Source organism: Lepisosteus platostomus, chromosome 5 (assembly GCF_059453375.1).
Source record: "Lepisosteus platostomus isolate fLepPlt1 chromosome 5, fLepPlt1.hap1, whole genome shotgun sequence".
NCBI classification, from domain to species: Eukaryota; Metazoa; Chordata; class Actinopteri; order Semionotiformes; family Lepisosteidae; genus Lepisosteus; species Lepisosteus platostomus.
In genome coordinates, this window is record NC_142615.1 from 43,064,449 (window position 1) to 43,208,477 (window position 144,029).

A 144,029-nucleotide genomic window follows, 5' to 3' on the forward strand; every position below is an offset into this window, starting at 1 on the left:
AGACCCTGGTCCGAAGTAAGCTCTTCCTGGTGCTGAAACAGCAGATCCACAGCCCAGCTGTCTGCACACCACTGTAGCATCATTGAGATCCCAACCATAGTGAATTACTGTCCCCCACTCTCCACCATGATACACCTCCACTGCCCCCTCACAGGGACTGGCACCATTCACCAGCCTCACATCAGCACTGCCTGCAGAGAGAGAGAGAAACAATCCCTATCACCATGTCTACAGGATATTTTTATATTAAGAAGTTTTAGAAATACACCTGGAATTTTTATTTTGTTTTACCTGTTTGATTGGATTGCTAGTCTCTCCCATGGGGAACAAGAGACAGTGGAGTGACAGGAAGTCCACCAGCAGCCATCTTACCTCTCCCTCCACACACCTGTGTCCAGATCCTGTTATATATCTCTCTGTCCATATCACTGTGTGACTGCAGAGGGCTGTTCTGCTATGGTTACTACAGTGGACAGTGGCTCTAATTACTTTTTTCCTGTGTTTCTGGAAGCTGTGGTCAGTACAGTGGACAGTGGCTGTAATGATCATGTTCCTGTGTTTCTGGAAGCTGTGGTCAGTATAGTGGTCAGTGGCTGTAATGATCATGTTCCTGTGTTTCTGGAAGCTGTGGTCAGTATAGTGGTCAGTGGCTGTAATGATCATGTTCCTGTGTTTCTAGAAGCTGTGGTCAGTACAGTGGACAGTGGCTGTAATGACTGTGTTCCTGTGTTTCTGGAAGCTGTGGTCAGTACAGTGGACAGTGGCTGTGGTGTCAGAAGGCTGAATCACTGAAACCAGGTTTGGTGTATCTGGTGTATCTGGGTCTCAGGCCCCACATGTACTTAAAAGTGGACACTGACCACATGTCTGTATCAGGTAAGAGATTTAAACACTGATGAGTCTCTTCAACATTCTACTTTGAAAATAAGTTATAAAATCCAAAACAGAATCAATAAAAATATTTTTAATAGATGGGTGCTTCACAAGTTGTGCTGAAATATGTGAAGTGTAATGCTGCAGAAAGATGGAAAAGCAGTTCTGCAGCAGGAGATATAATTGAAACCCAGGTGCAGGACTTTCAGAGATTTATTGATCAGGGAGTAACAGATCAAATGCAGGCTGCTGATAATAGGTTGGGCTGAATTAAAAAGGCGAGCAGAAAGAAAACATAAAGAGGGACGCCCATCTCCTAGCTGAAATAAAGAAAAGAGAGGCTGGAGAGTCGGCGCAGAAAAGGGAAAAAATTAAAACAGAGAAAATATTTCAGGATTGAAGAGCAGGAGCAGTGAGATATGAAAATATCCAAGTAAAAACTTGACTATGAGAGGAATGCGATCGCTAGTTTCACAAGGTTTAGCTCTAATGATTGAGATTCGGTGTTCTGAACAGTTTCAAATAAAGAGGTGATTAGTGTGACTGGGAGCCTGAATGAAAGACTGAAAGTTTAATTGAAAGACGTCCTGACCCAGTCTGAATGACAGGGTGAATGTCTGAATGAATGTCCATTCTGAATGACAGGGTGAAAGCTCGAGGGAATGTTGCTGCTGACGCAAGTCAGTCCCAGCCCAGACTGTACGTGAAGTGTGTATACTTACTGTCCAGCGCACATTTACATTAACTAGATTTGTTCTTTTTGATTAAATATTCAATCACCTTCAGTTTGGAGTGTGAAATATTTTTTTTCTATCATATACTACAATTCATTGTAATACTACTTTTTATTCATATATGATTTTTACTATGATAACATGATATATATGTGAACAATGTGTTTTAGCTTTTACCTCTCAAGATCTTAATCCATTATTCACAGATTGAATTATAGTTGCATTTAATAATATATTCTAAAAGCACAGTGCACAGGTTATTTTTATTAATCATTCTTTTTTAAAATTCCATGATGTAAGAAAAATGATCCCTATCATTAGTTATCTAAGACTTACAAACAACAATTCATTTAGCTGTGAAGTATCAGACAAATGCAGAATAAACATGGAACAAGAATTAAACCTTTATCTTTTCAAAATGAAGGACTTCCGGGTCAAATACACATTTCTTCCAACATAATAGACTCCAGTCTGAACAGATCCCAAACTTTTGTTTAAAGATTTGATACAAGATTTGCCTCAGGACTCCTGTGTTGTTACTGAAACTGGACACTGTTGTCTAAAAGCACCCAGTATGGATTCAGGTCAAAAAACTACAACACACTGCAATACAAATACCTACCACCTGAACGTGACTGTTATAACAAATAAACACAACTATATGTCTTGTCCTCAATCATGTTACAATGTTAGATCCTTCTGCAATATAATTACCATAGTATCTAAAACTATTGTAATCATTCTCAAAAATAACCATGGATCAAAAATATTTTAATACATTTACCTTCAGTACTCCTATTTGTATTAGCACATTCACCTGCAATAGGGCCCGAGTTACTAATATTATTTGTTAATCGGAAACGTGCCTTAAATATACTTTTATCTCTGATCACCTGTCTGTAATAGTTCTTTGCACTAAAATTGTCACCTTCTCTCAAAATACTCTATTTTTAATAACATTTCCATAATGTTATAATGTTATTATTATTAATGTTACTTGAATAATACAGTAAATATAAAATGTATCAATAGTAATAATACTGGAGTCTCAATAATACTCTAGTATTTAATAACACACTTATCTCAGTTAAAATATTAGTCTAAAATATTGTGTTTAATAACACATCAGTTAATTACTTTAATAAAACATATTAATTCATCAGTGTGTAAAATAAAATATCAGTCCGATCAATACAACAGTGTTTAAAAACAACTGATCTCCGTTAATACACTAGTCTGTTATTTTACCTGTTAGAGAGGGCAGAATTGAGCACCATGAAATAAACAACCCCTGGTAAATATTTTGAAGACGTTGTATTATTGTTAAAACATTTGTATTCCTTTTTGTTTGCAAATGGGAAAATTCCTAGTCCTAGCACATGACCCAAATTACAACCAAAATTTTGTATTTTATTAGTATGGTAATAGATAAGGGATTGTCAAGTTGTACAACATTTGTGATAAGGTTGCTAAATATCTACAATATTAATAGTTATAATAATTATATGTTAGTACTTAAAAAACATTATCCTTAGACTGTGTTGTGTGTAATAGTGTATAACTGCATATAAAACTATTAATACAGCATTAATAGAAAATAGTTAAAAAACATATAAACTGAATTAATATTATGATTAATTGTAGAGGTGAAATTCTTGTTAATACTGCAAATTGTTTATTATTTTTCCTTATTTATAGCACCAGAATAAAATCAATTATAATTTTAAGGAATATCCATAAAGCTGAGTTTTAAATTAAACAGAAAAGCGCTTCTGCAAACTGTGGTCACTACGGCGGTGTCACGCCCTCTGCAGCCAGAGGGCGCTCCTTCTCTGTCCTGTCCCTAGTTTCCGGTCTGCTGTCCTTCCTGTCCCTCTCTTCCTTGGGCTATATATTTCCGGGTCTTGCACTCTGTCCTGGCTTAGCATTGACGTTCGGATGTCCTGAGACCCGCCTAGCACCAGGGCGCCCCACGTCCGCTCCCTGAGGGCATAGGTTTCTATACGGCATTCCTGAACTCTTTGCACTAATGAGCCCGGGCCTTTTTCCCGTCTCGCCGCTACGCATATGGGTCTTTTTCCGCTCTCCTGCTCCCCACGGTTAGTCCCTTTGGACGTCCGTGACAGGCGGGCAGTGGCTGTAATGACTGGAGAACTTCAGATGGCTGGTCCTGGGTTCCAGGAGACTGTGGTCACTATACTGGACAGTGACTGTACTAACTCTGTGGCTTCCAAGTCCTGGGACCAGTGTTTCTGTGTTAGTGGGACCTGTGGTCACAACAGTGGTCAGAGGCTGACAGGTGCTTCACATGTTGTGCTGAAATGTGTGTGAGGTGTATATTCCCATTGTCTGTATGTGAATTGTTGACAATGATTTTCTAGCCTTTACCTGCTTACATCTAAACTTAACACATGATCATCAGATTAAATTATATTAAAGAACAACATTTTTTTCAAAAATACCAGACAGGTTTAACATATAGGCACAGATACATTTATTATGATGTTGTCCTGAGCAACTGCTCAAAAATCTAAACTTGAGTCCTGTGATTACGAATTAATTTTTAAATATTGCATTTGTATGATAACATGTAATTAAATATTTAATTTGTATTAATCATACTTATATAATTGCATTTGATAATAATTTCAGATTTCGAATGTAGTCAAAAACAATAAAGCATTCGTATTAAAACTTCACAATTTACAAAAAAACCCTGTCATTAGATAACTAACCTAAAAACACAAATTAAATTATTTAGCTGTTAAATAATAGACAAATCCTGTATAAACACAAAACACAACTACCATTTGTTACAATCCCTGCCTCTCGGCAACGGAGGAGGCAGAAGTAGGTGTAGCCCCTATCCATCAGTTCACCTATCAGTTTTCCCATTCACCACCACACCCCCGTCTCATCCTACTTAAACACCTGTCCTTCCCTACCTCGTTGCTCAGTATTGGTTTTCCCTTTCGAGCTTCCTGGTTGCGCTTCATCTACTCTGTGTTTGTCTTGGATTTCGGTTTGCGGTTTTTCCCTTTTGACTTCGGCTTTTCGGATCTCGGCTTGGATTGGTACTTTCGCTCTATTTTGAATCACTGGCTACCTCTGGATTCTCGGATTGCTCTACGGACTACGACTTCGGATCATGCTTCGGGTTCGGTACTCGTTCCCTTTCGGATATCTTGCTTCCCCTGGACTCTCGGCTCGTTCCTACTACTACGGTTTGCTTTCGGACTACGACTTGGCTTTGTTTGCTCCTGCAAGTGGGTTCACTCACTGGTTCGGTCCCTATTACCGAACCCTTAACACCATTTTTTAATTCCTCCTGTAATGCCACAATGTCTTGTAGTTGTTAAATTATTAATGTTACACCTCAGTTTCTGATGAGACCCCAGTTAATAATAATACACCTACAATACTAAGAATTTCCACAATTTTGTTAATATTTTTCATTTTATAGCTTATAAACCAATAATGAATGTAACTTTTATCAGCCTGTACTTTTCAATGTGAAAACAAGCAGACCTGGTCTTTATGAACAAGGTTATACATACAGTATACAAATTTTATTTTCACATAAATATAAAAATACAAGAGCTAATTGTCCTATGACTGAAAAGGTTTTACATTTTGAAAATGTAATTGTATGTCTTTAAAATGAAGAATTCACATTCATAACTTCCTATCATATTGGAACACATATTCTTATAACACCTAGAGGTACTACTTGTTTTCACAGCAACTGAATATCGCATAGCCTAACGATAGAAACCTGGACTGTCTGAATACACCAAAGATACAGTATAATGACAGCATTAAAACTCCTGTCTTAATTCTCTAGCATAAACACTTTAGGTGGTAATAACACATTTACTGTATATCTATTAATACATCAGTCTGTAATAATTTAATATCAGTCTCAATAATAATTCACTATTTAAAAACACGTGAATCTCTATTAATGCACCAGTCTGTAATAAGACAATACAGAGGAGTCAGAATTGAACACAATAAAACAATAAACATCCCAGGGTATTTCTGAATCATCCTGTATAATATGATATTATTCTAGAAACATTTTTTATTGCTCACACTTTTTTTGTTTTCGAGTAAATGAAGACTTTTTCACATGTCACAGCATATCACTCAAATTATCACTTATATATAAAGTTGATTATTACAGTAACAAGTAAGTTAAATAACTTTTTAAAGATTGTATACACTCCATGTTTTCACAAATTATCAATAGAGGGTGATAATGGCCAGCTTCTGCTGTATCCATCTATAACATTATTATTATATAATGTTTAGAAATCTTAAGAATATTTTTAAAAAATCCAATAAAAATTAAAAGCAACTAATTATATTTAGACACAGCTAATTATATTTCCTTACTTACAGACCAAGATAAAATACAGTTATAATATTTTTGATGAATACCCACAAAGCTGAATGTAAATTAAACATTTAAAAATTGTTCAACCCACTTATTGCTCCATTTCCATCAAAGCTTTACTTAATTTAATTCCAGTTGTTGTCTGTCTGTCTGTACAGGAGAAGACTGGTCACTTACTGGCTGAGCTGTGCAGCACCAGGACAGCGAGAGAGAAGATGGACAGGCAGCTCTCCATTGTCATCAGGACAGAGCGCAGCTGAGACCCCTGTCTTCACCCCTGAGCCCACAGGGCAACTGAGCTGCTGCTCCGCACCCCAGACCCCCAGTAACAACACAGCCCCCCGCCCCGCCAATCACACACAGCACTGCCTTTTCAGATTGACAGCAGGAACCTCTCACACAGGCGGGACGGCCAATCACACAGGGCCCTTTCAGTCTTCTCCATATATATCAGAGACACATCACTGTTTCCTCTCCCTGAAGACACTCCCAGCAGCGCGGAGGAGAGGAGAGACAGGAGCAGCTCTGTGTGTCACTGGAGGAAACACAGATACAGATACAGACAGCAGGGCCGCAGGTGCTACAGGGGCAGGAAGAGATCAGATATTAAACAAAAAAAAATCTTTGCAGTTCTAGACAAGTATTATAATTGAAAATCAGTATCAAGATAATCAATTATGTATATATGGTCCTGTAATTCTTGCTGTCTGTATCAGGAAGTGTCTAAAACGTGGTTCTGTCTTGCTGTCTGTGTCAGGCAGTGTCCAGTGACTGGTGTCCTGAATATGGTCCTGTCTTGCTGTCTGTGTCAGGCAGTGTCCAATGACTGGTGTCCTGCAGTGACTCACAGAGTTGTTGTGTCTCCAGACAGTAATGTCTTCTGGTCCTGGTCAAGGGCAGTGTGAGGAGAGCCTGTGCTCAAGGTGGCAGTGAGGTCATTCAGGTCAGCACAGGAATACAGAGACAAGGTGGACTGAATAAGAACTGGCTGTCCTGTGACTGTGATCAATAATTTAAATGAAAAAGAAAGAAAAGCTCAGCAGTGATTGTCCCCTCTGTACTGAGCCTGGTGGACAGCAGCTCTTCCAGTTGAGTCCCTCAGACCCTGTGTCTGTCTCTGCGCGGCTCCAGTCCACAGAGATGTTCCAACCCCTCCAGCTGTGGCCCCAGTGTCTCTCTGTGTGGAGCCAACTGCATGACTGAGACTCTCTAACAGCACAGTGGAGCTGAACTGATACTGATACACTGATACACCACCAGTCTGAACAGTGTGAGGGCACAGCTCACATCCTCTTCTTTATTATTATAGGTAGTAGGAGCAGCAGTAGGAGCAGCAGTAAAGTATTAGTAGTAGCAGTAGTATCAGTGGCAGCAGCAGTTGTGGTAGCAGTAGTAGTATTAGCAGTTATGCTGTATTTAAACTCTCCTGTTCAATATAGCAGAGTTCTTGTGTTACAGCTTCACCATAATAGCTGCAGCAGCAGGAGCCACAGAGCAGGAGTCAGTTTCAAATTTGAAAAAGCAACAAAATTATGAAATAAAAAAAGTTCAGTCCTTGTTAATACAGTGGTGATTTAAGGCAGAGCTGTACTGGAGCTACAGGTCAGGCTCTGCAGTGAGAATGTGGTTTGTGCTCCTCCGAGCTCTTCCAGCACAGGAAGCCAGGCTGTACTGTGAGGCTGTGGGTGTCAGTGTGATGAGGCAGCTGAGAGCTGAGCTGTACAGAGAGACACACAGGGAGTCCAGTGTTCAGAGCTCCAGTGCTGCACAGGGAGACACAGGGGAGTCCAGTGTTCAGAGCTCTACAGGGTGACAGGTCCTCTCCCCACACAGCTCTCTCATGGTGTCTCTCAGGGCTGAACAGGAGGGGCTGTTCCTGTCAGAATGGAGGCTGACTCTCAGAGCTCCAGTGTCAGTATGAGGAGAAGCTCTCAGACCTGACTGCTGCCAGAGCCTCTGAGCCTGAGTGGCCATGAGCACTGAGCTCCTCAGCAGCTGAGAAAAGCCTCCTGTCTCCTGTGCTCACAGTGTGGTTGAACACCTGCACTGTCTTCCTGCTCCTTCTCTTCTCTCTCCCCTTTCCTGTCTCTCACGCTGTGTGTGCTCTTATCTGTCCATCTCTCTCTCCTCTTCTCTCACTCTGACAGTCTGTGCAGAGTATCTGAAGGGGATGTTACATTGCTTGGCAAAGGAAAAGACTCTCAGAGGCAGAATAAAACAAAAATATTTTCTCCTCTCAGTCAGATTCACAGCTCAGACTCACACACAGAGCTCTGAGTCCCTCAGTACTTTACCCAAACTCCTCCCTCCTGAACAGACAGAAGCTCATCTCCATCCTTCTCTTTATCCCGACAATTCAGAACCAGAGGACATTCAGACAATCAGTGCTGCTCCATGAATAATATCAGACAGAACAGCCTGGACTCAGGTCACATCTCCCCCTTTTCTCCTTCCTCACAGCCTCTTAGTGTCAGAAGTGTTTTACTGAAAATTGAGCAATATGTGTTTATCTCTTATTATTATTTTTACTGATTTAATGAACAGCAGTATTGCCACTCTTATAAGTGTAATATGATTATCAGCAGCAGCAGACTGATGGTCTTGTCTACAATAGTGACCAGTTGACCAGTCTGTACCTCTGAGCAGTGGGACTCAGATCACACAGAAGACCTGTCTGTGTGTTATTCCACACCAGCCCTGGGATACAGCGTCTCCCACACGTCTCTCACGGAGTCTTCTAAATATACAGTTAAACAGAGTCTGATAACAGTTATACAGTTAATTCAATTATCAAACTGGCTGAGGAACTGAGAGCTCGAGTGGAAATAAAACCAGGAGATGCTCTTCAACCTCCAGGATCAGGAGTCTGATCCTCCTGGCTTCTGTTCTGTGGAGATTCGTGTAAAACGCTTAAAAGCGCTCATTACAGGAACGTGTGCCCTTTCTCTTCTGCTGTACGGGAGTATGCTATACAACGCATTAGTCTGTGAAGTAAACTATTTTTTTTGTTAATAAATTGTATTCCTCGGTTTGTCGGTCTCCTTCTCCAGCTGTTATGAATCGCCTCTCTTCACAGCCTGGTGTTTTTTCTTTTGGAGATGTTACAGTATATCTGTAAGAAAAACCCCCCCGGGCTCCGGACAGGAGTCTCCTCCAGCGGAGACGCGCTCTGCTCTGTCAGAAAGAGCGCTGTGACGTCACAGACACCAGCCAGAGCGCCGGGATCAGAGCGCGAGACCGCGGGAGGCGCGCGGAGCGCACGGAGGAGACTTATTGATCACTTATCTATCGACAACCAATTAATTCAACTGAAGAACCGTAGAATAATCGATTAACTTCACTGATTGGTGAGTACTAATTCTTTTCCCGTTTTGACCCTGTTTTAAATATCTAGAAAACAGTCAATACAGCCTGTATCGATCAATTACAATAGCGCCTTTAGTGTTAATAATGTTCAATCCGAAATTAAATAATTATTATTCAAATGATTGTTTAGGAATTGTATGCTAGAGCTTAAAAATTATATTCCAAGTTGATAAATTCTTAAAAACTATATCCCAAGTTGATAAATTTGTGTAAGTAAAGCTTAAATGTATTTTTCCACTGTTTACAAATCATAAGTATGGTAACCACGGCGACAGGCGCCAAGTCACTGTGCACTGCTAGGTGTCTCGCCTTCGTCACAAAGAGCGGTGTGACGTCACGGATAGCAACTAATACTAATATTGTCTTCATGTTAATATTAGTGTGAGTACAATCGGAAGTTTTAACATTAATGCTAGTGTTCATGTGAGTATTAATGATGATAGTGCTACTGATTGTTTTAATGCTAGTATTCCTGTTAATATTAGTGATAATTATATAGATAAGGTTAGATTATTTACACTAGTAGTCATGTTAGTTTTATTGATAGCATTACTGTTATTATTAGTATTATAAGTGTAGTAGTATTTTGTGTCAGTGTTAGTGATGATGATAGTGTAAGTCTTAGTGATAGTGTTACTGTTGCGATATAATTGTTATTTGTATTAGTGTTATTTATAGTGTATTAGTAGTTATGAGCGTATGTGTTTGTGAGTGTGTGGTGTTTGTGAGGAGTGTGTGGTGTCTGTCAGTGTTTGTGAGTGTGTGGATGTGTGTCTATAAGTATTCGTAGTGTCTATGTGTGTGTCTGTGTGTGAGTGTTTGGATGTGTGTCTGTCAGTGTGTGATAATGTGTGTGAGTGTGTGGGTGTATATCTGTCAGTGTGTGTGAGTGTGTGTTTAGGTGGGCTTGGGCTCCACTGGTGTGTCTGACAGAAGTGACCCATCAACAGGTGTTGAGGTCCAGAGCTGTTTGCGAATGGAACCACTTTCTAGAGTCCAGACCCACATCCACAGATCTTTGAGTGCCCTGTTTTTATCACTATTACTAGTAATGACAGCAGTAGTAGTAGCAGGAGTATAAGTATCAGAATTAGTGTTAGAATCTGAAGTCATGGTGGTAGTAGTAGTAACAGTAGTAATAGTATTAGCAGCAGAAGCAGTAACAACAGTGGCAGTTGGATTATCCAAGCAGTTACTTCAGAAACTAAGGTTTTACAAATTTATACTCTACTTTTCTATGCATGTTTTGTAAAGTGCCTTGATGCTCTGGATTAATTAAATTAAATTAAATTTATTTTTATATAGCGCCTTTCACAATAACTAGGTTGCCCCATGGTGCTTAACAAAGGAAGTGACTGTACAGTGGATATAAAAAGTCTACACACCCTTATTGAAATTGCAGGTTTTTGTGATGTTAACCCAGAAATCAAGATAAATCATGTCAGATGTCTTTCCATCCTTAATGTGACCTTGCAACCAACAAAATTCAAGAGAAAAAGTTTGGAAAAATAATTGAAACTAATAAACCTACAACACCCTGGTTGCATAAGTGTGAACCCCCCCCCCCCCAACTAATACTTTGTGGAAGATCCTTTTGCATTTATTACAGCAGTAAGTGTTTGTGAATAAGTCTCCATGAGCTTTGCACACCTGCAATTTACTCTGTAGACAAGCAAATCTGTTCAAGGAAGAAACTCAGTTTAGTGAACTACTGGTGAATTCAGCACAGCTTTTGTCATCGCTTGTCAGGATGGCTGAGTGGTCTAAGGTGTCAGACTTGAGAACTGATGTCTTTCATCTTGGTTGGGTGTTCTGGTCTCCGAATGGAAACATGGGATTAAATCCCACTTCTGACAGCTACTTTTTTATTTTTTTGTGCATTGTTCCTGTCTTATTGGGCTGACAATGACAATAGGAGGAAAACAGAGAAACCACTTTTCAAGAACATGATGGGCAGGAAAATGTGATTTCCTTGTGATAAATGTGATTAGCAGAAAGAAACTTTTAGATGGGCTCCGATTTCTGCCTTAAGAACTTTTTGAGCTGTCTGTAAGTGAAGAAAGATTTCCGGTTAGGTATGCATTCAAAAGTCAAAGACCGAAATATAAAAGCAGCAACACTGCGATTTTTGAGTGTTCTGTACTGTTAAAATCCACGGGTTTCCATGCTTCTTGGATTTCTTAGCCCAAGAAATGATTCCTGTTTCATTTTCTATTCACCAGCTCGATTTGCATTACGCTCCTCAAACCTCAAAACCGAATAACAAACGCTAATCAAAGTTGCAGAAGGGCTACACTACTTTGCCCCATCTAAATACCATTATGTGAAATTAAGAAACCGCAGTATTTTTGACAAAGTGCGGTCTTCAAACAGTAAACGCTCAAGTGTTTATATTTACTTGTGAGCAGACCAACCTTGATTTAGGAAAGCCTTTGCTCGCCCCTTGCTTTAACAACGATATCTGAATCGAGCCCCAAAGTGGTAAGACAGCCGAATTACACAAAGCACATAAGACATTGGGTTGTCACTGTAGGCTATCACGTCCTGCTTGCACTGTCCTACTAAAAGATTAGAGGGATCAGAAAGGACACAAATGACCCTTGAATCCACAATTCTGAACTTAAGGGTCACCAGCTCTACCGACTGCACCTCTCTTGCTCCTCTACTATAACAGTATATTACTAGCGTTGTTTGATAGTAGGCTGATAGCTGAAACACATGGCTCACAAGCAGTGACAGTATCATCATCAGATATCGCTGCAGCATATTGGTTTGAGAGCAGGAGTAAATATCCCATGGAAACATGTATGCCTCCATTAACATCGTATAGTAGGTGGACATCTGGGCTATGAGGGTTCAAACCCTGTCCGTGCTTCTTCATTCTGCACCACGTTTCTTTATCTAGGTCTTCAAATTACTTGGCAAAACATTGGTTCTTGTTACTCTTTCTCTTAAACGGAAGATTGGTAGTTCAAGCCCACCTAGAGGAGCACGTCTTGTGATTCCCATGTAAGCATAATATCTGCTCAAACTTGATTATTGTTCTCAGTGACACCTAAAACATCTTGATATTTGCAAGAAATGCAAATATTGTGCACGTTTCAAGCTACAAGAAGTAATCAATTTAGTACTTAAGTGAATATGATCTGGAATGCTCAATAACGACCAACATCAGCAGCTTCCAAGAAATTAATTTGAATTTCATACTCACCTTGCATTCTCAGCTATCATACTTCAAAATTACAGTGCAGATTTGGTGGAGAACTTCACAAGCATTATTAGGTTTGGACTGTACAATTGTATTTTAATATCTCGGTATATGTACCTTCATTTTAATATACATGTAACCATAAATGCTGTTCAGTATATTGTACTTTTGTTGTACTTTTTAAAACATTTTACCTGAGGACGCAAGGGGATTGTTATATCTTGTGATACATGCAAGACATCTGTAAAAGAAGGTGAAATTTTAATAAAATTGGTGATTAAAAGAAAACCACAACTTGTATGATATTATCCCTCGATATCGAAGATCAATTGAAGGATTTGAAGAAACTATCAAAGAAACAACAGCAATAGCAGATGTTTGGGTTTTGAACCAATGATTACACCTCAATAATCAATTCGTCCTCAAAAAAAGAAGAGACAGGCATGTTTTGAGCCTCATAATGATCCTCTTCTGGATCCACAAGAAACGTGTTTTGGATGTACTTATAACTTCCATCGAAGAGAGATCTCATCAGTCGCATGCAATTGAAACTTTCGACTTTTTGGATGGTATTGAAAATATTTTAAAAAAATAAAATAAACAATTTTCCAAAGAAGATCTCATGAAGTATTGCCAGGATCTATTCTTAGCGTTTGGTAGTGATAACACTGCTGATATTGATGGAGTAGAAACGTACGATGCGTTGACAGGATTTCTGAAGCGAGAAGTCCTAGAATGCCGCCTATAAATGAGCTAGGATTCATACCAAGAAATACTTTTTGTTTTTCACCCAGAAGGCTGCTATTGCATTACACATCTTGTGAACATTATCAGTTTTGGTAGCTTCTGGGCGCGATTTTCCAAAACCGAAACTAATAACAAAATTATTTAAGATGCACAATGTCCAAAAATTGTAAATCGAGACTAGTATTACTACAGAAGAAAATATTTAACTGAAATATTAATAAGACTATGTAAGTATAAAAAGTAGAACAATTCAATTTATATAACTTATTTTTTATTCTTATTAGAAATGGGCTCACACACCGGAAGACACTAACGTTTATCTTCGTTAGAGTGTGTGAATAACAGTTTAACTCAAAATGTTTGTAATTGTGATTTTGTTAAAATGCAATAAATCGGCTATCAGCAGTAAGAAATTATTAAGAAAGTAAGAAATTGTTCTATTTCACAAACTGTAAGAGAGTTTACAGTTCGTATCCTTCGCTTTGTCTTAACTTAAGCGTTCAGGATCCAAGCCAGTGTGCGGACGGTTGTGTTTCTTGAATCTCTTGTAATCATCAAAAGTCGTTGTTTAGTCCTTCAGTTTTTTCTCGAGTTGTCCAATGGATATTTTATACAATCCATACTTTTCATGCTCTTTTGAATTTTCCTTCACATATGGAAAAAGTTCAAAGTGTCCTTATGGCTGTGCTCCACATCTACACGAGAGCACCTGTAACAGTACAGGACACGCAGTGAGGAATTCGCGCAGCTTTCAGCTCAGTGCGGGGTCCAGAGGGAGGACTCGCTCGCTGAACGATCTCTCAAGAAATCCCGGGTGAGATTTAACAGGTGATTTCTTCAACAGCCACTACAAGTGTGGAGACGTTCTCTGGATTTCCTGAATATGACGTTAAATTAGTTCAAATCATTTGTTGTAGTTAACAGAACTAAATGCTGTGAAGGTACATTTAAAACAGCAGAGCAACACTGTAGCACTTCGTGTGTGACTGAACTTAATTGTGTAAACCTGGCTCTCTATGAACACCGACAAAGAGTTCTCACTCAACAGAAGATTGCGATGTGAGCACAATAATATAAAGCACGTGGAGATGCCAGGGATTGAACCCAGGACCTCATACATGCGAAGCATGCGCTCTACCACTGAGCTACATCCCCAGTAGTGTGTGCTAATGGAGAATGCCTGCAATTTCCCACTTTCGTGTTTCCTCTACTACAGAGTAAATTCATGGGAATGAAGAAATAAGGAAGGAAAAATAATCGCATTGAAGCTTCCAGAGACTGGGCAAAAACAAATCAGTTATTTTTATATCCAGTCACACGGGCGACGGTGGTTAATTCCTCGACGGGGGAGTGCTTTTTTACCTCCTTACTCTACTGTCTTTCAATTCTGTTTTCTTTGAAAGCTTACGCATAGAACAACAGCAGTACTGATGATTTTCATGGACCGATGCACACTTCTTCTGTACAACTCCAGTGATAAAGCCCTGTCTGTAAATATTGTAGAAGAACGAAAAAGGGTGAAACAACGCTCCAACCACAGGAATGGTAACCAGAAGGATCGTGTTCTTATTTAATATGTCATTTTGAGATGCCTTGTCAACGCAGACAGATGTTAGAGCTGAACAAATAATTTATAGTGGTGGTTGTAAACATGGAACATGTTATTTCTATACCAGGAAGAAAGGAGCAGACTCTTAAACTCTTTAACTCTTAAGTTAGAAGAGACAAAAACGACACCTAATCACAGCTAACATTAATTAAAATGACATCACAACAAAAGAGCAGAGCCTTGAGTGAATCAAATTCGTTTTCATTAAATGTCTGTGTCTTCATCACTTTGACCGGGGTAAAGTTAGCTTGAAGTTCGAAAACGATTTTGGCATGCCTGTAGCGTTTTTATGAAACAATTGCTTTGTTTATACAATTGCTCTGTGTATAAATTACATTGTGAATGTTCTCACAGCCTTCAGTTTGTCTTTTTATCCCACGCACGAATATTCTTGTGCCATATCACATATCATATAACACAGAATGCCTTCAAACCAAATGCATTTTAAAGACCACGACTTTGAAAATTTTCACAACCCCTCCATAAACATATCAGTGAGCTAATTATCCTTTTCTGGCACTCGAGGTTTTGATTGATGCGCAATTACGCACTATCTGGAACACTGGGGGACCGCTGTATACATACATACGTTCACAACGCAGAACTACTGCTCAATAGAGTTTCATGTGAAAAACCCATATATGACCATAGGAAGCAGAACAGCAGTTTCCAATTACCCAGACTGTCAGCACGGGAATAAAGCTTTGTTTTATTTCTGAAACCCTTTCTTTATTTCCTGTTTTCATTCTGCAGGAAAATTCCTATTCTTTACTCAACAGCTTTTTAAAAACAGCACCCATGATGTTCAAATCATGATGTCCATGATTGTTTACACAGAAGACTGGCAGAGCTTTGGGTTGTGAATCTCTTTTTCTCATGTTTTATTGAATGTGGCACTGTGCACTAGGATAGGGGGATGCTGTTTACAAGCCAATAGCATTTAAACCACAGCACCCACAATGCTGCAAGTAAGTGTTTTACACGCTAAGCAGGTCCTCTGACCTTTCCCAGCCTTGCTTTGGGTTGTGAAACCTCTTTCAGTTTTTGTTATGATTTTTTCAATACGGCACCTATTAGACACGCAATACACTGGGATAGGGAGGTCCTCTTCATGACTCAATAGCATTTGAAGCACAACATTCACAATGCTACAACCAAGTGTTTTACACAGCAGACAGCCCCCCTCACCTCATACAACCTTGCTTTGGGTTGTGAAAGTGTTCTTTATTTTTTTATGATTTTTTGAATATAACACTACAGGTAATATACTGGAATAGGGGGGTCTTCTTAATACATGGGGTACATGGGGATAGCGCCTTAAAAGGTGGCTTCTCAAAGCTCTTTACAGAATGACAACAACAATAAATAAAAATACACAAGATAAAACACAATTACAATATAAAGAGGAGACCGTGGATGGTGGTACTAATAAAAGCAGAGGGGTGAAGAATGGAACCAGTTCAGTAAAGGCTTTTCTGAAGAAGAGGGTTTTGAGTCTGGATTTGAAGTAGTTTAGAGAAGGTGACTCTGTGATATCCTTGGGGAGAGAGTTCCAGGGCTTGGGGGCATAACAGGAGAAGGCCCTGTCACCCACAGAATGTAGATGGGCTTGGGGAACAGTTAGGAGAGCAGAATTAGAAGAGAGAAGGTTGCGAGGTGGGGAGTAGGGCGATAATAGTTCAGACAGGTACTGAGGTGCCAAGCCATGCAGAGCCTTATAGGTGAGCATGAGAAATTTCATGTGCATTTTTTCCCCTCTGTAACAAGAAACATGTGCACTCTGAATTGAGTGGGTGTCAAATTTGTAAACCTGAAATTATTTTTTGTTCATATAGTCATTAAGATCCAAAAGACTTGGACAGAGATTCAACGAGCCCAGGTATAGAGACTGAGTGTCGAGCGAGCAGGAGCGGTGAGGAAGGAGACTGCGAGAGCATAGATATAGATACTTTACACAAAGTACAGACAGTGCATCAAGACAATATACTGTACAAACAGTAGACAACGTACAAGTAAACAATGCAGACATGTAAACAGTGACTGCAGACGTGCGGAATAAATAAGAAATTAAGGTAGATGTTTCTATTAAATTAACGGTATTCGAAATGTTGTAAAAAGAAAAGCAATTTGTTTTGTAAAAAAAATGAGAGATGATTTTTATTTTATACAGGAAAGGTGTGCGTGTCAAGTTGATCTTTTATATTTGAAAATATAAATTGGAAGTTAGTTTGGATAACTCCTGATGGATATTGTATTACAAATAAAGCTAAAAAGATAAAATTTAAAATTGTTCATAGGTTTTATCCAGTTAAATAAGTACTGTGTAAATTTAAGCATGAGCAGGATGATTTGTGCGTTTTTTGTCGGTTGAAAGGGAATCTTTGGTACATTTACTTGTAAGGTGTGTGTTTGTGAAGTTGTTTTGGACGGACTTGCAGAGTTTTGTTTGTAGGCATTTAAAGGTGTTTTTTTTTAGGTTTAAGGACTTTGATATTGTACTGTGTAAGAGAACTTTTTTTAAAAAGAATTTATTTATAGCAAATTTATTAGTCATTCTGAGTAAATTTCACATTCATAAATCAAAATGGTCCAATAATACTCCCCTTTTTAGTACTTTTCAGATGGAGTTAAAATATTATTTAAATTCTATAAAAATGAAAAAAAATGCTTAAGCAAGGAAAACATTTGATACATGTAAAAAATATAATTTACTTCGTTACCTCTGCCAGTTATTTTTTTTCTGTTCGTGTTTTTTTTCTCTTGTATCTGTTTCTGCTCCTCTAGTTGTATTTGTAAATTATTTACACATTTAATAAAAATAAAAAAAATGTCGACCGTATACGTTACACTATAATATAACGCAAACATCTATTCTGGACTATTTTTTTTCAGATTTTTATTATTCGAATAATATTTTTGTGGTTTATAGCAACGGTCACTAAGGAAGTTCATCTGATAACCCGGAAGTCCTCTCTTTGACCACATTTCGCTTTCTGTGTTCAAGCCCACGTGTTTGCAGCCGCGGCAGCTGCAGGACTTGTCTGTGTCTTCCAGGATCGACTCTGAAAAAAATGGAGAATCTGTTGCTTAATCTGAAAACTGAGGCGCACTTTTTCGTGGAGACTGTGCTTAAATCGATCGTGCATGAAGTTTCGGAAGTTTTCCGAAACCGGACAGATGATTCCGAGAAGTCGATTGAAGAAAAACTCCGCCGGATCTCTCAGGTTCTGGCGAGACAGGTCGTGATTAAAATCACGTCTGTCGACAAAGGTTTCGGGGTCGAAATCGCGCAAATGAAGCAGGAAAACGAGCTTCACTGTTTCGTGGAGGTTTTGCTCAAATCGTTCGTGTATGAAGTTTCAGAAGTTTTCCGAAACAAACTCCGCAACGTCTCCCAGATCCTGGTGAGTCGGGCCGTGATTAATATCACACAGTGTGTGGAGGACAGTTTCGGGACAGAAATAACGCGAATGAAGGAAAACGAGACCTTTAAAGTGCGACTGCAGCTGTGGGAGAAGGAGTCGGGAGCATGAGGAGATCAGGGAGGGACGGATCATGTTGGACTCATGCCTCCCTGTGAAATCACTGCAGAAACAAATGAAGAAACGGAGCCGTCGGGTAAGTGCAGTGACTTTCAATTAGTAACGTTTGTGTTTAAAAACGGTGTTTTTAACTTCCTCACTGTTGAATCTGTAGTGGAGAGATGCAGAGCGAAGTACGAGAGGTTTGTGATGTTGCCGAGGGATTCTTTTCTGCGAACTGAACTAGTTGTGGTCTGGTTATATTCTCATTAATGTTATTGCTGTTCTTTAAATGTGGACAGAAATATGTCGTCAATTAATACACTTTCTCCACGTGAAAGCCAATTTAGGAGACTTTGGAGTCTTGGAAATATGTTTGTGGGCAGATTATTTATCGACGTGGCGGTAACTATCTCTTCTGTGCAGTGTTAATGTACTGCATTGTACAGCAGTGTCCAGTCAGCCAGTGTGTCTGTATGAACCCCTCTCTCTCAGTGCAGTGTTAATATACTGGAGTGTCCAGTCAGTGTGTCTGTATTAACCCCTCTCTCTCAGTGCAGTGTTAATGTGCTGTAGTGTCCAGTCAGTGTGTCTGTATTAACCCCCCTCCAGTGCAGTGTTAAATACTGGCAATTTAGACAGAACAAAAGTTTTCGCGAAATTACATCCCCGACTGTCCTCCGCTGCCCTTTTCAATCTTCTGGAGAGCACAAAAGAGTCTTATGAAAATTATTACAACTTTGTTCGGTCAGCTTCTCCTCCTAGACCCTGTTAATTGCTACGATGAGTTGCTTTGTGCTCTGTTTTGCCGTCTTCTGAATATAGTCTGAGGAAAACCCAACGAAGAAGTGATGTAGCTGGTGTAGTAAAGCAGGCTTAATTATTATAGAACCACTAATATCAAGATAGCGCTTGCTTTCCCCCCACAATTGGAAAGTAAAATATTATTTTTTACGGTTTTAAAACTAGCATATTTTATGTAAAACAAAATTACATAAATTCGACTACCTTCGGTTCGGGAACAAGTAAAGGTTTATTCCCTGCCGGAAAGCGAAGATACAACATTTCAGCTGTGGAAGAAGGTTTTGACGCCCGAAGAAGGCTCCACAGCTGAAATGTTGTTTTTTGTTCAACACGAATGAACACAACGAACACAATGAACACAACGCGTCACTCCCTTTTGGTTCAGGGATAGACGCGGTGAGATTCAAGTTCATCAGCCTGCGAATGGAGAAAGGATAAAAAACATTCTGTCCACATGCACTCAATCACTGCATTGATTCATCCTCACTACCAGATAGGGCTTAAGAGCTCATGCATTTAAAGTGAATATTTAACAGGTTGTGATATGTACAGTGGTGTGAAAAAGTGTTTGCCCCCTTCCTGATTTCTTATTTTTTTGCATGTTTGTCACACTGAAATGTTTCAGATCATCAAACAAATTGAAATATTAGACAAAGATGGCACAAGTAAACACAAAATGCAGTTTTTAAATGAAGGTTTTTATTAAGGGAAAAAAAATCCAAACCTACATGGCCCTGTGTGAAAAAGTGATTGCATTATACATTTGTATAAAAAATTTCAGATTAAAACAAAGATTTTGCATATTCTTTGTTGTATGTATATATAGTTCAGCCACAGAACCAGGAGAATATGTCTCCTTCTTATAATAATTATTGTGGTTTTGATTTTGTTACTGAGAGATCTTGCTACATAGTATATATATAAAACTATTTTCTGTTGCAATTCAAGGTTCTGGATCATACAAAAAATACTTTTCCTTGCTGAAAGTCTAACACACAAGAGAGAATGGTGATATACATAGAAAAATAGGTACCAGATGATAATTTGTAGCGGCTTCTTGAATGTTTATCTCGCAAGAGACCCTTTTTTTGTGGAAACTATCAGGTTTTGATTTACTATCATGTGAACTCTTGCTCTTAAGATGGTAAGAGATTGCATCTGGTATGGTATTGCATGTTATTAAATGGTAATTATTTTATTTGCTCTGTTTCCTTTATTGGGAAAATAAAGTATATGCTCAGTAGAGGGGCAAAGTTTTGAGTAGTGTCGTGGGAATTTTCTCTAAACACTTAAACAAACAAGCAGATAGAGATTCTTCATTCAAATAGTAAGCTCCGTGAATTTGCCCCCCCTACAGACAGCACAAACAATGAAAATCACCTCATTTGTTAGTGCTGGGATTGTGCTGGTTTGTGCCGTTGAAAGTAGCGTTTTTGCTGCTTTCGTTCCCGAGATATACCACCTTGTTTTTCCGTTGATCACGTGACCATGCATGGTGACTTTGACCTCCAGTAACCCCGTCTGCCGAGTTCAAGCGCTCTGTTACCGGCGCAAGAGTAACAATTCTGCAACTCTGTTCCTCTGTTTGCCCAGGTAGGGGGCGGCGGTGGATTTTGCATTTAATATCATTATCTTCTATGTGTTTGTGTGAATAGGAAAATTACATTTGTCTCCAATATCATACCCGTATCAGAAGAGTTTCAAGTGTAGCCTTAAAAAGCGAACATTAGCAAACAATTGTATGTTCTTACAAAGAGGCTTTAATGAACAAGTCTTAATACCTCGTAGCATTGTCCTTTTTTAAAAATCTGAAGCAGTAATCAGTTTCGTATTGTCTCCTTCTTAAGTAAACATAGGCATCAAGGGATATGTGAAGATTTTTATCTGTGTTTCTGGTCAGACCTTGGTAAAGAATACAGCGTGAGGGCACACCTTGACCACTGAAGACACAGATTTGATTGTCTTTGTTAGATCATCAAATTTATCCCAGATGAAGTCATGTCTTTTGCAGTATGCAATGTAACGACCCAGGACATGTTTGCTGGCAGGTTGGCAGAACGCAGTGACACCTCTTAATTTGAAGGTCTTCCCATTTAATTCCAAGTTATGTGGAAAATCTGAAAGTTGACTCTCAAAGATATTTTGAGACTGCACAGTGTTTTCTTCATGACTCAGCCAATCTCCCATGTCACCAATTTGAGAGAGACATTTGGATTGGCTTAATTTAATTTGTTTCTGTACAGCCTCCTATAGCCCTGTTACTCCTCTTGCTCTCAGCGTATTCAAATCTACAGAAACAAATGGGATATTGCGTGACTCCACAATGGGGGGGACAACTTGGCGCCGACTCAGTGCTACCACACTAGGCACTGTTAAGAACACTTTTGCTATGATTTCTGAAATGTTACATTCAGCCCTCACTTTTTGTAGCCCTGACTATTTTCGTTGCACCAAAAATGTCCCTCGAAATTTTAGCTCTTAGAACATAAACATCTTTGTGCACACCTTTCTGTGCCAAATGTTTCACCAGTTGTAGATGCTATCTACAGCCTGATTAACATAGCTGCTAGAAGTCCTGCTGTCACAATAGGCACTGCATAGGCACTGACATCAAAGGCACAAGTGTTCAGTACACTCACAGTGTCTCCACTCACCTTTACTGGGGGCAGGTCTCCGCTGCTTCAGTTCCTCATCAGAGCCACTACAGCCTTTTTCACAGGAACCGAACAATCTATGTTGTAACCACTCAGAACAAGGCACAAGATAAAAAGATGGTTTCCGTTTTTTAGGTAGTGCTGGATGTCTCTGCCTCACAGGTGGTAGCACTGACAACGGCCCTCTCACACTGCTGGGAAACACTATGAACACCCATTGATATTCTCATACCTCCTATGTGTGCTAGGTGCTTCATAAGGAACCTGTCATCTCGCATTGGCAGAGTGTCATGCTTCAGCACTGATTGTATTAGGTTTTTGAAATCCGCCTCCTCATTGGCTGAACTTGCAGTAATGTTCACACTTTTGAAAAGTGGAACCATTAAGCCTATCCAGAGTGGGAGATAGCAAGCAAGCCTGGTGAGATGAGGAACAATCTCCGGTAGGAAATGCAGGTTATGTCTATCACCACTGTCCACAGCAAGCAACCTGTATTCTTCACAGATTTCTGTTACCCAGTCTTCCAATGCTGTCGGGCATGCATCAAGGGTACAGCTTGGCTCTTGGGCCCCTGCTTCACCCATTTCTTCTAGAACTTCATCAGAAGGAAAAGCATCGTATCCTTCTGCTATTTTTTTGTTCTAAGTGTGAGGTTTTAAGTGTGATTTTATCTGTTATGCATGTATACATTTATTCTTTGTTACCTTTGCAGTCCTGCAGGACTTGGGTATATTCTTTTGTCAGGTTATGTCTGGCAGCACAGCCTGAATGTTAGTACTGTTAAGTTCCTACCCTCCTAACAGTGCCTGTAGGTGATGAATCCTGGAATGAAGGGCAAATATGTAGAATGAGTACTATGGTGCAACAACATACATTGTTTAAAATACAAAAAAAACAAATCCTGTCCTCACATCGACTTTCGTAACCAAACAATGTGTAAAATGTTTAACAATGTCAGAATAACAATGAACAATGCAGAGCTTTAATCCAGTACATTTCCTTGGTCTCTTAAGTGTAGTTACAGTGTAACACACCAAATGATGCAATTTTATACCAACTCTGTACTTCCTTAATATACTCTGTTATGTGAGGGTATAACTTAATAAAGCTCACAAAACTCATTTTTTCCCATTCTATGCTCTGTGAAGGCAGACCTTAATCTATTGTCAAATGGTTAACTCTACTACATTTACTACAATAGTGGAATCACCAGTTCCGTGCCTGCTGCTTCTGGGACATGATACAATCAATGTAAACCGTGCAAACATTCCCAAAGATGCTCAGAACTTCTGAGGCAGGTACTTCAATGTATATTATAAACCCCTCTCCCTCTCTACAGGTAATGGAACAATAGAAAGGCAACAGCTCCTTAATAAGCTATTGCATGCAGTCTGTCTGATATATACTTTCATACACAATTAAGAATTAACAATCAAAAATTACAAATATGTAGTGCAGTACATGGAATTGAATCCACTGTGTAAATGAAAATATAACTAAGTTTTTTACATTGTTATGGATTACAGTGCACATCAAAACGTTTCTGTATATGTAGATAGAAATTGATAAATTAATATTTTTTAGACCCACCTACTCACTTTAACTGCAATACCAAGGCCATCACCACTTCTTTTGTTTATAATATGTTTTTAAAGCATTGCATTCACCACTTAATCATTTCAGCTTTCATATCCGCAATTTGTAACATGTCAGAGTTTTTTTGGGGTTCAATTCTCCTTGTAACACATACAGAAACAAAACATTATAATTTAAATTCAGAAGTGTGACAAGTCATTTCAAGTTTCACTTGCATGTGTAGAAATATCATGATAACAAATAAAGCTTACTAATTTTTGTGGTATTCCCCATGATATAAAACAAAATAAGTTTCTCAAATATCTTTACTTTAAAATAAATTTGTGGGGACGTCAATGTAGCATCATAATTACAGTATAGTATTTCTAGTTTGTAAAGAAACTTACGATATGGAAGAAGAGGTCTTCGCCAGAGATGCAGATAATAAATCAAACATCAACTCCAAAGGCTGGGGTCAGCTGATCAAGAGATCACAATTGAAAGATCTGGTGGTCGTGAACTTGTGGTTTTTGTATGGTGCCAACGGCACAGAGTGACGTCACGGCCAGAAAAAGAAGGCACTATATTAAAATGTAAAACATCTACACCCACCCGACCAGACAGAGTCGGAAAACAAATTGCATTCATTGTTTTCATCACATCCAGTAATTTTAAGTACTGAGTGTGTTGGTACCTGTAAGCGTCCTTGTAGACAGTCATATCTGTGTATTCAGAGCTCAAGGTGTGCCCTCATGCTGTTTTCTACACCAAGGTCTGACCAGAAATACAGATAAAAGGACTGAGCTAATCGTTTCATGTTTGCGCACAAGACCCTTGTTAATACAAACACGTGGATAATGCCAATTTTTCAAAGAACCTAGATATATGTTCACTTCTGTTCTATGAAAATAAATATTTTCCAATATTGCCACGGTGTTCATGTGTGAGATGATAGACTCTTGTTTCTAGGATGTGTTATGAACTTGTGTAAACTTTGTACATAGTGCCCCTTAAAAATAAAAGTCCTGAAGTCCTGGTTCCTTTTCACGTTGGCGAATGTGCTTTGCATAAAAAAGAGCAACAGTGGTTCAGAAAGTTGCTAATTCAAGTCTTTTTAAATACGTGGCTCGACAGACAGGTCGAATGTTCACACGTCCCTTGATGCCTGTTTATTTAAGAAGGAGACAATGTAAAACTGATTACTTCTTATGATTTTTAAAAAAGGTCACCGCTACGAGGTATTAAGACTAGTTCGTTAAAGCCTCTTTGTAAGAATATACAATTTTGCTAATGTTCGCTTTTTAAGGCTACACCTGAAACTCTTCTGATACGGGTATGATATTGGAAACAATTTTAATTTTCCTGTTCACACAAACGCATAGAAGATAATGATATTAAATGCAAAATCCGTACCCTCACCGGTAACAGAGTGCTTGAACTCGGCAGACGGTGTTACTGGAGGTCCAAGTCACCGTGCATGGTCACCGGAAAAACAAGGCGCTCTATCTCGGGAATGAAAGCAGCACAAACGCTACTTTCAACGGCACAAACACAGCACTAATGATTGAGACCGGTCCGGTTCCCCTACAACGTTGTAGGGGGGCTGAGTGACGTCACCCCCTGAAAAAGAAGATGTTATATCTAAGGAACAAAAGTAGCTGGGAAGTTACTTTCAACGGCACAAACCGGCACAAAAGCAGCACTAACGAATGAGACCAGTCTGGTTCTGCTACTTTTAACACCACAAACGTAACACTAACGAATGAGGTGAGTTTAATCATTTGTGCTGTTTGTAGAGGGGCCAACTTCACGGAGCCAATTAACCCCACTCTCTCAGTGCAGTGTTCATGTACTGTAGCGTTTGGTCAGTGTGTCTGTATGAACCCCCTCTCTCTCAGTGCAGTGTTCATGTACTGGAGTGTCCAGTCAGTGTGTCTGTATGAACCCCTCTCTCTCAGTGCAATGTTAATGTACTGTAGTGTCCAGTCAGTGTGTCTGTATGAATCCCTCACTCTCAGTGTAGTGTAAATGTACTGTAGTGTGCAGTCAGTGTGTCTGTATTATGTAAATGTAATGTATTATTATTATTTCTGTAGTCTTACTTTTTACATGGTAGTTAGGTTTCTGACAAAGCTTGTATATCTAAAATTACGTATTATCAGAAACCCCCTTAAACCCTCTTATTCCTCTATGCTTAAACAACCCAAATTGATTGTGAGTATACTAGACGTGTGTTTGTGTAGCGTAAAGCTTACAGCTTTAGCTTGAAGCTTTTAAGATCACATCGCCTCAGCTATCATTACTATGCTATTGTTACTCGTATATACATCCATACCAGACCCAACGCAGATGTGGCTGTCTCTATTCTAATTGCATCTCTGACATAAGAACTTGGATGACTCAAAATGTCCTTCATCTTAACTGTGACAAGACTGAAGCCATGCTTATTGGCACCACCCATCAACTTTATAAAACCAGTGTGAAACCCTATCTGTAGATGGTCTTGTACTTGAGCTTCAGTCTAAATTGAAAAACTTGGGGATGATATTTGACGTTCAACCCACATGCGCAGAATGTTGTCAAAACATCTTTCATTCACTTCAGAAATATTCCTCGACTACACCCTGTGTTATCACTAACTGTGGCTGAAAAGTGTTGTCTAATCTTGAATCGACTACTGTAACGCTCTACTCTCTGGGGTTTCTAAATCCCCATTGAACAAACTCCAGTATGTCCACAATTCGGCAGCCGGAATTCTGACCAGGTCTAGTGCAAGTGTTCACATTACTCCTATCCTGGAGTCCTTGCACTGGCTTCCTGTCAAGTTTCATATTGACTTAACAATCCTCCTGCGCACCTATAAGGCTCTCCATGGCTCGGTACCTGTCTGAGTTATCACCCTACTCCCCACCTCACAACCTTCACTCTTCTAATTCTGGTCTCCTTACTGTCCCCCAAGCTCCTCTACACTCTAGGGGTGACATGGCCTTCACCTGTTATCCCCCCAAGCTCTGGAACTCTCTCCCTAAGGATATCAGAGAGTCACCTTCTCTAAACTCCTTCAAATCCAGACTCAAAACCTTCTTCTTCAGAAGAGCCTTTATTTAACTGTTCTTTACCCCTCTGCTCCTACTGTACTTAGTACCACCATCTACTGTCTCCTCTAACTGTGTATTCTCATCGTGCTTATATTGTGTATTTTTTGTTGTTGTCATTCTATAAAACGCTTTGAGAAGCCACCTTTAAAGTTGCTATATAAAATAGTATTTTTATTATTATTATAAAGGTCTTGTTTTCTTGTCCTGTGTTTACAGGCTCAGAGGCCAGTACTCTCTCTGAAGCTGGGGAAAGGGCTCCTCTTGAACAGCAGCACAGTGAGGAGGAGTGGGGCTCCAGTCTGATGCAGGAGACAGTGCTCACTGCCGCACAAGAAAAAGAGAAACTCAGGGAGCAGCACACAGAGAGCAGACAGAGATTCAAGGATCTGGACTCTGTGCCCACGATGAAGACAGACCCTGAGAGTGAGACACCTGGGCTCTTAGTATGTGATGATTTTACAGAGAAGATGAATAATCTGGACTCGAACAATATTACACAAGGTTGTAATGAACTGGGCTGTGTCTCTGTACAAGAGCACAGTGAAGAACTGGATGTCTTTAGTCTTACAGAGCAGGACACGGAGCCCCAGTTGATTGACTGTGCAGAGCAGCAGACTGATGTACCTGGTGAAGAGAACAGTGTTGAGATACAACACCAAGAGGAGAGTCAGTACAGGGAGGAGCAACAGCAGCTCCTACAGGGCTTGATAATTAGGCCTTGTTCTGTTCAAGTGGAGAGACTGTCATTGCACAGTCTCAAACAATCATGTAATCCCTTAGCATCTGATGACTTAACACACAGGTTTAATAATCTGGTTACTGAGAAAATTATTGAAAGTTTTAATGAACTGGAGAGTATGTATGTTCTTGGGCAAAGAGAGGAACAACTGAATGAACTGGATGGTTTAAGTCTCAGAGAGCTGGAGATGGAGTCTCAGATGATTCACACTGCTGAGCAGCACACTAAAGGACACGATGGAGAAAATACAGCTCTGTTTCAGCACACGGAGCAAGACCATTCCATGGAGCATTTGCAGAATAAGAGACCCCAGCACGATCAGAGGATGAGGAAGAATCACTCAAGGGCTTGCTCAGATGGAGTGGACAAACTGATATTATGGCACAGGGAGGAGCAGCGTTTCTGTCAGTCTAGCATTTCAAAACCCTACCACCACCTTCACACAGGAGAGAGACCTTTCAGCTGCAGTCAGTGTGGGAAGAGTTTTAGTCAGTCAAGTCACTTAAAAAGGCATCAGCGCATTCACACAGGAGAGAGACCTTTGAGCTGCAGTCAGTGTGGGAAGAGTTTTAGTAAGTCAAGTCACTTAAAAACCCACCTGCACATTCACACAGGAGAGAGACCATTCAGCTGCAGTCAGTGTGGGAAGAGTTTTAGTCGGTCAGGTGACTTAAAAAACCACCAGCGCATTCACACAGGAGAGAGACTGTTCAGCTGCAGTCAGTGTGGGACGAGCTTTAGTCAGTCAAGTCACTTAAAAACCCACCAGCACATTCACACAGGAGAGAGACCATTCAGCTGCAGTCAGTGTGGGAAGAGTTTAAGTCGGTCAAGTAACTTAATAGCCCACCAGCGCATTCACACAGGAGAGAGACCATTCAGCTGCAGTCAGTGTGGGAAGAGTTTTAGTCAGAAAAGCCACTTACAATCACACCAGCGCATTCACACAGGAGAGAGACCGTTCAGCTGCAGTCAGTGTGGGAAGAGTTTTAGTGTGAAAAGCCACTTACAATTACACCAGCGCATTCACACAGGAGAGAGACCTTTCAGCTGCAGTCAGTGTGGGAAGAGTTTTAGTAAGTCAAGTCACTTAAAAACCCACCAGCACATTCACACAGGAGAGAGACCTTTCAGCTGCAGTCAGTGTGGGAAGAGTTTTAGTCAGTCAGGTCACTTAAAAACCCACCAGCGCATTCACACAGGAGAGAGACCGTTCAGCTGCAGTCAGTGTGGGAAGAGTTTTAGTGTGAAAAGCCACTTACAATCACACCAGCGCATTCACACATAGACCATTGTAGCGGCAAGGTTTATTAAAATACAGGAATTAAGTTTGCTGCTCCCTTGCCAGTCTCTCTCTCCCTCATCTCAAGTGGTGCTTGATACAGAGAGGCCATTCCATTTGGTTCACATTTAAGGTGTTTTTCTAGCTGATAGAGTGTTCTGATAAGGAACAACTCCCAAAGCTGAGACACATCAGCCACCCTAATTAATGGTCATCGCTGGTGCCTCACTGTCTGGGAGATTCCAAGGGAGAGTCTCATCCCAAGTGGTTTACAACCCCAAGGTCAGAGTTCATGGTTACTCATCCTCACACGGGGCACCAGTAAATGTAGGCATCCTCTCACGAGGCACCAGTAACTGTAGGGGTTTGTGCATTTACTGGGACAATTGTTAATTGTAGCAGTAAGTCACAAAATGATTCTCGAATGCCCATGGAATTTTCAACCAAAGAGCGACTGTAGTTCCTCCAAGTAAAACTCCAGCTCCTCCTGGACATCCTCAGACTCAGCTTAGACAGTCATGTAACGGCCAGTGTGTCCCAGTGCCAGAACTTTCCTTTGTTCTAAGAGTCGAGAACAGAGGTTGCCAGCGTGTAACCAAAGGATCCACCCGAGGTTAGCCCAGCAGCAAGCCTCGTAAACCCACCGCGAACGCTCACCTGATCAACGAGTAAACTATGGTTGGAACTGTGGACAGCTGAATATCAGTATTCAGGACTCGCGCTACATCGGGAACGAACCGATGTCTTCTTCCTGTCTAAAGATTGTGACTTTTCTGTGTGCAAACTCTGCTAGTTTCAGCCAACACTAACTAGCCTGTCTTCAGAGAGCATCAGCAGCGCACCGCTGCAGAAATCTCTCCCTCCTTCTCCTTCTCTCACGTCGAACCAGCACTGCCTTGCACCGGGCCAGAGAGTGCCGATTGGACACAGCAACAAATTGCCACTGCTTCTTTGTGTCCGCGGGAGATCTGAATCCCCATAGAGCGGATGAGTATTCAACATTCTGCATTACAACTCGAGAATTCAATTGTTACCTCAACCTGAGTTGATATCAGTTTAATTCCTATGAGTCATGTACTGGCTTTTGAGTATCTAATGTACAAGTTGTAACAAAGTTCATTTACAAAACGGTCTAAATGAATGATATACGGAATGTATGTCTCTCTTGGTTTGTAACTCTTCGTGATTGAATATATACCTTTTGTATACTGCTAACCCTCTCTATAAGATCTGTTATGTTTATGTACATTTTATGTATTAATAAATGTATTGTTGTGTATTAGTTTCCGCGTGTGTGCATTGTTTGAGTTATCCTGCAAGGTTGATTCTAATAGCTATCAGAAGAATAATTTTTGTGACTTGCTGCTACAATTAATAATTGTCCCAGTTAAGCACAAAACCCCTACATTTACTGGTGCCTCGTGAGAGGATGCCTATAGAGTGAAGAACAGGAACATGTAAGATGATTAATATACATTAATATACCCATCAACTCGATTCAGGGTTGTGGTGGAACTGGAACAATCCTAGCAAGCAGTGGGTGCAAAGCACTATCACAGATAATGTGACACCAGTCCATCACAGGACTCACTCACACCACAGCCAATTTTCACAGAAGCCAATTAAAATCCATGTCCTCCACCTCCATAGCTTCCATGTTGTACAGTATTTTGAGAAAATCTGGAATGTACCTTTCTTGCATTTTATTTGTGTTTTATCAGATGTTTAATCTTAAACTAAGCTGTAATGCCCAGGTCAGCAGCTGTGAAGGGAGACAGAGAAGTTTTTCATTTCATCTGCGGGAAAGCCAATTCACAGTCCTTCCAAAGACTTGAGAAGACTGCATGAAAAGTAAGCAGAATAATATATTACTTTAATTTCTGTGGCCCCACACTCTACCCCGGAAACGCCGTTCTATCCCTGTCACACCGTTGCATTCCCAGAACCACTGTTTCATAATCTCATCCCTGATTGAACCCATCACATTCTCACATGCACCAGATTCCTCAAATTCTCACTCCCTAACCAATTATCCAATCACACCCCTTTCCTTTCAGTATTTAAACTCCCCTCACACACACATTCCCACGCTCACTATTGAGAAGCCTCTTGTAGTATTCTCCAGCGCGTTTCCAAGCCTTTCGACTGATCTGTTACGAATCTTCTGCCTCCATCTTTTGACCTCGCCTTCTGGATTTTGTCTTTTGGATTGTTTTTGGATATCTCTCGTTACCGGACCCTTTGCCTCCCTTATCGACCCAGCCTTTGGATTTCGTCTTTGGATCGTCCCTTTGCTACTTTGTGTTCTGTGGGATTCCGGTCACGCGTAAGGATCCTCCAGTTCTTTACCTATAGGTTCCCTGACACAGATGAGGGGAGTCCTGGTGTCCGTGTGGCGGCGCAGCTGGTGAAAACGCTCCCTGTGCTGTGTGTGTTGTGGGCTACCGGTGTTTCCGAGAGAAACGGGCTGTTTGTGTGGGAAGATGCTCTTTCCTCAGGAGGGGAAAAGTCTGTCTGGGGCTCACCTGGAAGAACCGAGCTGGAAGGAAAGTTCTGGAAGTGCGCGTCTCCTCTCCGTCTGCTTCAGTCCCAGTTACTGCGACACCAGGATAGAACAGGAGTGAAGAGCGAGTCTTCTTTTGTACACGGGGTATTAGAGGGGTTTTTAGGAAACAGCACAGAGAGAGAGGAAAGGACACCAGTGGGAGAGAGTCCTGAGACTGATTGATGAATCTCTCAGTTCTTGTCTTGATCCGGGTTGTACCCAGTCCCAGTTTAAACTGGTTTACAATGTGGGATTTCTGCACTGACACGACCCTACATGTGTCTCCACAGGAGACGGGAGTCCTGTAACGTGTTTTTAGACAGAAACCTGCCAGAACAGACACATGAGAAGCGACCTGGAGGAGAGGTCAGAGCGGGGACAGTTTCTGGACAAGTATAAAAACTGGGAACTTCGCTTTTTACAGCAACACTTTCTGATTAAAATGTCCCGTTACTTCACTCTCAAGAAAACTATTTAAAAATTCCAGAAATGGATTAGTCTGGTGATGTCCCATTTTATTAGAAAGAGATTTGATCTCCTGACTGTTACACTCACTAATATAATAGTCTGTGTTGTTATCAGTACAGTTACTCCGACACCGGGACTCATTACAGCTCATGACATTAATTACAATTAATTAACTCTTTATACTGTGTGCCTTTAGTCGTGAACAGAGGTCCGTCCAGTTTCTATGCTCTGTATCCAGTACAGGGTCACGTCTTTCACACTAATGAAATGTAAAGAATGAAAACACATTGAAACAAGCAGTAAAATGGGAATTTATTAAAATGAGACTGTATTAAATACGAGTGACCCAGTGGGCAAAAGACGTATAATATACGTCTATTAAACGCATACCTTAGACGTATAAATGTGGTCTGAAATTCGTCTAGAATGAAATTCTAATATACGTCTATCGTTATACGTCAATTATACATCTATGATTATATGTTCATTATACATAAATGGTTGGAGTTCTATTATACAGATAAATTTAGAGGACTATTATACATATATGGTTGGAGTTTTGGATAACTTTAGAGGACTATTATACATCAAAGACAGGTTTTACAGGTGTAGAAACTAGTAAACCAAGAAATGATTTGGTTTCAAAATTTATTCTGAAAATACACATTCACATCTGAAAAACATGTATTTCAAATTATACATTGTATACAATCAATCAACAATCAACATATGGGCAATAATCATAAAACAAACACAACCAGATCTCCTGACTCCATGCCTTGCATATGCATTCTTCAAGTAACACATTGCGTGCTCCTTTATTTCTTTTTCTGTTGATGTAGGGTGGGACTTCAGCACCGCAGCTAGGAGAAAATTATATAATATTACTACTCAAATAAATGATGATTATTATCTTCTTGAGTATAATCTCAAAAATGAACCATTAAGGTTTACTAAGCTCAAAGCTGAAATAAACGGATACAATTTGGCTTGCATCATAGCAGTTGAGTAATAAAGTCTGTCCTAATTAAAGAGTACCCAAAGTTTGAAAGTACAACATAGAATATGAGTACCTTTAATTACTCTATAAAGTCTCCCAGGCCCCTCTTTTGTTGTTTATCTTTTCGGTTTGTGCCAGCGAAGTTGAATTCTGTCATCAGTTCATTTGTCTAAGTCTGAAAAACAAATTTTCACTGAGTTTAGACATTTTTTCAAGTGAGTTTCCACTCAACATTTATTTACTCAAATATTTAGGATCAAATGTAGTACTGTAATCCTTATATTTTAAAAGACAATTTTGCAGTTTTACACCTTGTACATTCAGTGGTTAACACATAGGTATCTATAAGCTCAATTCTGTGGATATGTTAATTTGATCGAAGTAAAAATGTAATGTAAAGACATTTTAAAAAATCAATAAGCAATACCTTGACGACTGTGAAAACACTCTCTCTGACATCACTGCCGCCTACTCTCTGAAGTTGGTTTATCTGGAAATAATATTATATTAGAAATAATATTAGAAGCTATTTTTACTACTAGATCTTCATTAATCAACTAATCAGACTTACCCATTTACACATTCATGGAACAAACACATTTTCACATATTAACTGCACTTTTTTGCAGTATTTTCTCAGTCTAAAAATACAAAGTGACCATTTTTCAAAGTAAAAAAAAATTGTAGTAACTTTTTAGAACATGAAAACACTTTATTTTGCCATTAAAGGATAAGCAAGATTATACATTATAAACTAAAAATATGAACGTATGCCAGAGATGGATCATATTAATCAGATGTAGGCTATAAAATTTTGACCTATCTGAAACCTAGAATATTAGTAGTGAATATTTTCGACACCACAGTGAGAATACAATATCATATCAGCAGGTTTTGATTGTCCATGCTGTCAAGTGCTTGCTCGTATGCGCAGAACTCTTCCATTGTGGTCAGCCTCCTGATGTGGAATTGGGAGTCCACCGGTTCCGTGGACCTACCCAAACGCCTCAATTCATCCCTCATTTCTATCAGGAGGCCCAATACCCGCTTCTGAAACTCTGAAATAATTTACAGTTTATATCAGCATTTAAAAGGAATTGGGTTAGGATTTTCTTACACTATTGTCACATTAGCATAATTGTAGTGTTGCCAATGTGCTACATGCAATTTATAATCTTAAAAAGTAAAAATTCCCACATCTGTAGTTCATTTTAACTGTACTTCCTTCTGAAGGAGGATATCTCTCTCTCTTCTCTTCTGGTCTGGATGTGGTCTTCTGCCTGGGAGACTCTGAAAAGAATTCAGTTATGGAAAACATTTACTTTATCACACAACTTAATATTTCAATTTAGTCATTTAGTCTGTCATTGAACTAGGATTCTATAAACAATGTCAATTAAACTCCATTGGTGTATTTATTAAAAACATAGCTTCAATTTTGAATATGTTTGTGTCGTTTGTAGCATTGTGGTAAAAGACAACTTATTTTTATATTGTATACGAGCCTACACATAATTAAAATACATTCTGTGTAAAACTATAATATGGGTAGTTTTATTTATTACTTTATACAATAAAAAAGACATACTTTTTGACAGTCTTCCAGGATCATTTCTGCCATCTGGCCAATCCTGGTTTGATACTAGAAATTAAAAAGTTAACAATAATCTCATACTTAACAAATCATTTGCAGAGGGATCATAAACTATTCTTAAATTTAATAATTTAATTAATATGATACAAGTAATGTACTAAGTACTTCGGTTAAAGACTTTGGTCTTATAACTTGCTTAGGGCTTCAAACTTTGCGTGGTGAGGTCCCAGTTTGGACTACCTTGGCTGTTAATATAATATTGCAGATTAATATTTAAATATGGGCGTAAAATGTTCGCCAGTCCAATAATCTTTTAATTTAATTCACTTATGGTAGACTTAGGAAAGTACAGTGACATAACCTCAGATGTAATAAAAAAAAAAAACTTGTGAATTTCATCTCAATTTCATAGAGTAGATGTAGGCAAAGAATGTAGTAATAACTTCAGGAATGTTGAAGCCAGAACTCAGCACCATTTTTTTAACTTGGGGAGGTTCTCGCCTTTGATGGTTGGGCTTCAATAACATAAAGAATGGTGTTAACTTGTCTTTAAATATGATTGATGATGGTTATCTTCTAAGGACATTAAGAAAACATTTTAGCTTTGATTGCAATAACCTACCTTTAAGCGTACTTGAACAGCTGAGTGAGCTCTGAGAGACACTCTTCCTAGGAGAGAACCTCAGTTTGGGGGGTGGCACTGGTAGCTTCGGTGGCTTCTTCTTTTCTAAACAGAAAAGTTATGGCAGTAAAATATTTCATATCAAATTAAATTATTTAATCAACCTGATCTGTAACTTTTTACAATAAATTCATTTCCTTTATTTTGGGAACTTTGAAGGCAGAGAAATGGACGTACTTGGAGTAGCAGGATCAGAATCAATGTCTGTAATATAATAGAAAATTATCATATTTCAATATAATACTGAAAATTAGTTTAACATAGAATAAGCTAACCAAAATTCTTAGCAATTTCCATGATCAACAAATCTGATAAGATTTTTAACATTTTCATACAGAACACCTTTCAAAATGACTTATTTTAAAGGGTTGTAAAAAAAATCAATAACAAGGTACAAGCTAAATGAGGCATCAGTTGATATTAATAACTGGTTAAAAATATAGCTACTGAGACTGTTACTTTTACATACCATCAACGTAATCGGAGAACACCCGCTTCTTACTTTTGCGTTTTGGATTGGGTGTCTCCTCCTCGTCTTCAGCATCCGTAACAGAGGTGGTTAAATCAAAGTGATCACACTCTGATTTCTTGTCTACAAATAATTAAATTTACATTACATATGATCAAATATGAAAAAGGTATTGTTGCACTAATACATGTACATAGACAGTTACTGTAAATATTCAATCTGAATTTATAATAATTAACAGGAATTTGCTCTTATTTTCAAAGAAAGCTATACCTGATGTATGTTTAACTTGAACGAGCTTGAAGGTAACCCAAGTATCTTTATTAGGGTTGGCCTTCTCTTTGTATAGTTTTGTGGCCTGCTTTAGATCATTCGGCCACCACACAAACTCTCTTCGGGCATCCACCCAGTTTGAGGGCAGGACTCCCTCAACCTCCCCCTCCTGCTCTATCCAAACAGCACGTGTCCACATCACCTGAAACAGACATACACATTTTAATTTTGAGTCTTAATTCAGATTGTGGTGCTGATTACTACACTTGTGTTCGCTTATAAAGATTATTACTCAATAAAAACACATAATTCAATAATAAACATTCTGCTTTATGTATACATTTGTAGTTAGATGGTATTCACTACATGCAATTCCTCACAAACTTTAAAATTTAAACTTAACCATGAGAAAAGAGCAGACAGCAGCATCCTGTGTGAATCAAAGTTGCAACTTCCTCATGGAACAGAATTATGTTCTATGCCATTATGAAGACGGAAAAGGACATACCCAGCACCATATGGGAGACACTACTTTTCTGTGCAACTCTTTTACAGAGAGGAATTTCTCCCTTGCATGCATCTCCAGACTATTAACATATACAATATTATGCAATTTTGACTCACATGGTTCAGTGAAGAAGTTACATGTCTGAGTCTGTCATACAACATCACATAGAAGATTTCTGTCTGCTCTTTTCTCCTTCACAAATGCAAAGTCCTCATTATCCAACAGGAAACAACAGTCTTTTTGTCTTGACGAAATATACATCCGTGAACCAGATGCTTCACAGTTGCTCTGAACTCTTTCCTTCTCCTTCATTCTCTTTACTACTTGAGCTATAGGGTTACTGTATGACTGTTCCGCACTAGTTTCTTCAAGGACTGTAAAAAGTTTTCAAATGGGAATGCAGATACATCATTTAAGGAACAATTAAATTGTACCACATCCTGATGTAGATGTCTCAAACTGTGCACATTGTATACAACAAATGTTGGTCCATACAAATGCTGAGCATTGTCAACAAAGGTATCAAGCAGTTTTTGGGCATAGTTGAGATTGGCATTTCTCTTTCTTTCATCCGAGTCCAACATAATGGAAAGAGCAACTGTTAGCATCAGAAAATGGGTGTATAGTTCCTTTGATACAACATTACAAAGCACAATGGGGCCTGTATACAAAAGGAACTGGCGGAACTCTGTAGCCTTCCATCTGTCAAACTCTGAGAGGGATCTTGGCTGTCTAGCAAATTCCCCAGGCATCTTTCCGCTAAGAATTTCCAAATTATCAGAAATTTCTTTCCTCTGCCTGCCAGACAGTCGACATTTAGCTGGTCCTTGCTTTAAGAAAATAAGAATTATTTTGCCAACACCAACACAAGCTAGATGCATGTAGTCAAGGTTGAATTGGCTTATCCACCCAATTCCAGCAGCAGCTAAGGGAGAAAGTTCTTGAATTGTTCATCTGTACGATCATTACATGCCTCTTACCCTGTGAAAACAACTCTTCCCTCCCAGCTCCCTTTAATTTTGCATCTTTTGCAGCCAAAGTACGAATTGTGCCCTTTGCAGCATTTCAGATATGAGCTTGCAGGGGCATCACATATAAAAGCCTTCACAGTAACATTAAATACTCTATCTTCAAAGTGAATGCTATTATTGGTGAGTAACTTTAACTCCTCTAAAAAGTCACTCACATAATCATCAACTGGATCAGGCTTGGACCCTCCGCAAAATAATGCCATTATGAAAGGCTGGAATTGGTGAAAAGAGCACAAAATAGGCCAAAATTGCACAGATGTAGATTTGAAGAGAGGAACTCCATCAACATTGATACACAGGTCTACAGAATGCATGCCTTCTTGGAATGTTTTAGAAGATATGTTTTTCAGGATTCCTTTCTTTAATCCAAAGTAAATGTACTGAACACCGGATTTATTACTGATTTGCACTTTATTAGGTGTTTGTAGGAGAGTCCTGGACGTCTCAATATCTCCAATAAATCATTGAAACACTGTCTTTTACAACCATGCTTTGCAGACCAAGCTACAAGTTCGGTAGATAGATTTGGCCTTGCTGGGTCAGTCTCTGTCTCATCTACAAGGTCAGTAGATTCAGGACTGGGGTCAGTTACATCAGATTCATCAGAGTCAGAAATTTCAACCTCATTCAAGATTTCTTCTTCAGAAGTAATAACTTCTGAACGCAACTAGGAGTATACGGCACTCTGCACAGTGTACAAAGTAAATTATTTTCGCAGTAATTAATTTATTTACACGTGTATAATAAATATAATACATTAATTAATTACTGGGATAGTAATACTCCTAGTTGCGGCACACACGATATATACAGTAAAAAGCCTCAGGCACTGTGTTAGATGTGTTTTCGACGTTATATATACGTTTATTAATGTCGTCGATTTTACGGTTGCAATTCGACGTTGATTATACATCGCGGCGACGTATATATACTTATAGCCGTATTTTTGACGAGAATATACGTATATTCGACGAATCACTGCCCACTGGGAATGTTCAATTATGCGGATGTTTACGCCAATTTAAAACATGTCATAAATGTTAATCTACCGTCTAAAATAAAAATGAAATCAAAACATTTCATTGTCTGTGTGGTTATTATTTAAAAAAGAATGCAAAATATGAATTAAAATCAATACGATATTTTTATTATACATTCGCGGTTATATTGCTCAAGCTTTTTTTAATATGTTACATTCAAGCCATTTTATTACTAACATTTTTAACTACATTGCTCACGCTTTTTAATATACATTTCAAGTCACAAACACACATACCCACAGAAAAAATGTTACAAAGTCAACCATGTGGGTCTAGGTATTAATGATCATCTCCTTTCTGCGGTTATCTTAGAGACCGGGTCGGGCGTCAACATCTCTACCGGTTGTTTTAAAGTTTTAACCGATGCTGCACACCCCAACGGGGCAGCCTTGAGTTTTTCAAGTAGCTCTCGGTTACCAGCGTTGGCTAGCAAGGTGCCCGGCACGTTGGTTTCTGCCATAGCCTCCATGAACACATCCCAACCTTTTGGCTTCTTACCGACCGCAACTGCTTGCTGCTGCGTGACAGCCCTGACAAGACCAATCATGTGAGAGCCCTCAACGGGTGCCCCCTTGTACACAAATTCCCCTTTTTCATTCCAGGCTATTAATGGTTCATTGCGGGCCATGGTCTTTAACAATATCTTGGCATTTCTCCGGAACCGCTGAGACACACTGTCCAAAATATACCCAAAGTCAGTGTCGCTCGATGTTGGTGGTTGTGCTAACGTGAGTGATAGCTCGGCGGGTGCATTTTCCGGTAGTACAACAGTTAAAGTCCCCTTTTCGGAAGTCTCCTGGCGTACTAATGTCAAATACCGTTGTAACACCTGACTGTACAATTTCACTTTTTCATATTCGGCCAGATGCGAGTTCTGAAGAATGTCTCGCATTTCATCATCCAACCGACGGGTTGTTATTTTTTCGAACCCAGACCGCTCTCGGAGTCGATCGAGCTGTTTCTGAGGTACCAGGTACATTTTTTCAGCGTGCTCCAATATTGACGTTGTAGAAGCCCCGTAATCAATGGTACTGCAATACTCAACAGTGTCCAGATAAAACCGCCGGACTGGTTCACCAAGAGTCTCTTTCTTTTAAGAGAAAGACCCTTTCGACTCAAACTCTTTATAAGCTTACACTTTCTCTTCAGGGTCCCAAACTGCTTAGCAGATAACGGTATGTTCCCTTTCAAGGTATTCAAGGCGATTTCAGCTATGGCCTGTACAAGATCATTTGTAGCCCCGCAGAGAATAGCTTTCCACTGCTTGGGGGCGGCTTTTACCAGAAAATGTAAGAGAGTCAGGTTTCTCCGAACGCGTGAAGACATGATGACGCCCCGAACGTGTTTTTTCGACTGAGTCTGTGGTTGCGAGATCACCGACTTTTAGATTTTTTAAATACATAAGCCGTGGGTACATCTGGGGGGAAAAGACCTGTTCGCAAGCGATAGTCATCTGGGGTGTCGGCATTTAAATCCACCAACAAGTAACCGAAAGGTTTTTTAGTAGCGTCATCGAACGCTTCCAAAAAAAATTTGGCTTTACCGGGGTACATCTGCCGGGACAGGGTTGTAATCTGTAGTTTATCTCTAAGGTTTTTAAACAGCACCATGTACTTTGTATTTAACGCGATGGTTCTACTTTTCCAGCCTTGACAAAACACATTTTGGACGATATACATGATGCTGAGGTTTCGGTGGTGTACGTATTTGGTAAAAGCTTTTTCTATCTCATTATTTTCACACGCAGACTCCATCAAATCATCAACTACAATCAAATTTACTCTACCCGGCGGCAGTAGCTGGTCGTCGGAAAACGTCGTTGGTAGTCCTACTATAAACTGAATGTATGGAAATTTCACAAGCAACTCAGCGTATAGAGGTTGCCAGCAGCTGTAACACCAGACTGTGTTTTCGGGTTTAAGAGTCATAACGGTATCACCGTTCTCCAAGAGCTGATTTATAAAATAACTTTTACCGCAATTCGAGGGTCCGGACAAAATGCATGAAAAAGGGTGTTTTAACCTGACATCCATCGTGTTAATATCCGTAGGGCAACGATGTCAAATTTTCTTGCAGCACCCGCTTGTCGTACACCACCTTCTGGGTTTTCTTTAAGGTCCGGGTCTCAATGCGCCAATCCTTTTTAACACGCACGATCATCGGCTGTCGAATAGAAATGTGTTTAAATTCCCGGCACTCTGCATAAGGGTTAACGCCATAGTCAAAAACCAAGTCCCGCAGACTCTTAAAGTTAACTTTTTCACAATTGTTCACATTGAGCGTAATGCCTTTTACCTTTAAACAGGCTTTCCCTCCAGACAGCTTGTACCCGTACGACTTGGGTCCTGTTGATACAAACTCAGTGATGTGTTGTCCAGCAGCTATTTCGCTGGTCAGCTCACCCAAGTAGTCACCCAGTTCCGGATTCCACTCACCCTCCCGGCTCACACAGATAACGGAATCTGTGTCGTGGTACAGACAGCGGCCTTGCAAAGCATTTAGCAGATTGTATAACTCCAAGCGGGCATAGGCGGTTGTAAAGCTAGCGATGAAAATGTTAGTGTTTGAATGGCCTGTATAGTGGTGTTTAGTGTTTCCACGTAACACAGGCTGTGTTTTCATTGATAAACTCGCAGGCTGACACCTCATGATATGGCGTAAATAAGTACCTGAACAATTCATCGGGGTTTCTCACAATGGTGGTCTGTGGTAAATTGTCTCTTTGTCCATACTTCCCCCACAAACTGTTCAAGGCAATTTTTGAAAGCTGTCTTTTGGCTGGATTCTTTTTAATGTTGCCGGGGTCCAGCCGGACACCCTCTTTTTCATAATATTCGCTGATATATCTTTGTTGTTTCGCGACATCTGTACACCCCTCTGGAAACCCCGAAGCTTCCTGTTTCCCTTTCAGATGCAGTTTGATGTAGTCGGTAAAAAGATCGTGTGAGGCCTTTTCGAAATGCCAAATTTCGTAAATTTTACACACTCAATACCCCAGATCTAAGGCCATCTGTAATTCAGGGGTGCACCAGACACCAGTCAAGGCGCGATCTTCATCACCGTGCTCACAGGGGGTGGTCTGTTTTGTTTCAGCACACGTACGACACAGTGTGAAAAACAGTTTTTTGTCAATTTTGGTAAGAAGAACTGGAAAGTATAAACGTCTGGGTGGGTAAACTTTCACCTTCGCTAAACCGAAATACCGTTTTAAATCTCCAAAGTTGTTATAAATTATTCGGGGGTGCCCCAGTGGGTATTTTTTAGTTTTGTTCACAAACGGATACAGACTGGTGAAATCATAGTAATGAATTTTTTCACCGGGCTGCGCTGTGTAATGCAAACAAATCGCATTTGTTCTCCCCCGTAAAAGGGACTTGCGCGGTTGCAGAGGCTCTGGTAACTGCGCAGCTGTTAGAAATTTACCCAAGTCTCCATTTTCAACAAGCATGTCTCTGAACTTGTGCTCCCACAAAACACGCACGTTAAAACCTCTCATTTTGAGAAAATTAATTTTAACCATCGTCTTTCTGTACAACCAGCCAAAAGTAGTGTTTGTCAGCGGATTAAAATCGTTTTCACAATAACAAACGCTACAACCATGAAAAAAGCAACCGTTGAACTCAAAGGCTGTCGGCACTCCGTCACTTACAGCATAACCGTCCAGAAAATATGGGCCAACCTTGAACTCACTGGCCGTGGTTAACGCGTGTTGGATTTTAACGGGCTCTGTGTGTTCGATGTACATAAGCCACTTTAACTAACCCCCCCACACACACACCGCACGTCTCCAAAACATCTCAAATTATCTCTAATACGTGATTTTAAAACTTTAAGACCAATCCGTTAAAGTATGAAGAACAACACCCCATCATTTGTTGCCTATTAATACCATAAAGACTTTTACGCTTGCGATGTGTGGAAATTTATCTCAAACTTTCGAAAAAGCTGTCGCGAATGTGTTATTAAAAATAAACTGTGTCTTATTACATTATTTTAAAAACTTTAAGACCAAACCCACGTGTTTAAAATTTCTTTTCTGGGCAAACACATCATTTGTGTTTGCGTTGTGTGTTAATACTTTTAAAGTTTAAAACTTATAAACTGATATGTGAATACTTTTCGCTCTCAATAAAACAAGGGGGGGGGTCATCACAAGTTTTACACAACCAATTGAAAAATGTCTTGTGTTATGTAGGCGTGGTTACACCATTGGCGCATATTCTTAAACGCTCCGGACTGACAGGGTCGCAGCGCGTCCTTGGAGCTGTCAGACACCGCCCCTTGTTAGGAGCTGCGGAGATGGCTTCTTTGTGTGGAGAAACAACGGGGTCTGCTACTCTACAAAGTGAAGAGGTAGGCGGCTAAAATATTTTTTCTGATCGTGGAATTGTTGTATCGGTGCTTAGCGTATGTCATTTTAATACTTGGTCTTCTTTTTAGCAAAACCCGATCCCACCCTCTGCACCCTGTGACAGCGGCGGGGGTGTGAGTTCAGCTGGGGTACCAGATGTTGAAGAACTGCCGGGTGCTAGCGATGATACCACGCTACAAATGGTAAATATTAACGAAAAACCTTAGCTCAAAAGTTTTTTAAGCCTTTCTTTTCTTTTTCCTTTAATAGAATAAAGAGGATGTGGACGGGTCAATCTTCAGCCTACCGGCACAACTGAATGTTTCGTGTCTATGCTTGTGTGTTCGGCCAAATGTTAATAAAGCTGATGCCCAACCAGGTTTAGCTAACGATGTCCCTAATGAACCCGATGTTATGCCCCAGATTGTGAAAGCAGTAGTTTATTGCATCTTCAAACACTGTTTAAAGGGGGTCCTGGTTGATGACTGCCCGGCCTGTTTGATTGACCATCCTGGGCAGCGGGGTCACACATGCCTGTCTGTCGGCTACACAGATGGGTTTGAAGATGTGACGTTTATAAGTCTCTCAGTTTAGCCTGAATTTTATCGACTGTTCTGTACACCGCCAGCTGTCTGGGTTCGTACACCATTAGAAATGACACTGAGCGGTGCATAAAACAGTTGCTGAAAAATATAATTGAGGACCGCTCCCCATACGAGCATGTACACACCATACTTGAACAGCTGGATGAAAAATTAGTAGACGTGACTTTTGATGCGTTGCAAAAGAAACTATTCTTATTTTTAGACGCAAAAAAAAAGATCTGTGTAAAATGTGAATACAGATTTCACTCTGTTTTACAGACCCGGGTGTGCCATCGTCCGAAGAATGAAGAATTTCGAATGTATACGTCTGAATTCTTACTAAGAGTGCTTTACACACTTCTCTCTACAAAGCTTGATATGCAAAACAAAGAGTCGAATGCTAATATCCTTAAATTTGTTAAAGAGAGATGTGTATGTCAAGAACTTGAGTGAAATTATTGCAGATCTGATGTTTTCACATCACCTGGGGTGTAGGGGAAGCCTACAGTGTGTATTCCAAAATACAGTGTGTTTTGCACAGAACCTGTGGTAACACCATCCCGCTGATTACGCGGGCAAATGTTTTTGCTCTGCTAGATCGGATCGCCCAGTGTGGTTCGCATAGCTTTAGACATGGGGAGTGGAAGGGAGTTATGAATGCTTTTTCAGATGCCTCAAAGTTTCTCAGCAATGTTGGGGTGGTGGTTACGTGTACCGAACTAATTTTCTGCACCAACATTTAATTGTTGAATGCAAACAGGAGCCGGTAACGCGTGTGTGCTGCGTTGTTTCAGTGTTTGAAACACCTACTGTTGAAATAAAGCGGTTCACATTTCACATGGTGTTTGTCCAGTGAGTTCTTTCCGTGAGACTTTGCGCAGTCAGTGTGTGTGTGCTTACAACTCTGCTGCTTTTGAGACACGGCTTGTGCAGCGTATAAGCAGCCTGGCCGGACAACCACTCGGCCACCCGGCCGCTGCTGGCGCCGCTCACATCCCGGGATCTCGCAGCTCACACCAGACTCTCCGTGCCGCTGTAACTACCCGATTCCCTAGGTTTATAATAGAGCGCACTCAACCCCGCTGCAGACATGGTCCCCTTCCAAACCAATACACGCTTTCACACACCTAAAGCGAGGGATGCGCCGCCTTTGGGCTTTGGGACCCTAAAGGCTCCGGACCGACTGGCCGGGGGGGAAGGCGGGAGTTCCGACCCTTAAGAACACACCATTGGCTCCTGAGGAGGCGGGACATGCACAAATAACAACACGCCATTGGCTGGCAAGGGGGCGGGGCAGCCAACCACCGCTGACTCCCATTGGCTGGATAAGGGCGTGGTACCTGTCAAAAGTTTGATGAAAGGTGTCGCTTTATACTACTCAGAACACATATAAGACTTACACACAGCTTTTAATATGCTGTAGTGAATTTGCAGGTATCCTGGGGAGGGAAGAGAACTGATATTAAGGAAATACATATTTAAAGGGGATGTAAGTATTAAATGTGTTTTGTCACATCTGGGTGTTAACTGAATAACTTTTTAGCATTATTTATTGTGTTTTGACTCTATACTTGTGTTTCTCAGGAGACAGCAGAAATATTGATGTTTACATTTATATTCACATTCCCGGTGATATTGACTAAGGTACTCCACTATTTACTTGTAGTTTGACTGGTGTCAAAAGTTGAAAATCTCTGCAAACATCAAGATGGCTAAGGACGTGGAAAGAAACTCAATCACATTTAGAGAAGGTAATGTTTAGATCGGATTAAATTCAAAGTGTGTCTCTGGGTGCGTTTGATCTACCAACGTTGTGTTTAACTGAAGGACACCCTGACTGAGTGTGCCGTAGAAACTGACATTTTTTGTATTTTTTCTACATTCACAGATTTTTGGCTAAAGTAAAAAAAAAATATCGTTGTCATTTTCTTGCCAGCTGGCAGTAATTCTTTTGCACTGATAAGAAAGATGAGCATTTTATCTTTCGCAATGTGTGGATTTCTTGAAAAACAAGTTGTGCCAAAAGCGAAATGAAAACTTCATTTAAACATAATGCAGAAGCATATTGTCTGCAACAATAAACGGTGCGAGAAGACAGGAAGTAAGGCACTGCTGGGATTTGAACCCAGGATCTCTGTTTTACGAGACAGGCGTTTTAACCAACTAAGCCACAGCGCCAGCAAAGCACTGCCCTTTTTTAGCCAGTTGGACACACTGCTCTGTTATATCTTCGTTCGGTGTGCGGTGAGCCTGCTCACTGAGCAAGTTGAGAAAGGATGTGAAATGGCTTTTATCCGCCAATTTCATTACCAAGGAGCTCAATATGCTTTTGATTATCTACAGGGTGTCTAGTGCAACACAGGCGATGGATTGCTGGGATTTGGAGCCAGGATTTCCCGTTAACTAGACAGGTGCTTTAACCAACTAAGCCACGGCGCCGGCAGAATTCTCCTCTTTTACTGCCCCTTGGACACACCGCTCGGAGACACCTGCGTTCAGTAAGCTGAGTCGGCTGGCTGAGCATGTTGCCTCCTTTACATTCGGGCCCCGACACTAAGAGAAATGTACAGAAATGGCTTTTATCGGGCACTTTTCATGTCCAATGCGCTTGACATCTCCCACGGGCGACAGAGTTCATTTACGACACTTTTCCTTTCTTTCTTTCTTCTTTCTGTACTCTTTGATGAAAAAAAAAACGAGTAATCATGTAAGGGAAAATGTCTTTTTTCATGGAGAAAACGTGCACCAGGAAATGTTGTGTTTAGAAGAAGTGAGTTAACATGAAAAGTGACCTAATTTACCGGAGCAAATGCTCACCTAGCAAGGTCTGCTTTACTACTAGAGAGACGTAGAGTGAAAGACATGATAATTTCACGCCGTTGTGGAACAAAACGCTATTTTCTTTTAATTATAAATCAATTAGAAATTCAGAGCGACACATAAAGGCTTTGTCTGCATAAAAGTGATGATTTTTAAAAACTGATAAAAATTTGGAAAACACGTTTCTCACGTAGAAATTTAAGATGGGGGTGGGGTATTACTAGTAGTGGCGCTGAACTCACCATGGTGCAATTAATTTACGTGACGGACTAGTGGTTTAATGGATAACGCATCTGATTTCGGTTTATTAGATTGTCGATTCGACTTCTACCGGGGTTGTGTGATTTAAATCAGGCTCCTCAGAAATAGATGTCTGTTCTGTAAATAGACCGCACCTGAAAGCAAACGTTGGGTCTGGTTTCCTTTCTTTCCTGCATGAAATAGCAAATTGTTACAAAAAACACCAGCTAATGTCCAATAGCATTAGTCATTTAAGCAAACATGAATATACTGTAGGTCTTGGTACATGGGAGTGGATTTCAACCACAATTAAAAAAGGACAAATTATAATTACAGGCTTCAGACACTTTTTCATACAAAAGTGACCAAACACTCCCTAACTTTCAGGTTTGCTTGAACCCGTAACAAAAAAAGCATTCTGAAACTTCCATTCTCTGATGTCACTGTCTCTAAAGCCAGACGTGATGTTTCACGGATGTGCAGTGTGCCTTTTCTCTTGTCATGTTCATGATGATTCGCTGAATAAGCTCCTGACTGGGTGTTCTGTACTGCGCTGTTACTTTATTCGATTACCTATGTGGTGTACAGATAAAACCAGACTGCATGGTGTAATTTCCGGGTTCAGCACCAGCAGCACCTGTAAACTCATCAGCTGACCTCGACGTGATTTGAACACGCAACCTTCTGATCTGGAGTCAGACGCGCTACCATTGCGCCTCGAGGTCACTCACCTCAAGTGCTTTTAATTCCCCCAAAGAGAACAATCAGCGTCCCTGAAAAATATTTTTTTTCATTCTCTCCTGTGTGGAGCGCCGCTCTTCCAACGAGGGTCTCTTCTTCCCCGACCACAGATTATTCTTTCCGCCCGGCTCTCTCACAGAGAGCAGACACACCGTTTCCACTGATGTGTTTACTACATCTATAGATCTGACCCCCTACTGCCCCAATATTCCTGGACAGGATATTTACCACCAGCCTCGTGAACTTCTCATCTTGACCTCTCCCAGGAGGAGCACAATTAACATAGAATCCTCTCTCCATTTAGCAAATAACACAAAACACTGTTTACCTGTCAAGACAGAAAACCAGGCTGCTCCAGGTGAGGCTTGAACTCACAACCGCGGCATGACTCCACTAATCATGTCATTTTACAAAGCCTGAACCTGGAAAGAAATTGGAAGCCAAGAAGTTATGGTGTTTTTTTAATACTTGCCTACTCTTTCAATTTTTCTGTCAAGTCTTTTATTTGGGAGTACTTTCAATTGATGTTAATCCTTGTCCCGATGCACGTTCTGGGCCATGGTGCATCTTGAATAATGTTCTTATAGGCTTCAGTTTGGAAAAGTGCGCTCTTCAGAAGCTACCAAAACCGCTAATGGTTAAATAATACTTAATGCAAAAGCAATGTTCGGGTTTGAAAAAAAATTTTACTTGCTATGAATACAAACACAGGAGGCGTGTTAGGGATATTTTAGCTTAGATCATCAATTCATCTTACATTTCTTCTCCATCTATATCAACAGCGTAATCGCTACTGAGTGCTAAAGGCAGGTCCTGGCAATACAATCTTCTTTAGAAAACATTTTTAAAACTATTTCCACTACCATACGTAAAGTAAAAGATAGCGATTGCACGCAACAGATAAAATCTCTTTTCCAGGGACGTTGTAGTTAGATGCAAATTACAATCGAAAGTGTATCAGCTTTAACATTTTCTTTTGGATTCACAGGACAGTCAGCATGAGTCATCAAAGAGCCTGTAGTGGCAAGAAGTTTAAAAGCGCACAAGTGATCTGTCTTTGGTCAAAGGAATTGCTGGAGCAGTAGGACGCAGAGCAATATCTAGCAGCTGTAGACGATGTTTGGGGAGGAGATAATTCTGTTTTCAGCACAGGGAGTGAGAATGAGCTCAGTCCGGCTCCCAGCAGAATCCATTCTGGTTTGGTTACTGTCAGACTGTGCGTCTGAGGCTCTTTGGATCGCAACGTGAAAAAAAAAGAACAAAAAACATTTGCTCACATCTTGTGATTTCCACGAGAGGAAGAGAAAATATCACTTTAAAAAAAATCAGAACTGAAGATTTGGATCCGGGACCTCATACTTGTCAAATGATTAAAATAATAATTATGAAAATATCAGGTCGTGTTTCTGCAACATATCGTGCACAGTATGCCATTTTTTAAAAAAATACAGTAGATTGTACTTAATAAAAATGTACAATTCACCGCTGGTATAAACAGATTTGTAGTAAAATATTCCGGGTACTTAAATTCCAGTTCGACATCAAGTTTCCAACTCGTTTCCTTAGTCTTGTTTACCTTGAATTTAAGCCACAAACCAGGATTCTACTGTATAATCGTCCGGGGATGTTACAAAATGTTTGATGGGGCATCAATCATTACAGGCGGAAATTCACTCCTTTTTTTTTTCTCGAGAAATCATATTAAATGATCCATTTCATTTGGATCAAGAAGAGGATCACCATGAGAGATAGAACAAACTGTTTGATTCTGTCTTTATTGGGAGCTGTATCACAGCTAATGCATGTAAAGCCTTCAGTATGCGATAGTGAGAGCTCAGTTATGCCAGGGAGTGGGAGTGAAGAGAACTGAACTGAAATTTAGTAAATTCATATTTAAATAGAGTGTAAATCATCAAAGTGTTCTATCACTTAAAGCTTATTACAACACTACTAGAAGTGGGGATTGAACCCACGTGGACATTTGTTCATTAGATTTTAAGTCCAACGCCTTAACCACTCGGCCATTCTGGTCTACAGGGAGATGCTCTTCAGTTGTTAAACATTTAAATATGATTCAACAATTAAAAAAAATTAAACCACGAAACCTCTTAGAGTTGCGAGAATACTTCCTTTGTGTATAAAATACATTGTGAATGCTTTCTCAGCCTTTACTTTTTCGTTTTTATGACATTTTTTTGACCGAGCACGAATATTCTTTTGTCCAGATCTTCACAGTGGAAGCACAGAACGCCGTCAAACCAAATGCATTTTAAAGACCAAGACTTGTGGATATTTCCACAGCCTCTAGATCAAACTATCAGTGGGCTAATTATCTTTTTTTAAACCTCCGGTTTTTCATCGATGCGTAATTACGCACTTACTGGAATCCGGAGGACCGCTGTGTACAGACGTTCACAACGCGAGAAATACTGTTCAATACGGCTTCGTGCGAATAACCCGTATATGACCATAGGAAGCAGAACAGCGCAGTTTCCAATTACCCAGTGTTAGGAATCCCTGGTGAGAAGATACACGGATCCTGTGCAGACGCAGGCACGGGTGATAGATGAGGCAGGCGAACAAACCAGAACGAGAGGCAAGGTCGTAGTCAAAAGGCGAAAGGCAAGTCGTAATCCAGGAAGTTCACCGGTAGCAGACAGTCCGAGTCGAGAGGCGAGGTGCAAAGTCGAAAAGGCAGAAGGGGAATCCAAAAACCAGAATAAACGAGGTACGGGGAAAAACGCCAGGTAGAGCTCTCAAGGAGTAGACTCAATACCGAGCAGTGGGAAGCAGGTGAAGATGGTTTAAATAGCAGTGCGCACCGCAATGAGTGTGCGCAGGTGGTTTAACTCGTGCGGCGGCGTTTGTTAATAATCACCCGCTGCTGGGTCTGATTAGCTCGCTTACGCTTTGTTCTTGACTGCCTGGTTGTCGTGACAGTACCCCCCCCTTCACGGGCGGCTCCCGACGCCCGAGACAGCCGATCGGGATAGTCCCTGTGGAAGTCTCCGATTAGCGCAGGGTCCAAAATATCCCTCTCCGGAACCCAGGATCTTTCTTCAGGGCCATAACCCTCCCAGTCAACCAGATACTGAAGGGTACCGCGGTTCCATCTAGAGTCGAGGATCTTGTGGACTGTATATGCCTGGTGCCCCCGAATGCGACGCGGGGGTGGCGGGCGACGTTGGGGAGCCGCCAGAGGTGAGCGGTAGAAGCGTTTCAGGAGGGAGACGTGGAAAGACGGGTGGATTTTAAGGGTGGGGGGAAGTGCAAGACGGAAGGTAACTGGGGTGATCCGGGAGAGTATCCTGAAGGGGCCGATATACCTAGGCCCGAGCTTCTTGGAAGGCAGGTGTAGAGGTAGGTTCCTTGTTGAAAGCCAAACAAACTGGCCTCTGCGAAAACGGGGGGCTGGTCTGCGGTGTCGGTTTGCGAATTTGGCCTGGCGCTGGGATGACTTGGTGAGAGCTGTCCTCGCCATTCTCCAGGTCCTGCGCAGCTTGGAAATATATTGACGCACCGACGGCACCGCCGTGTCCGGAGGGTTGGCAGGAATGAGAGTGGGTTGATAACCTAGTGAGCAGAGGAAGGGAGAGAGACCTGTGGAGGAGGAGGTAAGAGAATTATGGGCATATTCTGCCCAGGGAAGTAGCGATGACCAGTCATCCTGCGAGTTGGAGGTGAAGGCTCTCAAAAAAGTAAGGAGGCTTTGGTTGGTCCGTTCCACCTGACCATTGGCCTCAGGATGATAACCCGAAGTCAGAGATACATGGGTCCCTAAAGCTTGGCAGAACGCTTTCCAAAAGGCCGAGACAAATTGAGGTCCCCTGTCTGAGACCACATCGTTGGGCAACCCATGTATCCGAACGACCTGTTGCACAAACAGTGATGCCATTTCCTGGGCTGTGGGCAATGCTGGGAGGGGGACGAAATGGGCTGCCTTGGAAAAACGATCAGATATCACCAAGATTACCGTATGACCTTGACTGCTAGGAAGGTCCGTAATGAAGTCCACAGCTATGTGGGACCAAGGGCGGTGTGGGATCGGAAGAGGGTGAAGGAGACCGGTCTTCTTGGCACGCGGAGTCTTGATCCTGGCACAGACCGGGCAAGCTCGGACGTACTCTGCAACATCTGATCGCATGGAAGGCCACCAGAAATCTCTGGTGAGTAGGTCCAGAGTGCGTCTGCACCCGGGATGGCCTGCAAACCGAGAGTCATGCCCCCATTGCAGGACAGCAGAACGCAAGTTGTCCGGTACAAAAAGCTTATCCGGGGGGAAGCACACAGGAACTATAGCTCCCTTGAGGGCACGTCTGATCTGATCTTCAATAGAGCAGTGGATCGCCCCGAGGATTCTGTTAGGTGAAATGATTGGTTCCGGTGTGTAGTCCAGATCCTGGGGATCATGGAGCCGAGAGAGAGCATCAGCCCTCCCATTCTTCGAGCCAGGTGTATAGGTGATCACAAAATTAAATCGAGAAAAGAAAAGAGACCAACGGGCCTGACGGGAATTGAGGCGTTTGGCCGACTGAATGTAGGCCAGGTTCTTATGGTCTGTGATAATGACAAAGGGGTGATGAGCCCCCTCCAACCAGTGTCTCCATTCCTCCAGGGCCAGCTTGATAGCCAAGAGTTCACGATTACCAACATCATAATTAACCTCAGCAGGGGAGAGTTTCCTCGAAAAGAAGGCACAGGGATGTGGAGCAGTGGTCTGTGCTGGAGGCGAAGGGACAGGGGAGGGCGGAAGGCTAGCGACGTGATTGGAGAGAATGTGAAGCGAAGATTGAAGCTGGGTGAGAGCTTGGGAATGGCGATTAAAAAGTGAGCCAAAAGCTTGTGCGTCCGCGGGATCCATCTTTTGGCTCGGTATTCTGTTAGGAATCCCTGGTGAGAAGATACACGGATCCTGTGCAGACGCAGGCACGGGTGATAGATGAGGCAGGCGAACAAACCAGAACGAGAGGCAAGGTCGTAGTCAAAAGGCGAAAGGCAAGTCGTAATCCAGGAAGTTCACCGGTAGCAGACAGTCCGAGTCGAGAGGCGAGGTGCAAAGTCGAAAAGGCAGAAGGGGAATCCAAAAACCAGAATAAACGAGGTACGGGGAAAAACGCCAGGTAGAGCTCTCAAGGAGTAGACTCAATACCGAGCAGTGGGAAGCAGGTGAAGATGGTTTAAATAGCAGTGCGCACCGCAATGAGTGTGCGCAGGTGGTTTAACTCGTGCGGCGGCGTTTGTTAATAATCACCCGCTGCTGGGTCTGATTAGCTCGCTTACGCTTTGTTCTTGACTGCCTGGTTGTCGTGACACCCAGACTGTAAGCACAGAAATAAAGCTTTGTTTGATTTCTGAAACCCTTCCTTTACGCCCTGTTTTCATTCAGGTAAGGGTCAACTATATTGACAATACTACTGACAGCAGGAAGATTAAAATATTCTTTACTCAGCAGCTTATTAAAAACAGCTCCCATGATGTTCAAACTGATTTTTTACACAGAACACTGACACAGCTTTGCGTTCTGAATCTCTTTTTCTCGTGCTTTTATTTAATATGGCACAATGCACTGGGATAGGGGTATTCTGTTTACAAACCAATAGCATTTAAATCACAGCACCCACAATGCTGCAAGTAAGTGTTTTGCACACTAAGCAGGTCTTCTGACTTTTCCCAGCTTTGTGTTGGGTTGTGGAACCTTTATTTTTTATGATTTTCTGAAGATAACACTACAGGTATACACTGGGATTTTTCCAGTTGGGTCTTTTTCATGGCTCAATAGTAATTCAAATACAACAGCCACACTGCTGAAACCATATGTTTTACACACCAGACAGGGCCCCTAACCTCATACAACCTTGCTGTGGCTGTGGCCTCTTTCTTTATTTTTTTATGATTTTCTGAAAGTAACACTACAGGTAATACACTGGGACAGGTGGGTCTTCTTCATGGCTCAATAGTGTAGTGGTTTGATGGGTTTACTGAGACAATTATTAATTGTAACAGTAATCACAAGGTTGTTCGTTGTAGCTTTTAGAAAATAAATCGTCAGAACAACTAACAACGCACACACACGGGTTCAATACACGAGATACATTTATTAATATAAATTGTGCACCAAAGATATACTAGTCTGCCTGGATACGAGCGGCAGACCTTACTGTGAGGGTTATCAATATACAAGGTATATAATCTCGAAGAGATGCAAACACAAAGAGATACACAACAGAGAATATAGTACTTCAGGTGGGTAGCTGCGTCAGCATGCGTAGGCTGCAAAGGAACAAGTAATAGGTTTATTCCATGCTGAAAAAAAGAAGAAAGAGAACACAACGTTTCGGCCGTGGAGCCTTCTTCAGGTGTGAGAGAGACAGGGCAGTAGGCAAAGGTAAAGTAGCGGGAGAACAAAGGTTGGGAGGGAGGAGGAGTGAGAGGCGGGAGCAGGGGACAGAAAGAGAGGCCAATCAAGAGGTGTGAAGTCAGAATGGGTGCAGAGAGGTGTGAAATGAAACTTCCAATGAATGGAGAAAATTTAAAAGATCTGTCGTTAAGGGAAGGGAGAATGTGTGATCCTAGCTGCAGAATAATTTTAGTTTCGGTGGTCTTTCTGATGTATGACTTCAGAAAACCATCTTTGAGAACACAGACGGAGAGATTAGACTGGTCGTGGCCGTCAGAGGTGAAATGAGAAACAATGGTCTTGGAGAGATCTTTAATCTTCACAGCCCTGACGTGTTCTCTGAGGCGGTCTCCGAGTCTCCTTCCTGTTTCTCCAATGTAGATGGCTGGGCATTTACTGCAAGAGATACAGTAAAAAAGGTTGCTGGAGGTACAAGATGCTGTCTGGGTGATCCGGAATTGTCCTGAGGGGCCTTGAATGAGTGTGGTGGTAGCTGTGTACTTGCAGGTGATACAGCGAGCTCTGTTGCAAGGGAAAGTGCCTGGTGTGGATGGTTGTTGAGGGCGGTCAAGGGAGCTGTGAACAAGGAGGTTACGCAGATTAGGTGGTCGGCGATATGAGATGATAGGGCGATCAGAAAAGAGGGCCCCAATGGAGGGATCATCCTGTAGGATGGAAAAGTTCTGGTTAATGGTCCTGGGGTTAGGAAGTGTGTTAGGGTGGTAAGGAAGCACCAAAGGAATGCGGTTGTTACGGCGGGAGTTCCTGATCGGGTTGATGGTCCGGGGGGTGTTTTTGGCTCGGGGAAGGGCCCTGTCAATCACACTGCTGGGGTATCATCTGTTGATGAAAAATGAGTACATTTCGAGGGCTTGGTTCGATGTCGTCGCTGCATAATCGTCGTAACCTAAGGAACTGTGAAAAAGGAAGAGAGTTTTTAGTGTGGTTGGGGTGAAATGAGCTGTACAGGAGGTAGCTGTGTGAATCCGTGGGTTTGTAATAAACTGAAGTGGACAGTCGGGGGTAGTTGATAGACAAGTGGATGTCTAGAAACGGAAGAGTGGTGGAAGATATGTTAACCGTATATTTGAGGGACGGGTGGAAGTTGGTAAAATGGTGCAGGAAGAATTCAAGCTGTTCGTTGGAGCATGTGGCGGCACCGACGCAGTCATCAATATATCGTTTGTAGAGGTCAGGGACATAGCCAGTGCAGGAAGCGAAGAAGCATTCTTCTACCCAGCCGACAAAAATGTTGGCATAGCTGGGTCCCATTCTGGTGCCCATGGCAACTCCACTGACCTGTTGGTAAAAAAGATTATTGAAAGAGAATGCGTTCAGTGTGAGGACCAATTCTGCAAGGCGTACCAGGGTGTGGGTGGGTGGATCAAGCACTGTGCGTTTGTCCAGCGTGTGCTTGAGGGCTGTAAGGCCGTCATTATGGGGAATGACGGTGTACAGAGATGTGATGTCCATGGTAAAAATGTGGCATTCGGTATCCTGAAATTGGAAATCATTGAAAAGTTGGAGCGCGTGGTTGGTGTCTTTGATGTATGAGGGAAGATCTTCAACCAGCGGTCTCATGAGGCTGTCGAGAAAGGCTGAGATGTAAATAGTTGGACAGTTACATGCTGATACGATTGGGCGTCCAGGGGTGTCCGGTTTGTGGATTTTGGGGAGGAGGTAAAATTGAGATACCTGTGGATGTTCCATGATGAGCCGGTTCGCCTCCTGGGGGAGCTCGTTACTGCTGATAAGAAGGGAAATGGTGGATACCACTTCCTTTTGGTAGTCAGTGGTAGGGTCCTGTTGGAGAGGGAGGTAGGCAGAAGTGTCAGTTAGTTGTCTAGAGGCTTCAAAGACATATAGATCCTTACGCCACACCACAACAGCACCTCCTTTGTCCGCTGGTTTGATGACGATATCATCCCTGTTGCGGAGAGACTGGAGCGCCTGATTTTCTCCTTGGGTGAGGTTAGACCTATGTTTACTGGGTATAGGGAGTGCCTTGGGAGCTTGATTAGTGCATTGGTTGATGAAATAATCAACTGGTGGAAAACGGCCAGAGGAGGGAGTCCAACAGCTCTGTTTGGGATTAATGTTGTTAATGACATCAATAACCGGGTTGTTATCAGCTGCCTGTGAAGAGGAATTGTCGGCAAAATGTGCTCTGAGACGGATCCTGCGGTAAAAGTGGTTAAGGTCGACATTGGTCTGGGGGAACTGGTACAAAACTGAGCCCTTTGCTGAGGAGGGATCGCTTATCCTGTGAAAGGGAAAGGTCAGAAGGTATGGTGACAACAAGGTTAGGGTTGGTGAGGATGTTCGGGGTGTTGATGGTTTTCTTCTGTAGAAGATGACTGAGTTTTTTGTCCTTCTCTGTAGTGAGAAACTGGTAGATTTTAGAGTTGAGAGATCTAATGAGGTTAGTTATGAAGGGAAGATGATGTGGAGCTGTCAGCCGTAGAAATTCCTTAGCCTCTTTGATGTTGTTGTCGGAAAGGATAATCTGTTTTTTGAGGGAGAAAATGGTAGAGAGCATTAGTTTCCTAGAAAATTGTTTTAGAAGTCTCTGAGTGTTACTCTGGGTGGTATCAGAGTCAAAAGAAAAGGTATTAAATTTAAGGCGAAATCCTTGATATTATGATGACGACATCTGTAAAGGAATAGAAGGTGGTTAGAAAGCCTGGTCTTGGAACAGATAGCTGTTGAAGAAAGATGTGAAGACGGGGGTTTGAATTTAATCCTTTCTGTAGGGGGTTTAGACTTCCAAGTCACAAGCTGGGGTTTATGGCAGGAAAGGGGGTTAACTGATAAGGATTGCAGATGCAAGCTAGGAACCCCCCTGGGTGTAATCTTAAACTGACCATTTGTCCAGAACATCGTAAACTGGCCAAATACCATGAACCTCCCTCTTAACCATCAGACCGAGTGACGTCAGAAACGGAGAAGAAAACACTATATAACCCAAAAGTTTGTAACAGTACGGCGAACAATACTTCGGTTTTGTTGTTTCTTGCGGGAAACAAGACTTCAGCTTTATTGTTTCTTGCATGCAATAAACTCATCTGTTTTACTTCATCTCGGGATCAAGAACCTTATTTCTTCTGTTACAACAAATTTGGCGTAGTCGGCGGATGCTCCAGAAGGCGCAGAACTTCCCATCGGCAGGAGAGACGGTCAGCGCTCACATTACTAAGAGGTAAGGACTCCTCTTTTTAAAAAAAAAAGGGAAGTCTCTGCTCCCTGCGAGAATCGCCCGAGATGACGGAGTAAACGTGAGTTTCTGAATTTCTCTGGCCCGGGGGAAGACACCGGTGTATGTAATGGGTTGTTTGCTGTAAGCCCAGAATTTGGTCTGGCAAGGGTTCCGCGGTATTGTGTACAGGCGTTCGAAGCTGGTGTATGCCTTAATTGCGCGTGGAGTTTTTGAATGGGTTTTGGACCCTTACCGTGAAGTTCAGGACTGGTGTGGGCCTTAATTGCGCCCGGAGTTCTGAAGGTCAGAACTGGTTTGGGCCTTAATTGCGCCCAGAGTTCTGTGGCTCATGATCGGTGTGGGCCTTAATTGCGCCCGGGGTTCTGGAGCTGAGTGGTGCATTAAATGCACGTAATTCAGGACTGGTGTGGGCCTTAATTGCGCCCGGAGTTCTGAGGCTCAGGATCGGTGTGGGCCTTAATTGCGCCCGGGGTTCTAGAGCAAGTGGTGCATTAAATGCACGTAGTTCAGGGCTGGTGTTGGCCTTAATTGCGCCCGGAGTTCTGAAGGTCAGAACTGGTTTGGGCCTTAATTGCGCCCAGAGTTCTGTGGCTCAGGATCGGTGTGGGCCTTAATTGCGCCAGGGGTTCTGGAGCTGAGTGGTACATTAAATGCACGTATAATCCAGGATTGGTGTGGGCCTTAATTGCGCCCGGGGTCCTGAGATTAGCTACGCCTTGATCGTGCACAGATTGGCGTGGCGTGGTTTTTTGTTTTAAAGGAAACAGGAGTAGAAGAGATAGATAGATATGTATGTATGTTTTTGGTGTTTTCCTTGTTTGTGAAATACATATACACACGCACTACACTAATCGGTTTGAACATCATGGGAGCTGTTTTTAATAAGCTGCTGAGTAAAGAATATTTTAATCTTCCTGCTGTCAGTAGTATTGTCAATATAGTTGACCCTTACCTGAATGAAAACAGGGCGTAAAGGAAGGGTTTCAGAAATCAAACAAAGCTTTATTTCTGTGCTTACAGTCTGGGTAATTGGAGACTGCGCTGTTCTGCTTCCTATGGTCATATACGGGTTATTCGCACGAAGCCGTATTGAACAGTATTTCTCGCGTTGTGAACGTTGTGTCCACAGAGAATATATGTCAATATATATCGTTCGGTTACCAAATCGCTAACCAGTGTTATTACCCACTGTTACTCTAAACTCGGAAGTAAATACATTACTCATGAATTATATTGATAACAACTTGTGTGGAGGTACAATTGAATTCTCGAGATGCAATGTAGAACATGGGGTTTACTTATCCACTGTGTATGGATTTGGAATCTCCCGGCACGAACACCAAACCAGCTGACAGGCTCTGTTGCAGCCTCTGTTGCAGCAGTTGTCCAATGGGCGTTGTGTCGGCGTTCTCTGGCTACTGGCCAACCAGTCAAGGTGCAGCTCGGAGTAGGACGGGCGGAGGAATCTGACTGTGGCACGCAGGGCAGTCGTTGCTCCGAGGGGATCTACCAGGAGTCCGGCTGGCTAGTAGAAAGTCTCTATGCACAGAGTGTGACCGCGAGTCCTCACAAGTCACTCTTTTGCCCGGGAAGAAGCTGGTTTGTTCCTGGTCCAGCGCTGCTTCTGAATAAGCTATTCAGGTTGTCGACGAGGGTCCAACTGTAGGCTGCCGTTGATCAAGCGGAGCATTCACGTCGGTAGAATTCTGAGTACGTACGGGATCCTCGGCCTCGCGCTTAGAACAAAGTCCAAGTCCTTTTGCAGACAACACCAGTTGTCACGTGATTGTCTCTGAGGATGCATGAAAATGGCCAAGGAGAGCCCCGATCTGAGCTTGCGCTCCCTTTTTGACCAAGACCCAGATGTGTGCTGATTGGTTGAGAGTTTGGCGGGCATTGGAGACCCACATGGTATTACCACGCCCTGCCAGTCCCTGATTGGTTGGTCAAGATGAGATATAATTCACTTACATTTGACACTTAGGAATGCAGTCCAGATGTCCATTCGGCACTCCCTACACTGATAGGCGCCAATGGATGACCATTGATCATGATAGCCAGGCTTAGCTAAGTGCATCCCCGTCTGGGAGCTTGTTCCTTATCAAAAGAAAACATCTTAAATCAGCCTGCATGAATACTTTCTCTGTGGCTGCACCACAGAGATGGAGGGTGAGATGGGGCCTCCTTTAGGACAGCATACCAACGCTTAATTCTGTCTTATTAACAAGCATTGCCGCTACAATAGCAATTCAAATACAACAGCCACACTGCTGAAACCATATGTTTTACACACCAGTCAGACCCCCTAACCTTATACAACCTTGCTTTGAGTTGTGGAACATTTCTTTATTTTATAATGATTTTTTTACTGTAATCAAGTGTTGTGCTCATTAATAATAATAATAATAATAATTGCTTACACTTATATAGCACTTTTCTGAACACTCCACTCAAAGCGCTTTACAGGTAATGGGGACTCCCCTCCACCACCACCAATGTGCAGCATCCACCTGGATGATGCGACGGCAGCCATAGTGCACCAGAACACTCACCACTATCAGTGAGGAGGAGAGAAGAGAAATGTAACCAATTCAAAGAGGGGGATTATTAGGAGGCCATGATTGGTAAGGGCCAATGGGGAAATTTGGCCAGGACGCCAGGGTTACACCCCTACTCTTTTCAAGAAACGCCATGGGATTTGTAATGACCACCGAGAGTCAGGACCTCAGTTTTACATCTCATTCGAAGGAAGGCGCCTGTTTACAGTATAGTGTCCCCATCACTATACTGGGGGCATTAGGACCCACATGGACCGCAGGGTGAGCGCCCCCTGCTGGCCCCACTAGCACCTCTTCCCGCAGGAACCTTAGTTTTTCCCAGGAGGTCTACCATCCAGGTACTGACCAGGCTCACACCTGCTTAGCTTCAGTGGGTTGCCAGTTGTGAGTTGCAGGGTGATATGGCTGCTGGCCATAATCAGCAGCCTTTAGTACTGAAGCAGGTGTGAGCCTGGTCAGTACCTGGATGGGAGACCTCCTGGGAAAAACTAAGGTTGCTGCTGGAAGAGGTGCTAGTGGGGCCAGTACCACCATTAGGCAGGTCTCCTGACCTTTCACAGTCATGCTTTGTTGTGTGAAACTTGAATTATCTTTTTAGGATTTTTTGAACATGGCATCTTCCACCGAGATGGGTGGGGGGTGTCGGGGTGCTCTTCAATAGCTTTTTCATCTATACACACAAACGGATGTAACCAAGACACTCAGAACCTGTCACGCAGGGGCTGACTGCTGAGGATAGGGATCCAATGTGGTGCCCTTGGTAGGGTTGGCACGAGACACAGGCATAGTCGGAGTAAACAGGCAGGGGTCCGAGTCCGGGAAGGCGTATGTTGAAGAAAACTCAGTCTTCACTCAGGTTGGGAGATTGTCAACAGATCTTTAATACAATCAGCTGAAGGGGAGATTATCACAGAGAAAGGGTTTCCCCTAGCACTCAAGACATGCTCACTGGACTGAAGTTATACTTTCCTTTTTTATACATTAAAAGTAGGCAATACTTTAACATATCAAAGGAACATACAGGGAAAGGGGCAGTGTCAGAAGTCAAACAAACAGGACAGGGGGGTGCCATTTGGCATCCTACAATCTGTTTCAATTTTCTCTGGTTGAATGGGTGTGAGGAATCACAGGCTTTAGTCTGCACCTAAGACAGGGGTCTTAGGTGCGAACAGAAAACCTTTCCCACGCATAGTCACTGTCCTGACCTTTTGACTCGGTCTTCCACATGTAGCACAGGCGTAGGCACAGAATCGACAGGCGAAAGTGTAGTCGTGGGACTGGCAGGGGTCGGAGTCCGGGAAGGCGTAGAAGTTGCGTCGGTGTGGATTCAGAAGGCAGAGGCGTAAACGAAGAGACAGGCTGGGGTCAGGATCCGAGAAAGCGTAAAACAGGCGAAGGTACAAAATCGAGTGGCTAAAGCGGTAGTCGGAAAAGCGGGGTCGAGGTCCAGGGGAGAAGTCGTAGTAAGGCAAAGGTGTAGTTAGTACGTAAGCTCCGGGAGAGAATCTCAATCGTGAGCAATGACCGGGGGGCAGATGAGGGTTTAAGCAGAGGACTGATTGACACATGCACGTTTGGTACGGGGAGAGCTCGTAGGAATGCGGGAGCGCTTGCCTGCATGAGGGAGATTCGTGGCAAAACCAACAAAATCAACCTGAACTCACAGAAAAACAAGAATGCCCCCGAGACACCTGCACTCCCCCCGGACCACTCTGGTATCAACACCCCCAAACCCATCCATACCAGCTAACAAGACTCAGAATCGGTGCAACCCTCCAACCTGGACCAAGAGCAGGATGGGACAAGTACCTGCACCACACTACACACCCCTCATCCAGACCAGCAGGACAGCCAGACCACAGACAGCACCATCATGTAACCCCCCTGTTCATTCCAACAGAAAAGCCGAACTGACCCCCACCAGCATGGCGACGCTGCAGCTCTGGTCACACCAGCAGGCCCAATGGGCTCAGAGCTGGGGGACATACAGATGCAGCCATTCAAAATGCGTGGGCGATACCGCATTATTTTCCGGTACGCTGTATGCAGTCTACCGCAAGTTACCGGTAAATATCGCGAGTTACTGGTAAATACCGCTAGTTACTGTAAATTCTCCTATAATATGACAAGCAAAATAATAGTATCCAGAATTTCAGCAAGGTGGAGCTAATAAAGCTCAACCTCTCATGTTTAAACTGTGGCCATCAAAGTCTTTAACGAAGATATTACTAATAGTATTAATAATGAATGACCTTGGACAAGCTGTAAGTGTAAACTCAAAGTATTGCCCTGGTCAACATTCTTTTTTTCATTGACCGTCTTTGTAAAAGTAACACCACAGCATTTCGCAATCACGCATTTGTTTCCAATCATGCAAAGTACAGTAATTTTTGAGAATCGATTCACCATGCCTTTCACATGCTCATAAAACAGATTGATTTAGGAACATAAACATATTACCGTATGAAAACTGTACTGTATACAGTATGTATATTTAATGTCTTAACTGTGCCCGTTTAAGTATTGAATATTCATATCTAATTTTACCACTGAAGGGAAATCTTAGTAGCTGAGCATAAAAAGAATAGGAGCATACTGCAAAGCGTGTGAAGGCCATAAACGATATTAATTTTGGAACATAAACATACAGTATATGGCTGGTCTCGGTACTTTAAAGAAAACATACACGAAACATGGTTTCATTATGACCAGAATCGGTCTTGAGATATTTTTAACTTGATTTACAGTATTTGAGAGGTATGTCTTAACACCGATACTACAGTGCATAAATACTGCTCACGTATATGTTTCTAGGTTTATATTATGCATTTCATACGGTCAAATTACTTTTGAGCAACTAATAAGAAGCGCGAAACGGTATGCGTTTTAGTTTCGTTTTGTGCTGGGACCCGTGGATTGATTAGAGATATCAAGTACATACAAGTCATTTTTTAAATGTTGTAGTTCGTCTTGTAAAAATGTTACGAGTACATCATCTATCAACAATTACACAGGTTCTGTTTCCATATTGTGGATTTTGGTTACGTAATATTATTTTCTAGATTTCACGTTGTGAATATATGATTTGGGCAAACAGAGCCGCAAAGAAGTACATTATGGGTTGTTGTTTTTTTTTGGCAGTTTTATCTAGAACAAGCGATGCTTAAACCTTCGTCTGATTCTTGTGAAACTATCCACATGACAGTTACAGTACCTAGGAGTTGACTTCAGTGATGTCACTGATGGGATGTTTCTAAAAATCCATCCTCTGTAAAACGTCTTCTCTAGTTGTCCTGCATATGTATTCGCTAATGAAGCTGTGTGTTCTGAGCCTGGATCTCTACCTTTCTGTATGAACCAGCTTAGAGGGCTAAAGACAGCTTGTGTTTAAATTGAGTGTAAGGCAATTTGTGCTTCTAAAGTCATGGTCAGCATTTATTATTGTACTGTGCTGTAAACTTGTTCTGTGCCTAGTCACATTATTTTATAGTGTTTTTATAGCGTTATCAAATCCGGTGGCGCCGTGTGTTAGTTTCCTGACTCCCATGTCACATGGTCTGTGATTGAAACCTGTGAAACCGGTTTAATTCATCACAGCCAGCACTCCGGCAGAGAGGGGGTTGTACTCGTAAAGTAGAACCAGGCGAGATTTCCAGCGAAAGACACCTCCCCCTCCCCCCCCACCCTCATACGATTCAAATTGTATTACAGCATTGTAATTACACATTGTAATTGTATTACACATTGTACACATGCTTAAAAGAGAAGAGAGAAAATGCAAGCCTTCTTCAGGTGTGAGGGTCTTCTGCTCAGAATGAAACGCTAAAATGTAATGTAGGCTCTGAATGGGTTCAATTATGATTTGGGCTTGATTAAGGTCGCTGCCTTTCATCTAAAACCCTACTTGAATCCTTCTAAACTAAAAATCAGTGTTAGTGAGTTCTAAATAAAGAGGTATCCAGGTAACAGTGAAACGGGCGGACAGTCTGGGGAGATCGCCCGTTTTCCATGTAAATAGTTCCCTGGTTCCGCACCCCTTGGTGTTTCCCTCTCTCTCGGGTCACCTGATCATTAGCTCGAAAGATTTCAGTGCTTTGTGTATATTCTAATGGTAGTGGGGGCAGGGTGTGTGGGAACAGGTTTTGTTGAAATTGCATTGGAGATCTATGTTCTTCACACCTGAAACATTTTCTCTGAAAGCATTTTCTTCGCAGTTTAACCAATCTTGTTACAGCATGTTACAGTTTACTATTATTAACCATATTAATTTTAAGTGCTTAATGCCATTTTTTGACCAGGCACGATATTCTTAAGTCCATATCTTCGCAAGGGAATCAGTGCGAATTGCAATACTAATTAAATTAAAACTACTAACTACTAACTAATACTAGCTAATTAAAACAAACCAGAAATGTGTTGTTCTGTCTAATGACATTACAAGTGGAAAGATTACAGATTTTAATCGTCTTTAATTTTGTTACGTTATACATTTTAGAAATGTTTCATCCATACAAACACCACAAAACTATTTTCGATTGTATTTCTGAATAGTATGTTACACTTAGTTCACTGTTAATTAAATACATCTAATTAAGAAAGTTAGGTGTTAGCATAAACTATTAGCAATCAATAATATTAAATTTAGCACTGTAATAAGCTGTTGCACTTTCCCCCGCATCTTGTAAAAATATATTTTCATTGTTCAAATATACATTAAGTCTGACTATCATATAATAAGTTAAATACAAAACTAAAGAAAAAATAGGGTTAAATATAATTCAAAATATTTTGCTAACAATGTTAACTGTTTATGAATAATAAAATGTATTCCTGTGTGTGTGGGGTTTACATGTTCTCTCTGGGTTACATGGTTTTTCTCCATATGTGTGATATGACTCCCTCTCGCACTCCAAAACATACTGGTAAGTTAATTGGTTTATGGGAAAACTGGCCCTGGTGTGTGTGTGTTTGTGTCTGTCTGTCCTGTGATGGACCTGCGCTATGTCCAGGGTGTATTCTGCCTTGTGTCTGTTGCTTACTGGGATAGGCTCCAAATCCTCTGTACTGGATAAAGAGATTAGAAATGGATGGAAGTAAAAGCACTGTGTGAATGGAACTATACACAGTGTTAGAAACCCACCATGAAATGGCAGCATCTCACTGAGAATAAAATATCTTATAGTGCTGGCTTAAGGAAACAGCCTTTCCACCTCTCTTGCACATCAGTATCCATACCTAGTTATTTAAACATTTATTTTCTAGAATTAATAAATGCACATCCTGTTCACTGGGGAAATTAAATCCACACTGAGCAATCTTCAATATGTTCAGAATATGACAGCAAGAATCCTATCAGGGATGTATTATACCTGTTTTCAAGTCCTTGCACTGGTTACCTATCAGATTTCGAGTCAACTTCAAAATCCTTATCCTCCTTATATACTGTCCTACAACTGTTATTATTGATCACCGAATTATTGTACTTGACATGACTTCATTCAGCCTTTCCTGAACGTCTTTGACAGGCAGAGAGAGTGCTGTTTCTGGTGCGATCTTTTGCAGCTGACATTTCACTGTTTTAAACGAACAAGAAATTAGATTGCTCATAAATCAGTTATTCTATATAAACACAGCGTAATTGCCCTCCGAAAATCCTCTTTTTCTTGTTCGTTTTAGAGACCTTGATCTAAACTGATTTTAGATGTCAGAAAGGATTTATTTTCTCTGTATTTCCTACATTGCTTTGTCGAGATTTTAACTTTATATCTAGGCTCAGATTTCAACTATAAATCGTACAGTAATTAATAGCAGTAAAAACTGATGTTTTGCGCCCTCTTACCACAAAAATATATGTTTTGTAGTTGGGATTAACTTTATTTCGTACGCGTAGCTACTCCGATTCGGACACCGAACAGTTAAAGATGGCGGCAAATCAGACACCCAGAGAGAGGGGGGGCGTCTTCTCGCCTCCATAACTAAAATGCCAAATAGGAGTGGCTTAAGCGACATACACAGTCGTGTAACTGACAGTTTGAGGTAGCCTATCGTGTAAATTTCGCTTTGTTGCTGATAGGTTAAGCTTTCGAAACTCTGCCCCAAATTCATGTGACTGATTTTTTGCCCTGTTTCGTTGGTTAAACGCAATGATCACAAGCACCACCATGGTAATTGGGATGTGTAGTTTTTAATTCCGTTTGAATTATAACTGTACTTACTGTCTTCATATTTGGCCAGGGCTTTAAAGAGAAGGCGCGCCAAAAAATTTCGGTGCCGTCGTCTCCGCTTTAAAGGTACCCCCGTGCTGGAGGAATTTGACCTCGGAACGTTTGCCCAGCGTAGTTATAGTGGACATAAAAACAAGAGTTCGCTGGCATTATATCCTAGAAGACACAGACCGGCGCCAGACCGGTAAATGCTTGATGAACTAGGGATTGGACAGTTTCCAAGTGCTTGTACAATCGATGGAAATGTTCAAATAAATGTTCAAAAGAAATAAACAAAATAATCATTTATTTCTTTATTATATTGGCTAGCTAATGTCCTCTCTTTGCTAGTTAGTGGCAGTGTTTCTGCGTTGGGTAGCAACGGGTGACTGTTCTCAGGCGGAAGATGTAAACAGCTTAATTTTCGTGTTAAATAATTTTTAAAAATTAAAATTCATTCTATACAGCAATCACATATTTGGGTACCGTTTCATAAAACTTTCATGCTTAAAATGTTTAGGGAGAAATGGAAGACTGGTGTGTATTTTTTCTTTAAACTATCAAGACTAGCCATACACAGTACAGTTTATGTACATACAGTAATGTTTATGTCCTAAATTAATATCATTTATTACCTTCAGATGCGTTATGCTCCTCTTCTTTTTATGCTCAGTTACTAAAATTTCCCTTTAGTGGTAATATTCCATATAAATATTCAAACCTAAGCGGATTGAAACTTGCACAGTAAAGACAATAAATGATTAAATCTATTCACTACCAACCAATGCACCACGAGTGCCCCTGTCATTTTGGCCAGCCAATCACTGACCGCGGTGCCCTACGGTGCCCTGCGGGTTGGTTACTGTACCGCGGGTTTTTAACGCTCATTTTGAATGGCTGCATCTGTATTTCACTTCAGCCTTTCACTCATGCTTCCTTCCAATGAGGACGGAGCTGCTGGAGAAAGGGCGCAATAGAGGATCGCTGTGGAGAGCTGCTGCTGTGCTTTGACATCTGAGCTCTGTGGAAAACGATCTCAATACAATTCTGAAAAACGCGACTCCCCGAACGCCAGCCGAACAAGTCTCCACAGCCGAAGCGCTGTGTCTCTTTTCAGCTGGCGATAAACCTTTCCTCGATCCTTTGCGGACTTGTAAAACTGTTCATGATCAGAATAAAAAACGCTCACGCTAATACACAAGCACCCGTGTCTCGCCAAAGCTGACAAATAAACAGACCGACAAGCCGCACTGCACGTGTGAAAAGGGGAATGAGCGAGCGAGCGGGGATAGGGCGCCTCCTGCGCTTAAAAGCTTACAGCACCTGGTATTCCCAGGCAGTCTTCCATCCAAGTACTAACCAAGCCCATCCCTGTTTAGCTTCCAAGATCAGACGAGATCAGGCGTGCTCAAGGGGGTGTGGTCGTAAGCTTGAGCAAGGCTCGCTGGCACTCTTCTTATAGAGAGGACAGCTCCGTCACCTCTTTTACGACGCTGCTTTTTTTCCCTTGCGTTTTTCTCTTCTTCCCACGTTCTCTCTCTTCACTGCCTTCGTCCCCGCTCTATTTCACTTCAGCCTTTCACTCTTGCTTCCTTCCAATGAGGACGGAGCTGCTGGAGAAAGGGCGCAATAGAGGATCGCTGTGGAGAGCTGCTGCTGTGCTTTGACATCTGAGCTCTGTGGAAAACGATCTCAATACAATTCTGAAAAACGCTACTCCCCGAACGCCAGCCGACCAAGTGTTGAAGTGGAAATCTAATAAGTAAATTGATCTTTAAAATGTAGAGAGCTTTTCAAAAAATATATTGGTGCTTTAAGATACTATATTTCAAGGATGTAAATGCTGTGCTACAGTACCTGCAGAATTTTAGAAAACAGTGTACTGTTTAGGTTACTTTAGAAGACAATGTACCAAAACAATATATGCTGTCTGGGTCGTTAGAATTAGCTGAAAGTAACTGATTAGCTTTGAATAACAAATCTAGTGCTTCTTCTCTCGCTCTATGATGTAATCTGTTTTGTCTTAGGGAAAGGGGAAGTTTTGAAGGGACAAAGCACTGAGCTTTTTTACAGCGCAACATCTTATAAAAACCCTGTACTGCTTGTAACAAATTGAGTCTCTGGTTGCACTGTGCGAAGTGGCAGCAGGGCTCCCAATCTTGCAATATTGAAATAAAGACCTTACTCAGGTGAGAACTCTCTCTTGTGGCTTCCTTGATAGTTATATTTCCATGACAAGAGACAACCTCACTGTTCCTCAGGCTGGAACAGGAGATCACACTGTATTATTATTATTAGCAGATAAACTCACTGTTCCTCAGGCTGGGACAGTAGATCACACTGTATTATTATTATTGAGAGTCTGGCTCACTGTTCCCCAAGCTGGGACAGGAGGTCACACACTGTATTACTATTATTGAGAGACAGGCTTGCTGTGTGTTCCTCAGGCTAGTACAGGAGATCACGCACTGTATTATTATTATTGAGATACAGGCTCACTGTCTATTCCTCAGGCTGGGACAGTAGATCACACTGTATTATTATTATTATTGAGTGTCTGGCTCATTGTTCCTCAGGCTGGGACAGGAGATCACACTGTATTATTATTATTATTGAGTGTCTGGCTCATTGTTCCTCAGGCTGGGACAGGAAATCACACACTGTATTATTATTATTGAGAGAGAGGCTCACTGTCTCTTCTTTTGGGCTGGGACAGGATATGACACACTGTAAAATTATTATTGAGAGAGAGGCTCACTGTCTCTTCCTCATGCTGGGATAGGAGGTCACACACTGTATTATTATTATTATTATTATTATTATTATTATTATTATTATTATTATTATTATTATTATTATTATTATTATTATTATTGAGAGACAGGTTCACTTTCTATTCCTTCAGGCTGGGACAGGAGATCACACACTGTATTATTATTATTGAGTGTCTGGCTCACTATTCCCCAGGCTGGGAGAGGAAATCACACACTGGATAATTATTATTGAGAGACAGGATCACTGACTGTTCCTCAGGCTAAGAAAGGAGATCACACACTGTATTATTATTATTGAGAGGCAGGCTCTGTGTCTCTTCCTCAGGCTGGGACAGCAGGTCACAGACTGTATTATTATTATTGTTATTGAGAGACAGGCTCACTGTCTGTTCCTCAGGCTTGGACAGGAGATCACACTATATTATTATTATTGAGACACAAGCTCACTGTTCCTCAGGCTGGGACAGGAGATCACACACTGTATTATTATTATTGACAGATAAACTCACTGTTCCACAGGCTGGGACAGTAGATCACACTGTATTATAATTATTGAGAGTCTGACTCACTGTTCCCCAGGCTGGGACAGGAAATCACACACTGTATTATTATTATTGAGAGACAGGCTCAATGTCTGTTCCTCAGGCTGGGGCGGGACATCCCACACTGGATTATTATTATTGAGAGACAGGATCACTATCTGTTCCTCAGGCTAAGAAAGGAGATCACACACTGTATTATTAATATTGAGAGGCAGGCTCAGCCTCTCTTCCTCAGGCTGGGACAGGATGTCACAGACTGTATTATTATTATTATTATTATTATTATTATTATTATTATTATTATTATTATTATTATTATTATTATTGAGAGACAGTCTCACTGTCTGTTCCTCAGGCTTGGAGAGGAGATCACACACTGTACTTTTATTATTGAGAGACAGGCTCACTGTCTGTTCCTCAGGCTGGGACAGGAGATCACAAACTGTATTATTATTATTGAGAGACAGGCTCACTGTTCCTCACGCTGGGACAGGAGATCACACTCTATTATTATTATTATTGAGAGACAAGCTCACTGTTCCTCAGGCTGGGACAGGAGATGACACAGTATTATAATTATTGAGAGGCTGACTCACTGTTTCCCAGGCTGGGACAGGAGATCACACACTATATTATTATTATTATTGAGAGACATGCTCATTGTCTGTTCCTCTGGCTGGGGCAGGGAATCACACACTGTTGTAGTGTGCTCACACGAGGCACCAGTTCTGTAGGGGTTTGGGCACTTACTGGGACAATTATTATTTGTGGCAGTAAATCACAGAATTGATTCTTTTAATGGTCTTAGAATCCAACCATGCGACATAACTCAAACAACGCACACACAGGTACTAATACATGAGGATACGTTTATTAAAATATAGAATATGCATGTAAACCTAACAGATCTTATCGTAAGGGTTATCAGAATACAAAAGATATAAATTCATTCAGTTACAAAGAATTACACATATCAAGAGGACATAAGTTCGGTATATCATTCATTTAGACCGTTTCGTAATTGAACTTGTTTACAACTTCTACATTAGAAACTCAAAACAAGTACATAACCCTTAGGAATTAAATTGATATCAACTGGTTGGGAGCAGTAATGCAAGGAAGTTGAATACTCACTGCCGGTGGGCTTGTTTTCTCACCGTTTCCGTAGTGTAGCGGTTATCATGTTTGCTTCACATGCGAAAGGTCCCTGGTTCGAGACCGGGCGGGAACAGCTTCGCTTTGCACGCTCCTGTACTTCACAGAGTTATTGAGCAACCGGTCATTTGTTCCCAATGTATTTCCGGTGCCTTCATGCACTCTTGTACCAAATGCACAGTCCTTCTGTACGTGGAGCCGATCATTTGCAATTGGGCTGTGCCGACAGACCAGGACGAGCTCTGTCGGCTCAAAAGCAGCGCAGGACCTGCAAGAACAACAGAAAGATTAGCATCCAGCGGGGGCCTCTTAGTGAGCCCAAGATCTCATCAAGAATCGGCTCCAGCAACAGGGCTGGGCGCATTGTTCCGTTCTCCGACCACTCTCGGTGTAAACAAGTCCCTCCTGGTCTCTGCTTGAATTGCACTTTCCTGTGTTTGCTTTGGTGTAACTGGCTTCCCCTGCATGGGCGAATGTGAAGAAGATCCTTAGTAAGTCATTGAAGAAAACCGAGAAGAGGTCGGAGTGGCCTCTGTCGTTCATTAACGATCCAGTCAGGCAGTACTCCTCTGTAAAGCTCCGTTCGTTCACATCGATTGGCTTTTTTTTGCCTTCATTTGTGCAAGTAGTAAAAGCAGACGCCCCTATTCTGCCATGACCCGGATTCGAACGGGGGTTGTTGCGGCCACAACGCAAAGTACTATACGATCACAGCGAGTTACCGATACACACGTGGCACGGCGGAAAAGGCTGTGCTCTCTTCGTGTGACATAATTCGGAAAAGTCCTGACGTTGCATTTCAACTGAGCCCCAGTATACATCGACCCTTCAACACTGAGTGACAACTCTCTTGTGTGTTTTCTCATATTTATGTAGTTTGCTTGCATGATGCCCGGAACAACGGGGTTGTGCGTTCCCATATGGTCTCGCGGTTAGGATTCCTGGTTTTCACCCAGGCGGCCCGGGTTCGACTCCTGGTATGGGAACGTGTCAGTTTTGCCTCCTGCTTTCCAAAAGATCAGCACCGTGTATGAAGGAGCCGCATTAAAACCACTCGAACTTGCAAAACGTGCAAGAAGAGGGGGCGCTTGTTTCCAGCCGAAACTTCTCGCGTGTGAGGTGGGAGGGTTACTCTGGTAGACAGGGCTGACCTTCGGCAATAGGATTTATACTCTCCAAGATGATATTTGCACTTTCTGGAGGGGCGATTTCCTCCACTTCAGTAGCCCGATTTCGTCCATTGCGTGGAGAGGGCTGTAGAATGTGGCGCCGCCTTTCCTGCTCCGTCCATGACAGGCGTGCTGGTCTCTGGAGAGAGAGCACGGTCCATCAGCGCACTCCAATAAAGGCACTGGAAGCAGCTGAATCTCATTGGCGAAGCTCAGCGCTGGGCCACTGGGCACGTCTTACCACCGTTTCCGTAGTGAAGTGGTCATCACGTTTGCCTCACACGCGCGCAAGGTCCCCGGGTGGAAACAGACCTCTTTTGTCGCCAGGCACAAAAGGGGATAGGGGATTTGCCTAGCGCTGTGATCGAACAGACCCACTCACCTCTTAGTGTGGCGGGATCTGCACAGTGCATGTCGCAGCGCATCCTGCTTTCACTTCAATGCGCGTCCTGATGTACCCCGGTCTCCCGCGTGACAGCTGGGGACAGGTGACAGGTCCTATACTAACGAGGAAGACATCGCTCTCTCCGACCCCCGGCATCGTGTCCCGACCAACCGTGCTGGAAGCCGACGCGTGCTGTGATTCCTTTACAGAGCAGAAATGACAACCGAGGAGCCGAGAGATCATTTCAGCATTTCGCGTCTGAACGGAAAACACAAACAACCAACTCGGAATGACTTGCCTTTGATGCTTATCAAAGCGCTCTTTGTGCATCGAACAGACCCACTCACCTCTTAGTGTGGCGGGATCTGCACAGTGCATGTCGCAGCGCTTCCTGCTTTCACTTCAATGTGCTTCCTGAAGTCGAGTCGTGTGCCGTGCGGAGGCTCTGAAAGCGAGAGCAATGAAAAGGTGCACGACGCTGTGAAAGAAAACAGAGAAGTGAAAGGCAGTCCTTTCTCTAAGGAAGTGAAAGAAATTATACTCCTTGTCAGGGAATCGAACCCCGGTCTCCCGCGTGATAGACGGGGATACTTGCCACTATACTAATGAGGAAGACATCACGTGCTCCGACCTCCGACCCCCGGCATCGTGTCCCGACGCAGCGTGCTGGAAGGCGACGCGTGCTGTGATTCCTTTACGGAGCAGAAATGACAACCGAGGAGACGAGAGATCATTTCAGCATTTCGCGTCTGAACGGAAAACACAAACGACCAACTCGGAATGACTTGCCTTTGACGCTTTTCAAAGTCTTCTTTGTGGACGACGACTGCGCCGCCTAGCAGATACAAATGGGTTGTACAACTTTGAACTAGCAAATGGAAGAGGGCTAAGCCCCCTCTCTTTTAGCCCAGGTTCGATCTGTCTCCCAGAATCACCAGGGCGCACGCACACACACACACCCGTGCCGTTGAAGTGCTCTGCTTCATTTCTAAGGGCAATTCAACATTCACTCCTACCCCGAGTGCAGAAAAGACAGCGTCCGCAGCAACAACAGCTCAGGTCTCTGCACAGGAGCTAAGCTGCCCCCATCTCCCCTGCTCTGCGGCTCCTGCGGAGTGGAGTCCTGCCTGGAGCCGTGTTTGCAGGCGGCAGCTCTCCGCGCCCTGTCTGTGCGTCGTGTCCAAGAGCTCCTGGGAGGAAGAGAGAGCCCTCCCACTCGGGGGCTTTTCCACGGTCTGTGTGAGGAGGGGCGGGTGTGTCCAGTAGCTTATCGAGCGGAAGCCTGGGGCGGCGGAGAGCTGTGATCGTGCAGACCTTGAGGGGTCACCTCTTTGTCTGCTTTCCCGCCCCCCCTCCGCCCAAGCTCTGCTCCAAAGTAGCCCGGCAACCCCTCACACCTGCACGTGTCACAACCTAAGGTGCGGTCATGAGACACCCATGGGGTGTCGTTCTGTTCTTGCTAATTGTTTCCTGCCCGTCGCAGGCAGGAGTCCATGCGAGGAAGATGCGCTGGACAGAGCTCAGAGGGCGCACCTGGGTGGCTTTCCTTCTGTGTGACGTTCCTGCAACACTCTCCCGCTACTCTTGGTGCGCTCATGCCGCAACACAGGAAGGCTGGAGCAGGTGGCTGTGGGCACCGCCGAAATAGCTCATTTGGGAGAGCGTTAGACTGAAGATCTAAAGGTCCCTGGTTCGATCCCGGGTTTTGGCATTTTGTTTCATCGCGCCCTTTGTTCCTCTCTCCAGCGCCCCCTGCCTAAAGTGACGCGTCCCTTTCTCAGCCCGAAACGGAAGCGAGACACCAGCAGCAGTCCCTGCAGGTTTCCGTAGTGTAGCGGCTATCACGTTTGCCTCACACGTGAAAGGTCCCTGGTTCGAGACCGGGCGGAAACAGCCTAGTTTTGTACGCTCCTGTACTACACAGAGGTCTTGAGCGACCGGTTATTTATTCCCAATGTATTTCCGGTGCCTTCGTGCACTCTTGTACCAAACGCACGTTTGACGAAATGACAACCAAGGAGCCGAGAGGTTATTTCAGCAGTACGCAGCAATTCACCAGGGCCTAGCAGATACAAATGGGTTGTACAACTTTGAACTAGCAAATGTAAGAGGGCTAAGCCCCCTCCCTTTTAGCCCAGATTCGATCTGTCTCCCAGAATTACCTGGGCACACACACACACTGTCTTGTTTCTCCTACACGTATAGTGTAAAAATTAAGAACCCAGGACGAAGATGTGACAATCGAACAAACTCTTTATTTCACCCGTAACTCCGAACCAGTTAGCTCCAAAATTCACTATGACCTGTGACCCTGAGCAACCGTTATTCCCCGCTCAGCCCTCCATCAATCAACATGCAGTTTTACTGCTGACGCACACAAATATTACACCTTCTCCAGCTGTTATGAATCACCTCTCTTGTTATATATTTTAGAAAGAGCACTGTGACGTCAGACACACTACCCAGAGCGCCGGGATTAGCGAGCGAGACCGCGGGAGTTATTGATCACTTATCTATCGACAACCTATTAATTCAACTGAAGAACCGTAGAATTAACCATTAACTTTTACCGATTGGTGAGTACTGATTCTTTTCCCGTTCTTGACCCTGTTTTAAATATCTAGAAAACGGTCAATACCGCCTGAATCGATCAATTACAGTACCATAGTACGTTTAGTGTTAATAATGTTCAATCCGAAATTAAAGAATGGTTATTCAAATTATTATTTAGGAATTTAATCCTAGAGCTAGAGAATTCCAAGTTGAAAAATTTGTTTAAGTAACAGTTGAAATGCATTTTCCATTTGTTTACAAATCATAAGTATGGTAACCACGGCGACACACGCCATGTCACTGTTCCCGGCTAGGCGTCTCGCCTTCGTCACAAAGAGCGGTGTGACGTCACGGACAGCTACTAATACTAATGCTAGTGTCTTCCTGTTAGTATTAATGAGAGTACAACTGGTAGTTTTAATATTAAGTTATTGTAGTTCAGGTGGGTAGCTGCGTCAGCATGCGTAGGCTGCAAAGGAACAAGTAATAGGTTTATTCCATGCTGAAAAAAAGAAGAAAGAGAACACAACGTTTCGGCCGTGGAGCCTTCTTCAGGTGTTCCTCCAGGTAAAAACAGGTTTTAATATTAACAACTTTGAACTAGCAAATGTAAGAGGGCTAAGCCCCCTCCCTTTTAGCCCAGATTCGGCTCTAACCACGGCGACACACGCCACGTCACTGTTCCCGGCTAGGCGTCTCGCCTTCGTCACAAAGAGTGGTGTGACGTCACGGACAGCTACTAATACTAATGCTAGTGTCTTCCTGTTAGTATTAGTGAGAGTACAACTGGTAGTTTTAATATTAATGCTAGTGTTCATGTGAGTATTAATGATGATAGCGCTACTGATAGTTTTAATGCTAGTGAAGAAAGATGTGAAGACGGGGGTTTGAATTTAATCCTTTCTGTAGGGGGTTTAGACTTCTAAGTCACAAGCTGGGGTTTATGGCAGGAAAGGGGGTTAACTGATAAGGATTGCAGATGCAAGCTAGGAACCCCCCTGGGTGTAATCTTAAACTGACCATTTGTCTAGAACATCATAAACTGGCCAAATACCATGAACCCCCCTCTTTACCATCAGACCAAGTGACGTCAGAAACGGAGAAGAAAACACTATATAACCCAAAAGTTTGTACCAGTACGTTGAACAATACTTCGGTTTTGTTGTTTCTTGCGGGAAACAAGACTTCGGCTTTATTGTTCCTTGCATGCAATAAACTCATCTGTTTTACTTCGTCTCGGGATCAAGAACCTTATTTCTTCTGTTACAACACTAGTATTCATGTAATATTAGTGCTTATTATAGATTTACTGTTAGACTATTTACACTAGTAGTCATGTTAGTTTTAGTGATAGCATTACTGTTATTATTAGTATTAGTAGTGTAGTAGTAATTTTGTGTTATTGTTAGTAATAATGATAGTGTTAGTCATAGTGATAGTGTTACTGTTGTAATATTAGTGGTATTTTTGTTAGTGTTTGTTATAGTGTAACTGTAGGTAAGAGTGTATGTGGTGTCCGTCATTGTGTGAGTTTGTGTCTGTGAGTATGTGTACTGTCTATGTGTGATTCTGTAAATGTGTGCGTATCAGTGTGTGGGTGTGTATCTCTGAGTGTAGTGTCTACAGTATGTGTGTGTCTGTGAATGTGTGCTAGTTTGTATTTGTGCATGTATGTGTCTGATTGTGTGTATAAATGTGTATGGTGTGTAGCGGCGAGGCTTATTAATATGAAAGAATTAAGTGTTCTGCGCTTTCCCAAATGAGGCCCCATTTCTCTGTTCATCTCTGTGGTGCAGCCACAGAGAAAATATTCATGCAGGCTGATTTAAGGTTCCTTTGATAAGGTTTCCTAGGACAGCTCCCAAAGGGGGATGCACTTAGCTAAGCCTGGCTATCATGATCAATGGTCATCCATTGGTGCCTATCTGTCTAGGGAGTGCCAGTTGGACATCTGGACTGCATTCCTAAGTGTCAGGAGTAAGTGACTTATATCTCACGTGGGACCCTGATGCCCATGGAACTTTCAGCCAATCAATGAGCTAAGGTTCCTCCAGGTAAAAACAGGCAACACAGAGAGCCTGAGAGATTCAGTAAGATTCAGTGGAAGAATTGTGGACAATTCTAAAGGGAATTCAAAGGAGAATTCCATGGCAGGACGGCCCAGGAGCAGAAGGCTCCCAAGGGCAGGACATTCTCGCAGCGCGCCTCCTGACCATCTTGAGACTCAGCCCGGACAACCACGGAACGGCCAGTGTGTCCGAGTGCCAGAACTTTCCTTTGTTCTAAGAGTCTAGACTGGAGGTTGCCAGAGAGTAACCAGAGGATCCACCCGAGGTTAGCACCAGCAGCAGGCCTCGTGAACAGGTCAGAACTGTGGACAGCTGAATCACTATTCAGAACTAGCTCTTCATCAGGAACGAACCGGTCCTCTTCCTGACTTGCTGGGACCCACAGTCATCTTTTCTCCTGTGCGCAAACTTTGCTAGTTAAAGCCAACACTAACTAGCTGGTCAGGGAGCATCAGCAGCACACCGTTGCAAGCCGCACAGCACAGCCTGGCACCAAGCCAGAGAGCGCGGATTGGAAAGCAACAGCCTGCAACTGTTTCTTTGTGCCCGCAGGAGATCTGAATCCCCAGAGATTGGATGAGTATTCAACTTCAATGCATTACAGCTCGAGAATTCAATTGTTATCCCAACCAGTTGATATCAATTTAATTCTTAAGAGTTATGTACTTGTTTTGAGTATCTAATGTAGAAGTTGTAACCAAGTTCGATTACGAAACGGTCTTAATGAATGATATACTGAACGTATGTCCTCTTGATATGTGTAACACTTTGTAACTGACTGAATATATACCTTTTGTATTCTGATAACCCTCTCGATAAGAGCTGTTAGGTCTATATGCATATTCTATGTATTAATAAATGTATCCTCGTATATTAGTACCTGTGTGTGTGCGTTGTTTGAGTTATGTCGCATGGTTGGGTTCTAAAGCCATCAAAAGAATCAATTTTGTGATTTACTGCTACAATTAATAATTGTCCCAGTAAATGCCCAAACCCTACAGAACTGGTGCCTTCAGAGAGCACACTACATTTAATATGGCAAAATTACATATTTGGCGTCCCTGGGTGGGCGTGGCAAGACTGAAATGAGTCAACCAAGCGTAATAATTCAATATAAAACACCGCGGGTTTCATACACGACAATACAGTGTGCTGAAAGTCGAAAGGAAAAAAAGTTCCCCTTGCTCTTTAAGCAGTGCTTGATTGTTTTGTGATCTTTTGCGATCTACCGGGTTGATTGCATACTTGATCTTGTGGTTTTCTGTGGTAAAACTGTGATTTCGTACTTAAAAGTAATATTCTTTAAGTTTAACGATGGTTGCTAAAAGGTCTGAATTCGAGTCGCTATTAAGCACTCTCTCTACCAGCGACAGGTTTGACCACGATCAAGCCATGAAAAGAATCAATTTTGTGATTTACTGCTACAATTAATAATTGTCCCAGTAAATGCCCAAACCCGACAGAACTGGTGCCTTCAGAGAGCACACTACATTTGTATTAAATTTATTTTCCTGATGGGAACCGTCTTTCTTTCTACACACTCATGCATGATGTCCTGTTTTCTTACAGTGTAGACATTTTGCTGTTCGCGCTCCGCATTCATCTGCTTTGTGCGTTGTTAGTCCGCACCTGTAACATGTAATGTCAGACGTCCCCTGTTCTTCTATATCTCTAGCATCGAGAGTTATATTCAAGACCTCAGGTATACCCTGCAGTACCTGCCAAACGCCACAGAACAGGAGAAAGTGTTTCTGGTCAGGAAAACTACCAGCAGAGCTGTACATGAGTGGATGGCTTGGCAGATAAAAAAAGTCTGTAATGATTTTGAGCAGCTGTGTCAAACACTTATCGAAGAATACAGTGATTTTATTGACCCGTCTGCCGCGATAGCCACCACCCTTAACATTAAGCACGAGAGAGCAGAGTCCCCTCGCGAATATTACGAGAGACTTAGACAAACTTAATTTGCAGGGCGAAATGATGAGGGTTGCGAAGAGAACACACATTTCAAAGGTTTACTCATCGCGAATCTCCACCCATCAGTCAGAAAGATGATCTTAATGCATACAGATGCACAGACCATGAAAATGACTGATATTAAGAGATTCGTGCAGAAAGCCTGGAAGTATGATGTCCAAAGTCGCTCTGAGCAAAAAGCTGTTAAAGCGACTGTGTTCGCCGTCAGAGCCAGCAGGGTTAACTCCCTCCTGCTCGAAGGAGCACAGGCTCCTGAGCTGGCTAAGCCCCGTTCCAAAGCACTCACACAGGACCGCACCCAGCGTCCTAAGTGCCATGAGAACACCGGGGGAGGGAAAGGGCTAGATAAAGCTGAACAAAAGGATTCAGTAGCCGCCCGCCTGGCCAGGCTTGAACAAGCTTTATTAGGACAGGGACAACCGCTCCCCAAGGCTGCCGGAAGCGTGAATGAGCTGATACTCTCCACTGGAGGAGGCGGAGACCCGCCCCCTCTCCCTCCCTCAGTCTATCTGATTGAGCGGAAGGGTTCCTGCCTGGATAAGGTCAGCCACTCCCAAGCGAGTGCTGACTCCACCCCTGAAGTCACAGAGCAGGCAGTAAAACACATAGGAAAAGCAAGAAGCTTTTACCTCGAGGCTGCCATGGGAGATGTCTTACCCAGTGAGACATTGATTGACACTGAGGTTGAAAGGTGTTTGATGTCATACGGCAAGCTCAAACGGGTAGAAAAAGAAAAGGGCATGCGACTCAGAGAGGAACTGTTGGTGGATCACCAGAAAGGCAAGGTGTGGAAACAGGTCAAGGCTCCTAAGCCTTCTGTACAGTTGCCTGAAAAACACGTTTTGACACTTTCCGCACACTGTGGTTAAGATCTGAGGCAGTGAGATCTTCTGAGCCTAGCAGTTACATTGGGATTCAACAATCTGAAAAAAACGCGTTTATATCAGGCTGAAAAACACGTTTTGAAAAGTCTGTTGCTCCTGCCCCATAAGTTACATGGGGGTAGCCAAAGTTGCAGAAACATGTTTATTTCTGCTGAAAAACACGTTTTGACACTTACACAGTGCCCACCGAACACAGAAGCCTATGTGGAGATTCCTTCTGTTCCCTCTGGACAAGAAATAAAAATATTTCCTTGTTTTCCAGATATACAGGGAAGTCGTGTCCCGGCCAAGGTCCCAACAGCCTCCATGCCACAGGAGAGGTTCTCCAAGCAGCCGCCTGATCCACCAGGTAAAGCACACCCCTTTTACATCCCTAAAGAGGAGCAGATCTCCCCACCTGGCGATGAAAAGGAGCTTTCCCTGTGCACCCTGGCACCCAAGAGGGGTCAGGAACACCACCCTGCAGTGGTGGAAGGGATCAAGATGGCAGGAGAGCAGGTTGGTGATGTAGCCCTCACCCTTAGCCCTGAGAGGTCCTCTATTAGTGAGGATCTGCTTGAGCAGCTGTCACAGGGCCACCGCCAGGTGCCCCTGGTGCAACATTCACAGGTTAGACAGGAGGTCCAGCTGGACGCTGAGACTACTGCGCTGTGGACACACCTGATCCCAGATGCCGATTCCCTCTGCTGTGACCCAGGGAACCTGCAGTCAGGTAACATTATTTCTCACAACTACCAGGTAGTGAGTGAGACTGACCTGATTGTTCCTGCCTCAACGGCAGGGTTGCCAACACACCCAGTCCCCCAGAAGGGACAGGGAATGAAAGCCGACCCGGTTTTCTTACAGCCACCAGCTCAGTCTGTCAGTCTGAGTCTGACCAACAGTGGTTCAGCCAGACTGGAGCTGGATGGTCAAGTCACCCGCCTGCCAGTGCAGGACATCGCAAAGGGGGGTGTCAGAATCCCCGCCCGCACTGACATGGGCCTGGTGGGTGATAGCGAGTTCGAAGGCAGTGAACTAGCTATCCCACTGCTGGGGCAGCTCCCTGAACCCTTAGCGAGGGAAGGGGGGAGCGAGCAGGTGTCCTACACCCACGCCCGGCGAACGATTGTAAACATGCCGATAGAGGGATTCCTCAATCAGGAAGTGTGCAGGGTGGACCTGAACAGTGAGAATGGGATAACAATCCCAGATCACTCAGGTGCTCCAGATGACCACTCAGCCGAGGGTCAGGCATGCTCCACCGCTGCACCGCCCCCTGCAGGGTTCCTAGAGCACATGTCACGATATTAGTTCCCCCTCCTTAAGGGTGCTCCAGCCCTTTCACTTAAGACTTTATTCTGTGCACCTGTTTCCCATTCCCAGCCCACCTTAAAAGCCAGGCGCTGACGCTCATCTATCTCTGCATCTGATTTCCATATCGTGCGAGTCCGGGACCTGGAAGCGCCTGGTCCCGTTAAGGTTTTAACCTCGGTTCCTCGGTTCCTCGGTTCCAACCCGGCCTTCGTGGTTTTTAATTCTTGCTCTGATGGATCTTCTGGTTTTTGACTTTATACTTGGTTTTGGACTTGTGTTATTAGGGATATGTCTTTTTTTCATGGGGAAAACTAGCCCGAGCAAATGTAAAGTTTAGAGTAGCGCTCAATAAAAATGATCAGAACCCAAAAGCGCTTCTTATGCGCATCAGTATATTCCGATACCACTGGTTCTGCAGAAGAAATAAGAAAAGCCGAACTCAAAGCACTGCGGTGGCATTACGGGTACTCTGTCTGCTGCTGCTTTAAGATCTACTCACACCGTGTTGCCATTAAGGCTACCTAGTTAAAAAAAAACTTATCGTCACCTTTTTGAACGTGATTATTAGACACCCGTTAAATCTCCACCGAGGTTTCTTGAGAGATCGTTCAGCGAGCGAGTAATAAAAAAACTACTTTGCTTCCAACCTCTGCTGTCTCTGTAAACTCGGACGTGATGATATGCAGTGTGCCTTTCCTCTTGTCGTATTCAAGAGTACTCACTGTGTGAGCTCCTCGCTGCGTGTTCTGTACTCTACTGTGATTTAATTTAGATGATTACGTGGAGTAGAGTGACAAGATCTACTTGAACATTTTCAGTTTGTGAAATGAAACACTAAATACACTACTGTAAATACAAGTAATGGACATTTAAAATAACCACAGTACAGCTAGAAGAGTGAAAGATAAAAGACTACTTAGAATGACATTCACAATAGACTTAAGAACGGCACAGCCGCCCGAACAGGGACTTGAACCCTGGGCCCTCAAATTAAAAGTCTGATGCTCTACCGACTGAGCTATCCGGGCTCTGAAAAAAAACCGACACTGTCGGGATCCTGGCAAGTCACGTGTCTCTTGTGCCGAAGAGCAGTCATACCTGACCCGTCTGGAATGACCACTGACAGACTTTATCCAGAAGCGACGGCACCACTCCCAGTAGAATGAGTGAGAAATACAGCATGACATGAGTAGTTAAGCGGCTCCTACAATCCATCTTTCCTCACATTACTGATTTTTTTCAATAGCATTTTGACCTTTTTTCACATTCAGATTTTTTTCACATTTAATAAAATCTTTTAATCAACAAAATTAAAAAGAAAACAAATGGAACATTTTTTTGGAACAATAATTAAAAAAAAAACTTTCAATGCCTTGGTTGTATACGTGTGCACACCCTTTATAAAGGGAGTTGCAACAGTGCTGAAATTTAAAGAGCATTTCTGTAGAGAAAACAGCATTTTTTCTGCCTTGATGTTAAGCTTAGGGAGCCTATCTTTTAGAAATTCTATTTCTTAACACCTTGCACAGCCTCCCGGCAGACTAACAAATATTTTTTTGGAGAAATTGGCTCACACACCGGAAAACACTAACGTTTATTTATGTTAGAGTATGTGAATAACAGTTTAACCGAAAAAGTTTGTAATTGTGATGTAAAACTCAGGCTTTAACAGATGTTCATGATGTTTCACACGGGGTGTTACCTGTTGTAGTGTTTCAAAAGATGTTAGCGGACCATAAATTATCTTGAAAAGATTTGTGTTTGTACTGGCTGGGATTCATACCCGACTCAATTATTTGGAAGGCGCCTGTACCACCAACGCACTTCCGAGAAGCACCTGCAAATTAACACAATCCTCTCTCTCACCTACAAAGTTATGGAGACACACACGTCCAATGAAAACTAATTTTATTCACTGAAGGCTCCACTCTTTTGTTGTGATGTCATTTTAATTAATATTAGCTTTGATAAGGTGTCGTTTTTGCCTCTTAAAGTTAAAGTCTGCTCCTTTCTTCCTGGTATAGAAATAACATGTTCCATCTTTGTTTAAAAACACCACTAAAAGTAAATTTTTCAGCTCTAACGACTGTGTGCATTGCCAAGACATCTCAAAAGGACTTATCAAATAAGAACACGATCCTTCCTATTACCATTCCTGTGGTTGGGGCGTTGTTTCACCCTTTTATTTTCTTCTACAATATTTGCAGACAGGGCTTTATCACTCGAGTTGTACAGAACAAGTGTGCATCAGTCCATGAAAATCATCAGTAGTGCTGTTTTTCTATGCATAGTTTAATCAAGAGCACTTAAAAGATGCAAAAAGCTTTCAAATAAAACAGAATTGAAAGACAGTCGAGTAAGGAGATAGAAAAAAAGCACTCCCCCGTCTGGGAATTAACCACCGTCGCACGTGTGACTGGATACAAAAATAATAGATTTATTTGTGCCCAGTCTCTTGAAGCTTCAATGCGATTATTTTTCCTTCCTTATTTCTTCATTCCCATTAATTTATTCTGTAGTAGAGGAAACGCGAAAGTGGGAAACTGGAGACATTCTTCGTGAGTGGTGGATTGTGATCAGTGAGCATCTGGACAAGTCTGTTCCATTACCTTTGCCATCGGGGATGTAGCTCAGTGGTAGAGCGCATGCTTCGCATGTATGAGGTCCCTGGTTCAATCCCTGGCATCTCCAGGTGCTTTGTATTACATTACTTACATCGCAATCTTCTGTTGAGTGAGAACTCTTTGCTTGTGTTGCGAGTGTGCAGGCACACTCGACTTGCTGCAGAGTTGCGCTGCTGTTTTAAATGTACCTCATTTAGTTCTGTTAAACCTTAAATTATTTGAAGTAATAATTTAGTTCAAATTCAGGAAATCCAGAGATTGCTTCACACTTGTCGTGGCTGTTGCAGAAAACACCTGTTGAATCTCGCCCGGGATTTCCTGAGAGATTATTCAGCGAGCGAATCCTCCTTCTGAACTCCGCACTAAACTGAAAGCTTCACGAGCTCCTCACTGCGTGTCCTGTACTGCTCTCGTGTAGATGTGAAGCACAGCCATAAACACACTTTGAACTTTTTCCGTTTAAGGAAAATGCAAAAGAGCATGACAAGTATTGATCGTATGAAATATCCATGGCACAACTCGAGAAAGTACTGAAGGACTACACATCGACTTTTGATGATTACAAGAGATTCAAGAAACACAATCGTCCGCACCTGGGTTTGGATCCTGAACGCCAGAGTTAAAAGAACATAAGCCACGTTTATGACCTATAAACTCTCTTAATTGTCTTATAGTTTATGAAATAAAACAATTTCTTAATAATCACGTACTGTTGATAGACGATTTATTGATTTTTTACAAAATCACAATTACAAACTTTTTCGGTTAAACTGTTATTCACATACTCTAACATAAATAAACGTTAGTGTCTTCCGGTGTGTGAGCCAATTTCTCCCAAAAATATTCGTTAGTCTGTCGGGAGGCTGTGCAGGGTGTTAAGAAATAGAATTTCTAAAAGACAGGCTCCCTAAGCTTAACATCAAGGCAGAAAAAATGCTGTTTTCTCTACGGAAATGCTCTTTAAATTTCAGCACTGTTGCAACTCCCTTTATAAAGGGTGTGCACACGTATACAACCAAGGCATTGAAAGTTTTTTTTTAATAATTGTTCCAAAAAATGTTCCATTTGTTTTCTTTTTAATGTTGTTGATTAAAAGATTTTATTAAATGTGAAAAAAATCTGAATGTGAAAAAAGGTCAAAATGCTATTGAAAAAAATCAGTAATGTGAGGAAAGATGGATTGTAGGAGCCGCTTAACTACCCATGTCATGCTGTATTTCTCACTCATTCTACTGGGCGTGGTGCCGTCGCTTCTGGATAAAGTCTGTCAGTGGTCATTCCAGACGGGTCAGGTATGACTGCTCCTCGGCACAAGAGACACGTGACTTGCCACGATCCCGCCAGTGTCGGTTTTTTTTCAGAGCCCGGATAGCTCAGTCGGTAGAGCATCAGACTCTTAATCTGAGGGCCCAGGGTTCAAGTCCCTGTTCGGGCGGCTGTGCCGTTCTTAAGTCTATTGTGAATGTCATTCTAAGTAGTCTTTTATTTTTCACTCTTCTAGCTGTACTGTGGTTATTTTAAATGTCCATTATTTGTATTTACAGTAGTGTATTTAGTGTTTCATTTCACAAACCGAAAATGTTCAAGTAGATCTTGTCACTCTACTCCACATAATCATCTAAATTAAATCACAGTAGAGTACAGAACACGCAGCGAGGAGCTCACACAGTGAGTACTCTTGAATACGACAAGAGGAAAGGCACACTGCATATCTGCAGAACATCACGTCCGAGTTTACAGTGACAGCAGAGGTTGGAAGCAAAGTAGTTTTTTATTACTCGCTCGCTGAACGATCTCTCAAGAAACCTCGGTGGAGATTTAACGGGTGTCTAATAATCACGTTCAAAAAGGTGACGATAAGTTTTTTTTTAACTAGGTAGCCTTAATGGCAACACGGTGTGAGTAGATCTTAAAGCAGCAGCAGACAGAGTACCCGTAATGGCACCGCAGTGCTTTGAGTTCGGCTTTTCTTATTTCTTCTGCAGAACCAGTGGTTTCGGAATATACTGATGCGCATAAGAAGCGCTTTTGGGTTCTGATCATTTTTATTGAGCGCTACTCTAAACTTTACATTTGCTCGGGCTAGTTTTCCCCATGAAAAAAAGACATACAGTATCCCTAATTACATAATTTCACTTTTTTCTTATCAACGAGTAGAAAGAAATAAAATATATACTTCATTATAAGTACTGTATCTGGGAACAGTGTGTAGATGACAGGTTTGTGACTTTCTCATGAGCACGGTATATGAATCCTTCAGATTAAAGGCACTGTGAGCATTTGAATAAAATTAACGATAGTCTGTCCCAGCTCACCGCGATGGTATAGTGGACCGTACTTTGTGCTGTGACCGCAATACCCGCGCTTTGAATCCGGGTGACAGCAGCCCAAGACAAGAGAGCTTCCTTCGTCTATGTTATTTCAGTGAAGGGGGGGCATACGTGTACAGCGAACGATCATCGATGTTAGTTACTTTGTATGTGCTTCAGCGTTTTCTTTTATATACCAAAAAAAAGTTCAAGCCGTTCTAGTCGCTGTACTCCTCGTAGATAAGACGAAATCACAATACAGTACAGGACATGCAGTGAGGAGCTCACGCAACGAATAGTCTTGAACATGCCAAGCGTAAAGGCACACTGCACATCTGCGAAACATCACATCCTAGTTTAGTTACAGTGAGATTATAGACTGGAAGCTAGGAAGTCTCAGATCACTTTTTTATTAAAAGTTCAAGCAAACACAAATACCTTTGTAAGAGACATTTCAGAATCCCAGTCAAATCCAGTACGATTGCTGGATCCCTCGAATTCGGCAATATCACAGATCTGCATTCCACGATTAGAATACTTTAGGTGCGTTGTGTAAGATACCGCCCAGAGCATTTCTAAGACAGGAAATACATTTTCGTTACGAAATGAGATATACTGTACGTAGAGTGAAATGGTCTGGTACGAGTCCTAAGTTTGAATAGTTCAAAAAAGACGAAAAGGGTTAATTACAGACTCTTTTGAAATATAAGAACATTAAAGCTGCGCGGACCTTATCTTCATTTACCTAGTTTAATCGTTTTCAGAAAGTATAATTATATTATTTTATATACTCCTGACGATTCTACTGATGTTATAAGTGCTCTTGTTTATATTGAATCTATTTTGTTGTTCAAATAAAAAGTAAAAAAAAACTTTCCAGATGCGGCTGCTGTAAAAATAAAATGATATCAAAGGCGTTGTACGTAGAGTTCTGAAGCCTGTTCCACAGAAGAACTAGCTGAGATGAAAAGTTCGATATTCTACTGACAGGGCTATTATCGTCAACTCAGTTTCTCTCTGAAACAACATTTTTCAAGAAAAACTTACACAAAAATTTCACAATTTGAAATAAAATGCTTGCTTAAAAGTGCAGATTATTTTTTACCCAAAAACTGGGTAAAACCGACCCGTTGGAGTCTCTGTGGTACCATTGGTCAGTGCAGGCAGGTCGGTACTAAAATGATAGTAAGGTGTTGGTTCAAGCACATCTAGGCACGTCTTTCTCACTGTTCCATCGTGAACATCATCTAGAGAAAAAGTGGCATGTACTGTTTAGTACATTATTGACCTTAATAATTAATAATTTGAGGGAATACAAATGCTTTGCATGTATCGAATTACAGCACGTAACAACTGACTACCTGAGTCGATATCACCGGGCAATTTCCAATAACGACCAACATCAGAAACTTCAAGAAAAATAAGATTCCATATCTTGGAATGTAGGGCGGGAGAATTCATTTATAATCCTGTTGCATCTTGAGCTAAACTCAAGAGGGCACAAGCCCTAGAACCCGAATCCGTTACAATAACAAAAGGACAGACATTGAAATATGGGCTATTTCGAAGTAGCAAATGTGAGATATAAAGTCGGAATTCTGAGTTGCTAAGTCGCAATTCTGAGATACCATAGCGGTTTTTTTTTTACTCCCTGGCGGAAACGGGCTTCCATAGAAATCCGGGTTGTGAATAACAACTGTCACTACACACGATTGAGTTCTTGAGGCTGGCACCTAAGACCACTCAGCCATCCTGACAAGCAGTGGAGGATGCCCGTTACTTTGTCAAAGGATTATTAACTACTTTTCTTTTCTTATTATTACAGAGATTTCTACATTGCAAGACAATTGACGATTTAGATAAAGGTATATCGTGGCACGCAAACCAGGCATGGAGGGGGTTTGAACCCGCGCTCTTAGGTTTACGAAACCGATGCCTTACCACTTGGCCACCGCACAGACAGTTTAGTTTTTTTTCCCATCAAGGCTAATACATTTTGAAAAAAAAAATCTGTGCGCAAATTGCAATGGCAGGAGAAGTAAAGAATATAGTTCTTCTGTGGAGCTGGCTTCAGACTCTGCTTATAGCGCCCGTCAAATAAAATAGATATTTTATTTTTACAGGAAGACGCATTCCGAAATGTATCTCTGCAGTTTTAGAAAAGTTTTGAATGGTATATTTTATACAACGCACAAACCGTATTCTAATTGCAGACTGCAGATCTGTGCAGCAATCCTACTACATTTCACTGTGATTCTGAAATACTTCTAGCAAACATATTCAGGTTTCCTTGAACTTTAATAAAAAACTACTTCGCTTTCAATCTCTGGTGTTACTGTAAACTCGGACGTGATGTTCCGCAGATGTGCAGTGTGCCTTGTCTTATTCGTTTACTGGATTTGTGAAACGAAAATACAAACTGGACAGTTTCAGACACATGAAGACTCATAAATGTCACTACAAATGACAAATTTGTAGTGTAAATCCGCCGGGCTGATTTACGTGTCTGACCATCTCTCTCCTCCCTCTTCGGCAGTGAGCACTATTTTTTCATTTTCTTCCCTTGTAGTTTCCTCGCTCTTTTACTGTCCCTTTCTCCCACGGAGAGACGGAAAACATGCCGAAATCGTTTTCACCCTGTGTTTGTGCAACGTCAGTGTGTGAAGGGAAAGTAATCTATGTGGTTCCAGTGGCGCAATCGGTCAGCGCACGGTACTTATACAGCAGTGCACAGCGGAGTCATGCCGAGGTTGTGAGTTCGAGCCTCACCTGGAGCAGTGTAGCCTGTCTTTAGCTACCGAAAGCAACCGTCCACTTTAGATACTGTTACTTATAGGTCGTCCTTAACACCTTATCTAACGGGATTGTAGCCTGTTAGGTGTTTGCTGGAGATCCAGTCTAAATTAACATCAAAGGAACAGGTAAAGGTTTATTCCACGTCACACCCGAAGAAGGGTCCACGTTGTGTTTCCTTCTCTTTTCAGCATGGAATAAACCTATAATTTTTCCTTTGCAGCTGACGCAGGTCATTACTTAAATTCCCATCAGCTGTGGACCCCCAGCTGATCTCTACACAGACAGATGAGAGATATCTCATCTTCTTAGATGAGAGGTCTACTGGGACTAAGGGAGCACGATGGTGTACCGAAGACTTGAAAAAGCTCTCGCATTAGATTCTGTTTTTGTTGTTTCCCAGATTTGTTTTTAATGTTCTTTTTGTTTTGAAGTTGTTCCTTTAAGTATTTTTTTATTTTATTTTCTGTAGTCGTTAGACTACTACAGTGATTTACCTAGGTTCCCGGAAGGCTTCTCGCATCGTGGTTGTTGTGTTTTTGGGTTACAAGTATTTTTTTTCTATTGATAGGACCCCACGCATTACTGTGGGACTAGTTAACTTAAGTTCTTACATTGTACCTGAAATTACCACATAAACTACTACTTTGTTTTTCTTTTTTTTAAATAAAGGCACAAATGATGTTTTTTTTTCTTGCAGCTGATTGGCAATGACCCTACAACGGGTCATTGCAATGAACGTGGCTGCTGAAATTTGTCAGCAGCTCCATACTAAACCTGTTCTCAATTGCAACAAACCTAAAATAACATATGCTGCCCATTAGATGTTACCGATGTAGGAGACTAACTTAAACCACCTCTTCACAGGGTTTATGTAGTTCAGTAGAGGAACAGTCGATCGCATTTGAACTGTTCTGAATGTAGTGGAAATAATATAGTCACAAAGTAACGAACATACGCACCACTCGCTTGAAATATTTACTGTAGCTAAAATTGTTTTCTAGACACCACAACTATTCACAATGAATTTGATGAATACATGTCTTTATTAATAAAAGTGTAATTTATTAATAATTAAGATTAATGTATATCTTTATTAGTAGCTGTATTACCGGTAATGCATGTACAGTCCTTAATATGGGATAGTGAACTTTCAGGTATCCTGGGGAGGTAAGAAAACTGAAATGAAGGAAATACATATTTAAAGGGGGTGTAAGTCTTAAATGTGTTCTGTTACATCTGGGTGTTAACTGAATAGATTGTATTACTTATTGTGATTTGACACATGTCTGTCTCAGGAGACAGCAGAAAAATTGGGGAATTTGCAGGTACAGAAAATAACTTGAACTGAACAGGCAAATGTAAGGTTATGTTAAAGAAAAATAAACTTTGTCACCTTTTTAAACATGATTATTTAAGACAGTTTATCGGAACCGTATCTCTCCTCGATTCTGTGGCTGTGGTCCAACAGTAACGGTGGTGAAACAAGCAGAATGTGCGGAAAGAATTGGAGACGTAACGGGAGACTCATCCAGTCGATAGAAGGGTTGTGTACGCTGAGAAGTGTAGTTTAAAAGCTTAACGAGCCAGGGAGGAGTCAAACCTGCAATCTTCTGAGCCAAAGTCAAACACATTATCCATTGCACCACTGGCTCTGATACCCTAAAGCCACCACTGTAAGCTTTGTGCTGCTATTAGTAATACTGTAGCACTCCGGTGTTCACAACAGCCCCCCACCACCAGGAACTCAAACCCAGGCTTCCTGCATCACTCAACAGGGACCTAGCCTGTTGAGCTAAAGAGCAATCTCCCTCAGTCCTGCGGCTGTGGCCCTGCTATTACATTGAAGGGCAGTGACATCACCGCTCTGGTAAGCCGGCTCTTACACACTCAATGGTGGCCGTATGCGTTACACTCTCCCCCGCTTAACTCACCAACCTCAGCAAAGGGCTATCCCATTCCACTGCTGACACCAATGTAACGCTCCAGGGTTCACATGGGCATCCTCGCCACTGCCACATCAGGTCAGTCCCCCACCGTCAGGGACTCAAACCCAGACCTCTGGCATCACTCAACAGGGACCCAGCCTGTTGAACTAAAGGGAGACCGTCCTTAAGCTCAAGCGGCTGGGTCCCTGTTGAGCTATGGTGGCAGTCGCAGGTTTGAGTCCCCAACGGTGGGGGGCTGACTTAAGTGGCAATGGCAAGGGTGCCCGCCTGAACCCCCAACCATTACAATACTATACATCGCTCCAGTCCAAATTTTCTCAATTAGATTCACGTGTTTTCTACTTGTATTTAGCTACTAGGTCTTTCGTTTGGTCTGTTTTAAAAATAGCATCTCAAACGATTTTATGTGTCATGCTGAAATTCACACACGGGGGACGTCACATGAAAGACAATCACAGATAAGATGTTGCATTTAAAAAGAAATCCAGAGTGGCAGTAGAAAACAAAGCCTTATACACGAGATGCAAGTGCTCTACCACTGAACTAAACTGACAGGCACTTTTGCCTGCAGCTCTTTAATTGAGTTAGGGAGAGTGAAGGGTCTACACAGTGTACAATTTAAAGGTCGAAGCAAGACAATCTGATGCGAGGAGAATTCACAAAACGAGCCTCTGCTTTATCGTTTACTGAGCATTCAATGAACGTCTAAGTGAAAGACAAATTCACTATTTTCACTTTTTGTTTAAAGAACACTTTTATCACGTTCTGCACTCCCGGTGTTTAACGGTGTTCTTTTCTACACTCCTGATTTGAGGATCCCCAGCTAAAATATTTTTTAAATACAACAAAATTCCGATATATTGAATAGTATTTATGTTTACATTTATATTCACTCGTGCCAAAAGCTTGTGTTCTCTGCATATATCAGGATGTGGAAAGAGGCCCAATCACATCTGGAGTAGATAGTATTTAGGTCAAAGCTAATTCAAAGTGCATCTCTGGGTGTGTTTGAATTACCTACGTGTTTGACTGAAGGACAAGCTCACGGTGCCATAAAAATTGACACTCGTCATCTTTTCTTCTACATTCACAGGTTTTACGCTAAAGACAAAAAAAATTTTTTTGTCGTTTTCATGCCAGCTGGCACTAATTATTCTGCACTGACAGGGAAGATTAGTATTTTATCTATCGCAATATGTGTGGAATTTGTTTTTAAAAAAGTTGTTCCAGAAATGAACACTTCCATTAAAGTTAAGGCAGACACCTGTTGCTGTCCACAACGACCAACTCTGCATGGCAAGAGAGGAGAAAAGCACTGTGGTGATTTGAACCCAGAAACTTATTTACTAGACATGCACATTAACCAGCTAAGCCACAGCACCAACAGAGCACTATCCTTTTACAGCCTCTTAGACACACCGCTCTGAGATACCTGCGTTCTGTGTGCGCTGAGCCTGCTCGCTGAGCAAGTGATGAGAAATGGCTTTTATCTGGTAATTTCAAGTCCAAGGAGCTCAATATGCTTTTTATGTTGGACATCTTCAAGGAAAATGGTGAAATCGCAGGTGGAAGAGGAAAATGATCCTTGAGTAGAGGAAAGACGACCATCTTGAGTACTAACTCATGTCAGGAGGCTAACTTCTGGGATGAGGTGGTGGAGTGGTAAGGTGATGGACTACTAATCCATTGTGCTCTGCACATGTGGGTGTGAATCCCATCCTTGTGAAGTTCAGTAGTTGACAAATGTGCCTTTTTAAAGTGGGTGTGCTTTCGTTTCGTCTTTCGCTCCTGTACTACAGCAGTAATATTTCTAGATGTGCATGAACATGGTATAGTAGGCTGACGGCAGGAACACGGGGTCCACAAGCAGTGACAGTATCAGAGGTGTCTGCGGTGTGTTGGTTTGTGAGCACTAATAAAATAACTTGCCGTGGAAGCACGTGTGCCTGCATTAATACAGCTCCATTGAGCAGAAAAAGCAACACAAACACCGACTTGTCAACAGGAAGTTTCCGTAGCTGAAAACACAGCCATTGTGCTCCAGGTGAAGCTTGTGTCGCAGGATGTGGGTCATTGAGGCAGTCACGGGCTGGGATTGATTGGGTTATGTTGATTTGTGTTACAGGGTGTGGGTCATTGAGGCAGTAACAGGCTGTGATTGATTAGGTTATGTTGAATTCCAGGATGGTGTCAATGTTGCCTCTCACTCAAGGGGGTGACTGCAGTTGTCCCAATTAATACAGGAACAGTCAGTAAAAACAGTCAAACCCAAGTCGTTCAGGTAGCAATTAGGTATCGAGACTTGGAGGTGTGAGGAGTCGCTGAGCCAGTTTTAGCCAGACCAAGGGGTGAACTGATAAGGTTCCATGACACCTAGCTCAGCACTCCCACACCCCTCAAACAACACAAGCTTCCTCCTGGAAAAATACTGGGCAGACCTGATTCTGACAGGGACAGTGGAAACCCCCCTGAAAGGGATTGGCTAAGGAGAGGGATAAAAAGACCTGAGACAGAACAGAGGGGGCTCCCGATTCCCACTGGATCCTGGAGACGACACAGGCAGCACAAGGGAAGCTGCAGAGTGCAAGACCCCGGAGGAACTCTGCAGAGACTTCTAATACCTGGAGGCAAGGATCTACTGGTTCAGTAACTGACGACAACGAGAGACATTGGCATTGAAACAGAGGTACTGTACAGACTTTTAACACCTGAAGGTGAGGAACAAGGAAACTGGCACAGCTAGCCGATTCAAACTGAGAGGAATGTAATACAGTCGCAGAGGATTTCTATTGTAACCTGAACAGAGACTGGGAAAATAGGACTGGGTGATACCCCTCTCCTCAAAGTGGGCCATCAGAGACTACAGGTACTAAGTAGAGACGTTCGAGTGACCTCTCTTTAATATTTTACAGGAAAGACTGCTGCCCCTCTGTATTCATTATGACCCTGGGAAGGACCTTTTGCTGCTGTGAATTCTGTTTTCGTTGTGTTTTTGGGTGATAGTGCATGTGAATGTAGTTGGAAAATAAAAAGGGCACTTATACAATACAAATGCTTGTCGCTGGTCTATGTGTGCATTGGTGATTCTAGGAGATAAACAGAACCTGTGGTAATGTAGAGGGGCCCTAGCACCCCGTTTGTATTGCTAGGTGGTATAGTCGTACACGAGGCAGGAACATCCCTCGCCCATAGGATTCACCTTACTGTGACACCTTCTTCATCTATGTTTTTTGAGTGCACTGCAAATGATCTTAGTATCGAAGTGCCGTCCCACATAACCGATCCGAACAGTCTGCTTTACAGAGGAGCACTGCCGGAGCTTATCGTTGGCAACGATTGCTGGATCCTTTGAATTCGACTGAACTATAGCACAGATCTGCAGTCCACCATTAGAATACTGTGGGTGTGCTGTATAAGCCATACCGCCCAAAATAGTTCTAAAACAGGAGAAGCATCCTCGTTTAGGAATGTGGTATAAAGTGAAATGGTCTGGGAAGAGTCCTACGTTTGAACAGTTCAAAATAGACGTAAAGGGGTATTTACGGACTCTTTCGAAATGTAAGAACAAGCTGTGCGGACCTTATCTTTATTTACCTTGTGTAATCGTTTTTCATAAAGTGTAATTGTATTATAGCATGTGCCCCTGACGATTTTCTTGATATGTTATATGTGCTCTTGTTTGTGTTGTATGTAGTTTTGTTGTTCAAATAAAACGTAAAAGACACAACTTTCTGGATGCGGCTGCTGTAAAAATAAAATGACATCAAGGGTGCTGTACGCAGAGGTCTGAAACCTGCTCCACAGAAGATCTTTATCCAGAGGTGTTAAAGAAGTCGAGATCTCGCCATGAGAGGGGAAGCATCTCAGAAAAAGCAGGTGCAGTCGGTTCCACGGTCATAACGCCACTAAATCGGGCGACAAGAGCAAAACCCACCCGGCTTCCTCTGGGCAAGTAATGAGACAAAGAGACAGCACACAGCGGGTAGCGTGGCTGAGCGGTCTAAGGCGCTGGATTAAGGCTCCAGTCTCTTTGGGGGCGTGGGTTTGAATCCCACCGCTGCCAGGTGCTCCTGTTGAGATGCCCTTTCAGCTGGCTTCAGACAAAAGGGAGGGAACTGCTTTTTGGCAGTCTCTCGAGAAACTAAGCAAAGTGTTTAAAGATACTTTCTCAGCTTGACATCAAGGCACAAAACAAAAACCTTCTTGCGTCCTCTCAACCCAAAAGCGCTTTGCCACTTTTTGCGTTATGGAGGGAACGACGTCTGCCCAGATCACTTTTGTGTCAATGCAAATCGTAGTGTGCCCTCCGTTTTAATGTTGGCTGTGCTGGCGTGCTGCTTCTGTCTGTGAAACTTGAATGTTCTGCTTCTTCACACCAAACCGTCGGCGGGGGTTGAGCTTGTTAAATCTTTGCGCATAGCGCTCCTTTGGAAGTACTTTGTCCAAGTTCAAAAGCGATCGTGGGATTTACTTCATGCGTGCAAAAAGCATGCCTCGCACGACAGATCTAAATGGGGAATGGAGCCTGCTTCTTGCTCTTTTTCCTGTGGTTGCAGTTACAAAGTTGATTGTGCTTTCACATTCTGTTAACAGTATTCACTGGCTGAGCTTTATCAGTTGGTTCGTAAAGGAATCTCTGCTTCGGTTCCAGAAAAGTCATCTGTAGTGTGTTTTTTTCCGTGCCCATGGCAGTCTTTTAAAGCTGGTAGTAATGGCGGCGAAGTTAATTTTTTATCCTCTTTAAAAGAATAAGGACGGGCTGGGGCGAGCTCCATTTACCACTCTTTCAGCTAACCGCCGAACTCGCGAACTGATTACACTGCAGAGCCACAGGCGCCTCGCTTTTCTCCATTCTCTGGGTCAGGGTGAAAAAAAAACTTGCTGGTATTAGCTGGCCTGCTGGGAGCACCTCTTCTTCACTGATAAGCAAGATTTGTGTTTCATCTTTCGCAAGCTGTATAGATTTCTTTCAAAACAAGTTGTTCCAGAAAGGAAACGAACACTTGCATTCACCTGAATTAAAAGGCATGGGATTTGCCCATAAGGATAAATTCTGTACAGTAAGACAGGTAGAAAGGCACCGCTGGGAATTGGACCCAGGATCTCCTGTTTACTAGACAGGCGCTTTAGCCAATTAAGCCACGGCGCCAGCAAAGTGCTGTCCTTTGACAGCCACTTGGACACGTCTCAACTGCTCTGAGACATCTGCGTTCGGTGTGCACCGAGCCTGCTCGCCTTGCAAGTTGCCTCATTTACAAGCGATAGCTCCACCACTAAGAGAAAGGATGAGAAATGGCTTTTATCTGGCACTTTTCATGTCAGAGGATCTCAATCTGCTTTCCGTGTACAAGAGGATGTCCAACTCATGTAGCTAAAGACGTAGACGACAGTGCTCCACTGAAATCTTGATCTCACAACCCTCGGCATGACTCCGCTGTGTTCTGCTTTAGACAAAGGGGGGAAAAGACTTCTTTCATCACACGTTTTGCACTGTTTACGGTGTTTGCAGTGCTCTTTCTTAAATGAAAACCAGGAATCGGCACCATATGAGGTGAGACTAGATAATATTGGATCAAGTAGCCTCGCCATTCCATGCGTGACGTGAGCAAAGTGTAATTCCTGTCTTTATAGTGTGCTTGTTAGAGACTTAGCTGGCACCCAGAGCGCTTTAAATCCGGGAGTCAGCAGCCCAAGACAAGAGAGTTTCCTTCGTCTATGTTTTGTGCGTGAAGGGGGAAACCATGCGTGTGCTGCAAACAATCTTAGTATCGAAGTGCCGTCCCACATAACCGATCCGAACAATCTGCTTTACAGAGGAGCACTGCCGGAGCTTACCGTTGGCAAACTGAAGACCAGGCTGACCTCTTCTGTGACTCTTGAACACTGAGTCTCAAGGTTGTGAATTCAAGCTCCACGCTGGCGGGAAATTCCATAGGTAATGATCACATTTTCTTGCATGCTTCTGTAGGGTTTGGGCATTTACTTGGACAATTATTAATTGTAGCAGTAAATCACAAAATTGATTCTTTTGATGGCTTTACAATCCAACCATGCGATATAACTCAAACAACGCACAAACACAAGTACTAATACACGAGGATACATTTATTAATACATAGAATATGCATATAAACAGATCTTATCGAGAGGGTTATCAGAATACAAAAGGTATATATTCAGTCAGTTACAAAGAGTTACATATATCAAGAGGACATACATTCAGTATATCAATCATTTAGACCGTTTCTTAATTGAACTTGGTTATAACTTCTACATTAGATACTCAAAACAAGTACATAACTCTTAGGAATTAAATTGATATCAACTGGTTGGGATAACAATTGAATTCTCGAGCAGTAATGCAGTGAAGTTGAATACTCATCCAATCTCTGGGGATTCAGATCTCCTGCGGGCACAAAGAAACAGTTTCAGGCTGTTGCTGTCCAATCAGTGCTCTCTGGCTCGGTGCCAGGCTGTGCTGTGCGGCTTGCGACGGTGCGCTGCTGATGCTCACTGACCGGCTAGTTAGTGTTGGCTTTAACTAGCAAAGTTTGCGCACAGGAGAAAAGATGACTGTGGGTCCCAGCAAGTCAGGAAGAGGACCGGTTCGTTCCTGATGAAGAGCTAGTTCTGAATAGTGATTCAGCTCTCCACAGTTCTGACCTGTTCACGAGGCCTGCTGCTGGTGTTAACCTCGGGTGGATCCTCTGGTTACTTTCTGGCAACCTCCGCTCTCGACTCTTAGAACAAAGGAAAGTTCTGGCACTCGAACACACTGGCTGTTCCGTGGTATTCCGGGTTGAGTCTCAGGATGGTCAGGAGGAACGCTGCGAGAATGTCCTGCCCTTGGGAGCCTTCTGCTCCTGGGCCGTCCTGCCCTGGAATTCTCCTTTGAATTCCCTTTAGAAAAGTCCACAGAATTCCACCAGGCCCTCTGTGTTGCCTGTTTTTACCTGGAGGAACTTCAGCTCATTGATTGGCTGAAAGTTCCATGGGCATCAGAGTCCCACGTGGGTTACTCGGCCCTACCAGTCCCTGATTGGTTGATTAAGGTGAGATATGAGTCACTTACTCCTGACACTTAGGAATGCAGTCCAGATGTCCATCTGGCACTCCCTAGACAGATAGGCACCAATGGATGACCATTGATCATGATAGCCAGGCTTAGCTAAGTGCATCCCCCTTTGGGAGCTGTCCCTTATCAAAAGAAAACATCTTTAAATCAGCCTGCATGAAAAGCTTCTCTGTGGTGCACCACAGAGATGAAGAGAGAGATGGGGCCTCATTTGGGAAAGCACAGCAACACTTAATTCTGTCTTATTAACAAGCATTGCCGCTACATATCCCCCCTTTTTGAAGGTCACGAGGTCCTGAGGCGTTGTTGCCTTCAAAACAAAACAGAGTTAAGTGATGTCCCTTGCCATTAGAACATTAACCTTAAATGTCCACATTACTCCTCGAGAATTCATACAGGAACCAGCATTGGGAACAAACAGGATGAATAACATCTGGAGTACGTATAAACAAGGTAGGAGACATCATCTCAGTCTAGGAATTACACATCAGGAAGTTCACTGTCAGTATCTGATACCTCTGTAGTAGATATTTGGGGAGAAGTCACTTCCTTTCTTTTGACATTCTACCTTTGAGTCATTCGTGCTACCCAGAGTATATCTTGATGTAAGAGTACAACAGTCAGAGTACACTGTCAGTCATGATCCAGCTACCCGGCAGTAGTGTTACAATAACACCAGTTCCTGTTCCCAGCCCCCCGATAAACCACAACACCTGTGTTGGGTATCTGCTAGGGTGGTTTGGAGGTTTGTTCCATTAAAGCAACCTCTTCAGGGCTTACTGTTTCTTGGATTTCTATCCAATTCAATAGTGTGGCACCTGAAGGCATCCATGACCTCAAGTTTGGTCTTATATTGTCTGGTTACAGACCGTACAGTGTTAAGTTCAAGCTGTACTATGGCCTCCTCGGGAACTTGCAGGAAAACTGTTTGATTAGGTAGCTGCATTGCAGTAGCTGTATCATGCCTGTCACAAGTCATAGTGTCAGTTAAATGTGGTGTGCTGACCAGCCATTTACTTCCCACCTGCACTTCATGGGGTTCATTAACCTCCCTCTGCTCGTTAGTAGTTTTACACCCTTCATTGGTGAATCGTTTAGACACAGCCAATGGATAGCTTTGGTAGCCATACCCATCTCAAGATTTGGAACCAAATTAAATCTTGGATTGCCTTCTGGGTGAGCTATGAGCGATGGGGTTAATGTCACATACTCCTCTACTGAGAAGAGTAGAATCAAGTGGGTTGGGATTTGTGCCATGGTTAGACTGGCTACAGTGGCACTAAGCCCCCATAACAGGTCTTGTGTCAACATTCTGGCATGTTGCACACAAGCATAAACCCATTGTATAACACTGGCAATCATGTCCACTGGTTGGGGGATAAGGTTTAACCCTGTTGCATAGAAAGTTGCCTGTAGGGTTTTCCCTAAGCTTTCCAGCCTTTGCTGCTGTCGATACAGTCTGTCACTACCCTCTGGCATCTCTGACACCTGCCTTCTTGGGGCAGTCAGGGTGAGAGTGCCAGTAGCACACAAACCTACCAGAAAAAGCAAACGTGCAACAGTGGTGGCAGCAATCAGTCCTCCCAAAAGTCTTTTCAGGTGGCTGATCCCAGTCATCTCCTTCTGAGTGATTGTTGCCTTTCTAAGCTGGCGCAGCATGTACATGGTGTCTTTCTCAGTATGCCATGTGGCATCTTGGGCACCAACATCCTGGAAATCTGGGGAGATCTGACGCAGCTGCTGATGCTGCTCCTCCTTTTCCAGGGCATCTGCTTTTTCAATTTGTTCATGCTTGTGCTCTAGGAACCCTGCAGGGGGTGGTGCAGCGGTGGAGCATGCCTGACCCTTGGCTGAGTGGTCATCTGGAGCACCTGAGTGATCTGGGATTGTTATCCCATACTCACTGTTCAGGTCCACCCTGCACACCTCCTGATTGAGGAATCCCTCTATCGGTATGTTTACAATCGTTCGCTGGGCGTGGGTGTAGGACACCTGCTCGCTCCCCCCTTCCCTCGCTAGGGGTTTAGGGAGCTGCCCCAGCACTGGGATAGCTAGTTCACTGTCTTCGAACTCGCTATCACCCACCAGGCCCATGTCAGTGAGGGCGGGGATTCTGACACCCCTCTTTGCGATGTCCTGCACTGGCAGGCGGGTGGCTTGACCATCCAGCTCCAGTCTGGGTGAACCACTGTTGGTCAGACTCAGACTGACAGACTGGGCTGGTGGCTGTAAGAAAACCAGCTCGGCTTTCATTCCCTGTCCCTTCCTGGGGACTGGGTGTGTTGGAAACCCTGCTGTCAAGGCAGGAACAATCAGGTCAGTCTCACTCACTACCTGGTAGTTGTGAGAAATAATGTTACCTGGCTGCAGGTTCCCTGGGTCACAGCAGAGGAAATCGGCATCTGGGATCAGGTGTGTCCACAGCGCAGTAGTCTCAGCGTCCAGCTGGACCTCCTGTCTAACCTGTGAATATTGCACCAGGGGCACCTGGTGGTGGCCCTGTGACAGCTGCTCAAGCAGATCCTCACTAATAGAGGACCTCTCAGGGCTAAAGGCGAGGGCTACATCACCAACCTGCTCTCCTGCCATCAAGATCCCTTCCACCACTGCGAGGTGGTGGTCCTGACCCCTCTTGGGTGCCAGGGTGCAGAGGGAAAGCTCCTTTTCATCGCCAGGTGGGGAGATCTGCTCCTCTTTAGGGATGTAAAAGGGGTGTGCTTTACCTGGTGGATCAGGCGGCTGCTCGGAGCACTGCTCCTGTGGCAGGGAGGCTGTTGTGACCTCAGCCGGGACATGACTTCCCTGTATATCTGGGGAACAAGAAAATATTTGTATTTCTTGTCCAGAGGGAACAGAAGGAATCTCCGCATTGGCTTCTATGTTCGGTGGGCACTGTGTGAGCACAGTCTGCCTCTTGGCACCCCTTTCCTTCTGTACAGAAGGCTTAGGAGCCTTGACCTATTTCCACACTTTGCCTTTCTGGTGATCCACCAAAGGTTCCTCTCTGAGTCGCATGCCCTTTTCTTTTTCAACCCGTTTGAGCTTGCTGTGTGACATCAAACACCTTTCAACCTCAGTGTCAATCAGTGTCTCACTGTGTAAGACATCTCCCATGGCAGCCTTGAGGTAAAAGCTTCTTGCTTTTCCTCTGTGTTTTACTGCCTGCTCTGTGATTTCAGGGGTGGAGTCAGCACTCGCTGGGGAGTGGCTGACCTCATCCAGGCAGGAACCCTTCCGCTCAATCAGATAGACTGAGGGAGGGAGCTTTATCTAACCCTTTCCCTCCCCCGGTGTTCTCATGACACTTAGAACGCTGGGTGCGGTCCTGTGTGCCTGCTTTGGAATGGGGCTTAGCCAGCTCAGGAGCCTGTGCTCCTTCGAGCAGGAGGGAATTAAACCTGCTGGCTCTGACAGCGAACACAGTTGCTTTAGCAGCTTTTTGCTTAGAGCGACTTTGGACATCATACTCCCAGGCTTTCTGCACGAATCTCTTAATATCAGTCATTTTCATGGTCTGTGCATCTGTATGCATTAAGATCATCTTTCTGATTGATGGGTGGAGATTCGCAATGAATAAACCCTTGAAATGTGTGTTCTCTTCGCAACCCTCATCATTTCGCCCTGCAAAATAAGTTCGTCTATGTCTCTCGTAATATTCGCAAGGGGACTCTGCTCTCTCGTGCTTAATGTTAAGGGCGGTGGCTATCGCAGCAGTTGGGTCAATAAACGCACTGTATTCTTCGATAAGTGCTTGACACAGCTCCTCAAAATCATTACAGACTTCTTTCATCTGCCTAGCCATCCACTCATGTACAGCTCTGCTGGTAGTTTTCCTGACCAGAAACACTTTCTCCTGTTCTGTGGCGTTTGGTAGGTACTGCAGGGTATACCTGAGGTCTTGAATATACCTCTCGATATTATTCTCTGACACTGTGGGGTCAAATCTCTCTATGTCCTTCGCTAGCTCTCTCAGAGAATGGAGGTTTATTCTCCTAGCTTCTCCGCTGACGGAGATATGGCAGAGATCGTGGTCAGACCTGTCGCTGCTAGAGAGAGTGCTTAATAGCGACTCGAATTCAGACCTTTTAGCAACCATCGTTAAACTTAAGAGTATTACTTTTAAGTACGAAATCACAGTTTTACCACAGAAAACCACAAGATCAAGTATGCAATCAACCCGGTAAATCGCAAAAGATCACAAAACAATCAAGCACTGCTTAAAGAACAAGGGGAACTATTTTCCTTTCGGCTTTCAGCACACTGTATTGTCGTGTATGAAACCCGCGGCGTTTTATGTGAATTATTTCGCTTGGTTGACTCATTTCATTCTTGCCATAGCCCACCCAGGGACGCCAATAAAAATGTAGTGTGCTCTTTGAAGGCACCAGTTCTGTAGGGTTTGGGCATTTACTGGGACAATTATTAATTGTAGCAGTAAATCACAAAATGATTCTTTTGATGGCTTTAGAATCCAACCATGCGATATAACTCAAACAACGCACACACACAGGTACTAATACACGAGGATACATTTATTAATACATAGAATATGCATGTAAACCTAACAGTTCTTATTGAGAGGGTTATCAGAATACAAAAGGTATATATTCAGTCAGTTACGAAGAGTTACATATATCAAGAGGACATACGTTCAGTATATCATTATATTCATTATATCAGTATATCATTCATTTAGACCGTTTCATAAATGAACTTGGTTATAACTTCTACATTAGATACTCAAAACAAGTACATAACTCTTAGGAATTAAATTGATATCAACTGGTTGGGATAACAATTGAATTCTCGAGCAGTAATGCAGTGAAGTTGAATACTCATCCAATCTCTGGGGATTCAGATCTCCTGCGGGCACAAAGAAACAGTTGCAGGCTGTTGCTGTCCAATCCGCGCTCTCTGGCTCGTGCCAGGCTGTGCTGTGTGGCTTGCGACGGTGCGCTGCTGATGCTCACTGACCGGCTAGTTAGTGTTGGCTTTAACTAGCAAAGTTTGCGCACAGGAGAAAAGATGACTGTGGGTCCCAGCAAGTCAGGAAGAGGACCGGTTCGTTCCTGATGAAGAGCTAGTTCTGAATAGTGATTCAGCTCTCCACAGTTCTGACCTGTTCACGAGGTCTGCTGCTGGTGCTAACCTCGGGTGGATCCTCTGGTTACTCTCTGGCAACCTCCGCTCTAGACTCTTAGAACAAAGGAAAGTTCTGGCACTCGGACACACTGGCCGTTCCGTGGTGGTCCGGGCTGATTCTCAGGATGGTCAGGAGGCGCGCTGCGAGAATGTCCTGCCCTTGGGAGCCTTCTGCTCCTGGGCTGTCCTGCCCTGGAATTCTCCTTTGAATTCCCTTTAGAATAGTCCACAGAATTCTACTGAATCCCACTGAATCTTACTGAATCTCCCTGAATCTCTGTGTTGCCTGTTTTTACCTAGAGGAACTTCAGCTCATTGATTGGCTGAAAGTTCCATGGGCATCAGAGTCCCACGTGGGTTACTCGGCCCTACCAGTCCCTGATTGGTTGATCAAGGTGAGATATGAGTCACTTACTCCTGACACTTAGGAATGCAGTCCAGATGTCCAACTGGCACTCCCTAGACAGATAGGCGCCAATGGATGACCATTGATCATGATAGCCAGGCTTAGCTAAGTGCATCCCCCTTTGGGAGCTGTCCCTTATCAAAGGAAACCTTAAATCAGCCTGCATGAATAGTTTCTCTGTGGCTGCACCACAGAGATGAACAGAGATGAACTTAATTCTTTCTTATTAATAAGCCTCGCTGCTACACTGACATTTGCTCTGCTTTAAGTAATCAGTGAAGAACACAATGTGCTTCACTAGACTCCGGTCCAAACAGGATTAAAAGCCAGCAAGTATACCTTTTCAAATTGACGTCAGCAGGGACTAGATTGGCACTTTAACCAGTGCCTGATTGGCTCAGTCAGTAGAGCATGGAACTCTTTATCTCAGGGTTATGAATTCAATTTTGGGTGATACAGGTGTTCTCATTAATTAAGTTTCCTGTTCATCTTTGACCATGTTACATCTTGATGGTGACTCAAATTAAGAAAAAAAGGACTGATCTAGCTCCTCATCTGAGTAGATAAGTCATAGACTCCGTAGATAACCTATTCATACCAAGCACTTGGATGCAGCTTCACCTATCACAACTAGTATTTAACATTATAATAGCTCCTGTCTATTTACACTATAATTTACACTAGTGTTTCCTTAAAAATTGCTTGTAAGAATGAGACATTACACATGTATTCCAATAAAATAAATAGTATTAATCTTTTCACTGTAACAGTTTCACTGTGACTTGGCAGATAACTGGCAGTGATCAATAACCACACCAAAAAATATGGGAAAGCAATGGGGAAAATCGACTCTTCAACATGTGGGAATGTATTACTGAGAGGAGGAGTCCTTTTCTCTTAGGTCAACACTCTTTGTAAGAGTCAATTCTCCCAGCTCACATCCCTGGGTTTCCGTAGTGTGCCTGCAAAGAGTGATCAATTTGAGACAGGTAAACGTCCTGATTTTATTTAACAAAGCTAGATGCACATTTGCTAATGCTGCCTTCATTGTAATAGGCGGTTTATTTCTCGAAAGCATGTTATGTAAAAAAAGAAAAAATGAAAACATGGATAACAATCTTTCAAAGCTAAAGATTTTACTTTTGAGAACTGGACATTTTATGTTTCTGGGTGCTTTTCAAATGCTGGTTTTAGAACTTTGCTGTGCTTCAAGCATAATTTTTCACCTTATAAACTGGGTATTGAGTGTTAGGGTTAGTGTTTTTTATTTTGATGACTTAGTAAAATGTCTGGAATTTTTTCACTTTGATATTATAGAGCACTTTGTGTTGATGAGTGCAACAATTCTCAGTTAAATACATCATGGTTCCATACTGTAACACAATAAAATGTGAAAAGGCCAAGGGGGGTGAATAGTTTTTATAGGCACTAAACGTATTACAAAAATATAATGCTTCATTTTATGGAAACTTCTTACTATAACCACCAACACACTCGCTGTTTAAGCAATGGGGGTTTCACAATCCTCTTTCTCAGTGGTAATGTTATGAGCAGGAAAAGCACCATTGAAAATGGATTTCAATCACTCAAAACTAATAGTTGTCACACCCTCTACAGCTAGAGGGCGCTCCCACTCTGTCCTGTCCTAGTTTCCCTGTGCTTTGCTTGTCCTTCTGGTTTGTCTTTGTCTGGGGCTATATATTTCCGGGTCACCCTTTCCTCCTCATTCAGTATTGAGGGTTCATATGTCTTCAGACCTGCCTAGCACCAGGCCATCTCCTCCGCGACCTGAGGACTTAAGTTTCTACCCGACATCATCTGACCTCCTAAACGGGCTAACACCCGTTTTGCCACTACACATAGGGCCTATTTTGCTCTCCTGGCCATTCCACGGTATGCCCTTATAACATCCGTGACAGTAGTTCCAACGCTGTGCTGCCCTTTTAATTAACATTGGCTGTAACAATGTGTTGTTTTTGTCTCTTAAAGGGTCTGCTCCTTTACTCCGTCTTGCCAGTGTCGTATAGAATTGAGTACCCATAAAATCTGAGACCCCTTTCAAAGTCTGCATGTGCAGTGGACATAAGAGGCTTGGCGCGTGTCGCAATTGTTGCCCTATCTACTAAGCCCATCCTCCAAGTTTGCACTTCTGTGATGTAGTCTCACAGGCCTGAGAGACATAGATTTCACACATGTTATTACTTAAAAAAGCCAACAAACCTTTTCTGAGTGGTCTAAGGCTCTGTGTTAAGGTTGCAGTCCCCCTGAAAGCTGGGGTTATAGTCCTGACGTTATACTTCAACTAATTCTCAGTAAATAGATCTTGCAGTACTCTGAGTGCCAGCTAGCTATGGAACAAGTGCGCTATAAAGACAGAAATTACACATTGTTTGTGAGGCTGTGTGCTCCTGTATGGTCTAGTGGTTAGGATTCTGGATTTTCACCCAGGTGGCCTGGGTTAAACTCCCAATAAGGGAAACTTATCTCTTCCCTTATGTTTTCCAAATAAGCAGCTCAGTGTAGAAAAGAGCCCCGTTAAGCACTGTCAGGAGAGCTAAACTTTTGATAAAAGAGATCGCTTGTTTCCTCCTGCTTTCGAACTGAAACCCTTCAGTGTGTTAAGAGAACGTGAAAATCACTACACTGCACAAGGTGGGGAGGAGTGACTTGCAGAGAAAAGGACTCAATCCAGGAAAATATTTCCACATTCTGGAGAGGAGATTTTTTCCATTCCCCCACTTTTGCAGCCTGACCTCCTCTATTTCTAGAGATCTGTAGAATGTGGAGAAAACGTTTGAAGTTGTTACTGCTACCTCCCCTTGCTTTGAACTCAATTGTTTGAGTCAAAAAGAGTGATAGTTCAGGCCCATGGGAAGATCCACATTCAACTGTGCATGTTGTTTTGTTCTCAGAGTTTGCAAAGATGGAGGACATTCGCACCTGGCTAAGCCAGTATTCTATAGTCCTTCATGGAACTGAGTTCAGAGGTGCTGACGGAATAAAAACAGGAGGTTGAGGAACATGGGGGTGTTCAAAGGCATTGAGGTTCCAGTCAAGGGAGCAGGTAGCCTGGCCCTGTCCATTATTAGAGCACTATAACCTAAAGAGATGGTTTCATATATATTGTTTTGGGTATTGTCATGGAAATATAACTATCAAGGAAGCCACAAAAGAGAGTTCTCACCTGAGTAAGATCTTTATTTCAATATTGCAATATTGGGAGCCCTGCTGCCACTTCGCAAAGTGCAACCAGAGACTCAATTTGTTACAAGCAGTACAGGGTTTTTATAAGACGTTGCGCTGTAAAAAAGTTCAGCACTTGGACCCTTCTAAAACTTCCCCTTTCTCTAAGAGAAAACAGATTACATCATAGAGCGAGAGAAGAAAAACTAGATTTGTTATTCAAAGCTTATCAGTTACTTTCAGCTAATTCTAATCACCCAGACAGCATATATTGTTTTGGTACATTGTCTTCTAAACTAACCTAAACAGTGTACTTTGTTGACGAACTGTTTTCTAAAATTCTGTAGCACAGCAGTTACATCCTTGAAATATATTATCTAAAAGCACCAATATATTTCTCTACATTTTTAAGAATCAATTTACTTATTAGATTTCCACTTCAGTATATTTATTAAAGTTTCCTATTTTGTGATTCTTTGTATTTGTTTGTGAAATTAAAATAGTTCTTAAAAAATAAATGGAAGGTTTTTCTGAAGTCAGAAAGCCAATTTATTTGGTGGAAAAACAGATTGGTGAAGCTCCAACAAATAAATCCAGTTTATTTGTTTACTTTTTTTTCTGAAACAACTGAATTAGATGGTGTGCTAATATGCAACCTAACACCAGTGTGAATAACTAGAAGAGGGGAGCAGCGCTATTCCAGACCATGGGAGCTTTGTGATTGGCTGGCACAGATCTCTAATTTGCATATCAGATTTGGAAATATAACACTAAATTTAGTGGATTTAATTTACACTCAAGAGTCACCTACTGTGTATTGCCACTTCATTTTTTTATGAGTAGCTGTGATTACCAGTTGACAGCTTTTATTTGTTTAATTTTAAATTGTTTTGTATTATCACGCTGAATGGCCTGTACTCGAGGTTTGGTAGGGTATATGTGTTTTTGTTTTTTTTCACCAACTGGATTTTTTGCTCTTTTAGTATTTGTCTAGAAGGCTTTCTGAAGTCAGCAAGCCTGTTTTCTGGTAAAAAAATAGATGTGTTTAACAATAATTTTCAAACAATTTAATTGGGACTTTTATTAATAAAAAGATCTTGTATGATAGTTTCAAGAACACTGCTGTTGTCAGCTGACTTTTAGTGAAGCTCTTTCCTCTGGCCACCTGCACAGAATTTTCTTGTGCCTTTAATTTCAAGATGTAAAACCTAACAAACAGTTGCGTTTGTTCATGTATATTTCTGAAACTGTTAAATGAACTACTGTGTGTAAATCTGCAAATGTTGTTTGATAGGATGCTGGATAAGCAAAGTACTTTCTGATTGGTTAGCCAGATATCATATTTGCATACAACATTTGAAACAAAACCATGTGGTCTCTTTCTTATATGCACTGAACGTTACAACCACATTCTTCTACATCTTCTTTATGAGCAGGTTAGTTTGAAAGCCATTTTACACGTTTTGTGTTCAATTTGAAATGCTCTTACATTCTTGAAATCTTGTGTTAGGCAGGATATGTCAGCTTCAGTAAACTTTCTTTACAGGGTTTATTGTTCTTTTAGTCCTTGTCCTTCATATCTTATGAGAAGGTTCACAAGCTTATCTGTCAAACTACAATCTAATGGTTGTGTTTAAATTCCAGGTCATTTGTTTACATTTTTTAACAATAACAAGAAGAGGAGAGCAGCTCCATTCCAGACCATGGCAGCTTTGTGATTGGCTGAGCCAGATCTCTCATTTGCATATCAGATTTGGAAGAATAACACTAAACTCTCTTCTTGCATGGATTTAATTTACACCCAAATATCACCTACTGTGTATTGCCACTTCAGTTTTTTATTAGTAGTTAGGATTGCCTGTTGACAGGTTTTATTTGTTTAATTTTAAATGGTCTTGTATTATCACCCTGAATCGCCTGTACTCAAAGTTTGGTAAGGTACATGTGTTTTTGTTTCCTTCAGGAAGTGGAATTTTTGCTCTTTTAGTATTTGTTTAGACGGTTTTCTGAAGTCAGAAAGCCTAGTGTTTTGGTGAAAAACAAACATCTGTATTAATATTTCTCAAACAATATAAATAGGGTCTTGCATTTGGATATCTTGATATAGCTGTGTGCTTCTGTAGTATTCCTGGTATTTGACTGTGGTTACTTGGGTTCAACCTTAGGTGTGGGAACGTGTCTTTTTCACCCTTTAGTTTCCAATTGATCAGCACAGTATAGAAAATAGACCCATAAAGCAACGTCAGCAGTGACAATTGTGAGAAAAGTGATCACTTGTTTTCGCCCGCTTTCAAACAGAAACCCTTTGCTGTGATAAGAGAATGTGGTAACCACTACACTGCGCAAGGTGGGAATGGGTGACTTGCAGGGAGTGTTGAACTTCGAGAAAGGACTTCTCTCAGGAATATATTTCCACATTCTGAAGAGGAGATTTTCTCCATTTCTGTAGTCTGACTTCCTCTATTGCTAGAGAGCTGTAGAATGTGGAGTCACCTATCCAACTCTAGAAACAGTGTGTAGGTAACAGGTTTGTTACTGCCTGATGAGCACAGTAAATTAATACAGCAGAAGACTGTGAGTATTTGAAGAGAATTAACAATGTTCTACGTCTCGCCACGTTCAATGCTGCTGTCATTTCTGTAATATTGTGATTATCACTGTTACAACCCCAAGTGTCTATGGGTAAAGGGGTGTAACATTTAGGATAATTTTTGGAAGCAGGTGGGTTCTGGTGAGGGACTAGGAAGCGTAATAACAAGGGTTGGTGCAAAGGTGATGATTTTAAGTTGAATAAGTGACTGGTAGGACACAATATCACACAGGGTAAGGAACTAGTGTGGTGCCAAAGAAAAGAAAATAACAAACAAAATGGAGCTGGCTAGGAAAGTGAGGGAAAGCTAATCTGACTACAGAAAACCCGAAACACACGGTCTTCGGCATCTTCAACACCCTAGCCAACCTCCACTGACTACCCAAAACCATACAAGACAAATGGCACTCACCCGTACTAAACTAGTGTTAGTAATACAAAATCAACTTAGTGCGTAGAATGTACCCAACAACCTAAACTAAACTATACACAAAAGTTCACACAAAAACACAAGTGAACCAGGAATACAAATAAGGGAAGAGAGTAATCAACAGGAACAGTGTACAATAGAACACAAAGGTTGAACATATAACACATTAGGGCAAGGTAATGGCAAAACAAGGATAACACAAACAAACGAAAGTATAAAGAAACTAACAGAAACCAACAACACAAGAAAGCCGAAGTTATACGAAAATACACACACAAAGCAAAACAAACCAACAAAGCCGAAACAAAATCAGAAGCGAAGCGATAACCAAAACAAAATGAAGCGAAGCAAAAACGAAGCAGGACCAAAGTCAAACGAAAGGCTTCTCCTTCCTGAAAACCTCCATGTTATATGCTGAATAAGGTGCAGTCTGATTGGCTGAGAGGCTGATTGATGATGATGTCATACGGAACAGTGCTGTAATGGTGGGCCAATGGGGAAGGGAGAACAATCAAAGGTCAGCAGTGTGGAACATAACAAAAAAAAAACACACACAGACCACACACTGGGACGTAACAATCACATTCATCACACATGCGCAAGATCCCCTGTTTGAAATCAGGCAGAAACAGGTGTCTTTTTATCCGCTCAAGTTTTGTACTTCTGCCAGTGTTTTATGGATCTTGTTTCTCTTATTGCAAGAACACGCATTTACCGTGTCATTCATGATTACGCCAAACAGCCAGAAGATCATGGCACCTTTCAGATAGTCATTCCTCTCCTTCCTAAATATCCCTATAGACAGGCCATTTCAGCAGAACTGACAAACGTGCCAAAGCAACCTGATAAGACCAGGTCCTTGGAGTCACTTCTCAGTCAGTTACTGCTGCAGAAATGCGAGCCCTTCCTCCAGCCTGAAGAAGTTGATCCTACATTACTCATATGGAAAATGTATCTACCAGACCTCAGAGAGCTAAGCTGGATCACTTCCCTTCTGAATGACATCTCAGTAACACTCTACCACTCCTCTTTGTGCACTCATGCTGGAACAGTGGGTGGCTAATGCAGACAGCATTATTATTTATACTTACTCATCAAAAGAGGATAGCTGAGAAAAACGTGACAGTATTTAACCTAAATGGCAAACAACAAAGACAGCTTTGCAGCCTACGCATGCTGACGCAGCTACCCACCTGAACTACTACCGCCTACAGCTGCTGCGACCCACTATGCCTTCCTCCAAATCTTTTTCTAGATCTCTTCGTCATACCTTTGCCTACTGCCCTGTCTCTCTCACACCTGAAGAAGGCTCCACGGCCGAAACGTTGTGTTCTCTTTCTTCTTTTTTTCAGCATGGAATAAACCTATTTCTTGTTCCTAAATAATAATAATACTATTTAAATACATACAGGTCTTACTTAATATTATTTTGATTAAAAATAGTACGTTAATAAGCAATAAATGGCACATCAAAATATTGTGAAGGTGAAGATCATACAACATCAACTACAAATGTGGAAATTTAACAATTTTAGGATTATAAATTGCATGTAGCACATTAACAACACTACAGTTATGCTAATGTAACAATAGTGTAAGAAAATCCTGACCTAATTCCTTTCAAATGCTGATACAAAATGTGAATGATTTCAGAGTTTTGGGTATTGGGTCTCCTGATAGAGATCAGAGATGAACTGAGGCGTGTGGGAAAGTGTACAGAACAGGTGGACTCCCAATTCCACATCAAGAGGCTGAGCACAATGGAAGAGTCCTGTACACACAAGCAAGTCTTTGACAACATGGACAATCAAAACCTACTGGTATGATATTATATTCTCTCTGTGGTGTGGAAAATATTCACTACTAGTATTCTAGGTTACAGATAGGTCATTATATGACAGCTTACATCTGATTAATAGGATCCACCTCTGGCATACTTTCTTTTTTTAGTTTATAATGTATAATCTTGCTGATCTTTTAATGCCAAAATAAAGTGTTTTACAAAAAGCTCCATGTTCTAAAAAGTGACTACAACTTTTGAACTTTGAAATATGGTCACTTTGTATTCTATGACTGAGCAAATACTGTAGAAAAGTGCAGTTAATATGTGAAAATGTGTAATGGGTATGTCTGATTGGTTGATTTGTGAAGATCTAGTAGTAGTTGATGATTAGCCATATGTTGATTACAATATTGTATATAATGTACTATAATTTGTGACTACTTAAATTACCATCAGCTGTGTACCTCCAGCTGACCTGTAAACAAATATATGAGAGAGGTATACTGAGACGAGAGGAGCACTGAAGACTTGAAAAAGCTCTCGCATTAGATTCTGTGTTTTTGTTGTTCCCCAGATTTGTTTTTAATGTTTTGTTTTCTTTTTCTTTTGAAGTTGTTGCGTTTGGTTGTTTTTTTTTCATAGTTGTTAGACTACTACAGGGATTTACCTAGGTTCCTGGAAGACTTCTCGTTTTGTGTTTGTTGTGTTTTCGGGTTACAATATTTTATTTTCTATTGATAGGACCCCACGCATTACTATGGGAGTAGTTAACTTTAGTTCTTACATTGCACCTGAAATTACCACATAAACTACTACTCTGTTTCCCTTTTTTTAAAAGGCACAAGTGAAGTTTGTTTTTCCTTGCTGCTGATTGGTAGCTACAATGGGTCAATTGCAATAAACTTATATACAATAAACTCCACTGAAATTTGTCAGCAGCTCTGTACTAAACCTGTTCTCAATTGCAACAAACCTAAAATAACAGCTGCTGCCCATTAGATGTTACTGCATTAGGAGTCTAGCTTAAACCACCTCTTCATAGGTTTTAAGCAACTCAGTAGCGGACTAAGCAGAACAATTGATCACATTAGAACTGTCTTGAATGTAATGGAAATAATGTACTCATTAATTAACAAGCTTATGCACCACTTGCTTGAAAATTATTATTATATTTAACTAAAATTGCTTTCCAGACACCACAAATATTCACAATGAATGTTATCATAACACATCTTTAGTAATACAAATGTTATTTATTAATAATTAAGTTCCATGTATATCTTTATTAGTAGCTGTATTACAAGTAATGCATATACAGTCTTTATTATAGTTAGTTTTCAGTTATCCTGGGGAGGGAAGAGAATGGAAATTAAGGAAATAAAAATTTAAAGGGCTTTTAAGTCTTCAATGTGTTCTGTCATAGCTGTGTGTTGTCATATCTGGGTGTTAATTTAGTATATTTGTTGTATTATTTATTGTGATTTGACACTACACTTGTGTTTCTCAGGAGAAAGCAGTAAGATTTTTTTTTATTTGAGGGTACAGAAAATTGTATTGTACGGCCAAATGAAAGGTTACATTAAGAAACCCTTATTGTTACCTTTTGCAACGTTATTTATTTAAGACGGTTCTTCGGAATAGTGTCCCTTACGTATCTGTGACTGCAGTCCAACAATAACGGTGCTGAAATAGCCGGAATGTGTGGGAAGAAGATGGAGATGGAACAGGAGGCTTATTCAGTCGATAGAAAGGTTGTGTCGGAATGAACACACTACGGTTATGGTATTGGGTTTAAGAGCATTACGATCCTACAGTCTCCTGATCCATAATCAGATGCGTTATCCAGTGCACCACTGGCCCTTGTACCGCATTCCTCAAGTGCACCACTGTGAGCTTGCACCACTACAATAATAAATCGCCCCAGTCCAAATTTTCTCAATAAGGTGCATGTTTTCTATGTGTATTTAGTTAAACAGTCTTTCATTTTGTCTGTTTTAAAAATTGCATCTCTTAAAAACAGACAAACGAGTTTATGTGTCGCGCTGAAATTCACACATGAGGGAATTCAAACGAAAGAAATCACAGAAAAGATATCGCGCTTAAAAAGAAATCCAGAGTGCAGACACCGGTGATAGAAAACAGAGCTTCATACGATGCATGAGATGCTTTACCTCTGAACTAAACTCGGCTCTTTAATCGTGTTAGGAAGAGTGAATAGCCAACAGTGTACATTTTAAAAATCAAAGCAAGACAATGAGACAAGAAGAGAATTCGGAACACGAGCCTCTCTTTAATTGTTTAATGAGCTTTTGATGAACGCCTAAGTGAAAGACAAATTCACTATTTTCACTTTGTGATTAAAAAACACTTTTATCACACGTTAAGCACTCCTGATGGTGTCGAATAGTTCTCTTTTCTACCCTCATCATTTGAGGATCCCCAGCTAAAATATCTTTTTAAACTACAACAAAATTGCAATATTTTGAATACTATTTAAGTTTACATAGTCACATTCCCGGTGATATTGACTTAGGCACTCAACTATTAACTTCTTGTAGTTAGCCAAAAGTTTGAAATCTCTGCAACTATCAGGATGCTTAAAGACATCCAAAGAAACCCCATCATATTTAGGGGAGATGGTGTTGAGGTCAGATTAATTTGAAATGCGTCTCTGGGGACTTTTGATTTACCAACGTTATGTTTAACTGAAGGATATGCTGACTGACTGTGCCATAGAAACTAACGCACATCACCTTTTTTCTACATTCACAGGTTTTTGACTAAAGACAAAAAAATCATTTTTGTTTCCTTGCCAGCTGGCAGTAATTCCTCTGCACTGACAAAACAGATGAGTATTTTATCTTTCGCAATTTGTATGGATTTTTTTAAAAACAAGTTGCTCCAAAAATTAAATGAACACTTCCATTAAATTTAATGTAGAAGCATGTTGCTGTCCATAATGATAAACTGTGTGGCAAGACAGGCACCACTGGGACTCAACCCCAGGATCTCCTGTTTACTAGGCAGGCACTTTAACCAACTAAGCCACAGCATTCTCGCATCCTAGTGTTAATCCCGCATCAGCAGGGTCAGCTTGTCGGCACGCCTGTCTCCATTTGGTGGTTTGAGCTGACGCTGCCATGACGTTCCCATTAAATGCGACCGAGAATACTCCAACCGGCGCGCCGCTACGCCTGCTGTCGGAGAACTAAGCCACGGCAGTGGCATCAAATATCCCTTTTACAGCCACTTGGACACATCTCAATTGCTCTGAGACACCTGTATTCAGTGTGCGCTGAGCCTGCTCGCTGAGAAAAGTGACGAGAAATGGCTTATGTCCAAGGAGTTCAATATGCTTTTTATGTTCAATGGGGTGTCCACAACAGCTAACACTGAAGCGCAGCACAGGCTCTGTGGTTTGACATCTCACAAGGTAAATGTTGAAATTGTAGGTGGAAGAGGAAAATTACCCTTGAGTATGGGGAAAGAGGCAACTCATGTCCGGAGGGGGCTGAAGTGTGTATGGAGGTGGCCTAGTGGTTAAGGCAATCTCCTCTTAATACATGATACTCTGCACAAGTAGGTTTGAACCCCATTCTCCTCGAGGAAGGGCTTTGACACATTTTGACCTTTTTAAACTTGGTGTGCTTTCGTTTTGTTTCTTCGCTCCTGTCCTACAGCAGTAATATTTCTATAGGTGTATGATCATGGTAGGCTGACAGCAGGAACACGTGGCCCACAAGCAGTGACAATATCAGAGGTGTCTGCAGTGTGTTGGTTTGTAAGCAACGATAAAATAACTTGACATGGAAGCAGGTGTGCCTGCATTAATACAGCTCCATCGAGAGGAAAAAGTAACACAAGAACCGACATAAATTCAACAGCACGTTTCTGCAGCTGAAAACAGAACATACTCCACGTGATGATTGAGCTCACAACCTCGGTATAACTCCACTATAAAAGCACCACAACCTGACCAATTGCGCTACTGGAGCAGCACAGCACAGTAGCACATTTTCCTCAGTGCACTCAAACAGTGCTTCTTCCCTAGCCTACCAGCTTCAAGACTTTTTTAAATTGATCAAAGATTCATTGGAAAAGGTTTGTTGATGGGTCAGGTGGGAATCACACCCAGATTCACTGCTTGCAAGGCAGCTATGTTCATCATTATACCCAGGACTGGCGCCAGGGGAATGATCTGTAGGGGGGGGGGGGGAGGTCTGAAATCCTGAGGGGGGTAGTGATATTTCGGTTTAAATGGAGCCATTGCAACCATCCAAGTGAATTCTCGCAAGCATGCCACTGATTAGTATTTCATGTTAGAAGATAACGACAAGCAATCTGGTATTTAGTGATGAAGAACAGTTCCACGTTCATCAGAACTCACGTGATTATTTTTGCCTGGAGCATCAACCATATGTGTTCATTTTTGCAACAACATCAACGGTAACGAGGTTCTGAATCATTAAGAAATCATTGTAAAACCAACAGAAAGTAGAAACTTCTATAACTACAGTCCTAGTTATATAACGATTGTAAGTATAAGGATAAACTACTGCAAGGCATTGGTCCACCTGAGCAAATAAGGTCATAATAATGTTGACACCCCAAAACATAGACACTATGTAACGTGCTGTTCCTGGACAGATAGCCCTCCTGCACATTAAACAGTCTGATGTAGTAACTGTGAATTCGGGGTTAGTGTAGTTATCTGACCATTGACAATTTATCCAAAACTGAGGGGGGTGGGACTGTTCAGTTGAGGGGGCGATTTTGGCATGCCAGTAACATTTTGACAAAACGTCCAAGAGTTACGAAAATACTTACTTTGTGTATAAAGTACATTGTGTACACACTGTAAGTTCAGAACGCGAGAAATACTGCTCAATATGGGATCCTGTCCAGGAATATCAGGGCTGTAAGGGGGTCAGATCTATAGATGTAGTAAACACATTAGTGGAGACAGTGTGTCTGCCCTCTGTGTGAGAGCCAGACAGGAAAAATAATCTGTGGTCTGGGAAGAAGAGACCCTCGTTGGAAGAGCGGTGCTTCTCACAGGAGAGAATGAAAAAAAATATTTTTCTCCTTGGGGGAATTAAAAGCACTTATGGGGAGTGGTGTGATGGTAGTGCATCTGATACCACATCAAAAGGTTGTGTGTTCAAATCATGTTGAGATCGGATGATGTATGTTCAGGTTCAGCTGGTGCCGAACCCAGGAATTAGACCATGCCGTTTGGTTTTATCTGTACACCACATAGATAATCTAAATGAAATAACAGAGTAGTACAGGACACGCATTCAGGAAATTACACAGCAAGTCATTTTGAACATGACAAGAGAAAAGGCACACTGCACATCCGTGAAACATCACGTCCGACTTTAGAGACAGTTACATCACAGAATGGAAGTTTCAGGCCCCTTTTTCATTACAGGTTCAAACTAACCTGAAAGTTACAGAGTTTTAGGTCACTTTTGTATTAAAATGTGTCTGAAGCCTATAAATATAATTTGCCCTTTTTTAAATTGTGGATGAAATCCAATCCCATGTACCAAGACCTTACAGTATATTCATGTTAATTAAAATGACTAATGCTATTGGACATTAGCTGGTGCTTTTTGTAACGATTTGCTATTTCATGCTGGAAAGAAGGAAACCTGACCAACGTTTGCTTTCAGGTGCGGTTCATTCACATAATGGACTTCTATTTCTGAGTAGCCTGATTTAAAAACACACGAACCCGGTAGAAGTCGAACCTCCAATCTCATGATGCAAAATCAGACGCGTTATCCATGAAACCACTGGCCAATCATGTAACTGAATTGCACCATGGTGAGTTCAGCACTGCAACTAGTAATTACTAGTAATAGTAATAATCCCATCCTAAATTTCTAAGTGAGAAACGTGTTTTCTACATTTTTATCAGTTTTAAAATATCATCTCTTTAATACAGACAAAGGGTTTGTGTTTCACTTTGAAATTCTGATTGATTTAGAATTCAAAGAAAAAGATGCTTTCTTCAACAACGCAGTGCAATTATGACATCTTTCACTCTACTTCTCTCTTGTAGTAAAGCAGACCTTGCAGTGTGAGCATTTACTCTAGTAAATTAGGTCATGTATCATGTTAAATCACTTCTTCAAAACAAAACATTCCTGGTGCACGTTTTCTCCATGAAAAAAATACATTTTTCCCTTACATGATTTCTCTTTTTTTTTCCATCAGAGTACAGAAAGAAGAAAAAAGGGAAAAGCAGTGTCGCAAAAAAACTCCATCGCCCTTGGGAGATGTCAAGCTCATCGGATATGAAAAGTGCCCAATAAAAGCAATTTCTTTTCATTTATCTTAGCGTCAGGGCTGCTATTGTGTGTAGAGGAGGCAACTTGCTCAGCCAGCAGACTCACCGCTTACTGAATACAGGTATGTTTTGAGTGTCATGCTGATCGTCTTATAAATGCAAAAGAAACTTTTAAAGCTGATAAAGTTTTCCATTGTAATTTGCATGTAGCTACAACGTCCCTGGAAGAGAGATTTTATCAGTTGCACGTAATCAGTATTTTTTACTTTTTGTTTAGTACTGGAAATATATTTTTTTTTAATTTTTCTAAAGAAGATCTCAAGAAGTATTGCCAGGACCTTCCTTAAGCATTCAATAGCGATATTAATGGATCAGAAATGTAAGGTAAATTGGTGATCTGAGCCAAAATAGTCCTTACACGCCTCCTGGAACAGTGTTCATATTCATAGCAAGTTATATTCTTTTTCAACCCCAAACGTTGCTATTGCATTAAGCTTTGTGTGACCATTAGAGGTTTCGGTAGCTTCTGGAGAGCGCACTTTTCCAAACCGAAACCTATAAGAACATTATTCAAGACGCACCATGTCCCAGAATCATTCATCGGGACTAGGATTAATATCAATGGAAAGTACTTCAAAATAAAAGATTTAACTGAAATATTAAAAGAGTAGGAAAGCATTTAAAGTAGAAAAAAATCAGTTCAGATGATATTTAATTTTTTGAGAAATGGGCACATACATCAGCTCAGTGAGCAGTGCGAGGTGCTCTTCTGGAGATGATGTTAAATTAGTTAAAATCATGTGATAGTTAAAAAAGCTTAATACTTAGTTAAACAGCCAGCACAAATGGTTGCGTTTGTGATTATGTCACTTCTCTACTACAGCAGCGTCGGTAAAAGACCCTCTGAAAGCAGTAAGGCTCTGCACAGCTGAATTCGTTGCTATTTGGAGAAATCCACAAACTCGTGTTTTTCATGTGCTTTAAAAGACAGCCATACTCACCGACAAAATAAAGACACTGCTGCTGATTTTTTCCGAAGCACAGTTGACCTTTCTGAGCCAATTGATGAAGCTCACCCAATGAATACTATAGCAGAAGGTGGAGGAAAGTGCAACTTTGTAACTATCACAACCACAGGAACAACTGCAAGAAGTAGAATCAATTTCCCATCGAATGGTGGTGTTGTCTGAGGTACGCGATGTGAGCGTGTGCAGAGAATCCCACAATCTCTTCAAAACTTGGACAAAGTATTTCTGATGGAGCGCTGTGCGCAAAGATTGAATAAGCTTTGCTCCTGCCGATGATTCTGCATGAAAAAGCACAGCATTCAAGTTTCACAGACAAATGCACCATGCCTACTGTAGCGGCGAGGCTTATTAATAAGAAAGAATTAAGTGTTCTGAGCCTTCCCAAATGAGGCCCCATTTCTGTGTTCATCTCTGTGGTGCAGCCACAGAGAAACTATTCATGCAGGCTGATTTAAGGTTCCTGATAAGGACAGCTCCCAAAGGGGATGCACTTAGCTAAGCCTGGCTATCATGATCAATGGTCATCCATTGGTGCCTATCTGTCTAGGGAGTGCCAGTTGGACATCTGGACTGCATTCCTAAGTGTCAGGAGTAAGTGACTCATATTTCACCTTGATCAACCAATCAGGGGCTGGTAGGGCCGAGTAACCCACGTGGGACTCTGATGCCCATGGAACTTTCAGCCAATCAATGAGCTGAAGTTCCTCCAGGTAAAATCAGGCAACACAGAGAGCCTGATAGATTCAGAAGGGGAGATTCAACAAGATTCAGTAAGATTCTGGAGAGGATTCTGTGGACTTTTCTAAAGGGAATTCAAAGGAGAATTCCAGGGCAGGACGGCTCAGGAGCAGAAGGCTCCCAAGGGCAGGACATTCTCTCAGCGCGCCTCCTGACCATCCTGAGACTCAGCCCGGACAACCACGGAACGGCCAGTGTGTCCGAGTGCCAGAACTTTCCTTTGTTCTAAGAGTCTAGAGTGGAGGTTGCCAGAGAGTAACCAGCAGCAGGCCTCGTGAACAGGTCGGAACTGTGGACAGCTGAATCACTATTCAGAACTAGCTCTTCATCAGGAACGAACCGGTCCTCTTCCTGACTTTCTGGGACCCACAGTCATCTTTTCTCCTGTGCACAAACTTTGCTAGTTAAAGCCAACAGTGAGCATCAGCAGTGCACCGTCACAAGCCGCACAGCACAGCCTGGCACCGAGCCAGAGAGCGCGGATTGGACAGCAACAGCCTGCAACTGTTTGTTTGTGCCCGCAGGAGATCTGAATCCCCAGAAATTGGATGAGTATTCAACTTCACTGCATTACAGCTCGAGAATTCCATTGTTATCCAAACCAGTTGATATCAATTTAATTCCTAAGAGTTATGTACTTGTTTTGAGTATCTAATGTAGAAGTTGTAACCAAGTTCACTTTACGAAACGGTCTTAATGAATGATATACTGAACGTATGTCCTCTTGATATGTGTAACACTTTGTAACTGATTGAATATATATCTTTTGTATTCTGATAACCCTCTCGATAAGATCTGTTAGGTTTACATGCATATTCTATGTATTAATAAATGTATCCTCGTGTATTAGCACCTGTGTGTGTGCGTTGTTTGAGTTATGTCGCATGGTTGGACTCTAAAGCCATCAAAAGAATCAACTTTGTGATTTACTGCTACAATAAATAATTGTCTCAGTAAATGCCCAAACCCTACAGAACTGGTGCCTTCAGAGAGCCACTACAGTTACATATTTGGCGTCCCTGAACGGCCAGTTTTTCTTACACTACAGAACCAATTTTAAAAACAATTGCGGCACACTACGATTCACACTGACTCAAAAGTGATCACGGCAGATGTTGTTCCCTGCATAATGCTGAAGGGACCAAAGAGCATTGCTGTTGGGAACACAAAATGAGGTTTTTTTATGCCTTGATGTTAAGCTGACAAAGACTATCTTGAAACACCTAGTTCAGTCTCTCGACAGACTGCCAAGCAAAGCTTTTACCCATTGACGTCGCAATAGAAGGAAGGTCTTAACCCACCAACACTTAGCAGTGGCAAGATTCAAACCTAACCCAGCGAAGAAAATGGAGCATAAACCCAGCACTTAGACCACCCAGCCACACTCCTTACACCTTACTCTCTTGAGAACGTCGGGTGGGTTCAGCTCTTGTTGTGCGACGCGTGGAAATGACTGCATCTTCATTTTCCGAGATGTTTCCTATCACATCTTTGTCAGCTCTGAATAAAGTGCTTCTTTGGAGCAGGCTTCAGACCTTTTATTTTATTTATAAAGGAGGGCCATTCAGAAACATGTAATTCCTGTTTTAGAAATGCTTTGGGCGGTGTGTTTTATATAATGCACAAACAGTATTCTGATTGTATACTGTAGACCTGTGTAGCAATCATACTGGACGTGACTGGGATTCTGAAATGTTTCTTGAAAAGGTATTCAGGGCTGCTTGAATCTATAATAAAAAAGTGACCCGAAACTTCCAACCTTCCAATCACTGATGTCGCTCTCCCTAAACCTGTACGGGATGTTTTGCTGATGTGCAGTGTGCCTTTACTCCTGTATTAAAAACGACCTCTGTTGTTGGGCGGAGTTGAAGGAGAACTTACTGCACAGAAAAAGTACGTAACGATAAAATATTTCTGCGCGTGAAACACATCAATCGTTCAGCATTTCTAAAATGTTTAATTGAATTGACAAAGAAATCCTCTCCTTAAACTTCGAAAAGGATTATCTGTTCAGCCAGCAGGCGTAACACTGCAGTTGCCCGTTTCTCACAGGTGGTTGAAGTTGTGGATAACATTTAGCAGGTTTGGCACCATGGCTTAGCTGGTTAAGACGCCTAACTAAAAACCAGGAGACCCTGGGTGTGAATCCCAGCGGTATCTATTCGTAGACAACAGGCCACTCATTGTCAATATTTATGGAGCTTAATTTAAAGACAACGGGAGAAGCATGAGTTACAGCTTTCTGTAGCTGTTTTATATAGCGATGTATCGGTTGGCTCTGTGGCGCAATGGAGAGCGCATTGGACTTCTAGGCTTTGATAGAATGAAGTCATTCAAAGGTTGTGGGTTCGAGTCCCACCAGAGTCATGTATCATTTTGATTCAACCTTTCAAAATCCTCTAGGGATCAGTGTTGATCAAGTCAAATAAAGGACTTCTTAAGAGTCCACAGTTGAAAATGAACCAGCAGCCACAAGAAAGAAATTAGCACTGGACTGTGATCACATTACTCCTGTCCTGGACTCCTTGCACTGGCTTCCTGTCAACTTCAAAATCCTCATGCTCACCTATAAGGCTCTCCATGGCTTGACACCACAGTACCTGTCTGGGTTATCGCCCTACTCCCCACCTCACAACCTTCGCTCTTCTAATTCTGGTCTCCTATCTGTCCCCCAGTCCATCTACACTCTATGGGTGACAGGGCCTTCTCCTGTTTTGTACCAAAGCTCTGGATCTTTATTCCCAAGGATATCAGAGAGTCACCTTCTCTAAACTCCTTCAAATCCAGACTCAAAACCCTCTTCTTTAGAAGAGCCTTTAATGAACTATTCTTTACCCCTCTGTTCCTACTGTATTTAATACCACCATCTATTGTCTCCTCTAACTGTGTATTCTCATCCTGCTTATCTTGTGTATTTTTTAACTTTATTGGTTTCATTCTGTAAAGCACTTTGAAAAGCCACCTTTAAAGGCACTATATAATGTATAGATTATTATTATTAATAATAATAATGAACAGCGCATTTAACACTGAGCACATGCGGTCCTTCTTTGCAAAGGATTGCAAAAGCTGGGAATTAGCCTTTCACTCGTGTTGTTGAAGACCGTATCCTGGCTTTGTTGCAGGAAATGTCTGGATGCCATCACCGGATCAAGGAGAGGATCAGGGTTTTGGGAAGTCTTTTTGATGCCTGACACTGTGTGTTTCCTGGTTGTAACGGGTGTCATTCTGGACCTAAACAACAGAGAACACCGTTGAAATAGCTGAACTGCCTAGCGGACACTTTGTCGCCTTCTTCTTACCTGTATTTAATGCGATTCTCTGAAAACTTGGCACGTTATATCTGTGCTACCTTTATGGAGGGCACACTCATAAGAATCATAGATTCGATCACAAGCATCTAAAAATGAGCCTGAGAAAATGACATCACGCTATGAGGCTGAATGGCACAAATTCTCCTGTTACTTCTGCAGCAAATGTGTGTTTTTTGCTTCTTATTTGGCAGCAGTGGGATTCCAACTCACACCCCCAAAGAGACTAGAGCTTTAATCTAGCTCTAAATTAAAAACTAGGTGACTTGTAATGGCTGGTAGGAGAGGAAAGGTATAAATGCTTCTTTTTTGGACAAAGTCTTTATCTTTTTTTTCACCAGTTGTTTTGATCAAATTATTGTAACGCAGTGCCATATTAAGGTATAATATGTACATGAACGTCATGTCTGAGTCGATGATGGCAGCTGAGTATCGCTGGAGGACAGTTCATCATGAGTGGGTAAGCCTGCATAATGAGGGAGAAGAGATCGGCCTCTCTGATGCAGAGTCCAGTGACACTAACCTTCTGTCCTACTGTTCTCTGCTAATGTAGATGGTGAATGTTTATTTAGGTGAATGTAAGGTTTCATTCTTGTAAAATATTTCCGAGCACTTTTTTTGTTGCTGAAAATTAATCCTGAGCATTTGAATGAATTCCGATATTGTCACCTAATTCCATACATTGTTTCATCAAACTAGAACATTTAGAGGAGGTCAATTGCATTTATGAATTGCATAGTGATAGTATTTCTTTCCATTTAAATACTTCAGTCAAAAATGTAGAGAAGGTGCTCCTGTTTTCACCATTATAAGAACTGTGATGCACCAGTAATATTTACTCTCATAAAAGTATTGTAATTGTATTGTTCTGTTCTGTAACAATCTTGAGTGACACAAACCTTCTGTTTTACTGCACTACACTTCTCCAGAGGCCAGTTCAGCACACAAGGATCCTCAGTCAAACAAACACTGCAATCGCTTGATAAACGCTATTTCTCATCCTTTCTCTTAGTGTCGGTGCTACTATTGTATGCAAAGGAGGCGACTTGACAATGAAGAGAGTCTTCATGAAGGTGTGTGTCGGCAAGCTCTCCACTGTCAATTGACTGGGCTTGTGAAGAAATCAATCTCATTCAACAACCATACAAATTGCACAGCTTAAGGCACATGAAGCGAAATCTGTGAGCTGATTGACACAAAACAATGTCACTTCACATTATCTGCAAAGTTGTTTTGCTTGTCTGACCACCTCTTCCTACTTTACAGTGAGCACATATATTTCAGTTCCTTTCTCCCATGTGGAGATGTATCCACTGCCAAAACTGCTGTCTGATTATTTAAATTATCTGTAAAACTGTTACATGACTTCATCTAATTGTAAATTTATAAGACGGTCTGTGAGACATTTGTGAGAGTAGCTGAATCCCAGGGCTGGTATGGAATCACACACAGGCGGGTCTTCTGTGTGATCTGAGTCCCACTGCTCAGAGCTACAGACTGGTCAAATGGTCACTATTGTAGACACGACCATCGGACCATAGGCTACAAATAATCAATATACCGATCATAGTGTCACTACTGTTGTTTATTACATAAATACTGTATATAAATAATAAGATAATTCCACAATCATAAAACATTTATAAACATTTTGGGAGGCTGACATACAGTAAAGAAAGTAATACTGAAGAGTTTGGAAGTCCTGGAAAGCGTTAATAGATCCTTCTTGCTTTCGACCTGGAACAGAGCCCACAACTGCCAGATCAGTGACCCCTGAGCCCAGTTCACAGAGAGGAGAACCAGGAGCTCTTCTATGTCTCTAAGAGGGCTGGGAGGAAAGATAAAAGGGGGAAATGTGACATGAGTCCAGGCTGTTCTGTCTGATATTGTTCATGTAGCAGCACTGATTGTCTGAATATCTTCTGGTTCTGGATTGTGAGGATAGAGAGCAGTACGGAGTTGAGATCCTGTCTGAGTGTGAGTCTGAGCTGTGAATCTCACTGAGAAGAGAATAATGATTTTTTATTCTGCCTGAGAATTTTCCTGAGAATTTTTTTCTTTTCCAAGTGGTGTTACATCCCCTTCAGATACTCTACACAGACTGCCAGAGAGAAGAGGATAGAGAGATGGACAGATAAGAGCACACACAGCAAGAGACACCGACGTCTTGATTTACTTTGAAGCAAGTGTTAATTTCTTTTCTGGAACAAGTTGTTTCTGAACTTCAAGAAATTCATACAACTTCTGAAAGATAAAATACAAATCTTGCTTCTCAGGACAGAAGAAATGCTTCCAAAAAATGCCAGTGATTTTTTCTCCTTTTAACGAAAAGTGGAGAAAAACAACAGCAGTGCAACTCCGTCGGCTTGATTTAGCTTAATACAAGTATTCACTTCCTTTTCTGTAGATTACAGCCTGCGAAAGATGAAATGAACTTCTTGGTTACTCTTAGTCAGTGCAGAAGAAATACTGCCAGCTGGCAGGAAAATGACAGTATTTTATTTTCTTTAACTACAAACATGTGAGTTGTGAAAAGCAACGGGAATGTGTCCCTGTGCAGCTGTTAAACAAAGGGCTGGTGGGTCAAACGTACTCAGGGACGTGCTTCAGATTGTGATGATGTAAACAAAATCTCCGCTAAAAATTGAAGGGATTTCTTCGCAAACCCTCTTGAATGTGGCAGGAAATCTTCGTGTTTTACTCGTGTGCAACTACAACAAGTAAACAAATAAGTACCTAAGTCAATGTCCAAGAAAACCATCTTCACGTGTGGAATTTTTCTTTAACTGGCTGTTGGGAGAATTCATTTATACACCCGTTGTATCCTTAGCAAAAATATTTTAAAATTAGAACACAGATTTGTTGGAGAACTTGACAATCCTTGACAATCATTATTAAATGAGCATTATACAAATGTGCGTTGATATTTTTAATATGTACCTTAATTGTAATATATATATACATAATTGCTTTGATATGGATGTTCATTTGAAGGAATTGAGGAAACTATGAAGGATCGCAGAACAACCAAAGATACATTTGGGCATCTGCTATTGGTAAAGATGAAAGAGTACCTTAAGTGTGAAGCTTTCATACACACGAGAGAAAAAAACAGTTTTAATGCACTTCATTAAACTGATGGTATGCTTATCAATCGTGCATAAAGTGTACATAGCAGAGGATGGTTTCAATCCATCGACCTCTGGGTTATGGGCCCAGCACGCTTCCGCTGCGCCACTCTGCTGACAGCTGCTATAATGTGATTCAACACAACTGCTCTATCTTTGCTTTCTAAAAGTGCGCCCGAGATGAAAAGTCTAAACGGTAAACGCAGACGTCACTTTGAGCACTTGGTCTTTTATAGCACAAATCATCACCCGCTGCTCTACATGGGCGTGTCTTCAATATCGTTGAGAACCAAACCTTCTGCTTTCCGAGGCAACTGATTCTTTCTTCGTTAATTCCCAAATCTTCAATGAGAATCAGTGAAACGAAAATCAAACACATGTACACACTCGCGTCCTAACCTGAAAGAAAAATCTACACCCACTTTATAATACTGAAAATGATTCAGGAAGTACAGCAAAGTTCTAAAACCAGCGAATGCATCTGCATACAGTACATAAAATGTCAATTTTTCAAAAGTAAAATCTTCAGCTTTGAAAGATTACCATCCATATATTTTCGTTTTTCTCTTTTTTTACATAACACGCTTTCGAGAAACAAACTGTCTTTTAATTAAGGTTTCATTAGAAAATGTGTATCTTGGTTTGCCAAGTTAAAATCGGCACATCCCAGTGGGCAAAAGATGTAGAATATACGACTATTGAACGCATACCAGACGTGTAACTGTGCTCCGTAACTGGTCTAGAATGAAATTGATTATATGTTTATTATACATAAATGGTTGTAGTTCTATTATACGGATAAATTTAGAAGACTACTATACATATATAGTTAAAGGTCTATTATACATCAAAGAAAGATTTTTATAGGTGTAGAAACTAGTAAATAAAGCCAATGATTTATTTTAGAAATTTATTCTTAAAATATACAACTATTCACACCTGAAAAATATGTAGTTCAAATTATACATTATATACAATATTGTAATCAACAAATGTCTAACCATCATAAAAAACACAACTAGTAAACTTCAGTTACAAATTCTAGTAACATGGCAATATATATATATAGTAATGACAAACACAAACTAATTACATGAACACGCTAATATTTAACTCAAAACCACATTTCGAAACTTCTTTATTTCCACGAAAATATTATTAATGTAGCACAAACGCTACTTTCTAATAAAGACAGAAAGAAACTGTTTTGTGTCTCATGGTGATCCTCCTCTCGATACTAATGACATGTTTAATATGATCCCTCGAGAAAAAAAAGGAGTCAATTTCCGCCTGGAATGATTGATGCCCCATCAAACATTTTGTAATATCCCTGGAAGTTTATACAGTAGAATCCTGGTTCGTGGCTTAAATTCAAGGTAAACAAGACTAAGGAAACGAGTTGGAAACTTGATGTCGAAGTGGGATTTAAATCACCCGGAACATTTCACTACATTGGGCAGTATGTGCTAGGGAGCATTGCTTGACATCCCTTCGATAGCTCAGTTGGTAGAGCGGAGGACTGTAGTGGAGTCATTAGGGAATCCTAAGGTCGCTGGTTCGATTCCGGCTTGAAGGAAGGTGCTTTTTGTGTACTTTAATCAAAGAGTTAAAAAAGCGAATCTGTTTCATTCAGACATTTATCAAAAGTTCAATAAACGACGAAGTAGAGGTTCCTGTTCCGAATTCAGCCCACGTCTGATTGTCTTGTTTTGGCCAAGATCCGATCTTTGAATTAAGGGACTACTCTGTCTGCTTTGTAATTCAAAAATACATACAAATGTCAAGTTTTTTGTAGATATAAAGGTGTTCTCTGTTTTCAAAGGATAGGTACTTAATTGGCATAATGATTTGGTATTGATTTTGTATCGTTGTATTATGAAGTTTGTGCTTTCTGTGTTTTTATCGTATTGTGAACTTATTTTTTAAACAAATGCTTACAAAGGCAAACAGGGCACACATCTGTTTATACCAGTGGTGAATTGTACATTTGTACAAGCTACTGTGCACTTCTGGGAGTATAACAGGTTCGATATAAAGTGGCAAAAATATAAAAGGGGAATATACCCCAGACTGCGTATAAGCTCTCGTTGTGACTGTTGTTTTATTTTTAGATAAAAATGGCGTACTGTGCACGAAATGTTGCAGAAACACAATTTGATATTTTAATAATTATTATTTTAATAATTTGATCAAATTGAGGCCCAGGATCCAAATCTTCAGTTCTGATTTTTTTAAGTGATATCTTTCCTTCCTGTCGTGGAAGCCACACGATGTGAGCAATTGTTTTTTTTACGTTGCGATCCAAAGATCCTCAGGCGCACTGTAACCAAACCAGGATGGATTCTGCTCGGAGCCGGACTGAGCTCATTCTCACTCCCTGTGCTAAAAACAGAATTAGCTCTTCCCCGAACATCGTCTACAGCTGCTGGATGGTGCTCTGCGTCTTACTGCTCCGGCAATTACTTTGACGAAAGACAGATCACTTGTGCGCTTTTAACCTTCTCGCAGCTACAGCTATAGCCCTGAAAAAAGCATTAGCTTTATCAGTTTTTACATTAATCTATTTTGAATCAAAGTTTGATATTTTTTTTATTGCATTTTACATTACAATTATAATAATAATAATTATTATTATTATTACGCACACTTATATAGCGCTGTTCTGGATACTCCACTCAATGCGCTTTACAGGTAATGGGGACTCCCCTCCACCACCACCATTCTCCTGAATGATCACAGAGAGTCAGGACCTCGGTTTTACGTCTCAGCCGAAGGACGGCACCTGTTTACAGTTTAGTGTCCCCTTCATTGTACTGGGGTATTAGGACCCGCATGGACCGCAGGGTGTGCGTCAAGCGACAGAAACCAGACGTGTGTCGGGCTCGGCTGCGAGCAGGACAATGACATCACAGGGACAAAGTAGAGGAAATCAAAAGGGTTCTATAAAAGACCTGTGTAAGCTGTTGGTTTGCAGTCTGGACTCTAAATCCTCCGATCCGATTTTAAATCTCTCTAATACCTGAGCTGCGGCTTCTTCCGAGTATTTATTCGTATACTTATTATGTGTAAGTGTATAGATGAAACCTTTCATATATTGTTCAGTTTAAATCAAAATGCTTTACTAATACAAGAGAGAAGTATAGTATGAAGGATGTGACAAATCTATGATTTCTTGGAACAAAACGGTTTTTATTTGCATTCGAAATGAAGCGGAATTTTAGCGGGACACACAAACCCTTTGTCCTTTTTAGAGTTTTTAGAGTGAACAGACATAAATGTAGAAAACGTGTTTTTTAGCACTACAATAGCAGGGTCAGTGGCATAATGAATAACGCGTCAGGCCTCGCGTCAGAAAATTATAAGTTGGACTGCCGTCTGGCTTGTTGCGTTTATACCACTTACGTTGTTTTATATAAATGAACTCCACCTGAAAGCTATAGAAAACACTTTGGGTAAGTTGTCTGCAGCCTCATGCGAATTTCGACAACTTACCCAAAACACTGTACTGTCTGGAGATCAGCTCCAGCTCTGAACTCAATTGCAATGAAAAACCATGCGTAACAAAACTGGAGAACAGCTGAACTTGTGTTCAGTTCGGTGATGAGGGATCAGAACTGTCCTTGTTGTAATTAGCACGAACTGCACAGGCTCTGAATCAGACCATGTCAATTAGTCTGATCAATGTAGGACACGTTAATGTAGAATTATTAAAAGGTTTATTAGTTAGTTAGTTCAGGTTTACCCACCTGAACTAATGTAGAATTATTACTTGGTCTGTCTCTTGTTTGTATATAAATGAATGTCTCTGACAACTTAATGTTAGTTTTACGATGTAGGTCAGGCGTTGACATATGCACGAGTATACTAAATGTCTCACTCCTGATTCAACTCATGTTCTATAGGAGATTGGCGATTCCTCCTGTTTCTCATACAACCATATCAGAACAGAAGCCCATTTCACCCAGCTCTGATTCAAGATCGACTTGCATCTTTATCCCTTTTTTGTTCGTGATCATTATTTTCTTTAGTTATGATCAATATTGAACTTTTTCTAAGTGAAATGACAATAATCAAACATGCAGGCAGATTTTTGAAAAGTATTCGGAATTGACAGGGTGCCCCTTTGGAACAATCGTCAGAAATTGTGAGAAAATGAAAGTTATGTAAGCTCTCACACAAAGCATTGAAGATTGGAATCTGAGTGTAAAAAAGTTACCCGTCTCCCAATGATAGGCAGGGATACACACCATGACTCGAATAGACTCAGCGAACTTTAACACCTATGATATTACGAGTGCTTTGCACGTGTCGAATTTCAAGAAGGAACTACTACAACAGTTGTGGACATAATTCAATACCACCGGCAAAGTCCAATGCCGGCAACATCTGAGAAAATAATGTTCACTCATGGAATTTGGTCTTTGAATGGCTGGCGGGAAAATTCATTTATACTCCTGTTGCACCCTCAGCTGAAACATGTTAAAATAACAACGCAGATTTGTTGCAGAACCTGACAAGAATTATTGGGTTAGCACTGTATGTATTCTTGTATATTTACTTTAATTTTAATATAAATGTAAACATGCATGCTGTATAAGCTATTGTAATTTTAAAATATGTTAGCTGAGGATGCGAAGGGGGCTATTATACCTTGTGAAACACGCAAGGAACTGTAAAAAAGGCTGTTATTTGAATAAAATTGGCGATCACAAGAAAACCACAATTTATGTGGTATTATCATCAATATCCTTCAAAATCTACGTTCAAATGAAGGATTTGAAGAAACTATGAAAAAAGCAACAGTAATAGCAGAGGATTTTGATTTTTGCTCTTCAAGTCAGCAGATCACCGTAGAGTTACACCCCTACAAACAGCACAAAGGATGAATCCCACCACCTTCATTATTGCTGTGTTTGTGCCAGTGAAAGTAGCGTTTGTGTTATTGAAAGCATCTCGGAAGATGAAGGTGCAGTCACTTCCACATGTCATGATATCATTAGATCTGACGACAAGAGCTGAAGCCCCCCCTAGTCCAAGCCAGCAATGTGAAGATGGGTATGGAGGAAGGTAGCGTGGCTGAGTGGTCTAAGGTACTGGATTTAGGCTCCAGTCTCTCTGGGGGCGTGGGTTTGAATCCCACTGCTGCCAAATATTAATGTTTTAAGACCTGCAATACAATCAGTAAAAGCGCTTTTTGTTAGGCTGCGGGAGGTGTTTAGAGATAGACTTTCTAAAAGACAGGCTTAACATCAAGGCAGAAAAAATATTTTTTCTCAATAGAAATTCTCTTTGGCACGTTCAGCTTTATGTAGGGAACAACGTCTGCCGAGATCACTTTTGAGGCAGTGCACATGATAGTGTACCGGCAAGTACATTTAATATTGGCTGTGGTGGTGAGCTGCTTTTGTCTGTGAAACTTTTAATTCTTCACGCCGAATCGTTGGCAGGGGTAAAGCTTATTAAATCTTTGAACATAGCGCTCCATCAGAAATACTTTGTTCGTGATCAAAAGAGATCAGAGGATTAACTTCATGGATTCACATAGCATACCTTACAGGAAAGATTTAAAAAGGGAATTGATTGTGCTTCCTGATGTTGTTCCTGTCGTTTCTTTGGATACAAAGGTGAATGTTCTTTGACGTTCTGCTAGAGTATCCACTGGGTGGGCTTTATCAATCAGCTCGGAGAGGTCATCAGTGCTCTGTCTCTGGAAAATAATCAGCACTGTCGTTTTTCCCTGTGCTGTCTTTTAAAACATATAAGATCACGAGTTTACAGATTTCTCCAAATAACAACTATACATTTTAACCCAGCGGTTAGCATTCCTTCAATCCAATAGTTTTACTCCGGGTAAAAAGCAGCGAAATATATAGAGAGATTATATTCAAATATTTAAACGTTCTTATTGGATTACCTGTATGGAGATATCGCTCAGAATTCCTAATATGATTTTGAGTTCAGTTTTGCTTTACTACTTTCAGAGTCTTTTATTGACCTTGCTGAAGCAGAGAAGTGACATAATCACAAATGCGACTTACCTGTGCTGCTGTTTTTGGTTAATAATGATTATTGCAAGGAAAAAAAACAGCTCCTTGCATTAAGAGCAAGAGCAACCAACACGCTCGCTTGTTGAGTTGGGTTTTTTTTCCGTGGTGCTCTTCCTCAGATGCAAAGTTATTTGGCGAGCAAGGACCTCTGAGAAGGAGCCTGAATCCATCAAGAACTCAGAAATTCTAATATCGCACTACTGTCTTGTGTACAGAGATCTGCTTCTTCCTTTTTGAGTGTTTTGGTGTTTAAGAGCACGCTTCCTACCTCGAATGTTAGTTTCAGGAGATGTGCTACCGGATAAATGATTATCTTGAAAAGGTTTGGGGATGCACTGGCCGGGATTAAAACCCGGCTCAATTATTTGGAAGTCACCTGTACTACCAACACACTTCTAAGAAGCACCCGCACATTTTCGCAACCCTCTCTCTCACCTACAAAGTTATGAAGACACAGACGACCAATGAAAACTAATTTGATTCACCCAAGGCTTCACTCTTCTGTTGTGATGTTGTTTTAATTAGTGTTAGCTGTGATGAGGTATTGTTTCTGTCTCTTAAAGTTTAAGAGTCTGCTCCTTTCTTCCTGGTATAGAAAAAAACATGTTCCATCTTTGTTTACAAACACCACTGTAAATTATTTGTCCATCTCTAAAGCCTGTGTGTATTGACAAGGCAATTCAAAAGCACATATTAAATAAGAACACGATCCTTCTTGTTACCATTCCTGTGGTTGGAGCGTTGTTTCGCCCTTTAACGTTCTTCTACAATATTTACAGACAGGGCTTTATCACTGGAGTTGTGTGCATCGGTCCATGAACATCAACTGTACTGCTGTTTTTCTATGCGTAATTTAATCGCAAGCACTTAAAAGATGCAAAAAGATTTCAAGGAAAACATAATTGAAAGACAGTCGAGTAAGGAGGTAGAAAAACGCTCTCCCCCATTGAAGAATCAACCACCGTCGCCCATGTGACTGGATATAAAAATAAATTAATCATTTCAATTATTCATGAAGGGTGGATTGTGGTCAGTGAACATATGCACATCTTTAAGTCAGTTCCACCATCTGTGCCATAGGGGATGTAGTTCAATGGTTTTCATGTATGAAGTTCCGAGTTCAATCCCTGGCATCACCAGATGTCTTACATTACTGTGCTCACATCGCAATCTTCTGTTGAGTGAGAACTCTTTGCTCGTGTTCATAGAGAGACAGGTTTACACAATTAAACTCAGTCACACACGAAGTGCTACAGTGTTGCTCTGCTGTTTTAAATGTACCTCCAAAGCATTTTGTTCTGTTAACTACCAAATGATTTGAACTAATTTTACATCATATTCAGGAAATCCAGAGAAGGTCATCAGACTTTTAGTGGCTGTTGAAGAAAACACCTGTTGAATCTCACCAGGGATTTCTTGAGAGATCATTCAGCAAGCGAGTTAACAGGGGTTAACGTAGAGAGTGGCGGAGGTGGGATGTCAGGGCTTGACGTCACTGCTTTATGCAAAGAATGGAGGGGTGGTCGTCAGGGCTATATGACTGTGCTTCACGCAGAGAGTGGTGGGGGTGTGATGTCAGGGCCATACGACAGTGCTTTACACAGAGAGTGGCGGAGGTGGGATGTCAGGGCCTGACAACACAGCTTAACGCAGAGAGTGGATGGGTGGGTGTCAGGGCCATATGACACTTCTTTACGTAGAGAATGGCGGGGGTGGGATGTCAGGGCTTGACGACACTGCTTTATTCAAAGAGTGGAGGGGTGGGTGTCAGGGCTATATGACAGTGCTTTCCGCAGAGAGTGGTGGGGGTGGGATGTCAGGGCCATATGACACTGCTTTACACAGAGAATGGAGGAGGTGGGATGTCAGGGCCTGAAAACACAGCTTAACGCAGAGAGTGGAGGGGTGGTGTCAGGGCCATACGACACTTCTTTACACAGAGAGTGGTGGGGGTGCGATGTCAGGGCCATATGACACTGCTTTATACAGAGAGTGGCGGGGGTGGGATGTCAGGGCCTGAAGATACTGCTTTACGCAGAGAGTGGCGGAGGTGGGATGTCAGGGCCTGACAACACAGCTTAACGCAGAGAGTGGAGGGGTGGGCGTCAGGGCCATACGACACTTCTTTATGCAGAGAGTGGTGGGGGTGGGATGTCATGGTTATACGACAGTGCTTTCCATTGAGAGTGGTGGGGGTGGGATGTTATGGCCATAAGACACTGCTTTATGCAGAGAGTTGAGGGATTGATGTCAGGGCCATATGACAGTGCTCCACTCAGGCCTCTGCTTGAATTTGTACTCCTCCTCTCTCCCTACCTCTACCTCTATGATATTTGCACTTTCTGGAGAGGCGATTTTCTCCACTTCAGTAGCCCGATTGCGTGGAGAGGGCTGTAGAATGTGGCACCGCCTTTCCTGCTCCGTCCATGACAGGCGTGCTGGTCTCTGGAGAGAGAGCACGGTCCATCAGCGCACTCCAATAAAGGCACTGGAAGCAGCTGAAACGCATTGGCGAAGCTCAGCACTGGGCCGCTGGGCACATCTTACCACTGTTTCCGTAGTGTAGTGGTTATCATAGTGGATTGTAGTGGATGGGAGACCTCCTGGGAAAAACTAAGGTTGCTGCTGGAAGAGGTGTTAGTGGGGCCAGCAGGGGGCGCTCACCCTGCGGTCCATGTGGGTCCTAATGCCCCAGTATAGTGACGGGGACACTATACTGTAAACAGGCGCCGTCCTTCGGATGAGACGTAAAACCGAGGTCCTGACTCTCTGTGGTCATTAAAAAATCCCAGGGCGCTTCTCGAAAAGAGTAGGGGTGTAACCCCGGTGTCCTGGCCAAATTTCCCCCCTGGCCTTTACCCCATCATGGCCTCCTAATAATCCCCCTCTATGAATTGGCTACATTACTCTGCTCTCCTCCCCACTGATAGCTGATGTGTGGTGAGCGTTCTGGCGCACTATGGCTGCCGTCGCATCATCCAGGTGGATGCTACACATTGGTGGTGGTGGAGGAGAGTCCCCATTACCTGTAAAGCGCTTTGAGTGGAGTGTCCAGAAAAGCGCTATATAAGTGTAAGCAATTATTATTATTATTATCATGTTCGCCTCGCATGCGAAAGGCCCTCGGTTCGAAACCGGGCGGAAACAGACTGGCTTCTTTTGTCGCATACAAATGGGTTGTACAACTTTTAACTAGCAAATGGAAGAGGGCTGAAGTAAGAGACAAGATGTAAATAGGGTTAACTTAAGTCAGTTCTGCCTGAAAATTAGACTTCTAAGCAACAGGGGTTTATGGCAGGAAAGGGGGTTAACTGATAAGGATTCCAGATGCGAGGGGGCATAATCTTAAACTGACCATTTGGCCAGGGTCTCTTAACTGGCCAAATACCACGACCCCCCCCTTACCATAACACCGAATGACGTCTGAAGCAGCAAGGAAGGACTATATAACCTAAAAGTTTGTACCGGCACATCGAACAATACTTCGGTTTTGTTGTTTCTTGTGTCCGTCATGGCAGTGAACAGGTCCTGGTTACAGGATCTCTAAAAAAGGAAATAAAGACTGAAATCAGATCCGACCCACCATGCTGCCACGGTGACGGTGCACTGCCCAGTGAAAGTGGCAGCCTGTCCCTGGACTGTGGGAAACTGGAGCACCTGGAGGAAACCCCCACAGACCAGGGAGAGAACATGCAAACTCCACACAGACAGCACCCACACCCCAGGTCCAGCACTGTGAAGCATGCCCGACGATGCGGAAGGGCTTTTACAAATGAGTGTGTAACTCACACTGGTGCCCAGGATGGCCTGCTACCGGAACGCAACCTAATTTTCTTAATGCAGTTTGTTCGAAGCGGTTTGCAGGAGCTGGAGGTGAGGACTGAGCTGGGGTCCAGTGTGCAAGAGTGACTACTGATGTCGTGTGTGTGTGTGTGTGTGTGTGTGTGTGTGTGTGTGTGTGTCTGGATCATTGTGAGCGCCGTCAGGTTTGTGTATTTGTTTAAACAAGAGGATGTGTCTGTGCGGGTCTGACTCTGTGTGAGGGTGCAGCTCTAACTGTTCGCGCGCGGGCGTGTCTATCTCTCTACAATGCATGAGGGGCTAAATCTGCCTCTGAGAAACTGACTTTTCAGAAGAAAAATCTATGAAAAGGCACGGCCTGGCCCTCTTCTCTTGCTCCCGACGTATAACACACTGGGGGATGAAGCTGGTGTCTTCAGCTGTAACCCTAGCTATTTATGCAAACAGCTCTTTTATGAAAAGCAGCTCTAGGCCTAGACAAGAGGAACAGATAAAACAAATCTTAGATTTATGGCTTATTCAAAGCAGACTGAGCGCTGCTATACTGTATGTAGGAGCCAGAGATGAAGAATGAGCTATTTAAGGAAATCAGGAGTGTGAGAGAGGGAGTGTGTGTTTTTCCTCCCAATAGAGAAGGCTTGTGGTTCTTTCTGCTTTTCTGCACAGGCTGCCAACATAAGTACGTGTTGGGTTCTTGGTTTGAATGCTCGAGTTGTCAGGCTGGCGTTTTTTGTTCCTATTGGAGCCCATAATTGTGAACAAGGCGCTTGAGGACGTCTCTGTGCAGGTGTGCGTTTGTAATGACGTGTGTGCGCATCTCTGTAGCGGATGTTTCAGTAAAAAAACGCATTTAAAACATTCAACCTTTTCATGTTCCTAATATTCTTTCATTCTTCACAATAATAACTAAGGTTGCTGCTGGAAGAGGTGTTAGTGGGGCCAGCAGGGGGAACTCTCACCCTGTGGCCCATGTGGGTCCTAATGCCCCAGTATAGTGACGGGGACACTGGAAAAACTGTAAACAGGTGCCGTCCTTCAGATGAGACGTAAAACCGAGGTCCTGACTCTCTGTGGTCATTAAAAATCCCGGGGTGTTTCTCGAAAAGAGTAGGGGTTTTACCCCAGTGTCCTGGCCAAATTTCCCATTGACCCTTACCAATCATGGCCTCCTAATAACCCCCATTTATGAATTGGCTTCATTACTCTGCTCTCCTCCCCACTGATAGCTGGTGTGTGGGGAGCGTTCTGGCGCACTATGGCTGCCGTCGCATCATCCAGGTGGATGCTGCACATTGGTGGTGGTGGAGGGGAGTCCCCATGTCCTGCAAAGCGCTTTGAGTGGAGTGTCCAGAAAAGCACTATATAAGTGTAAGCAATTATTATTCATTATAATGTAATAAGTCCATTATTTCTCACCCCTCCATTGCAAGGCATACACAACACAAACACCAGGAACAATTATCTCAGAAGTGAATTGCAAATGTATTGAGTTGTGATGCAACTGTAACTTGAACCTAACATGACTGTGGCGTGCATTTTTGAAATTGCATTTTCACAGCTGAAATACAAAATGAAGCTGATCGCAGTCCAAACTCAAGGTATTGTTGTAAAACTAAATATTCAACATGTTTCTACCTGTCCCTTTTCAGCTCACTCAGAAGTCCACAGCCTGCAGCCTGGTGCCTCTCTGTCTCCCCCCTCCACACTGCTGGTCCAGTGGAGGTGCTGTTTGATCCTGCACGATCTGTCCAGAATCGTATAGTCTTACTGAGCAGCGCAGGGCTCCCTGGCCCCAGGTACGAACAGTGAGTGTCAGTGCAGAACAGCTCTCTGACACTCCGCTCCCTCACTCCAGCTGATCAGGGCAACTACACAGTGAGGGACCTTAATGGAAGCAGTATCAGCACTGTGATCGTCACTGTGGGTGGTGAGCAGGTCTACAGTAAGATCACTAGAGGGCTCTATATTCTTGACAGAGTGTGTTCTTATATCATCCTCTGTCCTGATTGTCTTTCAGCTCACAGAGACAATGTCACCCTGCAGCCTGAAGCCTCTCTGTCTGTCCCTCTGTTCACTGGAGAGCCAGTGGAGGTGCTGTTTGATCCTGCAGGAGGTGGAAACTGGACCTCAGTGTGTTCTGTCCAGAACAGCACAGCCAGCTGTGTCCCCCAGTACAGTTTTTTTTTATTTTTGATGATTAGCCATATGTTGATTACAATATTGTACATAATGTATAATTTGAACTCGATATTTTTCAGGAGTGAATGATTGTATATTTTCAGAATAAATTTCGAAACCAAATTATTGTCCCTCGATCTCTGTCTCTCTCTCGTCCTGCTGTCTGTCTGTCCCTGCCTCTCTGTCTCTCTCTCTTTCAGCCCCGTCTGTCAGTCTGTCTGTCCTTCTCTCTCCTTCCTCTCTCTCTCTCCTTCCGCTCTCTCTCTCGGTTTGTTTGTCCCTCAATCTCAATCTTTCTCTTTGCCTGCTGTCTTTCTGTGCCTTCATCTTTGTGTCTCTCTCTCCTTCCTTTCTGTCTGTCTCTCTGTCTGTCCTGCGTTGTCCCAGCTGGGCCTGTCTCCCCGGCTCTCTGCCTTCAGCTCTGTTCGCCGATGTCCCACCAGCCCGTCTCTCTCTCAGCCTGTCTCTTGACTTGCAGGAGGAAGAGGAGGTGGAGACAGCTCCTCCGGCAGGAGAGAGGAAGAAGGTCAGTGCTGGTCCCACCCTGCCTCCTGTCCTGTCTGTGGTGGAGTTTCGCCATCTTGTCTGTCTTGTCAGCCCTGTCTGTCAGTGTCTCTCTCCTCCTCCTCTCTGTGCTGTGGTGTCCAGTCAGTGTGTCTCTCTCCTCCTCCTCTCTGTCCTGTGGTGTCCAGGCAGTGTGTCTCTCTCCTCCTCCTCTTCTCTGTCCTATGGTGTACAGTGGGTCAGTATTAGTGGGCTACACCCAGGATCACTCACTGCGAGTGTGATCTCAGCAGAGTCTCTGTACTCTTGGGACACTTGACTCACCTGTCTCTCTCTTTCTCTCCCTGTGCTGTCCCTCTCCTGCCCCCTCTCTCCCTCCTCGGACTCCAGCTGGAGGAGGTCCAATCACCACCTCCTGTGAGACAGAAGAAAAAGAAGGTGGGTAATGCTCTGATCCTCTCTTTACTCCTGTCCAGTGTCCAGTCAGTGTGTGTGTATGAACCCCTCTCTCTCTCAGTGCAGTGTTCATGTACTGGAGTGTCCAGTCAGTGTGTGTGTATGAACCCCTCTCTCTCTCAGTCCAGTGTTAATGTCCTGGAGTGTCCAGTCCGACTCTTAACGTGACTCTCCTGTCTCTGCTTCAGAAGTGCTGGTGCGTCTTTTTAAAGTCCCTGAGCTGCATGTCGGTGGAGACAGATGATAAGGACGAGCCGATGGAGGCGGCGGAGACCGTGTGTCAGGAGAGGAAGAGCGAGGGAGAGGAGGAGCAGGCTGCCGGGAAGGACAAGAAGAAGAAGAGGAGGTGCAGGTGAGCAGACAGGGGGACGCCGCCCGGTCGTGTCTGTGATTCAAGGAGGAGTCTCCTCTTGCTGTTTGATGTCATGGTGATGTCCATGTCTGTGTCCCTCACACCTGCAATAACAATATTCTTTCCAGGTTCCTTTCCTGGTTCTGTGCCAGCTAAGATCGGAGTCGCCTTCCCCACCAAGGACTGGACTGGACTGGACTGGAGCTGAGGGACACCAGACTGGACTGGACTGGAGCCAAGGGACCCCAGACTGTGCTGGACCGAAGCTGACGGAACCCAGACTGTACTGGACCGGAGCTGAGAGACACCAGACTGGACTGGACTGGAGCTGAGGGACCCCAGACTGTGCTGGACCGAAGCTGAGGGACCCCAGTCTGTGCTGGACCAAAGCTGAGGGACCCCAGTCTGTGCTGGACCGAAGCTGAGGGACCCCAGTCTGTGCTGGGCCAAAGCTGAGGGACCCCAGTCTGTGCTGGACCGAAGATGAGGGACTCCAGACTGTGCTGGACCAAAGCTGAGGGGCCCCAGACTGGACTGGACTGGAGCTGAGGGGCCCCAGGCTGTGCTGGACCGAAGCTGAGGGGCCCCAGACTGGACTGGACCAAAGCTAAGGGACCCCAGACTGTGCTGGACTGAAGCTGAGGGACCCCAGTCTGGACCGAAGCTGAGAGACCCCAGTCTGTGCTGGACCGAAGCTGAGGGACCCCAGTCTGGACTGGAGCTGAGGGACCCCAGTCTGGACCGAAGCTGAGGGACCCCAGTCTGTGCTGGGCCGAAGCTGAGGGACACCAGTCTGGACTGAAGCTGAGGGACCCCAGACTGTGCTGGACCGAAGCTGAGGGACCCCAGTCTGTGCTGGACCGAAGCTGAGGGACCCCAGACTGTGCTGGACCGAAGCTGAGGGACCCCAGACTGGGCTGCACTGGAGCTGAGGGACACCAGACTGGACTGGACTGCACTGGAGCTGAGGGGCCCCATACTGGACTGGACCAGAGCTGAGGGGCCCCAGACTGGACTGGACCGGAGCTGAGGGACCCCAGACTGGACTGGACCAGAGCTGAGGGACCCCAGATCCCAGTCTGGAATGAAGCTGAGGGACCCCAGTCTGGACTGAAGCTGAGGGACCCCAGACCCAAGTCTGGACTGAAGCTGAGGGACCCCAGACTGGACTGTGGAAAACTTTCATATTATCTCCACCTGAGTCCTCAGATCGTCTGCATGACCTTGAATCATTAAGTATTATTTTAAGGTCCTGTGATGATCGTAAGATGGGGGGGGGGGGGGGTGTCCCTTGACATTAATCTGTATTGTAATTTTTGTTCTTTTGTTAAGCATCATTAAAATGTTTTTTAAAAAAAGCTTTTGGTTTTTTCCCTCCCCACCCCGAAACGAACGAACAGAGTCTGTCTTTCTTTTTCATCCCGGAGAGTTTGTGGTTGATGGATTGAGGCCGAGAGCCCTCGTTGTCGGCGTGCCACCAGTTAGCGGGGCTAAAGCAGGGGGGGCATCGTGTCCAATACTCCTTGAAACGAGACAGATTTCAAGCCACCTCCGTCTGAAGAGGAGGAAGTTGACCACGAACTCCAGGGTGTCCTAGGAAGCTCTTTACCCATCGTTTGCCCAGCAGCCATCTCACCCTGCAGCTCCCAGCTGGCAGCCCCCTCCCCACTGGAGCCCAGCAGGTAGAAGCCTGGTCAGTACCTGGAGGGGAGACTCCTGGGAAAAACTGAGGTTGCTGCTGGGAGAGGTGTGAGTGGGGCCAGCAGGGGGCGCTTTCACCCTGCGGTCTGTGTGGGTCCTGATGCCCCAGTATAGTGACAGGGGAAACTGGACTGTAAACAGGCGCCGTCCTTCGGATAAGACGTCAAACCGAGGTCCTGACTCTCTGTGCTCATTAACAATCCCGGGGTGTCTCTGGAGAAGAGTAGGGGTGTTACCCCAGTGTCCTGACCTGATTCCCCCCCTGGTCTTGACCCATCATGGCCTCCTTATCACCCCCCCTCTCTGAACTGGCTCCATCCCTCTGCTCTCCTCCCCACTGAGAGCTGCTGTGTGCTGAGCGGACTGGAGCATCATCCAGGTGGGGGCTGCACACTGGGGGGGCTGGAGGGGATCCCCCTGACCTGGGAAGAGCTCTGAGTGGAGAGTCCAGACTTATTAATTATTATTATTATTCGTGCTGCACTGGGCTTCAGTCCTGGCAGTGAGAGGGGGACTCTGTGATCAGTACAGATACTTATGACTGTCTAATAATACACGATAGAAATGGAAAACAGGGTAGCGCTGTAGTCTCTTCGAAACGTTTTGAACTGCCAGAAGAAGTTTTCACAACCCGGACTCGTGAAGGTACAGCTCTTCTCCCTTCGTCTGGAGCAAGGTGAGAGAAAAACACCAGAGAGAAACGGTCTCCGAAAGAGAAGCGTACACCGGGAAAAACACGACGGGGTCATTACAAATGGGAATAGGAGTTCTTTTTATCTTTTCCGGACGTCAGTTGTATCGTGTCCTGGTGATTTCTCCCGTTTCGAACGGAGTTCAATGTCACGTTTCTACTTTATTAGAGAGAGGCACTGAACTTTGGGGAACGTGACATCCACCCAGTATTACTAGTAGGTTGATAAATATAAATGTTCTTTTTCCCCCCGTATGATACCTCGCGAAATATAACGATGGCCAACTCCTTAAGTCGAAATTTAAACCCTTCTCACGCTACAAGACAGTCCGTCAACATCGCCGCGGCCCGAAGCGCGACCTTCGGTATGACGTTGGCCAAAGGGGGTGGGGTAGGTACTTCACAGCCGGGGGAAGCCCCTATCACGTGAGAGGGGTGCGGCGGGCGACGAGCCCCCGGGGGCGAAGAGAAGTTGATTTGCGTGGGGTGTGGAAACACGACACGACCGGGCAAACGAGCCGTTTTTTTTTTTTGTTTTGTTTTTTCAGAACATCAGAACAACCGCAGAGATGACCATCGATCCACTCCGGACGTTTCCTTTTTTGTCCTTTTTGGCCTCCAAAATAAAAAAAAAACTGGGATCCATCGTGGCGTTGCCAAATTAAAACGTCAACCACTTTTCGGGCTTTCGTGCTGTCCATGATGAAACCGTCATGGTTGTGTAAGCATATGTTACGTCACAGACCGGCGGCGCTCGGACGTGAGGAGTGTCGTTACGTTTTTGAAATGGCACGTCAGACAAGATCTCTGACAAGATCTCTGAAAAACCCAAACCTGTAAGATTCAATTTCAATTCAGTTTTTTTTATATAGCGCCTTTCACAACAAGAATGCCCCAAGGCCGCGAACAAAGGAGTTGTTCCACACCCCCGCCACCCTCTGTGTACAGTAGAGCCCCCTGTACTGACTGGAGGAGCTCACCCAGCTGTGTCTGGAGAGAAGCCGGGGTATCGGCTTCAACCACAGGGCTGGGCGGCTTGTTCCCCACCCCCACCCCCTTCTGTGTACAGAAGAGCCTCCTGTCCTGACTCCAGTAGGAAATGTCACCTGGAGGCAACACACCGGCTTCTTTTAACAGATCACCTCGGGAATCGGGAACAACGGAGCTGTGTGCGGCCGTCTGTACGGAGGGGTTCAGCGCGGAAGGGCTCCGGGCTCGGGTCTGGACCCGGAGAGGGGGGAGACTGTCTGTGTGGAGTCTGCATGTTCTCCCTGTGTCCTTCGGGTCCAAAGACAGGCTTTTGGGCTAATTGGCTTCTGGGAAAACTGGCCCTGGTGTGTGTGTGTCCTGTGATGGAGTGCTGTCCTGTCCAGGGTGTGTGAGTGAGTGTGTGTTTGTCATGTGATGGACTGGTTCCTGTCCAGGGTGTGTGAGTGTGTGTGTCTGAGTGTCCTGTGAGGGACTGGTGTCCTATCCAGGTTGTGTGTGTGTGTGTCCTATGAGGGACTGGTGTCCTGTTCAGGGTGTGTGAGTGTGTGTGTGTGTGTGTGTGTGTGTGTGTGTGTGTGTGTGTGTGTGTGTGAGTGTGAGTGTGAGTGTGAGTGTGAGTGTGAGTGTGAGTGTGAGTGTGTGTGTGTGTGTGTCCTGTGAGTGACTGGTGTCCTGTCCAGGGTGTGTGAGTGTGTGTGTGTCCTGTGATGGACTGGTGTCCTATCTAGGGTGTGTGTATGTCCTGTGATGGACTGGTGTCCTGTCCAGGGTGTGTGAGTGAGTGTGTGTGTGTCCTGTGATGGACTGGTGTCCTGTCCAGGGTGTGTGAGTGTGTGTGTCTGTGTGTCCTGTGATGGACAGATGGTACCAAGCCTGGACACCCATGAGACACTGGCTTCCTCAGAAGACTCTCACGGAGGGCACACTGTCCCTAACCCGGGTCCAGAAGAAACTACAGTGATCTATAATTCCTGCGCCTCGGAAGGGTTTATGACGTCTATGTCAGGCGCCCGCGCCCGTGGACCGGCGGTTTGGCGTCGCGCTCCAAAGCTCGAGCTTCGGTGCGAGGCAGGGCGGGAGGGAGTCGATGTGGCCTCGGCGCCATCTTTGCTGGTGAGTCAATTGTGACCGTTGCGGTACAATAAACCATCAATAAACCTTTTCCCACCCCGTCCAGTATTTCTGTCGCGGCCCACGTCCCTTACAATCGACAAACTATAAAAAAACAGTAGCCCTTCGCAACATTACACGCCATTTTTTTTTATTTTAAACGTCCGCTAGATACGCAGGTGGCTCGATACCTGTCTTATCCTCGCCGGCGTCTTTATACCGGCAAGTGAATTTTATTTGGGGTCCCTCAGAATTGTGACAGAAATGTCAGTGAACCACAATAAAAAACGAAACTTTTTTTTTAAAGGCGGTGAATGGATTTTTTGAGTAACCGTGTAGCGACTAACGTAAGGAAAAAAAGTTGTCTTTCCCTACGAAGACGTTTTGGTACAGGACTTTCTTTAAATATCAGTTGTGCATAGCGTTTTACAAAAAGTTGATGATGATCTTGGAGATAATTGCAAAGGAAAATTGAGATAACTACCAAAACATTACGTGTGAAACGACAGGACAGAACTTTGAACCCACAAAGAAACAAAGGTATGAAATATTGCCTCGTCATGGGGGGTTGATAATTGTAGTAAGTGTTCCTAATTTTCGTAAAGAAATGTATATTATGGGAGTCACACGTGAGATTTAGTGTATATACGTTTCATATTGTGCATATATACGGGGTTAAAAAGTGGAATGAGTATGATTATAAACTCGTTTGTCCTATAATCAGATAATTTTTGAACAAGCTTTGATTAGACAGGTGAAAAACAACATCAGATCCTTTTTTTAATATATTCTCACGTCTGAATATCAGCTTCTCCCCTCTGGCCAACATTTCAGGGCTCCCAGGTGTAGATCCCAAATTGAAACAAATATTAATTTGTTACCCAGTTAAACAGTTAATAGAAGTGAGTGACCAGGGTAAATTAAGGTGGGTCAGTGTAAACTGTTTATTCTGGACCAGACTTCGTCATGTGTGATATGTCATGACTTCTTATATTAAGTTTTATCTTTATATTTAGTTCTACATGTGTAATAGATGCGATGTGTGTCCATAAAAAGGTTTCTCCAGGGGAAAATCAAGTTCGTTTTAAAACCGTGTTTCCTTTTTAGGGTACGTTTGCATTCCAAGTGTGGGGTTTTTGCCTTTTTATCATATTTTGGATGTGAATCCGTGGTATTTTTGCTGAGACAAGTTGCCTTTCTTATACGCGGAGGGATCTGCTCGTGAGATGTCCGCTTGGTCCATTTCTGAGCTCAGTATAAGGTGTAGAAAGCATGACT

The 144,029-nt window shown here is 42.6% G+C and overlaps 14 non-coding genes and 1 pseudogene across 14 annotated transcripts; 9 read left to right on the forward strand and 6 right to left on the reverse strand.

Moving 5' to 3' along the window:
- Positions 1-14,410: 14,410 nt before the first annotated feature.
- On the reverse strand, positions 14,411-14,482 carry trnaa-cgc (transfer RNA alanine (anticodon CGC)). The gene has a single exon. It is a non-coding gene; the product is annotated as a tRNA-Ala (tRNA).
- A 30,776-nt stretch (positions 14,483-45,258) lies between these two features.
- Positions 45,259-45,332, reverse strand: trnat-cgu (transfer RNA threonine (anticodon CGU)). Its single transcript has one exon. It is a non-coding gene; the product is annotated as a tRNA-Thr (tRNA).
- Positions 45,333-46,867: 1,535 nt separating this feature from the next.
- On the reverse strand, positions 46,868-46,939 carry trnaw-cca (transfer RNA tryptophan (anticodon CCA)). Its single transcript has one exon. It is a non-coding gene; the product is annotated as a tRNA-Trp (tRNA).
- A 1,964-nt stretch (positions 46,940-48,903) lies between these two features.
- trnal-uaa (transfer RNA leucine (anticodon UAA)) lies at positions 48,904-48,986 on the reverse strand. Its single transcript has one exon. It is a non-coding gene; the product is annotated as a tRNA-Leu (tRNA).
- Positions 48,987-66,641: 17,655 nt separating this feature from the next.
- On the reverse strand, positions 66,642-66,760 carry LOC148666825 (5S ribosomal RNA; annotated as a pseudogene).
- A 14,329-nt stretch (positions 66,761-81,089) lies between these two features.
- trnak-uuu (transfer RNA lysine (anticodon UUU)) lies at positions 81,090-81,162 on the reverse strand. The gene has a single exon. It is a non-coding gene; the product is annotated as a tRNA-Lys (tRNA).
- Positions 81,163-82,753: 1,591 nt separating this feature from the next.
- Positions 82,754-82,825, forward strand: trnaa-cgc (transfer RNA alanine (anticodon CGC)). Its single transcript has one exon. It is a non-coding gene; the product is annotated as a tRNA-Ala (tRNA).
- Positions 82,826-84,120: 1,295 nt separating this feature from the next.
- Positions 84,121-84,193, forward strand: trnak-cuu (transfer RNA lysine (anticodon CUU)). Its single transcript has one exon. It is a non-coding gene; the product is annotated as a tRNA-Lys (tRNA).
- A 3,557-nt stretch (positions 84,194-87,750) lies between these two features.
- On the forward strand, positions 87,751-87,844 carry trnai-uau (transfer RNA isoleucine (anticodon UAU)). The gene is made up of 2 exons: positions 87,751-87,788; positions 87,809-87,844. It is a non-coding gene; the product is annotated as a tRNA-Ile (tRNA).
- Positions 87,845-93,790: 5,946 nt separating this feature from the next.
- Positions 93,791-93,872, forward strand: trnal-aag (transfer RNA leucine (anticodon AAG)). Its single transcript has one exon. It is a non-coding gene; the product is annotated as a tRNA-Leu (tRNA).
- A 12,706-nt stretch (positions 93,873-106,578) lies between these two features.
- Positions 106,579-106,636, forward strand: LOC148666831 (U7 small nuclear RNA). The gene has a single exon (XR_015939051.1). It is a non-coding gene; the product is annotated as a U7 small nuclear RNA (small nuclear RNA).
- Positions 106,637-107,582: 946 nt separating this feature from the next.
- Positions 107,583-107,640, forward strand: LOC148666832 (U7 small nuclear RNA). Its single transcript, XR_015939057.1, has one exon. It is a non-coding gene; the product is annotated as a U7 small nuclear RNA (small nuclear RNA).
- Positions 107,641-120,756: 13,116 nt separating this feature from the next.
- Positions 120,757-120,849, forward strand: trnar-ucu (transfer RNA arginine (anticodon UCU)). The gene is made up of 2 exons: positions 120,757-120,793; positions 120,814-120,849. It is a non-coding gene; the product is annotated as a tRNA-Arg (tRNA).
- A 5,560-nt stretch (positions 120,850-126,409) lies between these two features.
- trnay-gua (transfer RNA tyrosine (anticodon GUA)) lies at positions 126,410-126,497 on the forward strand. The gene is given in 2 exon segments: positions 126,410-126,446; positions 126,462-126,497. It is a non-coding gene; the product is annotated as a tRNA-Tyr (tRNA).
- A 3,490-nt stretch (positions 126,498-129,987) lies between these two features.
- On the forward strand, positions 129,988-130,069 carry trnal-uag (transfer RNA leucine (anticodon UAG)). Its single transcript has one exon. It is a non-coding gene; the product is annotated as a tRNA-Leu (tRNA).
- Positions 130,070-144,029: the final 13,960 nt, after the last annotated feature.